General features: G+C 40.0%; 1 protein-coding gene across 2 annotated transcripts; it reads right to left on the minus strand.

The window, feature by feature from the left end:
• Positions 1-8,263: 8,263 nt before the first annotated feature.
• On the minus strand, positions 8,264-70,964 carry TSPAN8 (tetraspanin 8). 2 transcript variants are annotated; one of them, XM_079775785.1, is made up of 9 exons: positions 70,828-70,957; positions 44,527-44,694; positions 29,995-30,057; positions 24,797-24,931; positions 20,848-20,922; positions 20,641-20,748; positions 16,173-16,307; positions 13,312-13,395; positions 8,264-9,495 (listed from the first exon to the last, which is right to left on the minus strand). In XM_079775785.1, the coding sequence occupies exons 2-9, from the start codon at positions 44,584-44,586 to the stop codon at positions 9,442-9,444; spliced, it is 714 nt and encodes a 237-aa protein (XP_079631911.1). In that variant the 5' UTR covers positions 44,587-44,694; positions 70,828-70,957; the 3' UTR covers positions 8,264-9,441. The 2 variants fall into 2 exon arrangements, with proteins under 2 accessions (XP_079631911.1, XP_079631912.1); XM_079775786.1 differs by lacking the exon at positions 44,527-44,694 and having other exon boundaries at positions 70,828-70,964.
• Between the last annotated feature and the right edge of the window lie 73,215 nt (positions 70,965-144,179).

A 144,179-nucleotide genomic window follows, 5' to 3' on the forward strand; every position in this document is an offset into this window, starting at 1 on the left:
AGGGTAATATGCTAATTAGACCAGACATCTTCCAGGTGATCTTCTGGACATCCTTCCGGACAAAGCCACAGTGGCAGGGCCAAGGCAGAGGCTGTTAGGGGCGATCAGGCCAGCAGGAGAGAGCAATTAGGGGGATTAGGCCGGCAGGGAAGAGCAGTTAGGGGGGTCAGGCCGGCAGGGAAGAGCAGTTAGGGGGATCAGGCTGGCAGGGGAGAGCAGTTAGGGGCAATCAGGCAGGCAGGCAGAGAGGTTAGGGGCAATCAGGCAGGCAGGCAAAGTGGCTAGGGGCGATCAGGTAGGTAGGCAGGTGAGCAGTTAGGAGCCAGCGGTCCCTGATTACGAGTGGCATGTCCGACTGCCGCTTTAGGCCTGATCCCGAGGGGTTCCAGATTGGAGAGGGTGGGTGCAGGCTGGGTTGAGGGACAACACCCCCCCCCCCCCCGTGTACAAATGTCATGCACCAGGCCTCTAGTTGTTATTATAATTACTAATAAATATGTTGATAGTCAATGAAAGAACTTTGTAAGGTAAAAATTAATGACTTTCTTCAAGTGGACCAGGTGATATTAAAAACAACATATATGTGTTGAGCTTCTAATTAATATTCTAGGTGCCATGCCAGGGTCTGGAAAACAAATTCAATTCAGGAGCTCAGGAGTACTCAGGAAGTTTATAATAAAATGGAGGCAACAAAATACTAGCCAAAATATATTAGAATACATGGTATTTAAATACAATGTGCTATGGGAAAATGCAGATGAGCAGAAAAATTAAATCAGTCTTGATGGACCCAGAAAAGCTTTATTGAGGAGGTGACATTTGAAGCAGCTGTTGATGGAATCCAACAAAATGAGTACCAAGGTCAGCCCAGGCACAGGGAGCAGCATGGCAAAGATATGAAGGGATAACTGAAGAACAGAAAGTGAAGACTCATGGGGTACGTGTAGACGGGTGTCTGGAGATGAGCAGGGTGAAGTGAAATTAGTTCTTATGAAAATCCTGTAGTCAATTCTAATTTGGGGAGAGAGTAATGTAAAAACATAACATCTGCATTTTCAAAATATTTTTTGTGGCACCAGGGGAAATGGACTTGAAGAGGGAACAAACAAGGACAAAAAAACTCATCGAGAGATTATTACAACAATCCCAAAGAGGAATGATGATGGCCTGAACTAGCACGAAAGGAAGAGAGAAGATAGAAGTCTCAACAAAACAAGGTGACCAATTAAACGTGGTAGATAAAGAGATGTTCGATGTGACTCTGAGATGCCTGCTCTGAGTCACTAATTTTTAATGCTGATAACCAATATCAAAAAAGGCAGGAGGAAAAGCAGATATGCCTATGCCATCTCTATCTAGCAGCTAAAATTTCAACTCAGAAGGGCAGTCCTGAACCGGGATATGGATGTTGAAGACTTGAGAGTGCACTGGGGATTTGGGAAGAGTTAGGATCAACAGGAATAGAAAGTAGAATAAAAAGAAGACTAAGACTAGAACCCAGAGAAACTCCCAAATTCTAACAGTGTGCAGGAGAAGAAGAAAAAGGATCAGAATACAGATTAGATATAGAAGGAGCAGCCAGAGTGCTGAGTACCTGACTGTAGCAGTCAGAGGGCTGGTGAGAGAGTGGGAAGCGGATGGAAAAGGGGAACAAGAACAGGAGGCAGTAGAATTGTGGAAGCTACAAGACAAGATTTCAAGTAAGTTGTGGTGACAGGAGACAAAGAGAACAAGAAAAGAGTAGAAGCCAGTAGTGTCAATTCATAGAAACAGGAAAAAAGAGTAAGTAAACTCTATTTTAAGTGCCCATTGTGGGGAGGAAAATAGCGGTTTATAGAGACAGGGTATAGAGATAGAAAGTTAATCTGGCCAGTTTCTGAAAACCTCAGTGCTGAGCTATGGTGGGGGAGTTGAAGGAGCCAATCTGACTATTGTTCATGAGGCCCACAGTTGCACAGGTAGCACCATAGGAAAGACCTCATGTCTTTCAGTCTCATGGCCACTTCTGGGACTAATCCATACTTGAGGTGGAGAGCAAGACTTTTCCTCTTACGTTGGTGCCACAGCTGGGACATGTTGCTATTTGGAACACTTCCGTGCCCGCTCTAGACATAGCTGTCATTCCTTCCCCGAGGGCTTGCTGCCTCACAGGTGCATAGTCAAGAAGTCTTACTTCACACACACACACACACACACACACAGAGAGAGAGAGAGAGAGAGAGAGAGAGAGAGAGAGAGAGAGAGAGACACTCCCACATTTTGTCCTCTCATTCTCTCCTGCCCACAGTTTGGGTCTGGGAGATACATATTCTAAGTTGGTGATGGACCAGCAATGCCCCAAACTCTCTGCCTCACTTCTCCCAAATATTTGGCTATTCCCCAAATTCATCAAATATCTCTGAGCAGGACACACAAACTTGAATGTGTACGACAGCTGCACAGGTGGCATAGATGAATGAGAGGCCCATGGTGGCCATGCCAAACTAGAGATCTAGCAGCCTATTCAAGGGGCAGGCATTGTAGAGCTCTAGCCAATTCCTCTCCATGAACATGCAGACCCAGCTGTGCCTGATCTCCCAGAATTTTATATTAAGTATCCCAATTTTAAGTGCTAGGAACTATTTAAAACACGTTATACACTGCGAAGCAATACAGGACACCTCTGAAAGCAAATGCAGCCCAAATCTCTGAAAGCAAATGCAGCCCAAATCCCAGTGGTTTAAGACAACTGCCTCAAAATTTTAAGTTCTCAAATGGAAAAGCTAGAAGCACTGCTGATTATTTCTGCTTTTCCCTTCCTCCTTGAGGGTCCCTACTACGTGCTTGGACACTGTGGAAGTTTAAGGGTGGTGGCGAGACAGGAAAGAGAGAAAGACCAAGATAAAAGTGTATAGCTTAGTATGTCAAAAGTAGTATACAGCAACACAAGATAAAGAAGAATTCAAGCCAAAAATGGGCAGAAAACTAACATTTATTGTACATTTTTATATAACCAATAACATACATGTGTTATCTCACTCATGCTTATAATGATCCCAGTAAGGATGAATCATTATCCTCAATTTACAGGTGAATAACTGAGCTTCAAAGGGATTAAGGAACTTGGCTGTGGTTACACAATGATGGAGCTGGAATTTAAACTCAGATATTTTTTATTCCAAAAGTCATGTTCCTATTCAAACTGCTTTCCAAGTGGCTGAGTGCTCACATAATGAGAAATGTGGGTTTTGCTAATATAAAATATGAATGTGTTTAGGGCCATCTGTTTCTCTCCAGTCCAATACCCATTACCATTTTCCTTGGGGAATAATATATGTTTTGGGAGTTGGCCCCTATCACTGCTCCAATGATGGTAGCTCCTATTTCATTCCATCCAAGCTCTTCCTCCAAATCTCTTTGTTCTTTCATACTTGTAAATTGCCTAATCAATAATGTTGCTTAAATGGATTTTTCTTTACACATATCCCTAATCCTATGCTAAATTTTAGTATAATTTTTGTTACAGATGAAACTAGCATCACTAATTCTAGAATTTGTAAAAAAGACAAAAACAAAAACAAACGAACAAAAATAAATCTATGTAACTTCTTTGTACACCCATGGAAGATAACACCTCTATTCAACATTGCACTAAAGGTCTTACTCAATTAAATAAATCAAGAAAAAAAGAAATAAAAATGTGTAATTATTGAAAAGGAAGAAATAAAGCTGTATTATTAGCCAATGACACAGTAGTATACTAGTACATAGAAAATACACAATATAATCTAAGATAAATTATTAAAATTAATTAGTAAGTTTAGCAAGGTTACTAGATTCAAAATCAACACACAAAAAATTGTATTTTTTAACATGTTTTTATTTATTTAAGAGAGGAAAGGAGAAAGAGAGAGAGAGATAGAAACATCAATGATGAGAGAGAATCATTGATCGGTTACCTTCTGCACGCCCCACACTGGGGATCGAGCCCACAGCCTGGGCATGTACCCTGACTGGGAACCGAAACATGACCCCCTGGTTCATAGGTCAACACTCAACCATTGAGCCATGCTGGCCAGGCCAAAAATTGTATTTCTATATACATTTATTTCTCCTAAGGATGATTTATAAATTTTGTATTAAAAGGCTTGCAATTATTCATTATATTTATTATTAGGTATTTAATATTTCATAATTCTTTGTAAATTATTTTTAAAAAATTCCCACTTGTACTATTGTACTATTTATAGTTGATATAAAAACAATTTTGCATGTGGTGACTTGAATCCAGCAACTTTGCTAAACTTACTTACTAATTTAGACAATTAAAAGATTTCTAACAGAAAAATGCTGAAACATTATTAAAAACAATTAAAGGAATCTAAATAATAGGATAGCTATACCATGGATAGGGAGACTCAATGTTGTAAAGATGTAAACTACAGATTCAAAATAAAAATTCTAGTAGGAATGTGTGTGTGTGTGTGTGTGTGTGTGTGTGTGTGTGCACAAACTGACAAGCTACTTCTAAAATTTCTATAGAAACATGAGGGCAAAGAATAACTACATCACTCAACAACAAAGTGAGAGAGCTTATTCTATAAGCCTTATAATGTTCAATAGCAGTGTATTGGCCCAAGGATAGAACAAAACAGAGTTCAAAAGCAGACTTGAGGCAATTTGGGACAATATCCCACCTTTGCCAGTGGCTCATTGTGTTTGTCTAGTACAGAACTAACTCTTCAAGGAAGGTGCTTAGGAATGGTTTGTAGTGTCACCCAACACCGCCATCTCAGTGTGCTTTCCAGTCTGGGCTACAGAAGTTGCAGTTTTTTTCAATTGTTCACAGTTCAATTAAGTGACTCATGTTCAATTTAGAAGACAGGCATCAGAGAGGGTCTCTTTGATAAAATATGATAAAATTCTACTCTAGTGCTCTATGTGGGGTTCAATAAATTTAGTCACTTAAACGATGTTCTTATGTTATTGAAAGATTACCTAAAAATGGGAGCAGCCTGCTGCTGCAGAAAACTCCCTAATGGCGTGTACACTGCGTGTGTTTGCTAGCTGTGTTAAAGAGCAGTTTCACTGCAGTCGGTGGGGGTAAAGAAAACATTTTAGTTGGGCTCATTATACGCTCATAAATATCAGCAATGTCTCCGTAACAGAGACAAAGAAAGGAAGGATATTGAATAGACCATTAGTTATTTCTACCTCAGGAGGGATTGTGAGAGATCACATAGGATGGTAGCCACAGGGAAGCAGAAAAATGGAAAGATTTGAGAACCATTTGTCAAAATGTAATATATATTTTTTATATCTAAATGAGTGCCATTGTACAATCTTAAACATAATGGAGATAATTTCTACATTTTTCTTAATTAGAAGAAACATTTCTACCTACATTGAGTTACCAATTTGACCACAATTTCTTTTTATTTTGTTCTTGCTGTGTTCTCAAGTAATTTAATAAAATGTAATATGTTTTTTTTTTAATATTGTGGTTTGTTCTGGGAAGCATGAAGGTAAAATAGGAGCTTACTCTTAAATCTGATTTTAATATCCTTCCCTTATAATCACCTTCAGTATCAAAGATCAAAATTAAGACTCCAATAAAATATCATAAGCATATAGCTTCTAGATAAAATTTCTCATTTGGAGTTGATGAGACTTAAGTGAGTTGCAAAGATTACACAGTCATCAAGTTCGGAGCCCGGCCTAAAATGACTCCAGACCCCAAAGCAGTTCCCTCTCCATGATAACAGGCACCTCCTTCCCTGGGGCAAGAGGATATGTTGTTATTCAGACGTGATTCTCTAAAGCAGGGTTTGGTAAGCACAGCACTGTGGGCATTTTGGGCCATATAATTCTGTTATGGGGGCACTTTCCTGTGCATTGTAGGATGTTTAGCAGCATCCCTGGTCTCTACCCACTAAAGGCCAGTAACATTTCCCCTCCACACCAGTTGTGACAATCCAAGTGTCTCCAGACATTGCCAAATATCCTGAGAGGCAAATGGCTCCCAGTTAGGAACAACAGCCCTAAAAAGTTATATCCCTAAAACGCTTTGAATTTTTTTCAAAACAGAAAGAACCCAGGAAACTTTGTACCATTTCTCATAAGAATATTAAAATCTGCTCTACTTCCTACAATTTAATCAACGACTTCAGCACCTGTGTGCTTGCTCTTTAAACCTCCCATTGCTAAGACAGTCTTCCCAGTCTGCTCAGTGCAGTCCTTGATATGCTCAGTTAAGCTTCGTATCAGAGGAAACTATATTATCCAGGGGTCCTTGTTTCCTGGTTTCTAGGTGATTTCAGCCAATGGGAGGTACAGGCAAAATTCTGGAGTGAGCAGGAGGGAATGAACCTGGGCACTTCTCCCTTTCTCTGTTCTGACAGTAGCCCTTGAGTCCCCCTCCTAGACAACCTTCCCACTGTGGTTCCTGCCATGGGTTCCATCTTCCACCAGGTGGCCCTGGATCCTGGGCTGTGGTAACATTATCTTCCTCTTTCCAGTCCTAAAGGTGGTAGCAACTTCCTACTATTGCTAATTTCTGGTTTACCTTGCTATCCTGTTTGGCTTCTTCTTCTATCATCTGTATAAGCAGTTGCTATGGACTGAATGTTGTCCCCTCACTCCCCAAATTCAGGTTTGGGCCCTAACCCTCAGGGTAGTTGTATTTGGCATCAGGAAGTAATTAAGGTTAAATGATATCTTAAGGATGAAACCCTGATCCAATGGGATCAGTGTTTTTATAAGACACCAGAGAGCTCATTTGTTCTCTCTCTGCCATGTGAGGACACACAAGGAGGTGATCCATCCATAGGCTAGGAAGAGAGCTCTCAGAAAGAACGGAATCTGCGGCACCCTGACGGACTTCCAGCCTCCAGATCTGTGAGAAGATCAATTTCTGTTGTTTAAGTCAACTAGACTATTATAGTGTTTTGTTATTGCAGCCCAAGCTGACTAATATAGCAATTCCCTCTACTATATTTCCATTTAAATAGCTAGAGATTTTGTTTTTCTGTCTTAGTTTTTTATGCCATTGATACCATAACATATCCTAATATGTGCCTGACACTATGCAAAGGCACTTCCGTATTCACTTCCTCGCCTATTTCTCTCAATATCACTGTAAGGAGCACAGGTTTTGAGTTACTTAGACTGAATCACAGGTCCTCCACTTAACTAGCTGCATAACCTAAGAAAAATTAGTTAACCTAACTGAGCCCTGGTTTCCTCGTCTATAAATTGGATCTAATAATAGTACTAACCTGCCCTAGCCGGTTTGGCTCAGTGAATAAAGCATCGGCCTGTGGACTAAAGGGTCCCAGGTTCAATTCTGGCCAAGGGCACATGCCCGGGTTGTGGGCTCTATCGCCCGCATTAGGAGACATGCAGGAGGCAGCCAATCAATGATTCTCTCTCATCATTGATGTTTCTATCTATCTCTCTCCCTTCCTCTCTGAAATCAATAAAAAATATATATTAAAAAAATAGTACTAACCTAAGAGTGAAATTTTGGATTAAATGAGTGACCCCCCATGCAGAATACTTAGAATAGTTTAGGCATATAATGAGCTCTCAATAAATCTAGCTAAAGTATTATTTTTAGCTACAAAATGGGTACAATTGAGTACCCATTATGTGCCAAGCACTCCAATAGGTACTGGGGACATAATGGCAAATAAGAAATAACCAATGCCTTTAAGGACTTGCAGTATACTAACAGAGGCAACACATGAACAGGTAATTATAATAAAATATGGCAAATTTATTAGCAGCCATGTCATGGGAAAGCCAAAAAATGATTCTCAGCCAAGGTTTGGGAGACAGGAGTCAAGGTTTGAGTCCCAGTTTCACCAGTTACTCATGGTTTGGCTCTGGGCTTAGAGCTCTAATTCTCTATTTTCTCACCAGCAAAATGAGGATAATAATAGATAGTGTTTGCCTCATAAGAATGTGGTGAGAAGGAATGAGGTAATAAAAGTACAGTTTCTGATGCAGTGTCTGGGACATGGCCTGTGCTCAGAGAAGGACAGTTACCTTTACCATCAATCGGGGAGCACAGAATCAGGCTGTGTAACCCAGCCAGCACTCCCCCAAGTTTTCCACTCCTTGCTGGTCACTCTCATCTACTTGACAACGACTGCCTTTCTTCCTCTTTCTCCTCCTCAGAAGAGGAGTACAGATACAGACTTAAAGACATACAAGAATGTTTATAGCAGCTTTATTCACAACAATGCCAAATTGGAAGCAAATCCAACAATGCCCGTCAACAGGAGGATGGATAAATACATTGTGATATATAGTCCTGTACAATGAAATACTACATAACAATGAAAATTAACTACAGTTGCATGCAACAATGTAGATGAACCTCACAAACAAAATATTGAAGAGAAAGAAGCCAGAGTGTATATTTTACTATCCCATTTATAGAATGTTTAAGAATAGGCAAAGTGAATCTGTGGCCACAGAATAAATTCAGAAGAGTGATTATCTTTGGGGAGGTATTTGCTGAGAAGGGCAGTGACATACTAATAACTGTTTAACAACCAGCTCTTGGGAAAAATCCCCAATCGTATGCCATTTGCCAGTTTCCATTGTGTAAATACTCCCACCACCGTGGATTTAAGGCACCGTGTGATGCCGCTGAGCACAGAGTGGGGAAGAGACCCGTGTGGATGGTCAGCTCTGGTATAGCACTGGCAGGTGGCATGCAGGGGCACTCTGGTGTGTTGGAAGTGTCCTGTATCCTGATCTCATCATGCTTACATAACTGCATACTTAAGATTGCTCACCTTATTGTGTGTCTACTATACCTCAAGAAAAGGTAGAATGTAAAAATGTCTGTGAGAACTAGAAAGATAGAAGCCATTGTAACTATGTTCCAGAGAAGGTCCAGAGAGGAATCAGAGAGTCAGTGGTTAGAAAGACGGCACGCACATCTTCTTGTCCCCATAATAGAGAGGAAAGAGGGACGCCATCCGTAGACATCGGCATAAATAGCAGGGAGCCAGACCACTCTCTCAGTCTTTCAACTTGTGACTTAATTTAATCTTATCACTGATGGCTGAGGCACCACACGAAGCAGTGTTGCTTCTGAAGAGCGTGGATGCACTGCCTTGACTACCTGCCACTCAGAGCCGGCTCTTCCCCGGGTGAATGCTTTAAGCACAGTGCCACCTGAACACAATGATCGGACACAAAAAAGCACCAGTGTAAAGAATGTTACTTTTATTTTGAGTAAAAATGCACATTCATACTACTTTTCTAGCATCACTAAAATCCTAAATATATCCAATATGTCTGGAAGATAACTAGAGTCTAGCTAAATAACAAATTTTAATAAGACAGCTGCTCCTAACATAGACAGCACTCACATATTTAAAGTTACAAAGGCAAAGCAACCAGTTTAAGGAGCTTGACTGATGGTAGCTCGACATATCCACAGATTCACTTGTTCCCAATCTGGCAGAACAGGACCATAGAAAATATCAGACCAAGTATCTAGAAAATAAAACAATAGAGTTAACATGCAATTCAAGGGGAAATGCCAGATACATTATAAATAGACAGAAAGAACATTATATATGAAAAGATTCTGGCTATGGACAGAATAACCTACGTCATCTCTCTTCGTGGGAAATTAGAGACTCCCCTGGGACAAGAGAGCATGGAGAAAGTTCACTGAGTGGTCTGTTTAATCAGGGTTTTCAGCTGCCAGTCCACCTCTAATGTGCCCCGTCTGGTTGTTCAGTAGCTGCTGTCCCCAGAGCACTCCAACCTTTGGGGACACACACCCTTCTGTGGGGCATCTGCCCCAGAGCTCAGGGGAACTCGGGTCCCTGGACCTTCGATATACCTATTGCTTCCATGGAAGAGTTATGATCGTCTGGTTTAGATCATCTGCATAAAAATCAAGGAGTCTAGAATTTCTCTTGCCATAGTGAGGGCATTGCCAAGAGGAGTGAACAAAAAAAGTAACATTTAAAAAAAACCAACAACTTCTAAATCTATGGAGAATAGCTTAATTCAGAAATTTCCTCTGAAGTGAAGAAACACAGCTAAAATCCGGGGCATAGTTTCCCACTCATTAAATGGCTCTCCCAAGAATCAGGCATCGTAACACTTGCCCTAACTGTCTTTGCAGATGGTGACTCGCATGCCATGGCTGTGATGTAGAAATGACAGAAGGACCTGTGTGTGTGACCAATCAAACGTTTTCCCCCACCAGCCTGCTTAGAGGGGAGGCAGGAGGAGGATGAGCCGCTACTTATGCTGAGTCGTCAAAAGTGCTCCTAGTGTATTAAGATAATAATTTGTTCCTGAATAATTTGTTCCTGAAAATGCATTTCAAATGAGAACTACTGCCCAATATTTGTCATCTTAAAAAAAAAAAAAGGAGACACCAGCTCTCTGAAAAAATAATGATTTTCATTCAGAGTGTTCTCAAAGTCATTCTTTTAGAATGACTTCAAAAAGCCTTGAAATTTAGTCTTTTTGCCTTGATCCCAAGCCTCCAGTCTGGGAGACAGGTATCAGGAAAGAATAAAGAAAATGGGAAAAATACTGAGATAAGGCAACTATCATCTTTCACTGTCACACCCTTGAAATAGAAGCCCGATATTTATCAGCAGACTAGATAGTTAATATTCTACTTTCTTGCACTTCGCTGCCTCTGAAAAATTTTTTAATCATTTTTTCATAAAAATAGCAAGTAATTAAAAAGAGATGCATCATATGGTAATGTATGTGAAGACTCAGGATAAACTTGCTATAAGTAATGTGCATGAGTTCCCATATTCTGGAAAAGTCTAAAAAATGTAAAATTATCATTTTTCTCTCTTTTAACTATGCTATTCTTGGGACCTTCTGTCAGGATAACGTTTATCCTACAAAGTGATGACTACCAGTGTCAGTGCCCTTTTTTCTTAGTTGAAATGAGAAGAGAAAGTGCTGATCATTTTTGTGCTTGTAAGTTCTATAGTTAAATAAAGAGAGGTATGTTATGATAGTCTGATTATTTAACTTGGAATAATGAGAATTCCAAGAATGTCTATAGCATTTTCTTGCAAAATAAAGCCTTTTGCATAGATTCATAGCATCTTCTCTAAGAAGAATCGTCCAGGTAAGTGGTCTTAAGAGCCTTGAAAATGACTACTGGCCCACTCCATCAGAGCCTCTGCATAAACAGACTAATGCCAACAGTCTAAATGTCAAAGGGTCGTGTTTTCATATGGTTTTTTAATGGAGATAGTCTGAATATATTTTATGCATGGAGATGTTTGCCCCTGTTTCCTTTTTAAAAATATTTATTAGAGAGATATTTTTTTCTCTCTATGAGTCTTTGTGTTTACTTGAATGTAAACTTGGGAAACAAGGACTAGGTATTAGGCCTTAGAAATGGGTCTGTTAGTCAGCTAGGAATAATGAGTATAAGACAGACTAATATACATTTTTGGATACATTTTTATAGGCTGAATATCAGAAGACTATTTTGAAGGCTATAGTTCCTTAAACAAATTATCATATCTACATATAGTCTAGAAATCACACTAACTGGCATAACTAAAAATGTTATATTTTGTGATATTAACATATATAAATTTCATACCCATAAAAAAGGTATTTCCCTAATCATATATTTAGAACACTCAATAAAATATCTAAATATGTAACAAACACATGGATATACCAATTTCACAGACTATGTTACTCCTCTTGTAATCTTACTTTCCATTAGATGTATTTAGATTCTTGGCAATGCCTTTGACTATGATATATGAGATATCAAACTCCCCAGCTGATTATGTTCTTATTTTATCTGGCTTTCCTTTTGAGAGACTTCTTAAAAGCATCTGTGGGTTGTAGCCAGTCATAGCCAATTTGAGTCTAATATGGAATTTGACACTTATATTGATACTTGCATTGAATACTTCATTTAAAGGCTGCTCTTTCAATCATTCATTTCAAGTCTACTCTTGCAACACGTGTGTGTGTGACTTCTGAAAATATGTGAGTACGTGTGTGTGATTTCTCTCTTACCTCTATCGCCACTAGCTCATATTTCTAAACCAGAATACAAAGCATTAACCCAGAATACAAAGCAGAGAAATAAAGAATATTTAAAAAAAGGAAGAATCAAGAACAATTGACTTAATACAGCGCACCATTCAACTTTGATTGTATATCAGACGTAGAGAAGGACATCCATGTTTCCAGCAGAGAATGCTTTATACTAGTATTTAGACCTATTCTGGGCTACCAGAAAGTAATACTCAACACCCCAATTTACTGCTAATTGTCCCAACCCCTTTTCTAATGATTGGCTGGGAATTCCACCAGTAACCTTAATGACCACTTGGGACACTAAGTTGCTTCAATCCCAGCTAAAATTCCTTTCTGGCAGTGATGTGGCACAAGTAAGAGGCAAAAAACTACGAGAAATCCCAAGGAGGACGTTGTACAGCATTCCATACAAGTGAAGCAGTAGCCACTCAACTGAGCTCACCAACCCTCAGAGCATAAACCAGAGACACCCCACACCTCGTCAGGTCTCCTGCCAATGTCCTGCACAGGAGGCGAGGGAATTTGACTCACCTGGTACTTAAATTCACCAAGAGCCAGGATGATTCCAAAAACCCTTCCCTGAGATCGTTTTATTTCATCTATTTGGCAAATGTTTTTAGGCCATGTAAAAGGTATCACTCAGATTCTTTTAAAAATGCCAAGTAAGGCCATCAAGATAAAAACCCTATACAGGAATTGTTTTCAGCATCAGGAATCAAACTGATGAGAGTAAATTTGAGAAATTTTACTCAGTGAGAAAATTAAAGGCAACTGATTCAAACTTTTTAAAACTAATTAGATTTCTGTGGAATGGAATAGCAGGAAAACAGCTCTTCACACTCTTGAGTTAAGTTTTTATTTTCTCTTTCAAAATCAGGAGGAGAGATAAGAAAATGTAAAGACTGTGTTTTGGATTTGTCTGGGCTCTTCCTTCTAACTTTAACTCTTGCATTAGATTTTAATGGGAAAAAGGTATCTGGGACTAAGAACTATGTGGAAGTTAATTCAAAATTTATTTCCTAGTAGAGAGATCATTCAGAAACAACAGTAATGGGCTTAGCCATGCTCAATTCATACAATTGTAATCCCCTCCCCAGACTCAAGGCTGATAGAGGGAGAAGCTGGCCCTTGGCACTTGGTACCCAGTGTTGTCTGAAGCACTTGGTTTTTACTTGGCTCACCATAAATGTGCCAGCAGGATTAATGGACAAGCAAGGGAAAAAATAGAGTCATTAATGAAAGATTATACTGTACCTCAATAAATGCCATTCCAAATGCTATTCCAATAATTACGACGAGATGTTTTTTAATTAAGTCTTTTATAAAAACAACGCATGCCTGTTAAAAAAAAAAATATATATATATAAAGTTACCTTTAATCACATTTTGATGAGCTTATCTGAATTAAGAATTTTTTCCATTGGGTTGATTTTTTGCACTGTTACCAAGAAACATACTCAACAAAAAGAAACTGGATTATTTCCTCTGCTTTAAACTCGTCCCCCCTCTGAAAGGTTATAGCCAGCACTTGAGGAGCAAAATTTTGCTTCAGCTACATCATTGCTGAATCTAGGGATCTCTAGTTATAAATAATAATTAATAATTTTATCTTAACTGGCAATTTTATAGTTGCTATCACATTGGCTGTGTATATTTTTAGGTTTGTAGTCTGCAACAGAGTTCTCTGGTTGGGGTTTCAGTTAATTATAGTGAAATTTTTCCATTTTTAAAAGGAGATTTATAAAAATTCCCTTTCTAATCTTATCAGTTTATTTTTACCTTAAAAATCATATGTCCACTATTATGTCCTTTAGATAAAAAAAGAGAATTTTGGAAGTTATTTCTCTACCACACTTTTTTAATTTATTCAAACCAGCATGCAATTCCAAGCTTAAAAAATTTCAGACCAAGCTAAAAATTCCAAAAATTGTAAATTACATGAACAATTTTAAGAATGAAAAGTACTGCATGATGCAATAGTGCTATTATCTGTATTACCAGAAAACATTTCATTCCTATAATAGTCTTATGTGTACAATGGGCTAGCAAAATATTGCTATTTGTTAAATAAAATATACGTTTTCCATAAGGTTTTTTTTCCCCCCTTTGTTCCTGGGTTTCTCCATTCTCATCTGATCCAAAGTGGTCAACATTAGAAGAAATGATTACATTATTTAGGGTTAACTATGCGATTAATGATCTACTGAGTCGTATTTGTGACGCTTGAGGAGTTTTCTCCCCCCTCCCCTTTAGATAATCAGGTTATCTTGGCAAAAGGAAAGGCGGGTGGGGGGTAGGGGAAGAAATAAATTATGACCATTTAGATTTCTTATTTTTCCAGACTTCTTGCAAATGACACAAGGCAGATGGAAGTATTTTGTGAATTTATGATCATCCTTTTGGGAAATTTGGTGCAGCTATCACCCTGTATTCAGCTGAATTATGTGTGAATTTGGAGGGAATGTCTTTTATTTTTGAGGATAATGCTAGGACTTTTCAAAATGTATCCTAAGGAAAAACATCTTTGCATTGAATCTTTAACAGAACACAACAATCTGCAATTTGCTATTGAATTTACCATTTTCCTCATTATCCCAAGCAGAAACTACATTTTCTTATACCATATTTATTTCCCTCTTCCTTATAGATTCCATGTCACTAACATTAAGTAGGGAGGAAGGGAGTGGGGAGAAATGTAAAAAATAAGAATAAAATATTTTTACTGGCATTACTTGGACAATGAAAGACGGGGTAGCTTTGTAGTGGGATAGATAACTTCTTCCACACCTGTTACTTTAAATACCAGTAACAGAAATTCCCCTTCAGAACACAGTCTCCTTCGTTGTGATAAGATTAGTAAAAGGGATGTGATAGTCAGCAGGAGAGATGTTTCTCTTGAGACACTTTCTATGTCCTGATAGATAATTCATCTCAGTAGCCATTACTAAGCCAACACTAAATTGAAAATAATCTTGAGGCATTACAGAAATTAATTTATTGAATCACATAGCTGTTATAGATCTCGCTTCCACCTAGACTATAATCTTCTTGAGGAGCCAGAAGTCTGTCTGATTCTAACAAGGGTCAGTCTGACATATAGTAGGCACCCAAGTATAACAGCAAATAAAGGAAACATTAATCTCATTAATATCAATTGTCATTTCTGTACACAATCCTTTCAGATATAAGGAAAAAATTATATAAAACCCTGTGGCAACAGGCAGATATCAGGCCCTCCAGGAAGCCATAGCTTGTACCTCCAACGCTGAATTAGATGGGGTCCCATAACTCTTGTGCTTGGCCCTATCCAAGAAATACCAATAGTTCATCAAATGGAAGTTGCCGAGTTATCTGTCTGTCCTCCCTATTTGAGCATCAGCTGCATGAGGGCCGACACTGTGCCCTGCACAGAAATTGGTCTCCTATGGCTGGTAGGAGGTAGTCAATAAGTACGGGATGAATTAAGCAGTAAGAAATATGACATGCATATATTGACATTCACAAGTGACATAATAAATAGGCTATCTACAACACATAAAAACTAAACCCAGCTTTTTCAATTGACTTTAAATATTTGAGGCAACTTTTAAATTCGAGCACTAATTAGATGAAGTAGTAAATAAACATAAATCTAAAGCTGAAATCCCTAAAGGCCAAGTCCTTTCTTTAGGTCGATGCAGTTACTTGAGAAAAAGAATCTTTGATTAGAAAATGGAAGCTTCATTTTTAAAATTAAAGTGAAAATATAGATTTCTAGAATTTATGTTAAAATAGAAAAAAATGGAGGAGAATAATAATTAAAGTCACCAAAGAGAAGACAACATAAATGTGCACTGTTAGTTTGCACTTTGCTTCTTCTTGCAAGAAGAATGTTATTTTGATCTATTAGAGTTGAGTTTAAATGATTGCCAGACTCAAAGAAGAAATGAAATACTTTCATCTTTTTATATTGGCTTTTATCTTTAAATAAGGATTTCTTTTTTATTTGGGAAATTCCTGGAACATTTATGTCACGATTCCCATTATAATTGTTGCAATTTAAATTTTTGTGAAGTTTTCATTCTGAAAAAAAAAATCAGACCCACTTACTGTGACAAGTTTGATTTTTTTCTTACCTGTTTGTAAACATGTTTTCCTTCATATAATATACATGAGGAATCTGACATATCTGAACATTCACACGACTCAGAATTCTGTTGAAAATTACTTCCCCAGTCAGAAGCTCCATCGATCAAACCACAGCATTTGAACTGTTTGATGAAAAAATAGATATGAAAAGCAGGCACTAAAGAAGATAAAAACATTGTCAGTACACTGAATCACATTCTCCTGAAACCATTAAGATGTTTCTTATAATAAAATGTCATATATTTTCACCCACCTCTCTGAATATTAAAGCAAAAATAAAGGACTATTCCTTTTGTTCTTAATATTAAAAAGGAAAAATAGGTTGCAGGAGCAAAAGTCTGAGGAACTTTGAGATGATGAAAAATGTACCTTCTAGATTCTAATGATGAAAGAGGAGCAGAATCAGTTCTACTTAGCCTAGATTTTAGGAAAGAAGCTCCCAAAGAGTTCATGAGAGAGTCAAGATCTCTTTAAAGAACTTTTGCTCAAAAGAGATGAGAGGTTTTAAAAATTGAACTTCCATCTCATGATCTTTGACCACTTATGAAGGCTAGGAAGAAAAGGGTGAGAGGCCTCTCAAAAGCCAAAGATGCTCAGTGGGCCTCCCATGAGATGAAATGGTACATGGACCTCTGCACACGAGGGAAAGGGGCACCAATGAAAGATTCAACTCTTAGAACAATGTCAGAAAGGCGAAGGCCCAGAACAAACCGAAACATGGAGAAACACTAGGGGAACTTGTGGCCATGCTTGGGGAAGAAAAACAAGGAAGTGATAAGCCCAATAACACAGAGTATAGGGCATATATTATTAGATGAGGGAGAGAAGTAATTATCCCTCATCTGGTCCTACTTGCTGTGTTAGAATGAGAGAAAACTCTTCATGCAGAAAGGTAAGAGAAAATGGAGCCAACACTGGGCCCAGATGTATTGCAATGCCAGGAAACTGAAAGAACGTTCACGTACTGGCTGGGTGACCACATTACCCATGTTACTCAAACCTCTCTGTGCCCCAGTTTCTTCATCTGTAAAATACAGATAATAATAGTTGCAATAATAGTATCAATTTGTAGATTTGTTGTAAAGATAAAAATGAGAAAACCAATGTGAACATATGAAATGTTCACATTGGTTTTCTCAGTGACTGGCTTATAGAAAGCACTTTACCCAGTGACTGGCTTATAGAAAGCACTCACTGTGTGTCAGCTGTTATTGTTGTTTTGTTTTGCAGTTGTTGTTATTTCCTCTATGCTTACACTGCACATGATCTATTCAACATTGATATCAGTGATTTAGAGAAAGATATAGAAAGTATCTTTTCAACTCTGTAGCTGATCTAGAAGCTGGGAGTGATGATTAATACAGTGGAGAGAAGCAAAGATAGTTCAAACAATGGATTCAAACTAGAAAGTTTAACTGGAGGAGATAAAAAGTCTGCACTTTGACTCAAAGACTCAATTGCACAAATACAGAGGGGGCGGGGAAGTGTGTTTACAGCTGTGAGTATGCAAAATGCAGACTTTATTCTTGTATTATTATTATTGTATGATTTTTCATATGAACAACTGTAAACCTAGTTTTGCCCCTCCCTGCATATGACTCAACAGGCATTTATATGAGAGAGCTGGAGATTTCTGGTGGTTCAAAGACCAATCAATATTAGCAAATAGGGAAGTTTTGAAATAACCTTATTTCCTGTTCCCATGGTAAACATCAATAATTGCTCACTCTTTCTGATTAAATAATCTTGAATAGTGTTGACTGATAGAGATACTTCAGATCGAAATGAATATAAGTCCTACTCTATGCATTCACAGATAAGTCAATATTAGGAACACAGTGTACCTCAGGAATCCTCAGGGAGGTACAGAAGACAGGGTAGAAAAAAGCTAAACTTGGCATGATATCTAGTCCCAGATCGGATGTGAGAGAAGCTTGGAAGAAGTCAGTCAAAATGTGTTGAAGGAATTATAACTGCCAAATGAACAAGGCACTGTGCAGGGAATGAGACACAACAACCTCTAGACTAACAGTCATCACAAGAACCCAGAGGCACATTCCATTAGTATGTTAGCAGGAAATTTGTGTGGGAATTCCCTGAAATCCAAAGAGAAAGCCATTTGTTATCTAGAACTTCTGTCCATGTGTGGTGGAGTGCAGGTCACCCAGCTAAAGTTTGAAGTAGGATTTTTTGTTCCCAAAGAAGCAAAAGGAAGGAAGGAAGGAAGGAAGGAAGGAAGGAAGGAAGGAAGGAAGGAAGGAAGGAAGAAAGGAAGGAAGGAAGGAAAGAAAGAAAGAAAGAAAGAAAGAAGAAAGAAAGAAAGAAAGAAAGAAAGAAAGAAAGAAAGAAAGAAAGAAAGAAAGAAAGAAAGAAAGAAAGAAAGAAAGAAAGAAAGAAAGAGAGGGGAGAGATCAACCAAGAGACTTATATGCATGCATATAAGCATAACCAATGGATACAGACAACAGAGGGTGAGAGTGAGGGCAGGATTGGGGGGATGGGGAGAAATGGGGAGATAACCACACATTTGTAATACCTTAATCAAAAAAATAAATAAATAAAAAATTTAAAAAAAGAAAGGAAGGAAGGAAGTCCTGGTGGATAACAGAAAGTAAAGAGAAAAAAAAACTCAGAATGAATAATAAAAAGGAACTATGGTCCTATGACATAAGGAACTTCAGATATAGGATTAATGTGTAAGAATGAAAACAATTCAGAATTGTACTACAACAAAGAGAACATTTAGAACCCCATTGTTGGCACTGAGACCTTGGATAACAGAGACAATGTATAATAATCATGACTCAGGACCCAACCCAGAGACCCAGTGGTTAACTGTAGTACATTTGATTACAGGTCAACCACCAGGGGGAGTCAAGGATGCTCAATCCCACTCAGTGGAGGAATTGAATTGCCTAAATCCTTTCTTGATTAATCTGGGGTTCAGGGTGGGAATGATCCAGAGGGGAGTGGACCAAGGGATGCAGCTATGGGGAAGCTAAAAAAGCACAACACAGAGAAAGTTACACAGGACTGACTCATATCAGGTTATGGCTCTTGAAGATGATTCTTAAGGCAGAATTTTTACAAGCTGGAGTTTATCCAAATGGGGACTGAGTAATGCTCGGGGAAAAAAAAGTCATCTGATAAATAGCTCAAGAAAGGATGTTTGAACTTGAAAGGCAAAGCTTTTAGAAGTCACATGATAGCCATTTTCAAAGAAAAAGTTGCAGCATATAGGCCCATCAGTAGATTTTCTTTTTCCTCTGAAACTCCAGAAGAAAGAATGGGACTAAATGATGCAAATCCTATGGAGGCAGATGTTGTGTCCAATTAAGAAAGAGCACACTAATGATCAGATGTGACTGTGAGTGGGATGGGCAAATATTGGTAAACTTTCAGCTCTTCCATATTTAATTAGAGGGTGTATGAACATAGATATAAGACACTTCAGTCAATGAGAAGTCAGGTTAAGTGTTCTATAAAATCCAGCTCTCCTCTAAGATTCTGAGAGTTTCCATGACATACGTGAAATGTAACATGTAGTTAAGATGATGGGGATTATGGATAAAGAAGGTGTGGTTAGAAGGAGTTTCACAGAGTAAGTAATATTTTAGTCAAGCTTTAAATCACATGTATATTTGGAAAGAAAGAGAAAAATAGTGAGTGCATTCCAAAGGTGGGGAACAGTGCAAAAGAAGAGAAGCAGAACCGCTTCACGCATCCTGCGTAGATAGACCTGGCTGGACTAGAGTGTTTTTGTTACGGAGCCGTGTTTCAGAAAGTTAAACTATTAGGCAAGAGTCAGATAGGAGAATACCTTCAAAGCAGACTAAATAAATAAACTAACTAACAAATGAAGGAGTGGGGGTGTTAATGTACTGATTCAAAAGAATAAACTAGTCAGATCTGAGTTCAAATTCCAACCCTATCACTTGTTAGCTGTCAGACGTCTCTAAGCCCTATTCCCCTCATCTGTCATGATGAAGATAATTATATTATCCACCTCATAGAGTTGTGAAGATTCAATGAGCTACTAAATGTAAAGCCTGGTACCTAGTAAGTAGTAATAAATGATCATTATAATTATTTTTATGAGAGAGGGAGCAGTCATCAAGAGAGGGAGAGAGAGAGAGAGAGAGAGAGAGAGAGAGAGAGAGAGAGAGAGCCTCCAAATGCCCAAGCACAACATAAATATTAAAACAATGATTGATTTGGCCCTGAAGCTTTCTCTATCATAAACATATCTTCTTAATCTCTGTCCTTGTGAACTGCTTTAGAACTTTGTAAGATGCTGGAAAAAAAATAGAAATATTCTTGGATTTTTCTTATTGCACGGTGACAGAAGATCTGCAAAATGGATTTTTTAACCTTTAAGGAACCCACCTGTTAAAAATTAAGTAAACACAGAAGAACTAAGTCTAACTCCCCAAATGACCTATGAATTCTGATTACCTCTTTCTGAAAATTAATCAGGGCTTTCTGGAATGACTTTGCTTTTTCATCTGTTCCACTCAAAAGATCTACATTGTTATGGAGAGTCTCATTCAGGATATGCTCATACTGAAAATTAAAAAATAATGTTAAAATTATTCATGCCAGAGGTAGTATTTTTATTTTTCAGACTTTTCCAAAATTATCAAGTATCATATGTGCACACACCTCGGATCTGTAGGTAACTCCTACAATACCTGCTGCCACCTGCAGGAGCAGGATCAAAAGCAAGCCTATGAAAAACTGAAAAAGAGAAAAAGGAACATATGTTATCCCCCAGTGCATTCAGTAACATCTTTGGACATCGCAGCATGGTGTTTCATTCTGCAGTCTGGGTCATGTTACAGTTTGAAGTAGTAACCATGTCCTTTATTGATTCTAACCTTTGCCTCAAGAAGCAATTTTTGGGACCATTACTACTCAGAAATATTTGCTCCAAAGACTGACTATAGAAAGCAGTAAAAAAGAAAAATTATTCATAGAATTGTAGGCATCAGTATGCTATTGAATGGGGAAGTTTCAAAACTCAGATGAAATTATTTGAATACTAGTGGCTGGGTGCACGAAATTCATGCAGGGGGCGGGGAGGGTTCCCTCAGCCCAGCCTGCACCCTCTCCAATTGGACATCCCTCTTGCAATCTGTGACCACTGGCTCCTAACCACTCACCTGCCTGCCTGCCTGATCACCACTAACTGCCTCTGCCTCAGCCCCCACCACCATGGCTTTGTCTGGAAGTTGGATGTCTGGAAGATGGCCGGTCAACCTGGTATAATTAGCATATTACCCTTTTATTAGTATAAATAGATATATAGGATAGGATTGCTTAAATGGGTGGGGGGAGCCTTTTCAGCAGGAGGGGATGCTCTTGGCAGAAAAAATACATAATCCCTATATCTGGACTGATAGCCAGCCATATGCACTATACTGCCAAATTGGTCATTCAAAAACTGAACTGCTTTCTTACACCTTACACCAAACAGCTGTTGCCCTTAAAACCCCTCCTCAGCCCCGACCTTAGGTTCTGCCTTCACAGTTCACCCAGATTAGATTCTGATTGGTTGGTTTCTATGCGAGTCAGCGTCAAAAGCTCCACCTCCTAGGCAGCCATTGGCTCCTCGCAGTTCACCCAGTTTGATTCTGATTGGTCGGTTTCTATGCCAGTCAGTGTCTCCGGGCCTATCTCTGGGCCTGATCAGAGAGGTGGGGCTGATCAGCAGCCACCCCAGGTTGCTGGCAAGTGGGCTGAACTGCTGACCTCTTGGAGAGAGAGAGAGGCACGGCTGCTGGCAAGGCCCGGAGAGAGAGAGAGGAAAGGGCTGATCAGCAGCTGCCACAGAAGCTGCAGATCAGACCCTGCTTCTTTCTCCGGGCCTCACTAGCAGCTGCAGCAGCTGCAGCAGCTGCTGATCAGCTCCGCTTCTCTCTCTCTTTGAGAGGTCAGCAGTTCAGCCTGCTTGCCAGTCCCCGGGCACCCAAGTCTGCTGCACACGCAGCCTGGAGTTTGGCCATCCCTTCAGTCATTTTGGACATTACGAACCCTGGCTCTTTATATATATATACTAGAGGCCCGGTGCATGAAATTCGTGCATGGAGGGGAGGTGTCCCTCAGCCCAGCCTGCACCCTCTCCAATCAGGGACCCCTCAAGGGATGTCCGACTGCTTGTTTAGGCCCAATCCCGGTTGAATCGGGCCTAAACGAGCAGTCGGACATCCCTCTCACAATCCAGGATTGCTGGCTCCTAACTGCTCGCGTGCCTGCCTTCCTGATTGCCCCTAACTGCTTCTGCCTACCAACCTGATCACCCCCTAACCACTCCCCTGCCAGCCTGATTGATGCCTAACTGCTCCCCTGCCAGCCTGTTTGCCCCTAACTGCCTTCTCCTGCAGTCCTGGTCACCCCTAACTGCCTTCCCCTGCAGGCTTGATTGCCCCCAACTGTCCTCCCTTGCAGGCCTGGTCCCTTCCAACTGCCCTCCCCTGCTGTCCATCTTGTGGTAGCCATCTTTTGCCCACACGGGAGCAGGATCTTTGACCATATGGGGACAGCCATCTTGTGTGTTGGAGTGATGGTCAATCTGCATATTACTCTTTTATTAGATAGGATAGAGGCCTGGTGCACGGGTGGGGGCCAGCTGGTTTGCCCTGAAGGGTGTTCCTGATCAGGGTGGGGGTTCCCTTGGGGTGTAGGGCAGCCTGGGCGAGGGGCCTGTGGTGGTTTGCAGGCTGGCCACACCCCCCAGCGATCCAAGCGGAGGCCCTGGTATCTGGGGTTTATTTATCTTCTACAATTGAAACTTTGTAGCCTGGAGTGGAGCCAAGCCTCCTGCTTGCTCCATGGCAGCAGCCATTTCTGTTGGGATTTATGTATCTTCTATAATTGAAACTTTGTAGCCTGGAGCGGAGGCCAAGGCAGGCCAGGGCTTCAGAAGCTTGGCTTCTTCCATCACTGGGGGCAACCCTAGCCTCCTGCTCTTTCCAGCTCCGTGGCTGCCGCCATTTCTGTTTGGATTTATTTATCTTCTTTCATTGAAACTTTGTAGCCTTGAGTGGAGGCCTAGGCCAGCAAAGGCAGGCGAAAAGCTTGGCTTCCTCCATTGCCGGGGAAACCTAAGCCTCCCTCCTGCCTCTCTGTGGCTGCAGCCATCTTGGTTGGGTTTATTTGCATATTCGTTCCTGATTGGTTGGTGGGCGTGGCTTGTGGGTGTAGCGGAGGTATGGTCAATTTGCATATTACTCTTTTATTAGAGAGGATATATATATTATCTTTCTCCTCTTTCTTCCTCAAACACAAACTTTAGAATGGACTGCAAAACAATGTTTCTACTGCTATCAGAATCACCAGGTCTTGTTATAAATGTAGATTTCCAAACCAGCCTCAGATCTATTGAATCATAATTTTGGAGAACATAGCCCAAGCCCAGAAATTGATTTTTAAAGCAAGCTCTTCAAGTAATTGAATCTCCAATTGCAAATGAGGCCTTATTAATCTAAAGGCAACCACTAGGGATGCTAATAAAGTTCTGTTAAAACTCCGTCCTTACCTTCCCACATAATAAACAAACACTTAAAAAAATCTTTTTTAAGGACTGACACAATACTTAATTTATGGGAGAAACAAGTTTAGGTGAATTCTCATAAACACTTATGTCAGATTTATACCTAATAAGTATGTGATGATTTTTCTAATATGTTTTCTATATCCATTTATTATTTTCTACTATATATTTAAAAAATGGAGTCTGTGGGTTATCCCAACTGAATCCATCCTCCGCAAAGTTTTCTTAGTGACAGATCAGATTATCTCACTCTCTCACAATTTTCTTAGCATGAAATATGGTTTGCCACAGCCAATACTCAGACCCATCTCCCATTGTTTGCCAAAAGAGCCTCTACCACTCTAGCCATACCCAAGGCCTAACAGTTCCCCAAACAGGCCAGCCATGCCCAAGGTCTTATAGTTCCTCCAAAAATCCAGCGTGTTTTTTCTTGGAAAGCTCATCACAACCACATCCTTATTTACTTCTGCTTCTGGCTTGAAGTTCCCTCCTATACCTCCTATATCCTTGCCCTTTTCTTCTTGAGCCACTCCCACAGTAGCTAATTATTTATTTGTCCATCTTCTTTAATGGGTTCTAATGTCTAACCCTTTGCACTCGCTTGCTTTTTTCTCGATTCCTTTATTCTCCTCGGGATTTAATTTTTTAAATACCCCAGATTTTACAAAGCGCAGCAGTAGAATAAAAAACTGGAGTTTCTTTTCATACAAACTTATTTTTTTGGATTTTTTTATATTTCAAATTATTGATACATTCAATACAATTTGACATACGAGCTGCTACCGATGCTAACCGTGTCGAGCCACACTTGACATCCGAGTGCAAAAGGTTAATTCCTCTGCCTTATTTAGCACAGTATCTGGCATGCAGCAGGTACTCAGCAATAATGAATAAATGAAGGCTAAAATTTATCTTCTCTCAGGATACCCTCTAATCGAAGCTAAACATATTAGCTTCCAGAATCAAACATGCTAAACAGAAGTCAAGAGTTTCATCAATCTTGGCAAGTCCTTTTGGCACACGGTAGGGGTGGGTGTTGGGATTGGCTGGAGAACTCACCACCAGAAGCATGCAGCGGCTCTCTTTCATGGCTCCACAGCATCCCAGGAAACCCAGAATCATGATGGTAGCACCCACAGCAATCAAGATATTTACAGCAATATAAGGATGCATGCCAGAGTCCTCATGGACAAACTGAAAATAAAAAAGAGAAATCAGAAAATCCCTTTCCTTGATGTGTTTTATTCCACAAAAATCCATTGGGTGCCTACTATGTGCCTTAGTACCTTCAGATACTTCAGTGATCTACGCCAGCAAAAATATCTGCCCTCAAGGGGCTTACTTTCTATTAAGGTGTTACTTGTCTGGATAATGTTTCCAACGTTATACTTTTCTAAGAGGAAATATTGGATATTGGATATTGGATGGAGGCAATGTAAAAGGCCTTGAAACACCAATTATTTTAAATTTAGAAGGACATGTACTTTCACCTACCACATGATGTGCTCTTTGGTTTGCATATTTTGTGTTTTATACATAAAAGTAGCATTGTAAAGCATGTGTTTCTATGGCAATTAAATGAATTATAAAGCCCAAGTTTCTCAAACTACTGAGAGACTCAAGAATATGAATGAATCTCAAAAATGAATGAATCTCTTATTGACCTAATTAAGCCACATTCAAAAGAGTGATTATTGTATGATTACATTTATATGACGATCAAGAATGGGTAACTCTATGATGATAGAAATCAGAGCAGGGAATGACTTTTAGCTGTGTAGGAGAGAAAGGAGGAGCTGATTGCAAAGGGATGAGGGAGCTTTTATGGGTTAATAAAATGTTTTATATATTGATTATAATAGTAATTTCACAGGTCTATACATTTGCCAAAACAAACAAAAAATTTAAACTAAGAAAAAAAATCTAGTACCTGATATTTCATATCAATTCTATCTCCTTGTTCCCAGAAGATATATAGTCCATAGAGTCTTCCAGAAACTCTTCAATTTGCCTGACTGTTAAGTAACAGAATATTAAGGGGGGGAAAATCTTAGGTCCCTATGTGTGGGTTGGGCTATAAAACCTGCATAATTTGATTCTTCTTCCCCACACACACTCTTCTTCATCAGTTTCCTAACACCTAACCTCAATCTACCACTTAAGTACATCATAATTAAACAGTGAAACCTTGTGCCTGTGTTGAGTGCCACGTGTAGCCCGTCTCTCTTGTATAACCTCTATTTGCTGGTCTCTTTCTAGGTAGAGCATTAGTTCTTAGACCATCAAAGACTCTGCCTCCTAGAATCTGCTACACATTATGTGGATCAAAACAAACAAACAAACAAAAAAACACTACTATGAATGATCTTTACATTTTAAATGACTTTTTCAACCAATTCATAGTCTAGGGGGGAACCTTTATTTGACAATCTGTAGGAAGGAATGTGCTGAAGTTGTCAAAGCATTAGAACAAAGATCTGTATTCCAGTGCGTCCTAACACGTAACTAAATTTCTAACACTCGACTAGTCAACTAACAACCAGGCCCAGTTTCCCATTTATAAAGAGAAGTGGGTCAGCCTCTGTGATATCCAAGGCCTTCTTTGTCTCTAAGAGTCTGTGCTGACAGATAATATTTCAATTTACATATTTAGAAACCTTTCATTTACATATGTCCTAAAGTTATTTTTGTTTGTCGTGCATGTTTTGTGTTTGATTGTGGTCTGTCTGCTTGTTAAGATTGGAGCTAAAAAGTCAATTTTGTTAATAAAAGGGCATGGCATCTGGGTCAAAATCGAAAATGACAAAACCCCACAAAACACCATAAAGAAACCCGTTCTACCCAGTCACCATCAAAGACTGCTTCACTCTGGGACCAGTGCAGGCAAACCCTACCACATCTGAGAGATTTGAAGCCTCACTCACTGAGTTATCAGAACTTTGCTTAGACAGCCCAGACACAGAAATAATAGGCCAAACATCTGCAAGGGAGACCTGACTAAGGGGTGCGGCCAGCATTTGGCAGGTTAATGAAGCCCGTCCACCTGATCTGGGCGGGTGACCACAACCAAAAACGTATGAGAAAGCAGTCAGTGTGTTGATTTTCTGTGGGTCTCTATTCTAAGTCCAGCCCAACAAGTGGCTTTTCTTATTCAGAAAAGAGGTGGAAATCGAGTTCAAGTGTTTGTTCCAGGACAGGGAAAACAGAGTGTTAAAAGCTGCTTGGATGAATAGTGTCTGTGTGTGTCTTAGGACAAGGGGAGAATTTGTAAAGAAAGAGGAATAGCTGAACCTGGAAGAAAGTGCCTCAGGGTCCTCTTTGGGTTCTAAGGGATCTCCTGGGACAAGAATGGCTGCCCACATGCTTTGCCTCTGAGTGTTTCCTGAAGGAGAACAAAGCATCCCTGGGAGACACTTTAGTACAAAGAGGTACCCTAAAAGATGTTCACCTAGACCTCTCTGACATCCTTCTTTTCTGTGTTTATGCTCAGGTTTCTCCTTCTAAAATTGCAACCATTGTTTTCCACTAGTAAAATTCAGCTCTTTGCACAGCCTGGATTCTTTGTCACTGACTTTGAATAAATATAAATCAAGCCAATTTAACATAAGTCAAGCTGGGTAATGTTGTCCTGAAAGATAATGACTTTTGTTCAGAGTTAGAACCTGGCAGAGGACAAGAAGCAAAATATGACTAAAGATGCTATCCAGCTCTATTAATTTATTCTTATCCTCAAGGACACTTCTTTAATGCATTTTATCTGGGTAATTTCTTAATAGACTAAACACCAAATTTGTTTACCAGAAGCACTGGGGGAGGGGGGGATGTTCCCATATCAACCAGGAATAGTAAAATAAAATAAAATACAGGCTGTACACACATCTGAAAAGGCAAAGCACCCTCTAAATAGGTGGCTGTTAATATATGTGCTTTAATTTGAGTCTCAAAGTCAGACATCAGTTTCTAGACAACAGAATGTCTGTGCATCTTCAAATACCATTAATAGGCTCAAAGTTCAAAGCCCAGGGCCATTAGGAAGTCACAGTTACATTTATCAGCAAAAAACAACACATGAAATCCTGATGGACTAGATTAGAATATTACTAACTAGTTGCCACACCTGTCCCTCACCCAATTTCTTCAACACAGTGAGACACAGAATGAGGAAGCAGCTAATTCCCACTGCGATTCTCTGGTTTCTCTAATGGTATAAAGCATACATTTAAATGAAAAGAAATAAAAGTAAAAGAGAGAGAGAGGGAGGGAGGGAGGGAGGGAGGGAGGGAGGAAGGGAAGGAAGGAAGGAAGGAAGGAAGGAAGGAAGGAAGGAAGGAAGGAAGGAAGGAAGGAAGGGGAAGCCACTCATTTAGCACAAATGTTAATTTTCTTGTCATCTTTCTTTCAACTAGGCTATATCCAAAGGCATTTAGCTGCACCACGGTATAATAAGAATTAATGGAAAATGCATTACCTGTACAGTACAGGGAGTATAGTCAATAGTGTTGTAATAACTATGTATGGTGTCAAGGAATACTAGACTTATTGGGGGATCACTTCATAAGTTATATAAATGTCTACCCACTATGCTATACACTTAAAATTAACATAATATTGAATGTAAACTACAATTGAAAAATTAAACAATAAAAATTAATTAATTAAAAAATTCATTACCTTAATTGACAGCTTAATAATAACTTAATAATCTATACTAATAAAAGGGTAATATGCTAATTAGACTGGATGTCTTCCGGACATCCTTCCAGACAAAGCCACAGTGTCTGGGGCCAAGGCAGAGGAGGTTAGGGGCTATCAGGTCAGCAGGGGAGGGCAATTAGGGGCCATCAGGCCAGCAGGGGAGGGCAGTTGGGGTGATCAGGCTGGCAGGGGAGAGCAGTTAGGGGTCAATCAGGCCAGCAGGCAGAGCTGGTTAGGGGCGATCAGGCAGGCGAGCAATTAGGAGCCAGCAGTCCCAGATTGTGAGAGGGATGTACGACTGCCGGTTTAGGCCCGACCCTGGGATCACACTTAAACCGGCAGTCGGACATCCCCCAAGGGGTCCCAGATTGGAGAGGGTGCAGGCTGGGCTGAGGAACCCCTCCCACCACCCCTGCACGAATTTCGTGCATCGGGCCTCTAGTCATCAAATAAGAGTCAGCATTTCTCTTAGAGACAACTTTTTGGTAAAGTTCCTGGGAAAGGCCCTAGCCATAGGTAAGGTGATCCTGAGTAGTGGCAGAAGCCCAGACAACAAAGAACAAGAAAACTGTCCTGGGGGCAGTAAGGATAATACTTTGAAGGGTGGAGTGGCTCAGAGAAGACAGGAGAGAAAAATGAAGCAGGGAAGCAGGAAATAGTGCCAGGCGTGATGTTGGGTTAAATTAATAGAACCACCACCCCACACCCTCACCCTTTTCCCCAAACACACACTCTTCCACATTTGTGACACTGTGGTGCGGAACAGAAACAGCACTTGTGGAATCCAAAAATTGGATATAGATCTAAATATATGAACTAAACTTCCTCTAGACCTGTGGAAATCTTGGTAAGAGCTTTGCCAGAGGACAATGCACAGTGTGGGTTGAGGGGGATGGGGCATGCTAATCCTATCTAGACAGCAAGGAGCTAGAAATCCCCAGCCAACTGTTGAGTTACACCAGTGTGACCAGACTCCAACTGCTGAGTTACACCAGTGTGACCAGACTCCATTGCCAATGGCCACAGGTAATGATTAACCATCTTGTACATTGCTGCCTTTAAAACGCAGATGCAAAATCTCCAAGAGGACTTCGTACCTTTTTTCCTTTGGACCAGCACCCCACCTTGGGATCAGCCAAATGATTGCCAATACCTTATACTACAAAAATCGTTCCTGGTGGAGAGGAAAGGTGATCATTATCGTCCAGCTACACTTCAGGCTGGCCTTAAGCACATGAAGGAAAAGACTAACTTCCACTCAGGTCCCTTCCCACCTCCACTTTCTTTGCGATCTTCCTATTTTTGGAATAAATAACACCTTCATTCTCCAGAAGAACTGTGTCACGGATCTCCAGAAGATCCATCCCAATACAGCCAGGCACATAGTAAGTACTTTTGATTAATTAAATTTAATTATATTATAAAATCCCTTATCAATGTAAATAATTATATGAGTCAGTTAAAGAAAATGCTATAGAAACACTTATTATAGTCATTACTTTCATCATTATAGGAAAAATGATCTACTTAGGGATAGGAGAAGCTTGTATTTATTTATTTACCTCTTGCTCAGCTTTGCTTACTCGTAGCCATATTGCCATTGCCAGGATCAAGATACCACATAGCTGCAGGAAAAGAAAAAAGCATATATTAGAGTACAACTAAGATAAACTGCAACTCTAATCCCACAAACCCCTAGCCATCTGGTTACAATGGTCTATCTGTTAATATACCATTATACCCTAAAAGACATAAATAGGGCATATTCCCATGCAGGTAACTGCTAAAATGGTCCACTGTAATTGGAAAGTTTGATAAGAATAATGTTTCCCATTTACAGTCTAGTCATAGGTCTAAGACAAAAAAATCATCTCCAATATGGGGCCGGAGAAAGATGATTTTACATTTTTCAACTCTAACTCAGTGGTTTTGCTAAATTTTAACCTACAAAAGATAAATCACAACAGTTTAAAGACAAAATATCCTTATTAGGCCCTAGATTGTCTCTGAAAAGCTGTCTTAGACCAAAAAAAAAGAAAAAAGAAAAAAAAAGAATAACTAATTACCAAACATTAGTCAAGATCCAAGAAACGAGAAGTTAGATAGACGAAGAAAAGTAGAACATTTAACAAAATTTGCAGTTAAGCAACAAACATTCATAGCACTTTGTGTACCCAAATAAACTCTTTTAAAATAAGCTTTTAGGTAGTAAAGATTACTCAGAGAAGAGCAACAATGAGGAACAGTACTTAAAGTCTTAAATTCCTTTAATGACTTTACCAGATTATTTAATTTGGACCAAGGCCAACACATAAAATGTGAAACACATTTTACTTTCGTGTAAGGAAAACCCTTGTCTTTTAGGGTCTTTTTTTTTTTTTAAGATATATATGTTGTGTTGTCAAAAAAAAAAATCAAAGATCTATTATTAGATAGAGATGTTGAGAACAAACTAGGTAACATACCAAATACAGCAGGCCTTGGAGGACTTTCTAGACTATTCTGGCCTTATGGTGCTCTGACACCGACCTGGCTAAGTCCTCCAAAGCCCGGTGACCCTGCAGTATCGTTGCTTTCATGCACAGTTGGACCACATGTCTGGAATCCTAAAGCAACAGTTTCATTTCTAATGGCTTCTCATAAAGTTTGCTATGGAAGTAGAGTCAAGGGCTTTGATGAGGAATAGGGAGTGCCATGAGTAGCTGAATAACCCGAGAATCTGTGTTCCCTAAAAGAACTCAAAATTCATCTAGGTTCAAACCCTTCTTTTCAGGTAAAGAAACCAGAATCCTTAGCAGATCACAGTCATATCGTGAAAATCCAGCACTACTGATCCAATCCTGCCTCTACTGCATGCTTCTACTCCTACAGAATAAGGAATGCAATGGAAAACCAAAGCTCTTTATCAAATCACCAAGTCCGCTGTACAATTTAATTATCTCATAGGCATACACTATAAAATACAAACCATTGAAAAAACAGCTTTGGAGCCTGAGAACCCTCCTTATTTCCTCTCCCTGTTTCAACTAGTTCTAATTTCATTTGCAGATGAAGATAAAATACGCATGTTAGCAGTTCTTTGTTAATAAGTAAGTCTGTAAGAATTTATGTCAAATGATAATGAGACTCCCTGGGATTGTCTATAATTTTATAGCAGTTGGATTTTTTTGTTATTTTCTTTATTCAGTGATATTTTCTTTCTTTTTCTTCTTTCATAGGAAGATTTACATTGATTATCTTAATAGTTGCTCTGGCTTTTGGATTTAATTGAATATAGTATTAATTATCTAAATAGATATGATTATCATCCTTATCTGATATTTATTGATGTCACTATTAAGAAAACTTGAAGAATTCTAAGAGACTAAGAGTTCAAGATTGTTTAAACCCTTACTTTTTTTTGTTTCTATGTGACCTTTAAGTTCACTTTTTCAATGTATTTAGACATCAAATTATTCCAAAATCTTTTGAAATCAATTATATTTCCCCCTCAAATGATAACTTTTAGTCTTCTCAACCACTGGAAATTATCTGTTACATTAACATTTAAAGAAAGGATATGAAAACAATGAGATGCCACTACACACCTATTAGAATAGCCAAAATCAGAACACTGACAATCCGAAAAGCTGATAAGAATGTGGAGCAACAGGAATTCTCATTCATTGCTGATGAGGAGCAAAATGGTATAGCTATCTTGGAAGACAATTTGGCAATTTCTCACAAACTACATATACTCTTACCATGTGATCCAGCAAAAATGTTCTTTGGTATTTACCCAAAGGAGTTGAAAAACTTGCTCAAGGATTTTTATAGCAGCTTTATTTATAATTGCTAAAACTTGAAAGCCACCAAGATGTTCTTCTTTATGTATATCCAGGCAATGGAATATTACTCAGAGCTAAAAAGAAATGAGCTATCAAGCCATGAAAGAATATGGAGGAAACTTAAATGTGTATTACTAGGTGAAAGAAACCAATCTGAAAATGCTACATACAGTATGATCCCAACTATATGACATTTGGAAAAAGGCAAAACTATGGGGTCAGTAAAAAGATCAGGGATTGCCCTGGCAGTGTTGCCAAATGGTTAGAGCGTCAACAGACCACTGAAGTTCAATTCCAAGTCAAGGGCACATACCTGGGTTGCAAGAGGCAACCAATCACTGTATCTCTCTCTCTCTCTCTCTCTCTCTCTCTCTCTCTCTCTCTCTCTCTCTCTCCTCCTTCCCTTCTTTTGCACTCTCTCTAAAAATCAATGGAAAAAAATATCCTCAGGTAGGGATTAACAATGACAACAAAAAAAATCAGGGATTGCCGGAGGGAGGATGAAATGAATGGGCAAAGCACAGATCTTAGGCCTGTGAATCAATACTCTGTATAATAATATAATGGATATATGTAAATGTCATTATACATTTGTCCAATCTCCTATACAAGACTAAGAGTGACCCCTAATGTAAACTACGGTCTTTGGGCAATTATAATGTGTCAATGTTGGTTCAACAATTATAACAAATGTACCACTGTAGCAAGTGATATCAATAATGGAGGAAGCTATGCATGTGTGGGGACCAGGAGTATATGGGAAATCTCTGTACTTTCTTAATTTTGCTGTGAACTTAAAACTGCTCTAACAAATTACTTTTAAAAAGAAAAAGAAAGAGTATTCAATTATTTCAGAAGTCAAGAATATTTTGCCCAACTTCAATCTTCCCAATTAGATCAATATTCTTAGGGTTTTTGAAGTTGGCCAAACTATCATTTCCATCCCTTTTTCAAACAACATCATTAAAAACAAGAAACAAATGCTTAAAATATATCATCCTCATCTTATAGAAGAAATTCATATGTAAAAATCATAGTCTTAATAGCATGAAATCATTTATAAATTTATTAAATGACTTTTAAAGTACATTGATTTTCTGTCAAGAACATCATTCTAGTATCATGATTGATACTAACCTAATTTATCCCAATTGTTTTTAGATTGGTAATAATAGTACTTGGAGCTCTTTTCCAGTTTGTATTTATGGGTTTGTTCCCAATCTTTTTATAATCCTATCTAATAAAGAGGGAATATGCTAATTGACCATCACTCCATCACAAAGATGGCTGCACCCACAGCTGAAGCCAAGTTCCCATAAGGAGCCTTAACGAGCAATCAGCAGGGACCTGAGGCTACGCCCTCCCCCGCCCGCATGGGACTTGACAGGGGACTTCAGGCCACGCCCCCCACCCCAGCACCAGCCCGGGGGACCTCAGACTGCACCCCCTGCCCAGCAGGGCTTGACAGGGGACCTCAGGCCATGCCCCCTGCCCCAGCATTGGTCCAGGGGACCTGAGGCTGTGCCCCCCCTGCATGGATGGGCTTGACAGGGGACCTCAGACCACACCCCCCACCCAGCAGGGCTTGACAGAGAATCTCAAGGTGCACCCCCAGTGCTGGGTTGGGGGAACTCAGGCCGCGCCCCCCACCCCAGCACCAGGCTGGGAAACCTCAGACAGAACCCTCCACCCGGCGGGCGGGGCTTGACAGGGGACCTTAGACCACACCCCCCACCTGGCAGGGCTTGACAGGGGACCTCAGGCCAGGACCCCCGCCCCGGCGCCAGGCCAGGGGACCTGAGGCCACGTGGGGCTTGATGAGGGACTTCAAGGTGCGCTTCCTGTCCTGGTGCTGGGCTAGGGGACATCAGGCTGCTCCCCCTACCCCAGCACCAGGCCAGGGGACCTCAGGCCACACCCCCTGCCCCCGCACCGGGCCAGGGGACCTAAGGCTGCGCCCCCCTGCCTAGCGGGGTTTGACAGGGGACCTCAGGCCATGCTCCCCACCCAGTAGGGCTTGACGGGGAACCTCAAGGTGCAGCCCCAGTGCTGGGTCGGGGGAACTCAGCCATGCCCCCCACCCAGCGGGGCTTGACCGGGGATCTCAGGCCATGTCCCCCACCTGGCGGGGCTTGACGGGGGACCTCAAGGCATGTCCCCCGCCCCAGTCTGGGCTGGGGCCCTCATGCCATGCCCCTCGTCCTGGCGCCGGGCCAGGGGACCTGAGGCTACGTCCCCTGCCTGGTGGGGCTTGACAAGGGTGGGACTGGCCAGGTCTGGATCTAGCCCAATGGGGGCGGGGGCTGGCTAGGTCTGGGTCTTACACGATTTTAAGGCACATGTGGGTGGGCGGGGACTTGACTCTGTGGTGCGCCCCAGACTCTGACAGGAGGAAGGTTTTCATATACATTTTACTAATTTTCTTTCATCTCTGACACTTATATTATAGAGAAAGGGCAAATAGCAATATTAAATTATTTCCTCTAATTAATCCCCCTTTAATGTGCACAAATTTTGTGCACTGGGCCACTAGTGTTTTAAATAATTGGGACTATAAATTAAGAAAAAAAAATGTCTAGCTCTGTCCTTTCTGTTGATAAGGTTATAAAAGAAATGGGTTATGTGGGGCCCCCAGATTAGCCCAGTGGACACTGCAGAACTGACTAGGTTTACTTCCACTCCCATCCCATCCCCCAATGAGTTATTGTGGTTGTCACTCAGCTCTCATGGGACATCTTTCTTTCTTTTTCAAAATATTTTTATTGATATTTTTTGAGAGAGAGAGAGAGAGAGAGAGAGAGAGAGAGAGAGAGAGAGAGAAATATTGATGCAAAAGAGAAACATCTATTCCCTGCCTCCCACAAGCACCCTGACCAGGTATCAAAGTTGCAACCTGGGTATGTGCCCTGACTGGGAATCACACCGGGCCAGTACACAGGCCAATGCTCAACCAACTGAGCCACACTGGCCAGGGCAGGACATCTTTCTTTTTATGGAATTAGGATGCTGTTGATCTGAGGCAGCATGTTAAGAAATGAGGTAATTTTGGTTTGCTTATGAGCATGCTGTAGACTAAATTATATTGGGATGTTGGAAGTCCTAACTCACAATGTGACGGTATGTTGAGGTAGAGCTTTTAGGAGGTAATTAAGGTTAAATGAGATCATAAGGGCAAGATCCTAATCCCATATGATTGGTGACCTTGTAACGAGAGAGAGAGAGAGAGAGAGAGAGAGAGAGAGAGAGAGAGAGAGAGAGAAATCTTTCCTTTTCTATGTACACATAGAGGGAGGAGAGGCCATATAAGAACACAAAAGAAGGCAGCCATTTGCAAGCTGAGAAGAGAGGCCTCACCAGAAACCAAATTAGATCTTAAACTTGATCTTAGACTTCCAGCCTCCAGAACTGTGAGAAAAAAAAAAAAATCTGTTGTTTAACCTATCAACTCTATATTATTTTGTTATGGCAGCATAAGGCCCCTAATAAAGGGCAGGAAGAAAATGGAAAGCAACATCCAGGACAAACAAATGGTATAGAATAAGCCCATTTGTCTTCACAGATAATGTGTCCTCCAACCATCCTTACTCACTCTCTCTCTCAATTCTCTTTTTATTTAGGTGATTATCAAAGTGTTTTTGAAGAATGAAAGAAATGCATAGTGCTAAGAGGAAGAATATGTTGTGAGCTATGTCATTATTGGTCCAAAATAGACACTTTTAAGGTAAACTTAAGAGAAACCTTATGCTTCTCCTGAGAGGTTACAAATGAATAAGAAAATATCCAAATGGATAATTTAGATAACTACAAGGTTTGTTTTTACAATAACCCCAGAACACAAGAGATCATGAGTACAGTCCTAACATTTTGGGACAGTACTACTGTTGTTAATTTTCAAGCTTCCTCTTTTATTAACCATTACTCAAAAGTCTAGTTTAATTGCATTGTAATAAGATAATATGGCCTGTGAAATTGTTGCTCATGAGAATTTTTATAATTTGATCCTTGTTCTGTCCTCTGTTCTCTCAATCTCTCATCTCCTTTCACATCATTTATCTCTTTTTGATTCTCCTCTGGCAGAGCTTCTCAATTTGGGATTCTATTTTACTGTCTCCATGTAATGTGATTTCTGGAGTGGATTTTAATTCTATCATTGTGTTTCTGGTTTACTTAAAGTACTTCTTTATTTTATCCATTTCCCTTTTCATCTCATCCTATGGTTTTCCAGTTACTTTATCTTCTCTTATGACCTCCAACCACCATTTCATGGGGGATTACTTCTTGTATTGCATATGGATACCAATTTCCTGATATTTTTTCAGGATGCTGGAGTGTTTTTTTTTTCAGGGGTGTGTACTTGTCCTCTAAGGCTTCAGAGTGACATTCCTTTTTACTGGTTCAATGGGGTTTTTTTATCAGCACTTATGCTGGTTTTCCCTTATTCACTACTTTTTTATTTAAAAATTTTTTTTATTGATTTCAGAGAGGAAGGGAGAGTGAGAGAGACAGAAACATCAGTGATGAGAGAGAATCATTGATTGGCTGCCTCCTGCACGCCCCCCACTGGGGATTGAGCCCACACCCTCCGGCATGTACCCTGACCAGGAATCGAACCATGACCTCCTGGTTCATAGGTCGACACTCAACCACTGAGCCATGTTGGCCAGCCCTTATTCATTCTTTATTGAACCTGTTCTAATTTCTTATTAATTTGCTTCACTCTCTAACAACAGGGGATATATTAATTCTCAGATCTCCTGTTGGAGGGAGGTTGCTGTGAATTTTCTCTGCAGGCATGGCCTAATGCTGCTCTGACTTACAGAGTAGGCCTACAGCCTTCAGATAATATTGGATTTTCTGATGCTCTAAAGTTAACCAAGGGAGTAAATTAAAACCTTCAATTCTTAGCAGGCTCTGCTACTATGAGTGATATTTTGGGTTTTCTACCTTCCCTATGAATGATATTTACTGTATTAATATGTGTTAAATACACAGTGGCATGTCCCTGTGGTTGCATTCATGTGCATTTTCTAAACCTCTGAAGTAAGCCAAGAACCCTGCATAACTACTGCAAATTCTAATTTTAAATATCTCTAAATTTAAGGGAAAGAAATCAACCACATCTCCTTCTGACACAAATAGGTCCTGGGTAAGCATACTTCAGGTTATCTTTCCTGAAGCATAAAATCACTAAAATTCACATAACTTCAAAATATGTAGAGTTGAATGTTCAGCATTTGATTGGTATCCTAATGTTTCTGAATGATGAAATGATGCACATTCAGGAATTTTTTTAGCACTTTGTTTCAAAGTACATTTGCAGGGCCTGGGGCAAGAATACAAATATCAGACCACAGGTCTCTGTATTGAGAAGTTATAACTCAAGTGATAAATATATACAAAATGTGTTCCATCTTCCTGCTGTCGCAAATGTACCTGCTTAATGACCTGAAGGACAAGGTTTGATTTAGAATTTTCAGAGTTCACTAGCAGAAGGAGGTGGCTCAGGCCCCCATCCCACACTTCCGGCTCTGTCTTAAATTCTGAGGGGTATAACTGAATCGGTATGGATATCTCAGCCTGCAAGCCAGATCTGTTACAATTTGTCCTCATTCCTGGCAAATAGCTCCCTGCTGACCACCCCTGCAGAAGGGTTTGTGCAGACCCTGGAAATAGGGCCATTTGGGGAGGGAAATTGAAGCCATTGGGCAGGGAAATTGTGGTCCTGGGTACTCAAAGTAGAGGTCAAATTTAGGGTGAGCATATTCCTCTAGCTATAAAAATATACAGATTTCTTGCACTATGAGACTAGAGGAGTGTCAGAGTCGGGCTAAAATTATATTTAAAGACCATCATGTATAAAATACTACCATACCAGATTCCAATACTTTTAAATTAAAAAGCCGTATGATGTTTGGACTTGGGGAAAATACCATAACCTGAGCTATTATTGTATGTCAATCCTTGGTTATAGGCATTCATAAAACATCTCAGTGAATCCTGACAAATAAAATTATCACCATCATTTTACAAGTGCAGAGACCAGGGCACAGAAAAGTCAGGGAACATGTTCCAGGCCACAAAGAGATATGGGTAAATTCAGGAGTTGAATCCGTCTGTCTGTTTACAAAACATGCTTTCTTTCCATTCCCTTAATTTATGATAGAAGAATTTCTGCCTTATCATACTTTTGAAATTTTATTTCACCCTCTGTTTGAAAATCCAACATTGGGATGTATTCATCACTATGCACAATGGTTTTATATTTTTGTCTCATAAAAAAATGCCTATAAACCCCAGCCGGTGTGGCTCAGTGGTTGAGCATCGACTAATGAACCAGGTACAGTGATGGCGAACCTATGACACGCATGTCAGCACTGACACGCGTAGCCATTTCTGATGACACGCGGCCGCATGCCGAGGATGAAACATTTGCGACTAGAGTCTTGGAGTTAGTTTTTTCCTCAAAGTGACACACTACCGGAGTTATGCTCAGTTTTTTGGCGAAGTTTGACACACCAAGCTCAAAAGGTTGCCCATCACTGAACCAGGAGGTCATGGTTTGATTCCCGGTCAGGGCACGTACCTGGATTGTGGGCTTGATCCCCAGTAGTGGGTGTGCAGGAGGCAGCTGATCAATAATTCTCTCTCATCACTGATGTTTCTCTCTCTCTCTCTCCCTCTCCCTTCCTCTCTGAAATCAATAAAAATATATCTTTTTAAAATGCCTATACAATGTTGGCTGAAGTGTTTGTTTTAAACATTTATTTAGTGTTATTCTGAGTTCTTTATAGAAATGAAATCACTTAATCTCACAACAACCCCATGAGGTAGATACCACTACCACCTCCATGTTACAGATGAGGAACAGTAAGGCACAGACAGGTTAACTCAGTGGTCAGCAAACTCATTAGTCAACAGAGCCAAATATCACCAGTACAATTGAAATTTCTTTTGAGAGCTGAAAACCGACTTCTGCGCATGGGCCACAAAGTTTCAATCGCACAGTACGTGCGTGCCTGCATGTGGTATTTTGTGGAAGAGCCACACTCAAGGGGCCAAAGAGCCGCATGTGGCTCGCAAGCCGCAGTTTGCCGACCACTAGGTTAACTAATTTCCCCACCGCACAGCTGGTGAGGAAGGAGCCGAGGTGAGCCTGAGCGCTCAACCACTGGGCTCCGATGCCTTTTGTCATTGTTATAGTTCCACACGGATCGCATACTGGCAGACAACTGCTTTATTTACAAAGCTCACATGTTTCTGCCATGGTCAAATCTTCATCTCGAGGGAATTTATCAGCTGACAGAATGAAATATAATTGTGCCCTATTTTCTAATATAGCCTATCTCCTAGTTATGTCTGTTCTGCATCAACTCTTTTAATTGCTCTCAGAACATCTAATGTAGAGACCCAGGCACCACATAAAATACAATGATGAACATCAAAATGCTGGTTTCTGGACACGCTCCAAACTCTAGCTTCCTTCTGCTCTCTTCAAACTGCTTCGTGCATGGGCTTCTCTCTCTTGCGGATCCATTTGGCTTTACACGTTGGCTCCTCCTTACCTCACCTCATTTGCCATTGATAACGTTCCTCCACTCTGCTCTCCTCATACAGAGCTGGCTTCTCCATGTCTCCTCTGAGCCCAAGGCCCTGTGTTCCATGCTCCCCCAGACTCCTAAGACACCTCAAGCATCTACAGTACTCCCAAGCCTGACTCATCTGAGAGGATCAAAAGGAAATGTGGGCAGTTCATCTGTTTTGACAAAAGACTAGAGAAATAGGTTTTGTACCTATAATTTATCTATTATTTATATCATTTGCAAGTCACTGTAACTCACACCACCCTCTAGCATGAGTGATTAGAAGTGATATTCACTTTCACATGTTTTTCTTCAATGACTAATTCTAACAAATGGAAATCACAGCATATTTGTGTGGCATATCTCAAGTTCTCTCACAAAAGAAGCCGGTATGTTTAACTTAAGTGACCATATGCATATCTTACAGATATTTCAACATCTGGCCCTACTTTGCAAAGGCTTAGTTTCACAAGTTACACCAGAAAGAATGCATTTAAAAACATAAGGCCCTGGATATCTATACGAAAACCACATCAGTGGGACCCTTGAAATTTTGTGTAAGTAAACATTAGGAATGTGACAAATTGCTAATTTCCTATGAAGGACTGTAAAATTCCAGCTGAGAACTCTGGGTTGCGGGTAGAGAGAAGAATAGAAAGAGGAATGGCTCGCTAACCTCAGAGCCCGCTCCTGCTGTCTAGATTTTGAATGAAAACATGTTGCCTGGAGGCTGAGACGTTATCATTGGTCTTTATAACTGTTGCTCTCACCCAAAGCCTCCATTTCAAGATGCTCATATAGAGATTGTAGAGCTCAGCACTCTGCTGGTGATAAGAACAAAGCCTCTAGCCCAGGGAAGTTAGAAATGTCTAACTGAAATCTACAGCATCGGACTTTGTCTTCATTATCAGAAAAACAAAGAAATAATGGTACCCATACAATAATCAGAGCACCCCAGGGAAGCAACAGTAATGTCAAGTAACAGCTTGGTACAGATGTCCACAACTCACCTTGAACTCTACTCTTAAATGAATCATGCTGAACCTATAGCATACCCATTTCTTACACCGTCTTTATCATAGGAGTTTGAAATTCAGATTTATTCCAAATTCCTGCTTACCTATCTATACTGACCTCTAATGTGTTCACTTTGTATGCTGTATTTTTACAACAGAGACATATTTCCACTGTCTTAGCCTATATAATAAAAGGGTAATATGCAAATTGACCCTAACAGCAGAATGACCACTCGACCAGTCACTATGAGGCACACTGACCACCTCTTGGTCCCTTTCCCCGGCTGGCAGGCTCCCATTGCCCGATGGCAAATGGGGAACCGGGGGTGGGTGGCTGGGTATGTGGGCAGTGCCAGGCCAAGGCCCCCAACCCACTGGTCACCCCACACACAGAGGGCGACCCGCAGCGGGGACAGGGCCAGCCAGCGGGCTGGAATGGCTGACCTCTTGGTCCCTCCCTCCCCTCAAACCCCCCCGCCACCAGCAGGCTCTGATTGCCTGATGGTGAATGGGGAACCGGAGGTGGGTGGCGGCAGGGGGCGAGGCCAGCTGTCAGAAGCCGGGGAAGATGGCCCTGATCGCAGGCCAGGCCTAGGGACCGTACCCACACACGAATTTTTGTGCACTGGGCCTCTAGTAATTTCATAATGAGGATTACTACTGGTTCGAGTACTTTGGGACATGTTATTAAAATAGAAGCCATGCACTTATTGGCATATTCATGTTTTGGTTTGTTTAAATGAGACATATTCTGTGCCATGAAAAGACAATGGTTATAGTTTTTTTTAAAAAGTGGGTATCAGTATTTCTTGGAAAAATAGCTGAGTCCAGGCTGGGGCAGGAAATAGGGAAGTGAGCCTGAAATATCTTATCATACCTAGTAGTGAAGAAGTTATCAAAGTTCTAAGGATCATTGTAAAAGAACTCAGGAGACAACTTTTAAGGATGCTCCCACTGGCCAAAGATGGAATAAATTATACATCAATGAAGATGAGAACTCTAATGGCATTTAAATGTATTAATGCATAACCTACTTAAAGAAAATACTTGCTTATTGCTGTTGTATGATACCAAAAACTTAACTCATCATTTTGAAATCTGCTGGGTAACGAGTAAGAAACATTTGTGCTGCCTTTTAAAATAAAAACTGGGTACCACTGTTAATCAATGAGTCAATGATACATTTCTCTTCATGGAAAACATTGTAGCTAATAAATAAAGGAAAAATAATAGAAATGTAATATCACTCGTTTAAAACTCTTACAGAACTAAGGATTTAGGTTCTTGAGTATCTGTTGCTACTAACATCATCAAAAGTAACATGTTCAGACATTATGTGCCTCCTGATGAGAGAACACAGTATCACTTATAATGTAGTTATACTAGTGGCCCAGTGCATGAAATTAGTGCAGGGGTGGGGGGAGGTCCCTCAGCCTGGCCTGCACCCTCTCCAATCTGGGACCCTTGGGGGATGTCCGACTAACCGGTAGTCGGATATCCCTCTTGAAATCTGGGACTGCAGGTTCCTAACCGCTCACCTGCCTGCCTGCTTGATTGCCCCTAACCACTCTGCCTGCCAGCCTGCTTGCTCCCAACTGCCCCCCCTCCACTGGCCTGCTCACCCCCAACTGCCCTCCCCCCGCTGGCCTCATGGCCCCCAACTGCCCTCCCCTGCCAGTCTCATGGCCTCCAACTGCCCTCCCTGGCCAGTCTCCCGAAGGTCTCCTGGTCTAATTAGCATATTACCCTTTTATTAGTATAGATCTGACAAAAGAAATAAGCTGAATTTTTTCAAGTTGCCAGATGTGACTATTAAATTAGAGTAAATACAGAGAATGGGGAACATGTTAATCTATATACACTGTGGGTATGACAATAGCAAAATTCAGATCGTGAAAACTGTGACAAGACAACACACACCAGTACATAAATTTCAAAGGGGAAAAAAAAAAGAGATAAAGATGGAGGGATAATCTAAATGTGAAAATGGATATAAAAGATATATCAGTGTGTGGGCACAATGTATGGGCCTTATCTGGATTCTGATTCAAACAGGGACATTTACAAAGCCATGGGAAATTTGAACCATGGATAGATATTTGATAGTCAATTAAGAAATTCTTAATGTTTTTAGTGTGATAATGACATTGTGGTTACATTTTTTAGAAGAATTATCTTTTAGAGATATATATACTAAAATATTTACAGTTGAAATGCTATATCCGAAATGTGCTTCAAAATAATATGGGCTGGGGAAGTTGGATGAGACTATGAACAGGAAAAGATTTACAATGGTTTCATGGCTATTGGGGTTAGATGATGGCGTTGATTACCCCTGTCCTGTTATGTGGATGTTTAAAGTTCTCCGTAATAAAAAGCTAAAAACAAAACCAGCCATTTCCTTTTTACATTCTACTCTTGATGTTTAATCAATTTTAAATATCCAAGGAAAGAAATTTATCAGGACTAACTTAAAAAACCAGCATATATTCATGCACTTCATTTACTATTTACAAAGGCGGCCCATTTTTTTAGAGAAAAGAGAAAGTACAAAGAACAAACCTTCTTTATTTTATCTATTTATATGCTCACTAACTTCACCTACGTATCATCTGTACTCATTATGGCTACTGGACATGGAGTGGAAAGTCAGTCTGTACAATAAGACTGTATTCTTATAGTTATTGTTTAATTAAGTATATCATTAGTTTAATAGAACAGAAATTTACCAACATTTAGTTACCAGCTGCCTGTTTACTAGAGATAACCAGGTAAAAAACAAAACCACAACTCTCTTCTGCTTATACTGCATTAGCCAGTTTTTAAATCAGTATACAAAATGATATTTTCCTTTGAACAATCTAAAATCGCACCACATTACTAAAAATGTCAGTTTTCCTACATCCCTGCCTGTCCTTTACTTTATTGCCTTTCCATATCTTATTTTTCCATTTTCCAATGTTAGATTTCACGTACCAATTTATTTGCTATGTCTTATGTCAATAGACTTTTAAGGAAAACATAAGAACTTGCTAAAATACTAAACCTGTTGATTAAAAGGTGGGGTGATGACACATCAAAATCCTAACTTTAAATTGCTGATACAAACCGAGTGGCTTAGTTTCACCTTTTCACGATTAAATACTACTTTAATTGTTTCCTTCTCAAGTTCTTTATGACCCATTGTTTCTTCTGTGGGTTTCTGAAAATAATCCTTTTCTCAGGCCTTTATCTTCTGACATCCCACCGTCCACCTGCTTCAACCCCAGATGTAAAGGTTACGATTCAGGGGCTTGGGCTTCATCCAGATGGAATCAGATCAGAATTTTCCCACAGGGTCCTAACACCAGGGAGGCCTGCATGATATACAACTAAGAATAATTATCCTTTAACTAAGGGGTATTTTTTACCTCTGTGATTGTTTTGCAACAATATCAAAATAGTTATAAATGTTTATCCTCACAGATCCTGAGGTGCTCTTTCGCGAGACATTGGCTCCTTTTTAATTACTGAAATAACCAAAGAAAGAACAAACAAACCCAAACAAGTAAATGGAAAATACATTTTCCTCCTCCTTTTATTTCTCTAGTACAGAGCCTATTCTCGTTTATATTTATATCAAGATCCCCTTTGTTGCATAAAATTGATAATTAAAAAAATAAAACACTTACCCAGAACAAGAAGTTGAAGATAAACATAGAATATTTTATACAGTTATTCACACCTGCCATGTCGGAAAAGGATCAGGAATCAGATGCTGAGAATTTAGCTGTTCGTTATATGATTGTCCGGCAATATGCTCAGGAGTAATTTGCCTGCAGAGATTTCTGTGTCCGCGGCTTCAGAGCAGAAATAGAAAGCAAAGAAGTGAAGGGGGGGGGGGGGGGTAATCTAGTTATTAAAGTGGATAAAAAATTAACCCACACATTTAAATATCTCAAGGGCTATCTATCTCTAGGCGAGTGTGTTCTTTTGCTTGTCATGGCTCTGGGGCACCAGGCCAGGATATTTATGATCCTTTTTCAAAAACTGCCTCCTCTAAAGTAAACAGATATCAAGTTAAGGGAGTGGCACTGAACCCGGGAGAGAATGGCACAGCGATACTAGGTTGTTAGATTTCAGAAACCACAACCTGACTTGCTTGCCCTCTGTTTCAACTATACGGAAGGAAATAAGGTTGCTTTGCTTTGAGATAAAGGGGCATTGTGTCTCAACTCATTTTTGCGTTGCATTTTCTCAAGAATGCAAGTTTCTTTCAGATGCAATAAAATGCATTTAGAATTCTGCCCAATCTGAAGGTTTAGACATAGCAGCCTTTTATCCTTAACCCCAGAATAGTGGTAACAGCCATTTCTTGTACCTGCCTTCCAAAGTTTCTAAATGTATTTCAGAACAATTTCATGGAGCTTCTTCAAATGCAACACAGTTGGGGGAAGTGCGGAGGGAGAGGCTGCCCTGCCTATCATAAGAACATTCCATTTTTATCTTTATTTCTTTACGATGTAAAAGGGGGAAAAAATTCTCAGAGAGTGACTCCCCTTATTGCATTCATTTTGTAATGTGTAGCCATTCTGATAAGTCAGTTTGTTTATAAGGTGGACACTGATAAGTTATGTCTATCAAAGCTCCTCACCACCAATTCAATTTCTGGATTCCGGGTCTCTTGGACAGAAAAAAAAAAATTTTTTTTTTTCAAAAAGAGAAGGTGGTCATAGTTCAATGACCATAGATTGTAGAGTTTGTTTCCAGTACTAATAGAAGGCAGCTGTTGCAGGTAAAGGCAAAATTTTCTGACCTAATTAGGGAGGTGTGGACTGCTTTTGTGTAAACAATTTGGGTCATGCTAGTCTCCACATCCTGCCTCTAAAAAGAAGGGTTCCCTGTCCCCCCACCACCGAAATAAAAGAACCCTGTACTTCAAAAGGTTTTTTTGGGAAAAAAAATAATTCTTTAAAATCTTTGTTATGTTCTATACAATAAGCAATCATGAACTTCTAAAAATATGTGAATAGTTGAAAGAATATTTTTCTAACTTTTACTGACATACAATGATGCTTTTGAAACAATCCCAGTACTTGATTATAAACATAATATGTTTTTCATGTATTAGTAGCAATAATATTTAGTGTCAAGGCCAAATTTAGAACTAATTTTAAAAAGTATTGCTTAACATTTAAATCACTAAAATTATTGGTGTTCTGTGCTGTTTCCTCCTAGAAAATGGAAATTATTTTGAAATGCTATTGAGATATCAGTACATTTAGGATTATCCACGGCTAAAAGAAGAGAGAGTTTTTAACTGAATGAAAAACCAAATGGATTTGGTTTTTATTTATCAAAGGAAACATGTAGGTTAAAATACTATTTTGTTGACAAGTATGTAATTGTCTACCAAATTTCAGTTTGGAATAGATTTTTTTTTATAGATACTGAATCTCCTTTAAAAAATTATAGTCTTTAGTTTAAATCATAATTGAACTCTGAAACACAAAAACCAATGGATGTGTTTTTCAGGAAAAGTACTCAATGTAATAGATTCCCCAGTCCAATTGAAAATTTATATGAAAAAGTTCACTCCCCTAAATTCCTGTCCCAGTAAGTTTGAGAAGACACATTTGCCCAAGCTAAATACCATAGAATCATTTTGCATTCCGTCTTCTTTCTTGTCTCATATCCTATCACACAATCTGTTGAGCTTCTAAATTTTCTTCAAATCTTTTTCTTCCACCTCATTCATTCACCGCTGTCATTATTCAGCCTTTTGTCATCTCTTACGTGAACCATTTCAATAGTATCATAATTAGTTTCCCTATCCTACTTCTCTCCCCTTTCCCCGTATTTGCCTAGCACTCTAGAATGTTCTCTCAGCTCTCTAGAATTTTCTCTTTTGCTTTCCATAATTCTCTTTGTAAAATACTTATTGATCATGCAATTTCCCTGATTAGGAACCAAGCTAAGGATGCTTTCCCGTTACCTACTGGATAAATTACAGGCTCAGAGTGACAGTGAAAGCACATGGCAGGCAGACCCCTACCACCTCCCAGAACTTCGTCTGCTCCTTTCTCCCCAGGCAGCCTCCACTCCTTGGCTCCAGAACTACAAACGTGTTTCACAGGACTAGAACATAGCTGGTATTTTATCCCTCTGTGCCATGTCATTTCTTCTGCCTGGAATATCCTTTCCCACTTTCTCTACCTGATAAGTTATTACAGACACTCCTCAGTGTTCAGTTCAAATGGCATTTCACCTGTGGCACTTCCTTACCTACTCTGGGAAGACCTTGCTTCTCAATACTCATGCCCATTATAAATTTGAAAAAAACCCACACACCTTTAGTCTAAAATTGCCATCCCTTGTAACACTGATTTTCCTCTCTGTCCTATGTGATCTTTTATGCCTGAAAGACCAAAATCCTGACCTACTTATCTCTATACTGACAGCAGCTGACATTGAAGATGAAGGAATATATAATTGCAGCCAAGATTCCCAGAAAGTTCCACTATGGATTCCTTCATAGAGTTATATGGAACCACCAACATGTTAGCCCTCCCCCATAAAAAAAAAAAGTAAGTTATCAGGTAAAGAAAAATAGTTTCTTAATTCAGGACTTGTCAAAACCTTAACTTGCTAATAGTTAAGAAGGTGGCAAAGTACATAGTGATTTCCAAACAAATGTGACCTCAGAACATATTTTTGAAAGATATATTCTTGGACCAGGGTTACAGCGCTTACTTAGAGAAACACTAACCTAGCCTTAGCCGGTTTGGCTCGGTGGATAGAGCATCAGCCTGCAGACCAAAGGATCCCAGGTTCAATTCTGGTCAAGGGCACATGCCTGGGTTGCGGGCTTGGTCCAACCTGCAGGAGGCAGCCAATCAATGATTCCCTCTCATCATTGATGTTTCTGTCTCTCTCTTCCTCTCCTTTCCTCTCTGAAATCAATAAAAATATTTTTAAAAAAGAAAAGAAAAGAAACACTAACCTAGACCAACCCTCACACTTTATACATGAGAAAGTAAGCTCAGAGGGATTGAGTAGCCCAAGTTCACAACACTGGCTATTGTCAGAGCGCTTTCCAGAAATGAGGCCTCATGGTGATCAGATCAGTATCCTTGCATCAACTATTTCTTGAGATAAGTCCTAAGATTTTGAGTCAGTTATCAACTTATCTTGAGAAATTGTGTTAACAGATATTTAACAGTAGAAGGTCATGGTAGAGAGGGATTGGAGAGTGTTAGTAATAAATCTTAGATCCAGGGAAAGACCAGGCCAAGAAGGAGAGGCAATGGAGAGTGGGGTATCACAAGAAATAACAACTGAAGGAAGGAGCAGAAGGAGAGTTTCAATAAATTTAGATAAAGTTTTCCGAATGCTTCCATCATGTCAATTACTATCACTCATAGGGAATGCACTAGGAAAAGCAGGATGAAGATTCAAGTATGATTAATCATGAGAACTCTCCAAGATGCAGTCTTATTAAACTGAGTTTTGATAGCAGTATGGGAACCCTGACAGGAAAAAGAGAGAGACTCCTTGTGCTCAGAGTAGAGAAAAGAGCATGAATAGAACCATCAGCTACCCTATGCAAAATCTGGCATTTTCTCTAAGTCACAAGCAAATCAGGCTTACCTTTGAGACTTGAACTAGAAAGCAGGCATATATAGTGGTTTATATTTTCATCATGACATCATGTTTCCTTCTACTAGATACACCCAATAATTCATTCAACAAATGTACTGAATGCCTACTATACTCAAGGCACTATACTAGGTGCTGGAGATATAGCAGTTTAAGAAACAAGACAAAAATATTTGCCCCATGGGGGGATTTTATTATCTATGTACACAAATATATTGGGTAACTAGATTTCCGAAACAAAAATATAACAATGAAGCTTTTGTTCCCAAAATCTAGTTACCCAATATATTTGTCTGTGGAGTAGGTACTGAAAAAAATCATGTTTCAGAGAAAATATTATATTCTTTTATTTTATGTACTAGAGGCCTGGTGCATGAATTTGTGCATCAGTGGGGTCTGGCCCACCCCCACTGGGGGAAGGGAACGCGGGAGGTTGGCCGGCTGGCCCTGCCCCCAATCGGGCTGGTTGGTTGGCTGGAGTGCACGTCATAGTGACCAGTCATTCCAGTCATTCCAGTCATTTGGATTTTATCCTATCCTAGAGGCCTAGTGCACAAAAATTGTGCACGGGGGTAGGGAGGTCCCTCAGCCCACCTGCACCCTCTCACAATCTGGGACCCCTCAGGGGATGTCCGACTTAGGCAGTTAGGTGTGATCAGGCAGGCAGGCGAGTGGTTAGGGGTGATCAGGCAGGTAGGCAGAGGAGGTTAGGGGTGATCAGGCAGGCAGATGAGTGGTTAGAAGTGATCAGGCAGGCAGGTGAGCAGTTAGGAGCCAGCAGTCCTGGATTGTGAAAGGGATGTCCGACTGCCGGTTTAGGCCCAATCCGCAGGGATTCCTGCGGGATCGGGCCTAAACTAGCAGTCAGACATTCCCTGAAAGGTCCTGGATTGCGAGAGGTGCAGGCTGGGCTAAGGGACCTCCCCTTCCCCCACTCAACCCCCCCCCCCCCCTGCACGAATTTCATGCACCGGGCCTCTAATATATAGAGAGAGAGATGAAAGAAAGCTTGTTGCCACTTAGATGTCAGACAAAGTTATTCACATTTGAAATTGCAAATATCCACATTTTTCTGTGAGGTACTATATGACAACAGGGTCTAGGGAGAGATGTGGTCAAAGAAATGTGAAGTCAGAGCCTGCCACAGCAAGGTTAAAGGGTACGATACAAAAGTTTCACACTTTCATTCCTCCCAAATATTGTCCAGGTGTGTGTTCGAGGAAGAGATAAGATGGAAAACCATTCTTTCTACTCATTTGGTCATTTGGAAATGTTGTAAAACCAGAAAGGGTTTTGTGATTCAGCTGGCAGACAGGCTTCAGCCTTAGGATTTGATCCGCAGTACTTCTATAGCTCTACCAGGGTAATTTTCCATTTGAATTGAAACTCAATTTGAGAAGGTGAGAGAGATAGAAGGACAGGGTGACAGAGAGACTGAAGAAACAGAACAACACAGAGAGGCTGCTTGCTTGTGACAGCCATGAGGGCTACCACACTTATCCAATTTTTGTCTAATCACTACCAAATCCCTCTAAGAGGAAGTTTTTATTTACAGACTAGAGGCCTGGTGCATGAATTCATGCACCAGTGGAGTCCCTTGGCCTGGCCTGCGGGATCGGGCCAAAACCGGCTCTCTGGCATCCCCCGAGAGGTCCCAGATTGCAAGAGGGTGCAGGCCAGGCCGAGGGACCCCACTGGTGCACAATCAGGGCCAGGGAGGGATGTGGGAGGTTGGCCAGCCGGGGAGGGACTGCGGGAGGGCTCCAGGGCATGTCTGGCCCATCTCGCTCAGTCCTGATCAGCTGACCCCAGCAGCAAGCTAACCTACTGGTTGGAGTGTCTGCCCCCTGGTGGTCAGTGTACGTCATAGCGAGCGGTTGAGCAGCCTTAGCGTATCATTAGCATATTACACTTTGATTGGTTGAACAGACGACCAGACGACTGGACACTTAGCATATTAGGCTTTGATTATATAGGATTGTTGTCACTCTATACCTATATGGGATCTTTTTTTATTGTATTGTGAATATTATATTCATTGTCTCAAAGGCTGGTGGAAGTAGCAAGAAAAGTGATGTTGAAGTTTCTCTTCCTTATGGCTGTTCTTATGTGTGGGTATGTAAGTGCATGAGGCCATGTGAAGAGAAAGATCTAGTATGCCTGAGCATTTCTCATTTTGAAAAATCACTTTTCTTATTTTTGGAAAATTGAGGTTGCTCACTTACAGTTTTTATGACCCCTTTTACAGGGACAGAGCCTTGGCTCTTTTCCTCTAGTTCAATGCCAGCATCCCTGAGACCAACATTCTTCTTATGCTGTATTTGAACACATGGTCTATCCTTCCTACCCTGTATGCTTATGGAGCCTGGCTTATAAAAACCTTCTGCATATTCCGACTGGGATGGGAAGCATCTGGTATGAAAACGATCCCTCTCCTTCCTTAGGATATTTTGAAATAATAATATCTACTTGTAGTATTAATTCCAGCTCAAAAAACGTGTGGCTTGGAATAGTCATGAAGTAGCAATACAGTGTCCATGAAGAATGGACTTCCAATAGTCTTCCTCTTTTATAGATATGCTTATTCTGAAATGTTCATCATTTGCACCTGGACATAAAGTGACTAATCATATATGTCACATAAGGAAAAGTATGAACGTGTGTATGAGAAAAAAACGTAGACTTTAGATCACCCAACTCTATTGTTAAGAGTTTATAAATAAAGACAGGCAAATGGTACAATGATTTCAAATGCACTTCTAGCCCTGATGGATTAAACATGCCTGTGAATTCTTATTAGGCTTCACTGCAGTGTTCATAGCCCTTTTATACTTGTAGCACTTACAGAAAGATGAGAAAGAGGCCAGCTTCTGGGTCAGGTCCTTGGCTCGGCAGCCCCTGAAACTCAGCTTTGCCAGCCCTTCCTAAAGTGATCTGCTTCTTAGGACTGATTCACCTTAAGTGATCTCACAGAAGCCAGACTGTCAATTTCTTAGTTTATCATGAGAAATGCACCCATCAAGCCTTCCAGCATAAGGTAGTGGCTGATCAGAAAAATCTTCTCTCTCCCTGTAAGAGCACCACAGAAGCCAGAGCATACACATATGGTTTCTTGGAGGATAGATTCAGTCAAAGAGTCAGTGAATGCACTGCTAGGCTTTGATAGGCTGATGAGTCTAGAACCACACCAGGGATCCAAAAGCCAAACCCTCCAAACAGCATTCTCGATGGGGGCAGCATTCCCTCACCCCCCCAAAAAAAATATCACTAATACGCCACCAAATTCTTTGTCCTGCTGGTTACCTTTCCTGAACTCTGTCCAGTCCAGTCTCCTCTGTGCTCACAGCCTATCCCCGGACAAGGGGACCTGAAAATTGACTAGACATCCGTTTACCAGACTGTAATTACAATTCAGTCCTGCTCCAAGATCGCATTTTAATTGCATTTTAGATATTTTTTAATTTCTTCACGTAAACATGACTGCTCTCTTGATCCATTCCTATAGATTTTACTAGTTGATTTCTCAGAGGTCAATCTTATTTTCCTTTTCTCTAAATTGGGATGTGTGGCCACATACAGACTATAATACTTATCACGAAAATAAAGAATACAAAACAGAGCTTTGTAATCACCAGCCCAGGATCACTGGATTCTCCATTTTTGTGCTGAATATTTGCCCGGTTGTTTGCTTTTTAAGTTTGAAGTTTAAATGCCAACCTGCTTTTCTGTGAGTTCTCTCTGAATCAGCCCTTTGTTTGGTCAGTTCACAAGGTACACAGGAGCTGCCAGGCATGGTTAGGCTCTGAGGTAACAGTAGTTAAGAGGCAGGGAAGTGACTGAAGGCCACCAACACAGAATTTTTTTAAAAAAAGAAGAAATGGAATGGGGTGGGGATGCTAATACTCTATTAGACACCAGCTTCTCAAACTGAAAGAGTCAACCAAGTGTTACAATGCATGTAACGCAGGCTTACCCTATGACTGGTCCGAAATAAACATAGACATTTTACTCATAATGTTAATTAGGATCTCACAAGTGACTAATTCTAAATTAGAAAGGTTTATTCATCCTCACACGGTAGGAATGTATTGCATGGCTATTCTGGTTCCCAGGGGAAAATTAAATAACAGGAAGTCACTGTGAAAGGTCATTGATCAGGAAATACCAAACTTCCACTTCGCACCTTTATAAGAAGCAACACAATGTACCCCAAATAAGCTGGCGAAAAGAGAAAAGTCAGACTCTGGTTTGAATTATTTTTAAACTGCTGAGAATACTATTCAGATTTCCTTGAGCACTTGGAAGACCTAGTTCTCTCTTAATGTAAGAAGGCAAAAGAAACTGAAATATTCCAGGAAACCTGTGGCTTAGCACCCAAGCCATAGTTCCAAAAACAAAAGGGCCTGGCTATATTATCTTCACTGTCATCCCACATGAATAGATCACCCCAAATTCAATTCATAACCAATAAAAGTATGTGTCTTTAAAAATACAATATTCACATGCAGTCATTTCAAAAACTGGGCATGAAATACACCATTTCTCCTAGAATTCCCTTCTAGATCCATTATTCCTTTATACTCAGCCACAAAACTGTCCTTCCCTGACTTTCCCAGTAATTCTCTTACTTGTTAACACCCTGATTGATTCTGAAATGCTTCATCCATAGGCCAACAGTGTGAGGAAATAAAAAATGTTTTCAATAAGCTACTTTTGGGATCACTGAAGGCCTATGGGTAAAACAAAGCAGAGGGGCTGTTTTGTTTTACACAGTCATGCTGACCTCTAATTTTGCCTACACTCATCATTAAACCTTCAGAAAATATTCCAAAGGAGAACTTACCGATAATGTTTTTATTATGGAAAGGACCCAAACACTTTCTGCGTACTAATTTATTTATACCATATTCATACTTGAGGTTTCAGAGAGCCAGGATTTCCCGTAAGTGCTCTGCTCTCTTTCCTCTCCACTCTTCATACTTCCTTAAATACGTGAGTATGAAGAGGTATTGTGAAGCCAGAAAAACTGGCCTAGCCAAGGCCCCTCAAAAAGGAATGTGCAAATCTGGGAACACATTCCAGGATTTCCAGCTACCAGTACAGGGCTTGATGTATCAGAAATATTGGCCAGAAATGTCAAGTTTCTTGAGAATCACTGATTCTCAGACAACCCCTAAGGAGCTGAGAAGGAAATAGTTCACAAAGCAATTCTCTGTGCAGTACAAGATTATGTCACTCCCAGGCTTTGAACCCCCTAATGGATTTCCATCACAATGAGAATGAAATCCGAAGCCACACAATCTGGGCCCTTGGCTGCCTCACTGGCCTCCTTTCCTCCCGCTTTCTCCCTCACTGAAGCTGCTCCAGCCACAGTGGACTCCTTGCTGGTCCTTGGAGTTGCTAAATGTATTCCCAACTCAGGGTCTTCCCATTTCCTCTTCTCTCTCTGGAATTCTCTTCATCTGCAGAGCTAGATGGTTTGTCCTCTCCATCCATTGCATTACATATTGATTTACTTGTATTATCTGCTTCCTTTCTGGAATCTAAACTTTAGGACATCAGGAACATTTTCTATGTTGTTCACTGCCATATCCCCAGAGCTCAGAATGTAGAAGGTGTTCAATGAATAGTGATTGAATGAATGACTAAATAGCATGTTATCTGAATATACCACCTAATGCATTTTAAAAAAAATAATAACAAAGAGCATCTTTGTTTGTATCCACCATTATATTGCTACTGCCTATGCCAGTGACTGGCAGATTATAACCACCATATGTGCTAGAATATAGCACTGCAAAATACAATTAAAGTCCAGGCTGCTTTCATGGACCTTATAGTCTGCCAAATTGAGATAGCAAACAAACAAACACACAAATAAATATGCAAGAAAAGAAACCAGAAAAATAAAGGCAGGATACTGTCTACAAAGTAACTGAGGGAACTATTTCACATTAAATGAAACTCTGACAGGGTAACACTTAAATTGAGTACTGCACCTGGATCAAATCATGGGGAAACACTTAACAAACCTAAACTGAGGGCATTCTACAAAAATCACTGGCCTAAATCATGTAAAGCATTATGGTCATGAAAGTTAAGGAAAGGCTAGGGAATTATTCCTTACTCAAAGAGCTAGAGAAAGACACAGCAACTTGGTGAAATGCGCGATCCTAAATCAGATCCATTATATAAGAGATGCTACTGGACAAATTAATTAACATGAATGGGTCACCAAACAAAAATACGTGAGGATTATATATATCCTTTCTGTAACTTTTCTGTAATTTTGAGATTATTTAGAATAAAAATAAATGGTTGCTGATGGGGTGGGGGGTGGGAGAGGGAATGAGGAACAGAAAAGTTAAATAACTTTCCCAAGGTCCCAAAGTATGTGATAAAGCCTGGATGTGAACTCAGGCAGTCTAACTCCAAACTACGTGTCTTCAACTACTCTGCATGCTGTTTCTATCAAATAGGGCATATAAGTGCTTAGCATAGTGCTGCATGCAAAGTAAGCTCTCAAGTGATATTCATTATTATTATTAAAAATTAATACACTGAATAAATAAATAGATAAATATTACAAGTCCTGCATGATAAGAAGGCAAAAAGCAGGGTAAAATAATTCCAGACAAAAGAAACAGCTAGTACAAAGGCCCTAAGGTGAGCACGAACTTGGCATGTTGGAGGGAAAAGGTTGGTGTGCGTGCACTATAAAGAGTTGTGGGGAGCATGGTTTGAGGTGAGATCAGAGGAAGTTCTTCAGGTCCCATCTGGTAGAGAGCTGTAAGCCAGGGAAAGGAGAATGAAGTGCATGTAAGTGTTACTGGATGTACAGGCAGGTGTTATAAGCCGAATCGTGCCCTCCCCCGATTCATTTGAATGTGACATCAGCAAGATGTTGAAGTAGGAAGCCCTGGGCCATGCTGCCCACAAACACACCACTTAAGCAACAATTCATGGGCAAATTTCCTTGATGAGAAATGTAGAAGCTAAGTGAAAGGTTCCTAAACAAGAAAACAGATTGATTAGCCAGTAAGGAGATTCAGGACATCCTTTCCCTGCAGTCCCTCCCTCTGATGCAAAGCCATGCGATTAGAAAGAGATCTCCTGGCACCCAGCTCTCCCAGGAGAGGGAAGGGTTTGGCTTGCCCATCCGGTGCTCCAACTGCTCTGAGGAGCCTCCCCAGAGAATCAACCTCAGTCTTGCCAGTTTGGGAACTTGGATGAGTCACCACAGTCTAGCAGCCTAAGAGAAAATGGAGATAGCAACTTGGGCTCACAGACACATAGCCCCACCTCCTGTTCAGCATAGACTGAGCAAATAATAAAGTCCAGCCCTCAGCTTTTCTGGGGAGAGAAAGAGTAGAGCCATGCGCAGAGCGCACCAACTTCTCTGAGGGGCTCCCCAGAAGACTGACCTCTGCCCTGCCAGTCTTGAAGCTCAGACAGGTTAACCAACCATAGTCTAGCAGTTTGTTACCCCAAAAGCACAGGCAACAGGAAGAAACAACTAAACAGGTGGAATAACAACAAACTGAAAACCTCCTGCAGAGCAAAGCAAACAATCAACAGAGTAAAAAGATATTCTACAGAATGAGAGGAAATGTTTGTAAATCATATAGCTGATAAGGAATTAATATTCAAAACATATAAAGAGTTCATACAACTCAACAAAAAAACTAATAACCCAATTTTTTTAAAATGGGCTAAGGATTTTAATAAACATTTTTCCAAAAAAGACATACAAATGACCAACAGATATATGAAAAAATTGCTTGTTATCACTAATCATGAAGGAAATGCAAATCAAAACCACAATGAGATATCACCTTATTTATGTCAGGATAGCTATTATTAAGAAAAAAAATGTTGGTGAGGATATGTAGAAATTAGAACCCTTGTACACTGTCAGTAGGGATGCAAACGGGCAGCCACTATGGAAAACAGTATTACAGTTCCTCAAAAAATTAAAAATAAAACTACCATATGATCCAGCAATCCCACTTCTGTATGTAAATATACCTAAAACAATTGAAATTAGGATCTTACTAAGATATCTACACTCCCATGTTCATTGAAGCACTATTCACAATGGCTAGGATGTGGAAACAACCTAAACTTTGATCAGCAGATGAATAAATAAAGAAAATGTGGTATAAATATAAAATGAAATACTATTCAGCCTTAAAAATGAAAATTGTGCAATATGTGACAACATTGATAAACTTTGAGGACATTATGCTAAGTGAAATAAGCTAGACACAGAAAAACAAGCACTGCATTATTCCACTTATTTGAGGTATCAGAAACAATCAAATTCATAAAATCAAAACCAGAATATTGGTTGCCAGGGTGTGGACAGAGGGGAAAATGAAGATTTATTTATTAACTAGGGGCCCATTGCACAAAGATTCATGCACGGGGGGTGGGTCCCTCAGCCCGACTTGCACCCTCTCCAATCTGGAAGCCCTCAAGGGAGCCCTCTCCAATCCAGGAGTTTCTGTCTGTCTTTGCAATCATATGAGCGAATTGTCTGAGACCCCAACCCAGTTTGTTTTGGTGCTCACAGAATAATAGAGGTCTTTTTCTTCTTTGTTCCATTGGTGGAGATTTCCTAGAAGTTGCAGGATATCTTCCCTTTAATTTTTCCTCAACACTGTGACTTTACTTACATCTCTCACCTTGCTTTCCCTCCATCCCCTACCCACAACAGTAACTTGCTCTAGGCTCACTTTGCTGTAGTGTCTAGGAGATTCCGCAACATGTATGCCACCAGAACTACTATTCCCAGCATTCCTGGTGCTCCCCGCACTCTGGGCTTCTGCTTCTAGTCCAGGGGCTGCCACCAGAACTACGATTCCCAGCATTCCTGGTGCTCCCCGCACTCTGGGCTTCCGCTTCTAGTCCAGGGGCTGCCACCAGAACTATGATTCCCAGAATTCCTGGTGCTTCCCGCGCTCTTGGTTTTAGCTTCTGGTCTAGGGTCTGCACAAAGGAAAAGGACTGCGAATTCCAGCTGCCCCCAGACCAGGCTGACAGGACTGGACACTCCAGTGGCATCCCCAGGATCCCGGCTGCTTGGAGCTGGTGTGCGCTCACGCTGGCCACAGGCTCGAAGCGGGCAGAGTCCCAGGGACGCCCACCCCGCCACCGGCCGCTCTGCACCTGCGTACATCTGCGATGTCCACAGGTCCACCATCTTTGTCAGGTTAATTTGCATATTTGCTCCTGATTGGCTGTGGGCGTCATGGAGGTACAGTCAATTTACATATTTGTCTATTATTAGTGTAGACAAGTATAAAGTTTCCCTTAAGTAAGATAAGTAAACTCTATAGATGTGTTTTACAATATTGTACCTATCCGATCTAATAAAGAGGGAATATGCTAATTGATCCTCACGCTGTCGCAAAGATGGAGGCACCCACAGCCAATAAGGAGGGAATATGCTAATTGACTGCTCCGCCCTCAAATATGGCGGTGCCCACAGCCAATAAGGAGGGAATATGCTAATTGATTGCCACGCCCTCAAATATGGCAGAGCCCACAGCCACAAGATGGCAGCGTCCAGTCTCCTCAGCCCCGCCGGGGTGGCAGGCATGTGGCAAGGCTGGGCCCACCTCCAGGCGGGTCCGGCCACTCTGCGTGCCTGCCTCTGGATTCCCCCTGTCCTCTCAGCCCCCCAGCCACCCAGGGCCAACCCGAGGCACAGGCAAGCCTCAGCGCCCCCAGCGCCACCCGAGGCTCAGGTAACCAGGGCCAGCCGAGGCTTGCGCTGCCGGCAGTGGCAGCAGCAGAGGTGTGATGGGGCGTCACCTTCCCCTGATCACCCGGTTGCCTTCTGCCCCTGAGGGCTCCCAGACTGTGAGAGGGGGGTAGGCTGGGCTGAGGGACCCCCGCTCCAGTGCATGAATTTTCATGCACTGGGCCTCTAGTCTTACCTTATAATAGAGAAACATGCAAATTGACCACACCTCCGCTATGCCCACGATTGGGCCGGCAGGAGGCTGGGGGCGGGACTCCGGGTGGCATATCCGCCGTTGAGAAGATCAAGATGGCGGTGCCCAGTGGCCGGGCCCATGCCGCTGCTCCCGGGGGTGCCTGGGGCGATCGGCACCCCGGGGGGGTGTGGCCGGACCCAGGCCGCTGCTCCCGGGGGTGCCTGGTGCCATCGGCACCCCGGGGGGGCGTGGCCGGGCCCATGCCGCCGCTCCCGGGGGTGCCTGGGGCAATCGGCCACCTGGGGGGGCGTGGTCCGGCCCCTCCCACCCCTCCAGGGGGTTCCGGGTTGATTGGCCACCTGGGGGGGGGCTTGGCTGTGCCCATCCCGCCCCTCCCGCCGATCCCGGGGGTCCCAGGGGCCGAGGCTTTCCGGGCCTTGGGCACCAGCGGGGAGCCTGCACCAATCGCAGGAAACCACTGGGGGTCGGCTCCTGTGATCCTTAGCAAGGATGTTGGGTGCCGCGGAGCCCAAGGCCACCGCCCGGGGCCAAGCCCCGACCCTGAAAAAGGCAGAAGGCGGTGGCCACAGCCAAGGCCTGGGTCCCTGGTACCGGCAGAAAACTGGTGCAGGCAGCCAGGTGAATGAAGGTCTATTGCACAAATCTTCGTGCAAACGGGCTACTAGTATTCAATAATATTGTATTATTATACACTTAAAATTTGTTAAGAGAATAGAGCTCATGTTGTATTCTTACCATAATAAAATAATAGGTAAATAAATGAAATGTGTCTATATTTGGACAAAGGTCTTTAAAGAGATAAAATTAAGTCATTAATGTTGACCCCAATCCAATAAGATTAATGTCCTAAGGGAAGAGGAAATTAGGACACAGGCACAAAGAGGAAAGACCATGTGAAGACATAGAAAGAAGACAGCCACCTATAAGCCATAGTTAGAGGCCTGCTGACAACTTGAACTCAGACTTCTAACCTCCAGAATTTTAAGACTAATTTCTGCTGTTTAAGTCACCCAGTCTGTGGTACTTTCGTATGATGGATCTAATAAATTAATACAGAAGTTTTAAGCAATTAAAGTGACATAATGAAGTCACTTAGGCAGAAAATGATGGTAGTTGATCTAAGGTAATAGGAAGTGAAGTGACTGGATTCAAGACAGCTTTAGAAGAGAAATCAACATTGGGGATGGGAGAAATAGAGGAACACGGAAGCCACCCAGACGGCAGCATGAACCACTTGGTAGACAGTGATGCTACCAAGATGCAGGAAACTGGGGGAGGAGGAGTTCTTACAATTTGAGATCACCTATCAGACACTCAAGTGGAGATGTTAGGTGAACAGTTGAATATATAAATCTGGAATTGATATATAAATCTGGGCATCCTTGCTACATAGATGTTTAAAACCAAAGTACTTTATAAGGTTACTTAAAGAGAAGGCATGGATAGTTAACATCAGAACCCTGACCCAGTTCCTGCAGCATGTCAATATTTAAGGCTTAACGGTGGAGTAAGTAGATAGGATTGAAAAGCAGTTAAAAGTGAGTTAAGAAGAAAATTAGCAAAGTAGTGTCCATGAATCAAGGTGGAAAAAAGTGTCTTAAGAAGAGAAGAGAGTGGGACAGCTACCAAGTGCTGTTGAGAGGTCTAGTGAGCTGAGAACTCTCAGTTACCACTGGTGTGGGTAGTATGGAGATTACTGATATCAAAGAGAGACTAGTCTTAGTCACATGGTGAGAACAGAGTCCAAATGGAAAGGGATGAAGAAGAAATGAAAAACATGAAAGTGAAATCACTTACTTTAGGCAATTATTTTAAGTGTCACAGGAAAGGGAAGCACTCAGTATATGGAAGCTGCGATGACATATAGTTCTACTGGAAATTTCAGAGGGATCTGGAAATTTGACCCCATATTAATTAAATGGAATGGTTTCTGACCATTTGTACAGTTAAGATTATGAGGTTGTATCATCTAGAATTAAACTGTTCATTGAATCTATGAAAACCTATATGAAATCATAAATGCAGATTACAGCTTAGAAAGTGGTCATTTAAAACAGAAAAAAATAGAAATGTAGGGTGTAAATGAAAGTTCCACAGGACTCTTTTGAGGAATTAAAGGTAATTTTATTCTGATCTGATTTGCAAATCAGAGAACATAGTCTTCGGCATGAACCAAGGACATGCTCTAAGATGGGAAGAATAAAACAAGTGTTTTCAAAGTGAGAGTCAAAGAAATGAGTTGCTAGGAAAATAAGACCATAAACTTATCATTCATTTTTGGTTTGGTGGGTGTAACTGGGCTTTCAAGGGTCTTCTGACTCAGTGGTCAGCAAGCAAGGTTATAAGATGAGAATAGTGGATCGTTTCAGTTCACTCATGTTCAGCAGATCTGACCAATAGTTGGAGTCGAGTCATAAGACATACTAGGTGTACCAGTTAATAATGTCAGATTTTTTAATCAAAGAAAACACGATAATTTCAAGAGAAACATCAAAAGTGCTTTATTCAAAGTAATGTTCATCGCTAGCTACACATTTCCCCCAATTTTCAGGTAATTTGTGGATACAGTCCCAATAGAACTTTTCTTGTTTTGAGGCAAACCATTCAGAGACCCAATTTTCCACTTCTTCGTATGTTCTGAAGTGCTGCTCAGAAAGTGCGAGTGCCATCGTTCAGAACAAGTGGTAATCTGAAGAAGCAAGGTCTGGTGAATACGGGGGTTGAGTTAACACTTCCCAGGCAAGATCTTTTAATATGTCTTTAACTGGTTTTGAAGTGTATGATGGTGCGTCATCATGAAGCAAAATTATTTTGCCATGTCTTCTGGCCCATTCTGGTCATTTCATGATCGAAGCATGGTTCAAATTGATTATTTGTTGTTGGTAGCGATCAGTATTAATGGTTTCACCTGGTTTTGGAAGCTCATAATACACCACACCTTCCTGATCCCACCAGAGGCAGAGCATTGTCTTCTTTCCAAAGCAATTTGGCCTTGCAGTCAATGTTGATGGTTGGCCTGGATCAGTGGTCAGCAAACTGCGGCTCAGGAGCCACATGCAGCTCTTTGGCCCCTTGAGTTTTTAGCAAAGGCCAGCTTAGAAGTACTCTAATTAAGTTAATAACAATGTACCTACCTATATAGTTTAAGTTTAAAAAATTTGGCTCTCAAAAGAAATTTCAATCGTTGTACTGTTGATATTTGGCTCTGTTGACTAATGAGTTTGCCGACCACTGGCCTGGATCAACCCATGATTTTGTGCATTTGGGATTCTCAAAATAAATTCACTTTTCATCACTAGCCACAATTTGATGCAAAAAAGACTTTCTTTTGTGCCATTGAAGCAACATTTTACTGATGACTTTTCAGTTTTCCATTTGTCTTTCGTTCAGTTGACGTGGCATCCATTTTCCTTCCTTTAAAATATTTCCCATGGCTTGTAAACAATTGGGAATTGTTTGCTGAGCAACGTTTAATCTTTCTGCAAGTTGCTTTTTAGTTTGACACGCATCTTCATCCAACAATGCTTGTAATTGTTGGTCTTCAAACTTTTTCGGTTGACCTGGACTTTCTCTGTCTTTCACATCGAAATCATCACTTTTAAAGCATTTAAACCAGCATTCACAAGTATCTTGAGATGGAGCATGTTCACCATAAGCTTCCCGAAATATACAATAACTTTTTCTTCAAAATAATGAATTAAAATTTCCCGCAAATGCTCTTTTTTTTGGCACGAAATTCAACATTTTTAAGTGTAAAATATCTATGATGTTAAACACCTTCAGCAAATTTGACATATGAAGTTTTGAAGCTTGCTGTCAATACAACAAAATAGCATACATATCAAATTGCATATATATCAACATAAGTGTAACTCCATCTATTGAAAAAAATCCTCATTATTAACTGGTACACCTAGTAGTCAGCAGGGGAAGAGGGTTACGAATGCCAGAGACTAATGCCTCGGTTTCCCATGAAGTCTGGTAGACAAGTTATGTGGTAAAATGAATAATGCAGGGAATGCAGTTCTTTAGGTAGATAGATTCAGAGTTTAAACTGCAAAATGGTCTAGTCACTCCAGCAGGGTCAGAGACCAAATTGCAGCAGGGTTTAGATATTAGATCACAAAATTATGATATTAGAATTCTCAAGGGTTTCTTGGATAATAACATCCTCTAAGCTCTTAGGTAAATCTCTCTAAAATGCTTCAGTAACTAGAAATTGTACCTTCCATAATAGATATTAAAAAGCATTACACATCTTACCCTTTTCCTGCTTTAGATTTTCCCTATTCTTTCTTTTTACCCCCTGTTAAAATTTCACCCTACTTATATATCTAATTTCCAATCCCCTGCTCCAAGTCCATATACACCTCTCTCTTCTCTGTCTTCACTATCCAAAAAATTGGTTTTCTCTCTGTCTTTTTGTTGTTGTTTGCTTAAATGTTGATTATATCGATTTGTTTATGCTTTTTTGTGAGATTGTTTTGCACATTCTTTTTGTTTTGTTTTGTTTTCTTGTTTGATTTGTTTTTGTTTGTTTTTGTTTCTGTTTTCCCTTGCCTCGCTTGATATTAGTTGTTGTTTGTAGTTTGTATTAATCTCCAGGTACTTGTTGCTGGCATTTGTTGGGATTAGTGGCTCTTCTATTGGAGTTTTCTCCCCATATATATAGTTTGTTCCCCTTTTCTTTCTTATTCTCTTTTTTTTCTCTCATACCTTTTTTTTCCTTTTCCCAATTTCATTTTGGCACTCCTTTCTTTTTTTCTCTCTCTCTTCTTTTTTCTCTTCTATCCCCTAATTTGCCTTTCTCCGGTGGTCACCTTTATTTGGGGTTATTAATATCGTGAATACATTCCTGTTCAGTGCCTTGTGTGCTGTACCTGGTTGTGTTGTATTTTGTGCCTTTAAATCAATGCAGGAGAGAGAGAACTACATAACCAGACATCCGGAGAAGAGAGACCATGGGGAGACAAAGAAACAGCCCGCATATGAAAGAAAAGCAGGCATCACCAGAAAAGGAAGTAAAAGAAATGGAGGCAAGCAACCTGTCAGAGAAATAATTCAGAGAAATGGTCATAAGGTGGCTGAAAAGAATGGAAGACAAATTCGATAATATGAGTAAGAACCAAGAAGAAATGAAAAATGGCATCACTGCTGTAAAGAACTCAATCGAAAGCATCAAGAGTAGACTAGAAGAAGCAGAGGACTGCATGAGTGAGCTAGAAGACAAGGTAGGAAAAAATACCCAAGTAGAGCAGCTTCTAGAAAAAAAAAATTAAAAAGCAGGAGGAGAGCCTAAGGGAACTTTGGGACAACATGAAACAAAACAACATCCACATAATAGGGCTTCTAGAAGGAGAGGAAACTGAGCAAGGAATAGAAAACCTGTTTGAAGAAATAATGACAGAAAACTTCCCTGATATAGGAAAGAAAAAGCCCACACAAATCCAAGAAGCTCACAGCGTCCCGAGCAAAATGAACCTCAAAATACCAATGCCAAGGCACATTATAATTAAATTGGCAAACACCAACGGCAAAGTCAGAATCTTAAAAGTGGCCAGAGAGAGACAGAAAGTTACCTAAAAAGGAACCTCCATCAGACTAGCAACTGATTTCTCAACAAACTCATCAGGCCAGAAAGGAATGGAATGAAATATACAAAGACATGCAAAGGAAGGGTCTGAATCCAAGAATACAATACCCAGCAAGGCTATCAATCAAAATTGAAGGTGAAATCAGGAGCTTCACAGACAAAAAAGGACTAAGGAAATTTATTACCACCAAACCAGCAATGCAAGAAATGCTAAAGGTTCTGCTGTAAAAAAAGAAATAGGAAGCGAAGAAGGAACACTGGGGTAAAGAATAAAAATGGCGACAAATAAGTACCTATCAATAATAACTATAAATGTAAATGGATTAAATGCCCTAATCAAAAGACATAGGGTAACGGATTGGATAAGAAAACACGACCCATATATCTGCTGTCTATAAGAAATCCACCTCAGAAAAAAAGACCCACACAGACTGAGGGTGAAAGGATATAAAAAGGTTTTTCAGACGAATGGAAATGAAAAACAAAAGCTGGGGTAGCAATACTTATATCTGACAAATTAGATCTCAAAGTGATGGACATAAAAAGAGATAAGAAAGGCCACTTCATAATACTAAAGGGAGGAATCCAACAAGAAGAAATAACTCTGGTAAACATATACGCACCCAATACAGGAGCACCCAAATACATACAAAAACTCCTGGAGGATATCAAGGGAGAGATTGACAGCAATACAATCATAGTAGGAGACTTTAATACCCCACTATCACCATTGGACAAATCCTCTAAACAAAAAATAAGCAAAGAAACATCAATCCTAAATTACTTACTAGACCAGATGGAATTAATTGACATCTTCAGAACATTTCACCCCAAAGCCACAGAATATACATTCTTCTCAAGTGCACATGGGTCATTTTCAAAGATAGATCATATGTTGGGTCATAGGCAAAGTCTCTTCAAATTCAAGAAGATAGAAATCATATCAAGTATCTTCTCAGATCACAATGGCATAAAACTGGAAATCAACTACAATAAAAACAATCAAAAAAAATCAAACACCTGGAGACGAAACAGCATGCTATTAAACAATGACTGGGTTACCAGAGAGATCAAGGAAGAAATAAAAAGCATTATGGCAACAAATGACAATGAAAACACAACAATCCAAAATCTATGGGACACAGCAAAAGCAGTCTTGAGAAGGAAGTTCATAGCTCTACAAGCCTCCTGCAAAAAACAAGAAACAATGGTAATAAATTACCTAGCCCTACAACTCAAAGAGAAAGAGAGCAACAAGAAAAGCCCAGTGTAAGCAGAAGGAAGGAAATAATAAAGATCAGAGCGGAGATAAACGATATAGAGACCAAAGAAACAATACAAAAGATCAACAAAACCAAGAGCAGGTTCTTTGAAAGGATAAACAAGATTGATGAATCTCTTGCCAGGCTCACCAAGAAGCAAAGAGAGAGGACCCAAATAAACAAAATCAGAAATGAAAGAGGTGAAATAACAACAGACCCCACCGAAATACAAAGGATTGTTAAAAAATACTATGAACAACTCTATTCCAACAAACTGGACAACCTGGAGGAAATGGACATATTCCTAGAAAAATATAACCTTCCAAAATTCAATCAGGAAGAATCTAAACAGCGCAATAGGCCAATAACTATGGAAGAAATTGAAGCAGTCATCAAAAAGCTTCCGGCAAACAAAAGCCCGGGGCCAGACGGCTTCACAGGAGAGTTTTACCAAACATTCAAGGAAGAACTAAAACCTATCCTCCTCAGACTATTCAAAAAAATCCAAGAGGAAGGAACACGTCCAAGCTCCTTCTATGAAGCCAGCATCACCCTAATACCAAAACCAGATAAAGACAACACAATGAAAGAGAATTACAGGCCAATATCCCTCATGAACATAGATGCCAAAATCCTCAACAAAATTCTAGCAAATCAGATCCAGCAGTACATCAGAAAGATCATACACCATGACCAAGTAGGATTTATCCCAGGAATGCAAGGATGGTACAATATCTGCAAATCAATAAATGTGATACATCACATAAACAAATTGAGAGATAAAAATCACATAGTCATATCAATTGATGCAGAAAAAGCATTTGACAAAATCCAACACCCTTTCTTGATAAAAACTCTCAACAATGTGGGAATAGAAGGATCATACCTCAACATAATAAAAGCTATATATGATAAACCCACAGCAAACATCATACTCAATGGGCAAAAACTAAAACCATTTCCCCTAAGAACAGGAACAAGACAGGGATGCCGACTCTTACCACTCCTGTTTGACATAGTACTGGAAGTATTAGCCATTGCAATTAGACAAGAAGAATAAATCAAAGGCATCCAAATTTGAAAAGAAGAAGTAAAACTGTCCTTATTTGCAGATGACATGATATTGTACATAAAAAACCCGAAAGACTCCATCAAAAAACTAATAGACTTAATAAATGAATTCAGCAATGTAGCAGGATACAAAATTAACGCCAAGAAATCTATGGCCTTTCTATACACCAATAATGAACTTACAGAAAGAGAGACTAAAAAAGCAATCCCATTTACCATCGCACCAAAAATTAAGATACCTAGGAATAAACTTAACTAAGGAGGTAAAAGACCTATATGCGGAAAACTACAGGACACTGAAAAAAGAGATAGAGGAAGACGTAAACAGATGGAAGAACATACCATGTTCATGGATTGGTAGAATCAACATCATTAAAATGTCCATACTACCCAAAGCAATCTATAGATTCAATGCACTCCCCATTAAAATACCAATGGCATATTTCACAGACCTAGAAAGAACTCTCCAAAAATTCATCTGGAATAAAAAAAGACCCCGAATAGCCACAGCAATCCTGAGAAAAAAGAATAAAGTAGGAGGGATCTCAATACCAGATTTCAAGCTGTATTACAAAGCCACTGTTCTCAAAACAGCCTGGTACTGGCACAAGAACAGACATATAGACCAATGGAATAGAATAGAGAATCCAGATATCGACCCAAACCACTATGCTCAATTAATATTTGACAAAGGAGGCATGAACATACAATGGAGTCAAGACAGTCTCTTCTATAAATGGTGTTGGGAAAATTGAACAGACACATGCAAAAAAATGAAACTAGATCACCAACTTACACCATACACAAAAATAAACTCAAAATGGATAGAGGACTTAAACTTAAGACGGGAAACCATAAAAATACTAGAGGAATCCACAGGCAGCAAAATCTCAGACATATGCCAAAAGAACTTCTTCACTGATACTGCTCCTAGGGCAATGGAAGCTAAAGAGAAAATAAACAAATGGGACTACATCAAAATAAAAAGCTTTTTCACATCAAAAGAAACCATCAACAAAACAATAAGAAAGCCCACTGTATGGGAGAACATATTTGCAAATGTTATCACTGATAAAGGTTTAATCTCCAACATCTATAGGCAGCTTATACAACTTAATAAAAAGAAGATAAATGATCCAATAAAAAAATGGGCAACGGACCTAAATAGAACCTTTTCGAAAGAAGACAGAAGGAAGGCCAAGAGACACATGAAAACATGCTCAACGTCACTAATTATCCGAGAGATGCAAATCAAAATGACAATGCGGTACCATCTCACACCTGTCAGCATGGCTATCATCAACAAATCAACAAACTACAAGTGTTGGCGAGGATGCAGAGAAAAAGGAACCCTCGTGCACTGCTGGTGGGAATGCAGACTGGTGCAGCCACTGTGGAGAACAGTATGGAGTTTCCTCAAAAAACTGAAAATGGAACTCCCATTTGACCCAGTAATCCCACTCCTAGGAATATATCCTAAGAAACTAGAAACACCAATCAGAAAGGATATATGCACCCCTATGTTCATAGTGGCACAATTTATAATAGCTAAGATCTGGAAACAGCCTAGGTGCCCATCAGCAGATGACTGGGTCAGAAAACTATGGTACATCTACACAATGGAATATTATGCTGCCATAAAAAAGAAGGAATTCTTACCATTTGCAGCAACCTGGATGGAACTGGAGAACATTATGTTAAGTGAAATAAGCCAGTCAATGAAAGAAAAATACCACATGATCTCACTCATTTGTGGATAATAAAGAACATTATAAACTGATGAACAAAAAGATAGATCCAGAGGCAGTAAAGCATCAAACAGACTGTCAAATTACAGCGGGAAGGTTAGGGAGAGGTGGGAGAGATAAGAGATCAACCGAAGGACTTGTATGCATGCATATAAGCATAACCAATGGACCCAAAACACTGGGGAGTGAGGGCATGTATAGGAGTGGGGGGGGGGGGCAATGGTAATATATGTACACACATAATACCTTAATAAAAAAATGGAGGGAAAAAAAAGTATTAGGTGGGAAACTATGTGGTGAAAGTTTTAATAGCTTTATCATGCCATGTCCCAGAAAGAATCTTAGGCAACTTACACAAATATACACATAATTATAAAATACATAAGTAAACAAGGAAATTAAAGGTTAAGGAATGGAGGGGGCAAGGTGGAGGCAAGACTTCTTATGGTATACTTTTTCTTTTTTATCTTTGGTTGATACAAATATATTAGCTATTTAGAAAATTAAAAATGTAAAAATCCAGAGTTTCAATCTAGAGCTGAGGAGACAGATAGCTGGACAGGTCTCAGCATTAGGCTGGTGATGATGCTTTAGATCTGCTTTGGTTCCTCTCAGAGGGGAAGCAGCGAGGTGTGAGCACTGTGTTGCCTGAGTAGAGACAGAGCCTAAATATATAAAGAGGAAGTCAGAGACCAGGGACCAATAAAACATTGAGGAAATTTTTCAGGAGAAGGAAAATGAGCATAATTATCTCAGGATAAGATGCAGGCAGGCAGATATACATAAGAAAACAAAGTTCTATGAGCATCCATTCTAGAACAGGGATACTTTGTTCTATGTTTCCATTTTCAACTTTTTCTCAAAGAATAGGGGCCAATTTGGTACATTATAATATTCTCCAGAAAAAAAAAAACCAAGTGGGTTCTTCCAGAGCTGGAAGCTAATTATAATGGCAAAGGGAGAGCTTTAGTTCCTCTCAAGGACACTTAGGGTTCAAGCCCCAGATCTAGTATGGCTTTCACAAGGTACATCAGTCAGATACGGGCAGTGTTCCTGATGTGTGTGTCAGGAGGTGGGGGATCTCTCTCTTTCCAAAACCAGGATAAGTCACTGTTCTTAATTTGTTGCTGTTTTACCCAGCATTTTGTTGGTCATCCTACCTGGGTCACTTTTTCCCCCTGATTTTGTAATTCCTTTATGTACCATATTAATGTCTTTATATATCTCAGGACTTCAAACTCAAGACTGTCAAATTAAATTATTTGTTGCCCCCAAACAACCATTATCTCCTGTATTTACTTTGTGTTTTTTTTTAAATAATAGACTTCATTTTAGAGCAGTTGTAGGTTTATAGAAGTACTGAGCAGAAAGTACAGAGTTCCCATATACTCCCTCCCCGGACCCTGTCACACTTTCCCCTATTGTTAGCATTTTGCTTTACTATGGTAGATTTGTTACAATTGATGTGTTAATATTCATACATTAATAACTAAAGACCATAGTTTACATTAGAGTTCACTCTTTGTGATGTACATTCTATAGGTATTGACAAATATACTAGTATAAGGATATGTCCACCATCACAGTATCATACAAAATCATTTCAGTGCCCTAAAATCTCCTGTGCTCCACCAACTCATCCCTCTCTTTCCTCCTCCTCCAACTCTTGACAACCACTTATCTTTATATTCTCTCCATATAGTTTTGCCTTCTTCAAAATTCCAGAATTAGAATCATACAGTATATACCTGTAGCATAATAAGAAATATATATTTGGTGTTTGTCTCCTAAAACCCTTACAGTTTCCAGAAGGATAACAAGTGTCTTTGTATGCTAATGTAATGACTGGTGGTGGGGAAGAGGGCCCTAAATAGCTTACTTGCCTGGTTGAATTTCCCACCACTTTTTGCCTTTGAATTTTGGGCTTTTTAAATTTTATTTATTAAATTTATTGGGGTGATATTGGTTAATAAAATGTTATAGGTTTCAGGTATACAATTTTATAATACATTATCCATATATGTATTTTGTGTTCACCACCCCAAGCTAATTCTTCCATCACCATTTATCCCCCATTAACCTTCTTCTACCTTCCCCCACCCCCTTTCCCTCTGGCAATCACCATAAGGTTGTCTGTGCCTGTGCCTGTGAGTTGTTGTTTTGTTTGTTTTTTGCTTAATTGCTTCACTTTTTTCACCCAGCCCTCCAATCCCCCTTCCTTCTAACAGCTGTCACTCTCTTCTCTGTATCTATGCTTATTTTGTTCATTAGATTCCACATATCAGTGAAATCATATGGTATTTGTCTTTCTCTGACTGGTTTATTTCACTTAGCATAAACTCTCCAGGTCCATCCATCCTGCTGCAAAAAGTAGGACTTCCTTTTTTACTACCTAGTAGTATTCCATTGTGTAAATATACCCCATCTCTTTTATCCACTCATCTACTGATGAGCACTTTGGCTGCTTCCAGATCTAGGCTATTGTAAATAACACTGCAATGAACACAGCAGTTGTCCCAAATATGCCCCAAGTAATTGATTATCTGTCTAGACTTAGTGGGACAAACGCAGGTGACCAGGAGTCAGCAATAACAGCCTACCTCCTGGTGCTTCAATATCTAGACAGCTGTTGCCGAACCGGAACACATGAGCACACAAGACAGAATTAGTATGCAATCACACAGGGTTTATTTACCTACTCCTAGTGGGTCCTAGGCTCCAGCAAAGGCCACCCAGCGATGCACACCAAAAGACTGGACGACAAAAACAGAGACAGGTAAGCAGCCGCAGTTGGTTCAGGCTCACACAGCAGAGCAGTCAGGGGCTCATCTCATGTAGTGACGTGGAGTCCTCCTCTATCAGGCAGGAGATGTCAACTGAAGAAGGTCCGGTGCTCATACAGCCAATAGTCAACAACTTGTGTCTTATCAGTGTGGGCCAGATGGTATGCCTTATGCTAGGAACAGGGCTTTTACACTTTAAGGGCTCAGGGCTTTTACATCAAGATAGTGGGGTGTTCATCAATTTGGAAGTTACAGAGTATTGGGGTTTCCACACAGCAAACATTTCACACAATAATTATTTCATACATTAGAGGGGTTTCCTTATGACCATAACATTATTATAACAAGCAGTTCATATATTCTTTCAAATTAGTGTTTTACGTTTCTTTGGATATATTCCCAGAAGTGGAATTGCTGGGTCATAAGGCAGTTCCATTTTTAATGGAACTCCATACTGCTTTCCATAGTGCCTGCACCCATCTGCAATGCCACCAATAGTGCACAAGGATTCCCTTTGCTCCACATCTTTGCCAACACATGAGATATTTTTAAAATAGGTATCTTTCTTCTAATCTCTTATAACACTTTTTATTCCATAATTCAATTTAAGCATTTTCTATTGCAGTTATTTGTCTATTTGTATTTTCTTTCTACTAGCATGCACGTAACCCGGGCCTATATTTCTTCAACTTTATGTCTCTCATACCATAAACGGTGTCTAGCAAATATTGAGTGAATAAAAGAGTAAATAAATGCTGTGATTCCCTTTCTTCATAAGGAATTTCTAGAGAGAAGAGAGGGCATGATTTTGAAAAACAATCTCTTTTTTTTGTCAATGAAACAACTGTTCCCCAACTTTTTCTCATCGTCACCATAAGTGGAGATTTTCTGGTTGTTTTGGCACAAAATCCAGTGCTTCCTTTTATTAAACCTGCTGCAATATTTTAACCTAATGTGAAAGTAGCAAAACCAAAAACTGCATTCTAATGTGTCAGCATACTTTTTTTTAATCTCTTTTATCTCTTAACTAAAATCCTTCCCCAATTTGCCTATTTGACATCTTTTGAGTGCTTTCATGTTAGCATTGCCCATCATGAAGTCACCTTGCACAACCCAGCCCTCCCAAGAGGAGGGAAGGTTCCAATTATGCTAACAGACAGCAGGCTGGAAACAGTGTCCATTGACATCAGAAAAACACAATGTTTTCAAGAATGAGAGCTTCACAACTTTTTCCCAGAAACGGTAACGTACAAAGCAGCTCAGTTTGCAGGGAAGACAAGAAGGCTCCATCAGAGAGACTGTGAGGTAAAAGGGCATAAAGGGAGAGATAATGAGCTCTCCAAAGAGGAGGAGTTGCAAGCCAAATACTCTTGGCAAAAGCATGGGCTTTGTCTTCAGAGCTCTGAGTCTGACAGTAAGAATCTGCTTTTTACTAGCTTAAAAACTTTGTTCTTTTGTCTATCCCACAAATATTTTTAAGTGCCTATAAAGTGTTAGATTCCTGGTATATTATGGTCAATAGACCAAGTATGGTCAGTGCCCCTAGTAGAGTTTACGGTCTAGCAGGATATAGATGCAAAGCAAAAAAGCAACAAATCAGTTTGTCCTTACAAAGTATGATGAGTGCCATGAAGGAAAAGGACAAGGTGTTAAGAATGTCAGTAATGAAAACTAAAAAGCCAGCCATAAAAGAGTGTGAGGGAATATTAGTGTCCCTCGTTCGAGTGCCATAATGCCGAGGTTCTTTTCCCAGCCTTACAAAGCATTCAGCATTCTGGAGAAAGGGGCTGCGAGTAGATGATTAAGAAGTCTGGAGAGGAAAGGTAATTTTGAAAAGCACTGGGGTCAGATGATCTTCAGTTAGAGGAACTAAAGACTCTTTCCTCCACTCAGGACCCTGCTTTTATTATTACAATTTGTCCTAAGGCAAGGTGGAGATATACACTTCAAAGGGTAGAGTATCAAAGGATATTGTCAGATTGGGGAATAGCCTACAGCTGTTCAGGTGTTTGGCCAATAGGAGGCAATAAAATGCCCTGAGCTGTCTGGCAGTTAACAATCCTATTCAGGTTTGGGGGAAGTGCCATTTAGCCGTTTCCAACAGGTAAACTACATATGTGGCTCACCCTTGTTGAGTCGCCCAAGCTTCACCAACCTTTTGGTGAAACTCTTGTAATTATTACATGCTGGAATTGGTTCCCAGCAAGGGAAGGAAAAGGTGTTATACTTAATTTACAAGAAGAGTGTTCTTATGAGAGCTTACATATAAGGTGCTTGGTACAAGACTGGCCCTTTGTAAATTCTCAACAAATAATCATTCTTATTGCTATGGCCCTTGACCTTATACAGTTGTTAGCCAACCCATATAAGCCTACTGATCACTGAGAAATCTTTGAAACCTAACATTCATTGAAATAATAAGCATCAATAGTTATATCTTTAAACAGGAGGAAAATAGAAACTTTTATAAAACACAGAAAACATCTCATGAGAAATTCAGCATCCTTTTTCTCATTTTTCCTTGATTAGTACTTCATCTTCATTTCTGTATTATGACAAAATCTCTAATTATGCTGATAATTAAAGATTTTACATTTGTTCTGGGAAGCAAACAAATAATGTAATCAAAATGTAAGGAGCAGAGGCTTAATTTAATTAAGGAAAACTGTTGTTGTTTCTGAGCAGATTTAACCACATACATTTGCATACAATTAATGTGTTGATTACAAATGACTTGAATTTTCTCATTAAAGCAAGGCAAGTTAAGATCTTACTCTGTAACTCTTGACCTTCATAAACTTTCATTTCTTGTCAAAGTTTGCCATAAATAAGGTATGCCACTAACACAGACTGGTTATTTTCTTCAGTTAGTCCAAATTACACTTTTCTGTTTGGCCAGTCCTAACCTGACCTGCTTTCCTTTACTAGTTTTTCATCATTTTTGTTTTGTCATTTTCCAGAAGTTAGTGATCCAATTAAGGTGGACTCCTTTGTGGTTAAATGATCTTTGTAATAGTTATAATTTGATAAAGATTGAAAGGGTGTTCAAGGTGTAATTTTCCTCCCTTTATTATTCTGCCAAATCTTCCTTTTTATAATCCTCAAGACTATTCCCACATATCTGATTCCATATGCTCAGAGCCCCATAAGGGCCCCATATGATTCTCCACGTGCTTTAAAAAAAATTGTCTTTGTTCTCCGCCTCATGGGAAGAGGAGATGAGTTGTTAGAAGAGTTGTGCAAATTTTAGCACAGAGATCCTGAAGTCAGGCCTCCTATTAGGCTTCAAAGTTGGCCCTGAATGACTAATGTGTTTTAATAATCTTAAATGATAATCTTGATATCTTCTAGGAAGGATGGTTTCAGGTCATCTCTAAAGTGTTTCCTATTCAGACCATCTCATGAAATATTTTTAAAAATACACGATCATCATTAGACAAGTGTTAGGCATTGTTAAAGAATTTTTTAAAATACATATAAAGTCACGATGCTCATAAAAATATCAAATGAACATGTGTTAAAGGTTTCATTTAATTTAACATTAATGAAGGAGTTGATACGAAGTTACAAGAACTTTAAAGAAGACTCCAAAGATAATTTGTAGGTCAAGAATATTGAAATGAATGTACAAATGGAAGCAACATTTAGCTACTTTTATAGTGAGGGAAAGGAATCAATAGAATCTCTACAATGCTGAATTTATTTGCATACCCAAAACAAAAATTATTATTTATTGCTAACAACTATCTACAATTTGCAGAATTAGAAAATAGCTCAAAGGCAGTTAAAGGCCTAGCACCTCCATAAAATCAGAATTGAATAACCCAGAAGGGAATGCTGTAACCAAAGCAGAGTTTTCCATTGAAGCACAAATTTTTCTCTAGAGTAAAAATGGCACATATGCTTTCCACTCTTATGCCCATATTCATTCAGCCATAAATATATATTGAAATATTTTGGTAAGCCAGACTGAAAGCTATTCTCTGGGCACCCAGAGGTGAATCATTCACAGTCCTTGTCATCAAAAAGCTTAAAATACCACAGGGAGAGAATTATGCGCAAGCAAATGAGTGCAAAAACTGCCAGAGGAATTATAATAAAGGTTTATTTAGGACAGATATAATAAGTAACCTTCAGTAAGTACTTATATGCCTGGAATAGTTTTAAATGCTTTTACAGGATTGTTTTCTCTAATGCTCGTAGCCCCATGTGGTAGGTACAGTTTCTAACCCTGTTTTACAGATGAGGAAACTGAGGCACAGAGGAATTAAAGAAATGTACCGAAGATCTCACAGGCCATAATTGTTAGAGCCAGAATATAGGACTAAGAATAATTTCAGAGCCTGTACTCCAATCTCTATACTACACATTTCACAAGGATAAGACATTTACTTCTACCTTGGGTGAGTGGTGCACAAGGCAAACTGGAGAAGGAGACAACTGAATTGAATTTTGAAAGATGACTGTGGTACATTTATAGGTTGGGACATGGGCTTCCCAAAAAGAAAGAGAGCCTGGTCAGTGAGGCTCAGCAGTTGAACATCGACCCAGGAACCAAGAAATTGCCAATTTGATTCTCGGTCAGGGCACATGCAGGCTCAATCCCCAGTAGAGGTGTGTGCAGGAGGCAGCCAATCATTCATTCTCTCTCATTGATGTGTCTATCTCTCTAACCCTCCCTTCCTCAATCTCTCTAAAAATCAATAAAAATAAAAAAAAGAAAGAGAGCCACATGAGCCAAAGCACCAAGAACTGTATTGCTAAGGAACGGCCAGATCATGAAGATCCTCATAGTCTAAACTAAAATGTTTACCTTTATCTATAGTAAACAGATAACCGACAGTTAAGATCCGGAGAAAGTCATGAACTATTTTTCTTTTTAGAAAGAACTATGCTGTTATTTTTCTGATGGCACTATGAAGGATGGATTAGAGACAGGGATAATCATTTAAAAACTATAGGAATAGGGAGCATGTGTGTGCACACACATACACAATGTGAAGAAAGTAGAACTCAGAATACCGCTGTCAGAGTCCAGTGATTTTAATATCACTTATTTTAATGTGACTTGTAACAAAGTTCCTATTTTAAGTTACTAAGAGATGTTATTCATTGAGGTAGAAAAAGAGTTAGAAGAAAAAATTCGTAGGAAAGATGAGCTTAGTTATGAGCATGTTGAAGTTGAGGTCAAAACACCTAGAAGAAAGTTGGATACCAAGGACTAGAGATCAGGAGAGAACTCTAAACAGTGATAGAGATTCATGATTCTCTCATAGCAAGAGGTAGTTAAAACCATGAAATAATGCAATGATCCTGGGTAGGCAGAAAAGTCAAAATAGTAAAGACAGAAGAAAGTTGGGGCACAACAGCACTAAAACTGTGGACCAAAAAAGAGAACCCTATGAAAGAACTGGGAAGGAAGAGAAGTAGGGATTCAAGAATAAGAGAGTTGCCTTACCCTTTGAGACAGCATGGAGGGATCTGGAGAGTATCGTGCTAAGTGAAGTAAGTCAGTCAGAGAAAGATAAGTATCACATGATTACACTCATATGTGGAATCTAAGTAACAATATAAACAGATGAATGGAGTGGATCCAGAGACATGGAAGCATGGAACAGAGTGCAGAATCTCAGAGGGAAGGAGGAGGAGGGTGGGTGGGTGGGTGGGTGGGTGGGTGGGAAGTTATCAACCAAAGACCTTGTATGCATAGATGCATAACCCATGGATATAGACAATAGGGTTCTGAAGGCCTGGGGCAGGGGTGGAGGGGATGAGGTGGGCTGGAGGGGGCCAATGGGGGAAAGGGGGGGGGATATGTAATACTTTCAACAATAAAGAATTATTTAAAAAGAAGGAGGAGGAGGAGAGTTGCAAATCCTAGAGAGGGGAATGGTTTTAAGGGCCATAGAAATGGTTAATTTCAAATGCCCCAGATAAGACAAATCCTACTAAGGCCGGACTCATCAGTTCCCTTGTTGGAGCAGTTTCAGTAACATGGCAGCATGGTTGGAAAGTTTCTTGAAAACTGAGTAGGAATACCTGGATAAAGGTAGCAGATTGGAAACATGCATTTACCCTGGATCTCTTCTGAATCCACCAAGATAACAGTGAAGAGATTTTTAAAGCCATTAAAACCTACAAAGACAAAGCAAACAGTCAAGGAGATAACATTGTGGAAGTGAGAAAACTGGTGGATGAGTGGAAGATGATTTACTAAAGTCAAGAAAGAGGAATCTTAAACCAACAGTGAAGAAAGCTAAGGAGCCGAGCAACCCCCACCCCACATCCCCACTCAAGTGATCTGGACGTGGCGGCATCAGATTCCGATGCAGCTGGAAGTCTGAGTGAAGACAGGGTTACAAAGAGGACTGTTTGAGTGTTTGTATGAAAAAGCAGTCAGATTCCAAGATGGCCTTCAATGTGCAACAAATAGGCTTCACTGCTCTATGGAATACTGGAAACTTACAGTCTACAGTGTGAAAAAAAAATATTGCACTAGAAGACACCAATACAGTCACTGGAGGTGTGCCATGCTGAATTCAAGAGGATAAAGAAAGATGTAACACCGGATATTGGAACCATCAGCCCTCTTCCCTAACTCTGCCTCTAGAAAACTGGCGGTCAGGGTTACACCTTCCAGGCAGGAGAACGAAAGTGTCTTCTCCAGAGACTCTGGCCAGCCTAAGGGAAAAGACCTAAAAAAAACTGACATCGGGGGTTCCGCAGAGAATCCACTGTGCATAATGCAGAATGCACTCAACCCTTTCAGAACTTCCCATCAGCTTTGTAGCACAACTACCTTAAACATGAGCACAGTCAAGGCTCTCAGACAACTAAAGAAAACCTCTAACATGAAAAACAGAAAACAAAACATAATAAAAAATAACAAATAATCAACCATGCAGGTAGATGGAAACGTCAAAAACCAACATGTATATAAGTTGGAGAGACTAAATGTATTACTCATTAAATATGAACAGAATTTATAAATAAAGAGAATAATAAAAAAATAAGAGCTCTTATAAAAATAAAAATATGTTTACAGAAATAAAAACTTAGAAGGAGGGTTAAAAGATATCCAGCAAATCTATAACATAGATAAAAAATAAATAGATAATAGAGAAAGAAAATTGGAGAATTGACCAAAGAAGTCCAACCATTCAAATAATAGAAGTTTCAGAAAAAATGAATAGAGAAAATAGAGGAAATGAAATCATTAACTAACAAATTGAAGAACATTCCCTACATTGAAAGCATCCATAGAGTGCTGAAAAAAATACAACAGATAAAAATATATTCACATCAAGACACATCTTGAGAAATTTCAGAACACTGAACAAATATATGTTCCTAGAAAATGACTAGAGAGAAAAATAAAATGAAATAAAATTTATAAGCAAAATTAAGTCACCTAAGAAAGATCAGAAATTTGAATGGCTTTGGATTTCTTAACAACACTGGGAAAATGGCAGAATGGCTTTAAAATTCTAAGGGCAAGTGATTTCCAACTCAGAATTCGAGACTCAAAACACAGCTACACTACCAATTGAGTGTGATGATAGACTGCACACATTTTTAGACATTCAGGAACACAAAATATTTATACACATCCCCCATGCACTCTTCCTCCGGAAATTACTGAGAGTATTCTACCAAAATGAGGGTGTAGGAACAGGAAATCCCCTCAAGGGTGAGGCGGAGGAAATCCTGAGTGATGAAGAGAGATTCCAGGACAGCTGTGTGCCAGGTGTGGATAACCACCACCCAAACTGGAACCAGTTAGAGGCTCCAGGAAAGAAGCCTGCAAAAGGTGAATTGGATAGAATCCCTGATGTGTTTGAACACACTGAGAACAGGTTTAGACCATTGAGGAGGGGTTAAATAAGTGCATTGAAAATACTGAGCAAAGGAGGAAAAGAAATATTGCTCACTCCAGGGAATAGAAAAAAGGTGCACAGGAAAGAAAATGTAATCATGTGATTCACCTGTAAATGATGATTAACAGTCATAGTCATATGACACCAGAATTAATGTATAAATGTAAAAGAAAGGGAGTTCTTAGAAGTATATGTACGAAGAATATTGTTAGTAAGAGAGAAATCCTCATCTTTCATAGACATGGTCAGTGATACTGCCTACAATGGAAAACTGAAGAAGTAATATGTTATACAGAAATACAAAGAATACAAAGATAAAGAAAATAAGTGTATTGCTTCTGGGCTGCAGGAGTGGCAACGCCTTAGAGAACTATTTGACTCTTTTAACTGCAATTTCTATCAAATTTACATTTTGATAAAAATGTAAACTAACTTTTAAAAAAATGAATGTCAGCCTTGGCCAGGTGGTTCAGTTGGTTGGAGCACTATCCCATACACCAAAAAGTTGCAGGTTCAAATCCCGGTAAGGGCACATACTTAAGTTGTAGGTCCAGTTCCTGGTTGGGGTGCGTACAGGAGGCAACTGATCAATGTTTCTCTCTCACATCAATGTTTCTCTCTCTTGTTAAAAATCAATAAAAACATATCATCAGGCCTTAGCTGGTTTGGCTCAGTGGATAGAGCATCAGCCTGCAGACTGAAATGTCCCTGGTTCTATTCCGGTCAAGGGCACATGCCAGGGGTTTCGGGCTCAATCCCCAGTACGGGGCATGTAGGAGGCAGCCAATCAATGATTCTTTCTCATCACTGATGTTTCTATCTCTTTCTCTCCATCTCCCTTCCTCTCTGAAATCAATAAAAATATATATAATTAAAAAAACTACATATCCTCAGGTGAGGATTTAAAAAATAATAATAAGTGACTGGTAGTTGAGGTCATAGAGATAAGCACACAATTTTTGGAGTGGGGAAGAGAAGGTAAATAGGTAAAAAGAACACAGGAAGTTTAAAAAATATTTATGAGATGCTTAAGCATGAATACAAGTTACAATGTCAAGGTCAGAAAACCAAGAGAGGTTGAAAATACAATGAAAGAGGAAACAATAAAAGTACAGGGTCCTGGCCTTGATGGGGTGGGAAGACTGACCTGGAGAGCACACCTCTGCACAGCCAAGAGGCACCTCTTCTTCTGAAACTTGAGACAAGGAAGGGAAAACGCAGACATTTAGATGCAGATAAAAATGAAGAGATCTTGGCAGGGAGGAGAAGGGAATACACACCATTTTAATGCTGAATTCTCAAAACCCAGTGAATCGTGGAATGTGATACTCTTTCTAGTTTCCTTAATCAGATTCCACTATTTTTTTGTTTTTAAATTTTGTGGGGTCAATACACTCATTGATCCCTATTCAAGCCACTCCTGCAACAGCAAATGTGGGCTTGTGTACACACACACACACACACACACACACACACACACACACACACACACACACAAACTCACCTAACACTTTTACTCACTGATAGCCATCTATTTACTAGAATTTCTCTTCAGGAAAAGCTATGTTGATAGCATTAGCAAAGAAGGCCTTGATATTCTCTTATAATCAGGAGAGATTCTTTTCCTCCTTGTGTCTCTCAAGGAGACTAAGGCAACAGCACAATCTCGTGGTGGTTACCAGCTCAACTCTTGGAGACTTTACACTTAACTTAGGGATTTTAGCTCAACAACAGGTTCATCACATTACATTTTCTATGCATTTCTTGGGCTATGTTGACCTGGGATGCCACCAACAATGTCCTATCAGGTCACATCTTCCAAATGACAAGTCATAGCCCTGAAACAATACATACTCAATTGCTTCCACCCTCTTCAACAGTTTTCAATTTTTAGTTTTAGTTTATTCAGATTAATGTGCCTTTTATTATAAGTCATTCCTGTTTTCATTTCAAACACATATAACTAATATTCGTAGAGAATTTACAATGTGTCAGATACTGTGCTAAGCTCTTTATATTCATTTATGTGTTTTACATTCATTGACTTGTGTTTCTCTCCTAACAGCCACCGAAAATATAAGTATGATATTAGCCCCACTTTAAGGAGTTTGAAGTGACTGAACTAGAATTCAAACCCAAATCTTTCTACTTCCACAGTCCTAACAGCAGGTGCTACTGCCTCTCTTGTTCCCATAGTCCGGGGACAAAAGAACGAGGCTTAAACCTGGACAATGGTCCACTGGGAAAGGTGGCATAGATTCCTTCTCCTGTTCACCCACAGCTCATTTGATTCAAGTCTTTAACAGAGCTGACATCCACTACAAAGTTATATAAACACACCCTCCTGTTACAAAGCTCCTTCTTGAATTATTTAGGGTTTGAAGATAACTCTGTGTGTGTGTGTGTGTGTGTGCATGTTTGTGTTCATATATATGCCAGAAACTATGTACATGTTAATTTATAAAATCTGACAGTAATGTAGTGCATTATACGTTATTACCTCTGTCTTATAGAAAAGAAAATGGAGGTTCAAATGGCTAAGTGATATATCCCACTGTAAACAGCTTAAGACTGCTGGGCCTGAGAGTTTGGGAGAAAATGTAGCAATAGGACAATCTTTGGAGCCAAACTTTGAATACTGTATCTGGGAACAACTCTATGTAGAACTGTACTTTCCCTCTCTGTTGCTCTTTTGTACATGGCCCAGAGGCGATGGTGATATGAAAATATTTTTATTAATTAAAAAGAAACATTGATAGTACCCATTTAGGCAATCATCCTATATAATAAAAGCCTAATATGCTAAGTGTCCAGTTGACTGGTCATCCATTCAACCAATCAAAGCTTAATATGCTAATGATATGCTAAAGCCACTCAACTGCTCATTATGATGTGCACTGACCACCAGGGGGCAGATAGTCGACCTATCGCTATGACATACACTGACCATAGACACTCCAACCGGTAGGTTAGCTTGCTGCTGGGGTCCAGCCTATCGGGACTGAGGGAGATGGGCTGGACATGCCCTGGAGTTCTCCCACAGTCCCTCCCAAGCCCCGATCATGCACCAGTGGGGTCCCTCAGCCTGGCCTGTGCCCTCTCGTAATCCAGAACCCCTCGGGGGATGTTAGAGAGCTGGTTTTGGCCCGATCCCACAGGCATAAAAGGCTAATATGCAAATCAACTGAACGGTGGAATGACCGGTCACTATGATGCACACTGACCACCAAGGGATAGACGCTGAATACAAGAGCTGTCCCCTGGTGGTCAGTGTGCTCCCACAGGGGGAGTGCCACTCAGCCAGAAGCCGGGCTCATGGCTGGTGAGCACAGTGCTAAGGATGGCTGACTGATGGCTTAGGCCCAGGGGAGCAGGCCTAAGCCGTCAGTCAGACATCCCCCAAGGGCTCCCGGACTACAAGAGGGCACAGGCCGGGCTGAGGGACCCTCCCATCCAAGTGCACGAATTTCACACACCAGGCCTCTAGTATATGTATAGTATTATGTAGAAGCACACCAAGTACATCCTAATTTTTGTGGGATTTAAATTCTAGAATTTATAAATTAAACCCAGTTCATTGTTTTTTGTTGTGTTTTTTTTTTTGGTTTTGTTTTTTTTGTATAGGAACAGGCCAAAGGTGTTTATTGCACATACATATAAGGTCATGCAACAACTGTTCCTTCATAGGACTTAGGTTGTACACCACAAGGTTTACCAAGCACATGTAGGTGCTGCAGACAGATGCACCTGGTCCTCAAAAGACAAAGGCATTTCACCCAATGACTTGTTTCTTTCCTGCTAAAGCAGGCATGCTAATTCGGAGTTGCCCTGCCTTGCCATATTCAAAGGACAATCTTTTCTCATCATGAACCAGGAAACAATACTCTGTTTCCTATGGAAAATTTGCCTCACGAAAGTATTCTGACCTTGAAATGTTTTTGAAGTAGAATCAACATGAAAACTGTCCTTGGGCTACCCCTCTCCAAAGAAGAGTTTCATGATAAATGTTCATTACCTGAACTGTCTAATAACGGTTTTCACTTTCCTCACATCTTATTCTTTGCATGTTGAAATGCCCTTGTTTGTTTATTTTAGTGGAAGCAGACCGAAAGAATGGCATAGCACCGGGCCATTTTAATAATAAACCATGCCCTCGGGAGTTAGAAAAGGATAATTCACTTCTTTTTAAAATCATATAAAAGTGTATTTTCCTTATAGGCTATCGTGCTGTACACTCCAAATTAAAAAAAAAATGAGTATGTATATCCATACTCTGTGTCATCTTCAGAGAGCTCTGCCTGTTTAACAGACTCTTTCTTCCCTCAGGGAAGCTTACCTTGCTAGAAAATTTTAAAAACACACACACATACACACACAATGAATTTGCACACATGCCACCTAAACCAACAACAGACTTTAAAATATAAAACAGTTCCACATTCATAACTATGCAAAGTATTCCAAAGATGAGGCTATCACACCCAAGGGAAGCATACACATTTAAAAATCTCCTCACTTGTGTGACTTTTGGAGACTTGAACTCTCCTCCCATTTCATGAGACATCATGTGTTACAGTTTCCTCACAGTAAACAGTTTGTTCCATTTAAAATATCTTCAATGAGCTTAGTGAGAACAGCTGCGATGCAGGTCTCTCCTATCACATTAATACTATTGAGTATTCCTTTTTGTTCCATTTCCAGTCTAGACTTTATGAACCAGAGCTGCAAAAAATCTGCTCAGCCACCTGTCTCTATGTTCAAAGTTAATTGTTGTTTCTCTCAGGTGAGTATAAGAGTAAATGAACAACATTAGTGTACGTTTTACAGGAAGAACATACAAGCTATTAACAGTTAAAAAGCAGGGAAGGAAGGAAAGAAGGGAAAGAGGGAGGAAGAGAGGGAGGTGAAAGATTTCTTTATAAATGTTTGTCCTAGTCATTTTTTTTTGTGGGGGGGAGGGGGCACGACTAAACAACCTAACAGTTGTATTATCATTTGCATAAATCAGTTACCCTGGGACAGAAGTCAGGGCAGAGGCAGGAAATATTGTTGGCCCTGCTGTCTTCAGGATATGAAATATTGTGTTGAATCTTAACACATGTTATCTATCATGACATCATTTGGCCAAAGAGTAGGTAGTCTCCAAGATGGAAGGCGTAAAGCACTCCCCTCTCCCCACCCAGCCATTATGCGAATAATCTAACTTCACTACACTATGTTTCAAACTGGTTACAATTCAACAAGTTATTTTCTGCAAGAAACAAAGATATATACCAGGTATACAGAAGTCAAAGAACAAATTGAAGAAAGCATTTTAGCTATTAAGATGAGCATAAGTACATTCTGCTTTAATAAACTAATCAGATGTTCGTTCACACACTGCATAGAATCCCATGGTAGAACTGTCAAGATTGAATCCCGGAAATCAATTAAAGAAAATGCTGGCACTAAATTTACACACATTTTGGATGTATGGCTTTACTCCTTTAATTCTCTTTAATTTCACACATCTGGTCCTCTTTTTTTCCTGTGGACCTTCATATAGAAAGAAATACGAGGTAAAGTCAAAAGTTTTGCATTCTTCTCTAAGGCAATACAGTTTCTTTGGAATGGCCCAGCATGCAACTTTACAAATGCATGCCCCTTTGTTTGGGGTAGCATATTCAGAAGACTAGAAACTCATCACCTTTCAGAGGTATGGTTATTGCTTTAAAAAACCTGAGTGTGCAAAAACTCTAGTGTCAAAAGCCATTAACTCAAATTCACACTGTCAAAACACTGGTTACAAAATATATGTACCAGACGGCCTTGATCACATGTATATCATCACCTAAGTACATCCTATATTGTAAGAGAGTCTTGTCTCTAGGGGAAAAAAATCTGTATAGAACATTAATGTATGTATCTGTTATCCACTGATTAGGGATGAGAATCTAGGGGCCATAGTACATTGGTACTAATTTCAAGCTTCATCTAATAACAATCCCATCCACTCAAGTATAAGAGTTTGGGGAAAAAATTCCCCCAAGATCCTGTTACCTACTAATGAAGAAAGTGAATAGATTAGACCTAATTTAATTAGCTAAATGGCCTTACATTTCTTTTCCAGGGAAATAAGTTCAAATACAAGAGCCTCAGTCTGAAATCTGTAAGAGTATTCTTCACAATGTTGTACATATGGCAATTTCATTAACAAGAGCAACATGATGCAATGAGGTGCTGGAATACCTGGTTTTCCCATTCAGTAGCTCTGTGATGTTAGAAAGTTTGTTTAATTTCTCTGAGCCTTCATTTGTTCACATTTTCCACATGGATAGGAAATATGTTTGTTTGTCTTGCTTTGTTCTGTACCCATAATGGTTTTTAAACTCAGTTACTGAAATGTATACAGGGCAGAAAAAATTATATTATAAAACTAATAATGTTATCTTGGAGTTATATCTCCTATTTCTATTTCATTATTCCCGTGCAGGGCACAGCCATTACTAGGCAACCTAGACATCCCAGCATCCCAGGCAAATATTAGCTTAATTGTCCAGTATTAATATCCACTGATGCAATTAATCAAGCTGGCAGAGCTTCCTGGGAAAACAAATGCCTACCAGGGAAAATGGCATGGAGCTGCTTCACAATGATTTCCAGGCAGCTCTCCTAGTTAATGCCAGATGAGTGACTAAATCAGGATCCAGCAAACGTTTCCTGTAAAAGGGCAAGAACAATATTTTAGACTTTGCAGGTCTTCGTCGAAGCTGCTCAGCTTTGCCCTTATTGTATAAAAGTAGCCATAGATGGTATGCAAACAAATGAGCATACGTTCCAATGAAACTTTATTCATGATTGCTGATACTGGAATTTCATATAATTTTCACATATTGCAAAATATTCTTCTTCTTTTTATTTTTTTCAACTATTTAAAAATGTAAAACCCATTCTTAGCTGTTGGGTGTACAAAAGCAGGTGTTGGCCAGAATTTGACCCAAGGGCCTTAGTGTCCCAGTTTCCAGATGAATGTTAGGAAATTATATAGGTTTTTTCATCTGGGCTCTGATGAGATATCTGTTTGGGTTATACTGTGTGGTTATTAATTATTCTCAGCACTGATAACTTTTTGCAATGTGGTGACTGTGTCCATGAATCGGGGATGATGCACAAAGTGAATACACAGGGACAGAGAGAGGGGGAAAAATCCCATCGCACATGTGGCACTCAGAGAAAGACAAGCAGTGGAGTAACAAGTCCTAAGCCAGGTGGCAGGTGCTCTGATCTCTGATTCTGCTTTTGGCACAGAATCGCCATGAGACCAGAGGAAAGATAAAAGCAGGATCCCAGATAATAAAAACAATGCCATGCTAATGCCTGAAAAGAAAGCACAGCCTTCTCCCATTTTACAGAGCTTATCATCAAACCTGCTCCCAAACTGGTTTGACAAGCCTTGGAGGCCCCTGACACTGAGGATAGTAAAATTCTACCATGTACATTCTGTCTTACTCTAACCTCCTTTGAAAATTGCCAATACTTCTCAAAAAAAGATAGCTCGGTAAGTCACCAGTATTAGTGTGATAAAGTTATTTTACTTAGGGCTTGGAGCAGACAGAAACAGTAGGTAGTGACTAGGGCTGACCAGGCATTCAAGGGGGAGGGAGGGAGGAAGAAGGTCAAGAAGAAGGAAGAAGCACCCAAACTTTGCCAATTTCATATTTCAGGCTAAGTGGATCCTTGCCATTCATTCCATGGCATTTATTGGGCTCCTGGATCAATTCAAAGTGTTTGGTAACCAGAACCTTTACCTTCACTATTCTTACAAACACAGAAATATGATTGAGGCATTCTTACTGTGTTAATAATAGTGAACATTAAACTAATAGGTCAATTGTACTCTAGTAAGAAAGCCAAAGTTAATTGAGAATTTCGGAAGTATCATTTTCTTTCAAAATAACCCGTAATGAAATTCTCTGTAGAATGATATACTGAGCTGACTGCCTAGCAGATTCTTTTGCTTATATTTTTCCACATTTGTAACCAGAATATGTTGGTTATTCAATACTAATGTAATGGTTGTAATGGTTAATCAACCATGTGCAAGAAAAATACATAAGGGGAATAATGCCAATTTGAGTTTGGCAAGAATTCCTACCATTTGCTTCACTAATATTTTGTGGTAAGAACAAAGCTCAAGAAATTCTCTGTGGAACATTCAGCTCCTTAAATACATATCAATTACCATATTGCCACTAACAATGTTGGAAAGACAGACCAAAATTGGAACTGTCTAAAATACAGGGGGTAACACCAGGGGTGAGGTAAACTTTAGAGTTAGATGGGTCCAGATTTGAGTTTCAGCTCAGCCATCTAACAACAGTGTGACCTCAGGCAAGTGTCCACTCCCCAAAACTCGGTCTTCATCTGTAAAACGTGGCCAGGAACCCTTACCCACCGATTTGCTGTGAGCATTACGTGACACACTCTCCATGAGAGGGCTCAGTGCAGGAGCTGGCACTGAGCAGGCTTTGGATTAATGTCGGTTTCTCTTAAAAGACCACATTACACTAGTCTCTATTTGAAAGCCCTGCAAAGTCAGAATTGAGCTCAGTCATTGGCTTTCTGGTAAACTGAGTTATAAAACAGTCCCCTGTCCCCAGTCGCTGGAAGACCTGGATTTACCTTCCTGCTTCCAGTAAGCAATCCCTAAAAAAATTTAGAGGTTTTTTTTGTTTTGTTTTGTTTTGTTTTTGGTAACTGAGGATCTAGCAGTCACTGTCTAGATTTGAATCCTGTTATCTACTAACTATCTAACATTGTAAGGTGTGTTTTTTTGTTTTTTGGTGTTTTTTTTTTTTGTGTGTGTGTGTGTGTGTGTGTGTGTGTGTGTGTGTGTGTGTGTGTGTGTTTTGTTTTTAACCCTCATTGCCTCATTCGTCTATCTTTTAAATCAGAATAAGAGTACCAAATTCTTAGGCTCTCGGGTTATGGGTGGAGGTTGTTGAGAGCCAGCCTTCAATTAAAAGGTATATTCTTCATAGAGAGTGCATTTAAGTGCAGCTTCCAAGTGCAAGGATTCCTTTAATGGGCTTCATCTCATATGGCATAGCAAGGATGGTACAACCTCCACTCGGAATCTAAATTGAGAGGTGAGAGGACTCCTACAGAACTAACCAAAGGAACAAATCTACAATGGGACCGTAACTAAGAAAAAGACTCCAATGGACAAATGGTTTTTCTCTCCCTTAAATTTTTAGAAGAAAGAGGTAAATGGTCATTAACACTATAGAGATTTTTTTTTAATTTTAAAGCAAGCAAATAGCTTTGAAGATACAGTGTATGTGTCTCCCCTTACCCAGAAGAAGGGTGACTGACAAAGAATAGTGCCTTGCACACTACCGTATTCAATAATGATGTCTTAAGTGGATAAATCCTGATCTCTTTATACATTTATCTGAGTCGCCTATAGTTTCTCAATCTTTTAGCTTCACTATATTTTCTCTATAACCTTATCATTAATGTCTGGAATGTTAATGTTAATCATAATGGTTAATATTTACAAACTTACATAGAATTATTACTGTTATTCAACTATACATACACATACATATAACCTAAGTAAGAAGATGGGATCTGGCAAACTGGACTTAGGTCAGAGCTTGAAAGAATTTAAGTCAGTTTTGTTTGGCTACCAATTTGGTTCAGTCAGGAGAAACAAAGTTTTGCCAACTTAAGTCAAAGAGAGCAGCAAAAAGGAGAAGGCAATTTATTGAAAGGATATGGATGACATTCAGAAGCAAAGAAAACATTGAATAAGCATGTCTCTGAAAGAATCCCGGGAGCTAAAAGATCCAGGCAATGGGAGAAAATGGGCAATCTCTTTAGAGTGAATCGTCACTGTGAGTCCGCGATGCAATCTACACTATGTGTCTGAAACAAGTCACCTCCCCTGCTTCCAGTCATTCCTTCTCTTTTCTCAAAATCGAAAATTCCCAGGAGAGAATCCACCTGTCATGGACAGGGAAGCAGAGGGCGTCCTGCAGAGCAGGCCTGGTAGCCTGCAGGCACTGTGATTTGGGCAATTCCCCAAACTAACATCAACTGTACGGGTCCCAGAGGGAACTGAGGATGAACATTCCTCGGGCAAAAAGAGACCCACAAGAGTCTTGCATGTTCTGCCAAGGAGTTTGGACTTCATCCTATAGGCAGAGAGAAGCTCAAGGATGGAGATGACCCATGCTTATGTTCTCTCTGGGAACACAAAACACTCTGGAACCTAACAAACAAGGTCATAAAATGAGTGTCGTGTGGTTTTGTGTCTAGGTTACAAGGTGTAAATGACAAATTCTCATGACATTTATTGGTGGGCAATATTGCAGGATGTGAGAAAGAAGAGTAAATTTAGAAATCATGGAGTGAATCCGATTTCATTTCATAGGTAACCACACAGAGGCTCAGAGTCTGTGGCTCTCCCTAGGCCACGAGTCTACTTCTCAGCATTCAGGACTTGAGACTAACTTTTTGGGGGGCATAGTACAACACCATCACATAAAGCCATTAATAAAAGCTCATATAAAAATGTATTTCTTCACTAAAGTATTGTGCTCTAACACAGATCCTGAGGTGCCTTGGGTTATGTCTGCATACTACATAATATAGGGCATTTCTCGCACCATTAGTTAGAATGTTGAAGAAATAATGGTGTCTTCCACTATCTTTCACTGTTTCGCTTATTCAGAAAGTACCTAGTAATTACTGGGCACTGTGTTGACTGAGAATACAAAGATAACTGTAATGATATTGATAATAATAACATGAATGATAGTATCAGCAATCACTTATACAGCACTTACTAGGTGGTGCCAGACAATATTCTGAGTGTTTTTCATATATTAATTCATTTAATCCTCATAAAAACCTGTGAGCTGGATTGGGGAGTGATTACTTATGTGATCAGGATTTCTTTGGGGAGTAATAAAAATGTTCAAAACTAGACTGTGGTGGATAGGAAGGTGTGGAGTTGGGAGTGGAAAGGAGGAAGGGAGGGAGGGGGAAAAAAAACAAGAGACAAAAGATTGTAGAGATGGTTGCACAATTCTATACTAGAAAACACTGGCTTGTACACTTTAAATGGGTAAATTTTGTATTTTAATAAAGCTGTCAAAAATAAAGTAAAAGGAAATCCTAGAAGACAGATTATTAGCCCCACAATGCACATAAGTAACATAGGCACAGAAATGTTATATAATTTCTTCAAGGTCACAAAGCTGTGTGGCAGAGCTAGGATTCAGATCCAGGCAGTCAGATACAGAGTCTGCACATGAAGCAATACATAGTCTCTGACCTGAAACAACTCACAATCTGGGGTATCTTGACAAACGTGAGGCATAAACATCTTGCCCTTGAATTTAAATTATGCAAATACATTAAATACACCCTGGAAGAAAAAGGAGAAATATGTAAAGAAAAACTGACAGATAACAGAATGCCAAACATCTCTAGATGTGCCATCACATCTAAAGCCTGATCCTGCTTCTGATGAGGCTAGTGTAATCAGGAAAAAGTAGGATGAAATAAGTTACATTAGAAGAGAAAAAACCCGGCTGGCATGGCTCAGTGGTTGAACGTTAACCTATGAACCAGGAGGTCATGGTTCGATTCCCAGTCAGGTCACATGCCCAAGTTGCGGGCTCGATCCACAGTGTGGGGCATGCAGGAGGCAGTCGATCAATGATTCTCTCTCATCATTGATGCTCCTATCTCTCTCTCCCTCTCCCTTCCTCTCTGAAATCAATAAATAATACATTTTTTTAAAGGAAAGAAAGAAAAGAAGATGAAGAGAGCAGTTTACTCGTTGTCCATTAACAGGACAAGCCCAAGTTGCTCTATGTGCACATGTGTCTGTGCAGGTGTTTGCATGCGAGGGTGTGGATGTGGATGCATGTCTGCTGGGAAACACCCCTCCAGGAAGTCCTTCATTGTGCCCTCAGCACCTGGCAGACACTTAGGAGCTAAATGGATGACAGTGAATGAATAACTTTCAACTAGTTAAAGAGTAGCTTACATTGATCTCCAACTTCCTGGACTCAAATCTAGGCCAAAGAAAAAAAGTACACATGATGATCTGAAGTATGCAGGCATTAAATGACTAATAAGTCACTCGGTGAGCACCTGGTGTTAATGAGGTTATAGCTCCAAGTCTACACAGGTGTAGTCTCACACAAAATCCTTTTCAAGAAAACAAACCATAGCTGTCTGAAAACGTATTTAACTGGTTGTGAAAAGGACTGGGTAAGAGAAAAATGGGTGAACAGGCTCAAATTCTATTCTATTACAGGAAGCACTCACAGTGTGTTCCTACTAAAGAAGAGCTAAGGACAAAGCACTTCCTTAAATAGCATGTATTCAGCCTGCTCATACAACCAAAATGCGGCAAGCAGAAACAGAAAAATTCTTAAACCATCATGCAGTGCCCAAATTTCACTACTACAAACTAGAAGAGACTGCTCTAAATTTTACTCACCAGTATTTTATGCACATGTACTGTCTGAACTGCTGAATAAATAATGTCTGACCTTTTCTGCTGAAGGAAGTCACAGTATAAATGTTTATACCTCCCCAAAATTTTTAGAATTCTGTATTATTACTTAGTTGAATATTCTTCAAATTGGGTAGTGAATTATGAATGTGATATTCATTAGGTCCCAAATAAGACTAATCTTGTCTATGAAAAACAAAAAGAGGTACATAACAACTACCAAGGGATAACTTCTTACCAGAGTTTGAACAAAAAGCTCCACTCATCATTTAAATAGCAGAGGAAAATTTTAAATAGGGTAATAAATCCCAAATAATTTATATTTAGCTTTTGATTGTTTAAAAATATAATCTCTACCCAGACTCAATGTCCCCATCTCCAAAAACTTTACACACTCCTCTGTTAGTTTATTTATTGTTTGTATTAGAGGCAGGAGAACCAACTGGTTAAGAGATGGAGTGTCCATATCCTATCTAATAAAAGAGAAACATGCAAATTGACCGTACCTCTGCTACACCCACAAGCCACACCCACCAGCCAATCAGGAGTGGGTATGCAAGTTAACCCAACCAAGATGGCAGTTAATTTGCATATCTGGGCACAAAGCGAAGACTGAAGACAGCATAGAAGGAAGCCAAGTGCTGCAGAAGGGAGCAAAGCTGCGGAGAAGCGAGCAAAGCTGCGGAGAAGCAAGCAAGCGGGGTGGCGGCGAAGGGAGGGAAGCAGGCAGGGTAGCAGAGAAGGGAGGGAAGCAGGCGGGGCGGCGGAGATAGGAGAGAAGCAGGCAGGGTGATGGAGACCATTGCAGGAAGCCCTATTCTTGCAGGAATCTTCCTACAACAGGCCTCTAGTCCTACATAATAAAACCCTAATATGCAAATTGACTGAACGGCAGAATGACTGATCGCTATGACATGCACTGACCACCAGGGGGCAGATGCTCAATGCAGGAGCTGCCCCCTGGTGGTCAGTGCACTCCCACAGGGGGAGTGCTGCTCAGCCAGAAGCCGGGCTCACAGCTGGCGAGCGTAGTGGTGGTGGTGATGGGAGCCTCTCCCACCTCCACTGCAGGCAGGCGGTAAGGAGCAAGGGGTCCCGGACTGCTAGAGGGCGCAGGCCAGGCAGAGGGACCCTCCCCCATGCACAAATTTTGTGCACCGAGCCTCTAGTAATGTATAATGTAATCCAAATCAGAGCACTTTTGAAAGTGAATTAAGTCACAACAATTACATTGGGTCAACAGAAGTAACCGGGTGTCATCCCAGGAAAACTGAGACATATGCTCATCCTAGTAAAGCCTGTGCTTTGAGGTCAGAGTTTGCTGGGGAGCAGGGAAAAGCAATGGAAGGCTTTTGAGTAGTATTGTTAAATGACCAGAACTTCAGGAAGCTTAGCATAGAGGTGGGTTTTGGCTGGACTGGAGGAGAGAGATAGGAAAGCCCATGAAGATGTTCTTGTGGCACTAGGAAAGAAATAAGAGGCCAAGCTAGGATGGTGACAATTAAAAGAGAAAACCCATGTAAGAGATTGAGCAGTTAAAGAAGTCAAGCAGGTTATAAAATGAGCCTAAGTAGGTAGAAAATATTGAACACATCTCAAGGGACTTTGACAGGTAAAGGTCAGGAATAGCAGAGAAGCCTCCAGTAGGAGAAACTAGGGGGAGCTCAGATTCTAGGGCAAAAGCTGTTTGCTCCCTGTCCATTTTCATGCTTCCTGTTCGTGAGTGCTAAAATCACAGGTGTGTGCTTCATCCCAAGGAGAAATGAAGGTCCTAAGAAAATGCCACCAACAATTGCTCCAGGCACCACTTGGTGGCACCAGTACCCTAAAATGATTGAATGCATCCTGCTCTTGATCTTACACTGGAAACCTTAGACTCAAAGGTCATCAGCCAACCTTCAAGTTCAATTTTTTTCCACGGTTATCTAAGTTCTTCTAGAAATTTCACACCTTCCTTTATCTCAATCTATGAAGATACTGAAAACCAGAAGATGAAAATCTTTTATTTTAATATCACTTATTTCAAAATTTTCTTTGCATGTATATATACATAATTTTACATAAATGTGACCATATCTTTCATACCAGATTTTTTCTTATGTTAGTCTTTTCCTTTTTGTTTATCTTGCTCACCTTCCATCCCCTTCCAGATAATCCATTTTAACAACCTCGGATGTATCCGTCTAAATTAGTTTCCATCATCATATAATCTTATACAAATGTGTGTATATACAAATTATAGAGAAATAAACATGTAAGTATTTTGATCAATGGTTTATAAAATGGGATCATATAATTACTCTTCTATACAACTTGCTTTTCTCCCTCAACAATATCTGGTGGTAATCTTTCTGAGCAACTGGTATTGCTCCAATTTATTCTTTGGAGAGGCTATATGATATTCCATGGTATATACATTGAAGTGTGTTCACTTGGTTTAATTTTTTTAACCCAATATTTAATGTTACTGTAAAAATCCTGTCTATATCCATTATATTAGTGGTTCTGTTTCTATGACTTAGATTCCCAAGAGAAAAATGACAGATTGAAGGGTAAGTATATTTTTTAATTTTAAGAAATATTTACTACCAAAACCCTCTTTAAAATTCCCATTTTCACCAGTAATCAATGAAAGTGCCCATTTCCTCACATCTCCACTAGCAATATATATTTGTACCTTTTGCTTTTTTGCTTTCCCAACTAGTTGTGATTTTGAGCACCTCTCCAGATTTATTTTGGCCTTGTTGGTTTCATTCTTCAGAGCCTTTTTCCAAAACAAGGGTATTTTAAGAGGATTCTGGCTTAGTAAAGAAGCTAGAAGATTATTGCTAGAATATATTGAAAAGTAGAAAAATAGGATTTATCATAGCCACCAATATGTCTATGTGATACTTAGCACCAACTAAAAGCCCTGGAATGCCAGATAATAATCTTGTGAGTGCTCTGCCACTCTGGAATGTCTACGCTAAGGGCAGATGGCAATTTTTCTCTCCATAAGAACTGTCTCGCTCTTAGTGCTTTGTTTCTAATTGGACGATGTATCTATTATTGTGAACATTTAAGTAGGATTTGGTATTAAATAAAACCAGGCCCTTTTATTTCAGTGTCATTCAAAATACTTGTTAAAAAAGAAAAAGAACAAAAATCAGTAGGGAAAGAAATTGTATTTTTAAGCTTCTAAGAAGATTTTATAAACAATGGAGCCCAGAGAACAAAAAAAGTCATAAAATGACTTGACAGTGCCCTTTTAAGTGAACATATGTGAGTTGTAGGCATCCATATGTGTTCACATATGCCGTACATATGCACAGCCAGCTGCTAACCAACCAGATTGTTCAATGTGTATGTTTACTGTAAAACAAGACGAAAGTGTTTGGTCTCTTTGTTAGAGAAACTGTTCATAATTTCAAGTATACAAACGTCAGTTGTTTCTCATTTCTTCTTCTTCCAGGCCAAATGAGCTGTTGGTGCTCAATTTGGCAGACTCCTAACTGAGGCTGACTCTTAGCCAGCCACAAAACCGGCCATGAAAATTCAGGAAATTTTTACAAGAATAAGGAGCTCTTTAAAAATGTCTCCCTAAACCATCGGAAGTTTTTTTTAGAGCCTCAGCCAGTTCGTTTCCACTCGGTATCCCAAAGAATAATCACTAACATTGTTTGGATGCTAAGGATGGAGTTAGGGTGCAAAATGAGGGTAGCACGTCTTCCCATACTTAGGTCAACTACTCTTTTGAAACCCGCTATCTACAGAGAATAGCCTGCAGGAGTGCAGATTATTTTTGTGATAACAATTTTATCTATGAGCCCTCAGTATTTCATCCTTGATTTCACCCTTATGACAGTGCCCCGCAGCTTAAAATGGTGCCATTTAGGCCAATTTCTACTTGGAGATGAAGCTTTGGAGCAATTATGTGCTATGTCTACAATCACAACATTAAACCCAATTGTCACTATCTAATAATAACATTAACATTCTTTGAATAGCAGAGGAACAAGCATGTAAGGAACAGAGCTTATGAAAAGAGCTTGTGCTGTCGAGTGGAAGAGTCTATACTCGGGGCTGGCTGTCATTCCTGTGTTGTGTGGCCTTAGCTAATCAAGTAGCTTCACGCTTCCAACATTAGTTTCCCCATCAGCTAGATGGGAATAGCAATGCTGAGCTCCTAAGTTTCTGATGAAGATGAAATGAGATAACCTATGAACAATACCGGAGATACTATAAACAAACAATAAATGTGAATTCCCTTCCTCCCCAGGTCTACCTTCCTCACCCTAGTCCCTACAAAAAAAGAGTGATGAGAACCAGGAATATTTCTTGATCAAGCAAGTCCCCAATCCCAAGGATGGGGGACAAAGGAGAATGCTTAATTCAACAGAGAAAATTAATTTAAAATGTTACCTTTCTATATTATTAAGAGACTAGACTAACAAGTTAGATTGGTAAGTATATACTTAAATATATACAATCATACTTACCAATATATATGTTCTTAAATGTATGCTCACTTATTTTGCACCTACTCTGTGTCTGGAACTGTGCTTGACATATAGTAAATGACCATAAATATTTCTTAAGTAAATGAATAAAGACCAAGCCCTTAAAGCACCATTGTAAGATCTTCCTTGGCATTCCAATCCCTGAGATATATACATGAGTGGTGATGCCGTGCTTTCCAAGGTGAATGTCATAACAACACAGAAGTATGAGTATCTGTTGTCACTGACTTATGCAGCCTATGAAAACAACCAGAAGTATCCTGTCCAACTTCCAGCTTGGCAACACAGGCTCCTTCTGTATTGAACCACCTTTCATTCCCTCTTTTCCTTCATCCATTCAACCTTCCTGAATCTGTCCAGTGTTTCTCCACAACTGAAAAATAAAATCCCTATTGCTGCAGGTGTCCATGTGCTTGGGGCAAAATGAGCCACTGCTGGCAATTGTAAAGAAAGAGAGAACAGCAGTTTGCATCTGGATATGGAATAAGAAAGAGAGAACAGCTGCTGGCTGCTGTAGCAGACAAGAAAGTGAGCGAGTAAGCAGCTGCTGGTAATTCAGAATCTACTAGACTGCCCGGAATAATTGAAATCCAGAAGAGGCATGCAAGACTCGACTTAACTGCTCTACTGTATCCTGCTCTGCATTAGATCCTACTTGTCCTTCATTAGAGACATTCCCATGACAACCACATGAAGACTCCCAGAAGGCATATCAGCCCCCGCCCCACTCCCACCCATAATTCTTTGGAAAATCAAACCAAGAGAGGCAAAATGGCACAGACTTTTCTTCCAGTAAGTCTATACCTATTTTTAAAATGAGAAAGTAGTCTGTGGTTGGTCAGGAAAGGAATATTGACCAACAGTGTATCTCTCACAAGACTGGGCAAAAATAATTATTTCTATATTATAAGAGACTAGAGGCCCAGTGCATGATTGAATCATGCACGTGTAGGGTCCCCTACACGCTTTTGCTTTTGATCACGGGGAGCTGGGTGCCTGTCCGCTAGTGCACCAGGCCTTTCAGAAGCCTCCGGCATGGCGGAGGCTTCTGAAAGGCCTGGTGTCTGAGCGGAAAGGCATCCAGCTGCCACGCTTTTGCTTTTGATCGCGGGGAGTTGGGTGCCTGTCTGCTGGTGCTTGAGCGGAAAGGCATCCAGCTGCCACACTTTTGCTTTTGATCGCGGGGAGCTGGGTGCCTGAGCGGACAGGCACCCAGCTCCCACGCTTTTGATGGTCCGTGGCCGCTGAGGGGGGCTACCCTGCTGTTGAGAGGCACAGGGGGCGGGACTCCCACCCCCTGCGCCTCTCAACGGCCGCTGAGGGGGGCTGCCGCGGACACCTGGCTACCCTGCCGTTGAGAGGCGCAGCTGGGTGTCCGCGCAGGCCCCCTCAGCGGCCGCGGATCTGGCCTAGATCTGGCCATTGAGAGTCGCAGGGGGCGGGAGTCCCGCCCCCCTCAGTGGCAGCGGATCCGTGCCTCTCAATGGCCGGATAGGCCACCCCGAGTCCCGCCCCCCAGCCTCCCACCGCCCAATCGTGGGCGTAGCGGAGTGATGGTAATTTACATTTTACTCTATTATTAGATAGGATTATGGTCATTTTGATGATGATCTCACACTTTGGAATTCAGTAGGCTAGCATAAAATATGATAAGTATAATTTAAACTTGTAAAAATACATTTTAAAATCCTGTCAATGGTTTCAGTGTTTCTTTTCCCTTTATATATAATCATATGAATTGCATACATACAAATATTTCCCTCTATTTTTATAAAATGAAGAAGAAAGTATACACCATGATTAAAACTAAGGCAAAAATCGTGGACATAGGACAATGATATGAAAGGAATTTTTTAAATATATTTTTATTGATTTCAGAGAGGAAGGGATAGGGAGAGAGAGATAGAAACATCAATGATGAGAGAGAATCATTGATTGGCTACCTCCTACATGCCCCGCACTGGGGATCAAGCCCACAACCTGGGCATGTGCCCTGACCGAGAATTGAACTGTGACCTCCTAGTTCATAGGTTGACACTCAACCACTGAGCCACGCCAGCTGGACAGAAAGGATTTTTTAATAGAAGTCAAAATAGGATAGCAGAGGGGAAATTTTTAATTTCATTTCTTTTGTTATTTTTCTCTTCATGCTGATAAATTATATAAAAGATCTAAATAACAATTAAATTATTATTAAAATTACTAATAAGATCACTAAGATATACCCTCATAAATACCAGGTCCTTGTCTGTTTCTGATCATCTTTTATCTCCAATACCTGCCACAGTGCCTAACTACCAATAAATATTTGTTAAATGACGAGAATAAATGAAATAAGTAAATCATCAACATTTTTAAACCACTGGTGTAGAAGAAAGAATGAAACCACTTCCACCAATGACATGTGTGTGACTGAGATCAATCAGAAGCATCCTCAAAAGTGTGCACTCACAGCATTTTGAAAGTGGCTCTCCCTTGGTGAGATGTGGCCAACGAACCAGACCTGAAAAGCCCCACAATTCTGAATAAGAAGGGGGAAATTAGCCAATCCCTAAATATGCTCCTGCCTATAACACATGACTCCATGAATTGGATTAGGGAAAAAGGGGAAGCAATTAAGTTGCTAAAGGACTAATGTCACAAGCACCTGGCCCTTAATTTACCAACCAGAATGTCCCATGACAAAGCTCCCAGATGGTTTGTACTTCAGGTGCAAAACTTTACTCAAATTGAATTTGATTAATGTTTCTATTCACATCTCCCCTCTCAGGTTCAGGCTTTGTTCCCTGGTCTGGCACTGACAAATGTGCTTGAGTTTTAAATAAAGTGGTAAGAACACGAGATGCTGGTTGCTCTTGATTTTGCTCTCATGCTCCTGCAACAGGAGACTCCAAAGCTTAAAGACTTTTCACTATGTCAAAGGATGCCTCTGAATCAGCCTCATCTATGAAACTGTTCCCTGAGGAAACTCTGATATACTCATGAATCCAGTATGAACATCTTTATAAAAGGTCTATTGTCCAGATATTTTGAAACTTCCCAAGTCCTGCTTGTATGAAGTGTGAATGTTCCATGTTAACATAAGGTACTCCTGCACTCTGGGCATGGAGTAACTCAAGACCCTGACAAATTTGTATGTTATCCAAAATACGTTTGCAGATTTTTCCCTCTTGCCTATAAAATAGCATTAAAGGAAATGGTTTGCTCCATAAATATAACTGTCAAGTATTTAAGTAACTTGCACTTCATCATCATCATCATCATCAAAATCATAAAGTTCCTTTTTTATCCAGGACTGGGGTCATAGTGTACTCAGCCTATTCAAGATATATTTGAGTGACACACTGAGAAGGTGCAGTCACCAGGTTTTTATCCCTAAAGGGATCATAACATCCAGTTATTTCCAGATGTAATTTCTGTATCAGAAGCATGGTGGTTAATTTTATGTCTCATCTTGACTGGGTCATGGGATGCCCAAATATTTGGTCAAACATTATTCGGTGTTTCTGTGAGTGTTTTGGGGTGAGATTAACATTTAACTTGGTAGACACAGTAAAGCAGATTGCCCTCCATAATGTGGGTGGGCCTCATCTAATCAGTTGAAAGTCCAATAGAACAAAAAGTCTGACTCTCCCCTGAATCACAGAGAATTCTTTCTGCCTGATGATCTTTGAATTGGTGCATTGGTTTTTCCCTGCCTTCGAACTCAAATTGAAATATTAACTCTTCTGAAATCTTGAGCCTATTAGCCTTCAGTCTAGAACTATACCAGACATTGGCTCTACTGGGTCTCCAGCTTTGCCAACTCACACTGCAGCTCTTGAAACTTGTCAGCCTTCATAATTGCATGAGCCAGTTCCTTATAAGTCTCTGTCTCTTTATATACATACTAGAGGCCTGGTGCACAAAATTCGTGCACTGGGGAGTGGGGAGGAGTCCCTCAGCCCAAGCCTGCACCCTCTCCAATCTGGGACCCCTTGGGAAATGTCCGACTGCCGGTTTATGCCCGATCCCTGTCTCACAATCCGGGACTGCTGGCTCCCAACTGCTCTCCTGCCTGCCAGCCTGATCACCCCCTAACCACTCCCCTGCCAGCCTGATCAATGCCTAACTGCTCCCCTACTGACCCGGTAACACCCAACTACCCTCCCCTGCTGGCTTGGTCGCCCCTAACTGCCCTCCCCTGCTGACCTGGTCACCCCCAACTGCCCTCCCCTGCAGACCTGGTCACCATCAACTACCCTCCTCTGCCAGCCTGGTCACCCCCAACTTCCCTCCCCTGCCGGCCATCTTGTGGTAGCCATCCTTGACCACATGGGGGCAGCCATCTTGTGCAAGGGTGTGAGGGTCAATTTGCATATTACCTCTTTATTATATAGGATCCTATTTGTCTGTTTCTCTGAAGAACCCTGACTAATACAACACAACACATATAATTAAACACATAAAATTTCATCCACTGATAGACAATTTGTGGAAGATGGAAGAGTAGGAAACACTAGAAATCTGTCTCCAAACTCAAACAACAATTGTACTGGCAGAATCTCTCTGATGTAACTATTTTGGAACTGGGAGTTTGTTGAAAGCTTGCATCTTCCATGGAAAGAGAGTTGGATAGTAAATTGCAGTTAATTTCAATCAATTTCAGCTCTCAGAAAGTAGCTGCTATCCATGCCCCATCCCCAGTTTCACAGCAAGCAACTGTGCACATATTCCTTGAGCAGCTTGCACACAGCTGGCAGGAGCCAGGGTAGGTAAAAAGTACCCTGTCTTCTAAACATAGAAAATCTATGCTCTGCTCATTAACTCTGCTTCTCATCACAGAGGTGCAGGTAAGGAGACAGCACCTCCACCTATTGTTGCAAGCCCCTCCCCTTCCAGAAGTGACTTCAAGGGGCTTTAAAGGACCAGCATTCTCCCCCACCTTTAATTTCCCCTTTCTCCCCTTTAAGAAGCCAGATATTAGAGAGAAAGACTTTTAAAATATGAACAAAAAGGTAGATTCTCTGAAAAGTAAGCGCACAGGGTGCTCTGATCATAAATCCTAACTGGGCAGGTCATGGTGAGTAATCAGTCCCCAGACATATAACATTTTAGTAAAAGGTTTATCTTTGCCTTAAGCAAGCCAAGCCTTGTCCATTGTTTCTGTGCATCTAGGTCAGTGATGGGCAACCTTTTGAGCTTGGTGTGTCAAACTTCGCCAAAAAACTGAGCATAACTCGGGTAGTGAGTGTGTCACTTTGAGGAAAAAACATTATTTCGCAAATGTTTCATCCTCAGGAGCAGCAAATGTTTTGTCCTCGGCGTGCGGCCGCCTCAGCGGCCGCGTGTCATCAGAAATGACTACGCATGTCAATGCTAACACGCGTGTCATAGGTTCGCCATCACTGATCTAGGTTAATACACTTTGAAACAAGTCTCAAGAGAGCACATAATCTTGTTAACTATCCTGTAATCTAATTCCCAACTTTTTTTCTCCCACCTCCATGTAATCTTCCTTATGTTCCTTCTTTAATATAAAATGCATAAAAGAAGCTGCAAAACTGTTATTCTCTGGAGCATTTGAGATCTTTATCCCCAGCATATGTCATCAGTTTGGCTCAGATAAACTCATAAAAATTCTTTACAGGTTTGGATGTTCTTACATTGAAAAACAAAACTCTACAACTGCATAAATGAGAAAAATTAGAAAGTGACCATGCATACCCAAGGAAGGGCTCAGGAAAGACCTAAGAAGTTTATACTTCAGGCTGACCCTTGGCACAGAGACAGCCTACAAAAAATAAAAACATTAACAAAAACAGCTAAACTTGGGGGAAGAGAAGAATCTGACTTCCATGGTTATCATATTATTAAATTCGAAAATCCAGTGTGCAATAAAAAAGCACAAGGCATACAAAGAAAGGAAAAAAAAAAACTATGGCCCATTTTAAAAAGTAAAATAAACAAAAACTGTCCCTGAAAATAACTAATAGCAGGTCTCCTAGACAAAGATTTTAAAACAACTATCTTAAAGATGTTCAAATAACTAAAGGAAGATGAGGAGTAACTCAAATTAATGATGTGAGAACAAATTGGAAATATCAATAAAGACAAAATCTTTTAAAAATTCTGGAGCTGAAAAGTACATTAAACTGGAATGAAAAAATCCACTACAGGGATTCAAAGTCAGATGTGAAGGCAGAAGAAAGTATCAGTGAACTTGGAAATAGGACAATGAAAATTAAGTATGAAGAACAGAAAGAAAAAAGTTTGAAGGAAAATAAACAGAGCCTAAGGGACCTATGAAATACCATAAAGCTAATCCTGTAGAGCTAAGCTGTACAAAGAAAATGTAATGCCTTTCTGTTCAATTAGCAAACTTTTGGTCCTGTCCAAGATGTTGACCAATAAATATCTGAGGCTGTAAAACAAATTATCTGTTCATTTGGGATCTTAAAAAATTCAAATCCAGGAAATGCAGAGTCAAGTAACAACTCAAACAGCACATCAAAGAGAACAAAGAAAGGTAGGGTTTATAAAGGCAAAACCCACAAAGTTTGTAACAAAGTAAACTTTTCCTATTGATTGTCCAATGGGGTGTGATGACTAATTCAAAAGGAATCGGCCAGGTCTTGTTTATGAGACTCTGAAGTAAGCAAGCTCCAGGATGTGTCTCTCAGACAAGCCTGGAAGTCCAAGAGTTCAATCTTCATTGAGGTCTTCTATGCAAATGAAGGCTACTGGTGGCTCCTTTCAAGATGAAGAACACAAGATGGACTGGTTGCCATGGTGAGGAAGAAGTAATGTTCAGGATGTGGTCTCACAGTTGGTTCAAAAGTTCACAGTGGAACGAGCATTGAGCAACCTCTTCGTGATCTTTCAATTCCATTTTAGTTTCTTTGACATAAGCGATTCTATTGTGGCAATTTCCATTCACATCTCCCTGTTTTCATTGAGATCTTTCCAAAGAAAGCATCAGTGATTAAGCATTTTGGTACAGAGTTATCCAGAATATTTGGTTTCTAGTCATCAGTAAGGCTCATTCCGGTGTGTCATGTCTCACATAGTGATAGGGGCGGGGGAGAGGTGTTATCTGAACAGAAGTCATAGTCCTAGGGACAGTTTCCACCTTTGAGCAAAAAGGAGGTTAGAAGAAGTATGTCTTAGGCGTAGTCCTTACCCAGAGTTGTCTTTCATTGGGGTTGTGGTTCTGGTGAGTGGTCTTTTGGAAGGGAATGCTTAGTTGATCATCTCTGATCTTTGTGCAACTATTATGTGAGTTTATACAGGGCACTTCAGACACTTGGGTATACAAAACATCAACAGTTTGTCAATGACATACATCAAATAAATTAGAACAATAATAAGTAGGACAATTTACAATCTAGACATTTAAATCGCCCCAGTTCCAGTTGAGAACCAGCTGAAAATATAGGAGAATTTAAACCCTAACGAGTTAGTAGCACTTGCGAAGAAATTGGAATGTCCCTTAAGGAACTCTGAGAGTTAAAAAAGCTTGGTTGTTCCTGATTCTACCTGGAAAGTGGTATTTTCCCAGGTATAGCAACACGTATTAGCTATGGCACAAACTCTTCCTTGGGCTGAAAGCAAATAATCTAAAACAGTCCTGCTGCAGAGGCCTACTCAAGCTAGGGAACCTAAAGATTTTGTTGAGCTCTGTGGCTCTAGTGCAGTGATTTTTAACCTGTTGCCACAGAAAATTTACAACACGCAATACCTGACTAGTTAGGGGCACTGACTTCTTTTCCCTCACTTTGTCAAACAAAAAAATGACAACAGCCAATACAACAATAGCCATTCAGTGTAAATGAATCAAAATTATACCTTTTGTTTGTCAGTTTGGCAAAAAATACATTTTTTAGTGTGCTACAGAATTTTAGTGATTACTTTATGTGTGCATAAGATGAAAAGGTCGAAAATAGCTGCTCCAGTGGCTAAGGAGGATATTATGTTAAAGGCTCTGGTCAGATTTTGCAACATTATATCTAACTGAGTAGTGCCAAGGCCAGCTCATGGCCCTGCATTTATATTTTTTAACATTTTTTATTGATTTTTTTTTTAGAGAGAGGGAGAGAGAGAAACACCAATGTGAGAGGGAAACATCAATTGGCTGACCTCCTGTATGCCCCCTACCAGGGATTAAGCCTGCAACCTGAGCATGAGCCCTGACCATGAATTGAACCAGCAACCTTTTGGTGCACTGGAAAAAGCCCAACGAACTGAGCAACACCAGCCAGGGCAGGACCCTAAAATTCTAAGGTTGCCCTCACATATTAATGTCAAAATTCTACCTGCCCTCATCTTGGAATGATCAAGATTTAGCTACATCTAAGAAAAGGTAAAAGGAATGGGACTGATGGAAATGAGGAGCTATTAAGTAAACACCAAATTCTTACATGCATTTTACAAGCACTTAAAAATTATACAACTGAATTAATTTGATATATACATAAACTAGTGTTGGAATTAGAAAAGTATGATTCTAGCACTTAGATTCACAGAAGTACTAGGGTCATACTCAGATTTACAAAGAGGCATAATAAAGTTTACCATGCAACTAGCTGTGAAATTTGTAATTATTATTACAACAAAATTCCTTATGAACATAGTACTAATGTGTAGCAAATTATGCCATTAAGTAAACAACTCAATTCAACATAGTACTGGGAGTCTTAGCCACAGCAATCAGACAAGAAGAAGAAATAAAAGGCATCCAAATTGGAAAGGAGGAAGTGAAATTGTCATTATTCACAGATGACATGATATTGTACATAGAAAACCCTCAAAACTGCACCAAAAAACTATTAGACTTCATAAGTGAATTTGGAAAAGTAGCAGGATACAAAATTAACATCCAGAAATTGATGACATTTTTATATGCCAATAATATACTCTTAGAAAGAGAAACTAAAAAAAAATACCATTTACCATTGAAAATAATAATATTAATAATACACCTGGGAATAAACTTAACCAAAGAGATAAAAGACCTGTATTCTGAAAAATATAGGACATTGAAAAAGGAAATAGTGGAAGCATATACCTTGTTAATGGATTGCAAGAATTAACATCATTAAAATGTCCGCACTACCCAAAATAATGTACATATTCAACACAATCCCTATTAAAATACCAATGGCATATTTCACAGATCTAAAACAAATATTCCAAAAACTTTATATCGGACCAAAAAAGATCCCAAGTAGCCAAAGCAATCTTGAGAAGAAAGAACCAAGTTGGAGGGATCACAATCCTACCTAATAAAAGGGAAGTATGCAAATAACCATCACTCCGCTACGCCCACGATTGGGCCAGCGGCAGGCTGGGGGCGGGACTTGGGGTGGCCAATTGGGCAGCAGGCTGGGGGCGGGACTTGGGGTGGCCAATTGGGCTGACAGTTCTTCCCGCAGGCCCCAAGGGCTGCCACTTGGCCAGCACTGCGGGAGGACCGATGGAGCAGGCGAAGGCGCTGGTGGCGGAACTCGGGGTGGCCGATTGCGTGGCTGCCAGCACCAGTTTTCCGCCAGCAGCAGTTTTCCTCTGGCCACCCGCTGGAGCACCTCCCAATCGGAGTTCCTCTCGGGGTGGCCGATCGCTCTGGTGCGAGGCGCTCCGATCGGCGGGTGGCCAGAGGAAAACTGCTGCTGGCGGAAAACTGGTGCCGGCAGCCAGGTGAAGGAAGGTCTATTGCACGAAACTTCGTGCAACGGGCTTCTAGTACTATATATCAAACTATACTACAAAACCACCATAATCAAAACAGTTTGGTACAAGCACAAGAACAGGCATATCTATACTAATAAAAGGTAATATACTAATTAGACTGGGTCAACTGGCCATCTTCCGGATGTCCAACTTCCTTCCGGACAAAGCCATGGTGGTGGGGGCCAAGGCAGAGGCAGTTAGGGGTGATTAGGCCAGCAGGTGAGAGCAGTTAGGAGCAAGATCAGGCTGGCAGGGGAGAGCAGTTGGGGGTGACTAGGCCATTAGGGGAGGGCAGTTGTGGGTGACCAGGCTGGCAGGGGCGGGCAGTTGGGAGCAACCAGGCCAGCAAGGGAGGTCAGTTGGGGGATACCAGGCCAGCAGGGGAGAGCAGTTGGGGGCATTAGGCAGGCAGGTGAGTGGTTAGGAACCAGTGGTCCTGGATTGCGAGAGGGGATTGGATCTAAACCGGTAGTCAAACATGCCCCAAGGGGTCCCGGATTTGAGAGGATGCAGGCCAGGCTGAGGGACATCCCCTCCCCTCTCCCCCCCCGTGCACAAATTTCATGCACCGGGCATCTAGTAGACCAATAAAACAGAACACAGACCCCAGAAATTGACCCACGCCAATATGGTCAATTTATATTTGACAAAGGAGGTAAGAGTATACAATGGAGTAAATATAGTCTCTTCAATAAATGATGTTGGGAAAATCAAACAGGTACATGAAAAAAAACAAAAACCACTTACTTACATTATACACAAAAATAAACTCAAAATGGATTAAAAAAAAACAAAACTTAAATGTAAGTCATGAAACCATAAAAGTCGTAGGAAAAAACATAGGCAGTAAAATCTCAGATATCTTACGTAACAGTATTTTCACCTATACATCTCCTATGGCAAGAGAAACAAAAAAATAAAAATAATTGTGACTATATGAAACTAAAAACCTTCTGCACAGCAAAAGAAACCATCAACAAAATGAAAAGGAACCTACCTATTGTTTGGGAGAACATATTCGCTAATGATACATCTGATAAGGGGTTCATTTCCAAAATACACAAAGAACTGATACAACTCAACACCAGGAAGACCAGCAATCTTGGCCAAGATGGCCAAGAGACATGAAAAAAAATGCTCAACATCACTAATCATTAGAGAGATGCAAATTAAAACTATAATGAGGTATATATCACCTGCCAGAATGGTTACCCTCAATAAATCAACAAATAACAAGTGCTGGCAAGGATGTGGAGAAAAGGGAACACCAGTATATTGCTGGTGGGAATGCAGACTGGTGCAGTCACTGTGAGAAACAATATGGAGGTTCCTCAAAGAATTAAAAATTGTTACTGTCGTTTGACCCAGTGATCCCACTTTTGGGAATATATCCTAAGAATCTCAAAACACCAATCAGAAAGAATATATTCATCCCTATATTCATAGCAGTGCTATTTATAATAGCTAATATTTGAAAACAGCCCAAGTGCCCATCAGTAGATGAGTGAATAAAAATGCTGTAGTTCATTTACATCATTCAATACTATGCAGCTGTAAAAAAGAAGGCACTCTTACCCTTTGCAACAGCATGAATGGACGTAGAGGCTATTATGCTAAGCGAAATAAACCAGTCAGAGAAAGACAAGTATCACATAATCTCACTTATATGTGGAATCTAATAACAAAATGAACTGAAGATAGGTTCATAAACAGGGAAGCATGGAACAGACTGACAGATCTCAGAGGGAAGGGGAGGAAGGGGGGTAGGAAGAGATTAACCAAAGAGCATATATGCATACATGCATAACCCATGGACACAGACAATGTATGGGGAAAGCTGCGGTGGGGTGAGGGTTGGGTGAAGTGGGGAAATGGGGGACATCTGTAATACTGACAACAATAAAAATAAAATAAGCAGCTCAAATTTATAAGGGTAAAGACACAATATCCCTGGATTTCTAAAGTCATTTCAGTGTTAACATGGTTTTACCTAAGTGTTATCCCATTAGAAAAGAGATTTTAAATTTCCCTTTCTTTTCAATGCATCATCATCCTTTCTGAGATGAAAAGAGAATAATTTAATTCCTCTACCACTTTTGCCCACTCTCATGAATCTGATATAGTGTTATTACTGTGTCTAGGCTATGGTATGTGCTCTAAAGGATCCAATGAATTGAATTTCTAGGTTCCAGAATATTGCTGATATTGAACAATAAGCTTGTCTGACAAAACGCCTTATCTCTGGTTGAAATATCTTCCTGGGTCAATAAATGAGAAGTTACTAGTAACACCATCTGCCAGTAAAGTCAGACTATTCTCTAAATTGTCAGGTGACAGTTGATTTTCTCTATTAAATTAAAATTTCATATTGAATAAGGCTCAGGTCTCACTCTTTCTCATTTATCCCCGATAGCAACTACTAAAGTGCTGGGCAAAGATATATGCTCAAGGAAATAATAAGTGATGAGGAGAACTGAATTAGGGTTAATATGGTCATGGCGAAGCCCTATTTAATCCATCGCTCAAAAGGTCGTCATCAGAGTGAATCTCTGATGTTGTCACCAAAGAACAAAGGCTTGTCCCCTGTCAGTATCTAAAGGAGAACAACTACTTGGACCTCTTTATTTCGTTCTTAGTCATAAATTTTTACCTTACCATGTTGCTCTAAATCACCTCAATTGAGATCCAGGACTTTTCCATTTGAATAACTGATCAGATACCAATATAGAGGTTAGATAAAAAGCAAGATAAAAAAAATATATAATGTGCTTTTCACAAAAGCTAGTAGCATTTCACTTTACCAGGACATACAAAGTTGGCTTTGTTGACTGATCAGAAACAAAGAAAAATGCAAATAGGCCCCAAACAGCTCCTTATACCAGTACAAGGAAAATGTGAGGCTACAGTTTTTCCTGAAAAATGATTTCCCCATGAGGTGGTGCGTGAAACTACTGAAATGTCCATTTCAGTGGCAGAAAGGCAGCAGTGAATAAGGCTGTTTCCTGCTATAGTGGGTTTTGTAAAACCAACAGAGAAGTTAGAGAAATTGCTAAAAGGAAGAAACATGGGATCATCAGTTTTACCAAAGGCAGAGACGAGCATAAGATGACAATCCAGCATTCAGACAGATTCCCTGCAAAGGCTAAGGTTTGAGAGTATCTATCTCTATCTCTATCTCTATCTCTATCTCTATCTCTATCTCTATCTCTATCTCTATCTATATCTATATCTATATCTATATCTATATCTATATATATATCTATAATATATCTATCTATATCTATATCTATCTATCTATATCTATCTATCTATATCTATATCTATATCTATATCTATATCTATATCTATATCTATATCTATATTTATATATCTCCTATCTAATAAAAGAGTAATATGCAAATTGACTGTCACTCCAACACAAGATGGCCACCCCCATGTGGTCAAAGATGGCTGCCCCCATGTGGATACAAGATGGCTGCCACAAGATGGCCTGCAGGGGAGGGCAGTTGGGGGTGACCTGGCTGGCAGAGGAGGGCAGTTGGGAGAGACCAGGCCTGCAGGGGAGGGCAGTTGGGGGGGACCAGGCCAGCAGAGGAGGGCAGTTGGGGGAGACCAGACCTGCAGGGGAGGGCAGTTGGGGGAAACCAGGCCTGTAGGGGAGAAGAGTTAGGAGTGACCAGGCCAGCAGGACAGGGCAGTTGGGAATGACCAGGCCAGCAGGGGAGGGCAGTTAGAGGTGACCAGGCTGGCAAGGGAAAGCAGTTAGGGGTTACCGGGCCAGCAAGGGAGGTCAGTTGGGGGTGACTAGGTCTGCAGGGGAGGACAGTTAGGGGCAACCAGGCTGGCAGGGGAGGGCAGTTAGGGGTGACTATACCAGCAGGGGAGGGCAGTTAGGGGCAATCGGGCTGGCAGGGGAGCAGTTAGGTGTTGATCAGGCTGGCAGGGGAGTGGTTAGGGGGTGATCAGGCTGGCAGGCAGAAGTGGTTAGGGGCAATCAGGGAGGCAGGCAGGCGAGCGGTTGGGAGCCAGCAGTCCTGGATTGTGATAGGGATGTCCGAGATTAGAGCGGGTGCAGGCTGGGCTGAGGGACACACCACCCCATGCACGAATTTCGTGCACCGGGCCTCTAGTCCTATATAATAAAAGGCTAATATGCAAATTGTCCCCTCGGGAATTTGACCGACTAGGAGTTTGACTGCTCGCTGTGACGTGCGCTGACCACCAGGGGGCAGCACAAAATGAAGGAAGGCCCCGGCCGGCAGCCGGAAAGTCCGATTGGCCCTGATCGCTGGCCAGGCCCAGGGATCCTACACGTGCACGAATTTTTGTGCACCGGGCCTCTAGTATATATACAATAGAGAAATATGCTAATTAACCGGGATGCTGTAACGGGTCGACCGGACAGGAGGAGGTTGCACACGCAGCATCGAGGGTGAGGCGGCAGGGGCCTCCACACACTGCATTGGGGGAGGGCCTGATCAGTAGCGGCCACAGCTGCTTCAAAGGCCGGAGACAGAGGCAGGGCCGGAGACAGAGGCAAGGCCGGAGACGGAGGCAGGGCTGGACTGGCAGTGGCCATGGCTGCTGTGGGGCCAGGGGAGGGAGGCAGGGCTGGACTGGCGACTCAAGGGCGGGCAGCGCTGCTCGCTGGGCTCCTAGTTATAGCATAATTTTTTTAATCCTCACCTGAGGACATGTTTTTAGTGATTTGAGAGAGAGAGGAAGGGAGAGGGGGAGAATGAGAGAGAAACATCCATGTGAGAAACATTGATCCCATATAAACCCAAACCAGGGATTAAACCTAGGTATGTGTCCTTGAATGGAACCCAAGACCTTTCGGTGTATGGGATGATGCTCCAACCAACTGAGATACACCAGCCATGGCTGTTTCATACTATTTTTATGACAAGTTTTCCCAAAGGTTAAAACAACAAAAATCGGGAAGTACTGCAGCAGAAGCGAATGATATGGGATGATCAAAATATGCAACCTAAAATACAGGGAAGGTGACTGGCTGGTCACAAGAGTATTGAAATCCTTAATATACCTAAGAATATAATTATTGCAGCAACTAGAAGTAAACATAAGGATTATTTATAGCAGGAATCAGCTTTACTGGTCTGGTTCCAGATCTTGGGAAAAGCCCCCTGCTTCACATGTTACCTGCTACTCGGCTCTGGAAAACCTCAATTGGGGGTCTTCTACAGACTGGGATGTCCAATCAGGGGGATTACCTGTACATGAAGTGTCCATTTTAAATGAGAAACTTGAATCTATGAGTCAATACCTTTCGATTTTGCAATGCAGAGATTGGTTAACAACACCTGGTACGTTCCATTCCAGCAAAGCTGGAGGGAAACTTTGTGGAGATGTCATTTCCAATAGACTATATCTCCAGGTTATAGGCTATGATGATAAACATCGTCATCTCCTGGGAATGCACTGTGAAAAGATTCTTCTACAAGCTTGTATTATTCTTGAAGTCTTTCACAAGTTCCTTACAATACTTGAGAGCACTATAACATTATTTCACAAGGTCTCCTTTTAGCAAGGCAGGTTCCTACATTCCTTGGTCTAGTCTCTGTGATTATGTCAAGAGGAGATAGTACATCTTTACCAAAGGGGGCAGATCTTAGGTTAAGTAACACTAAGGGAAGGGCTGTAGGCCAAGGCACATGAAAATATTCAATTAATTTTGCCAGTTGAGTTTTGATTATTGTACTCACTTGTTCTACAAAGCCAGAAAAATGGAGATGATAAACAGAATGGAAATGTTGCAATAGTGGTCAAATTTCACATACTTGGTGTAGAATTTGTCCTGTAAAGTGTGTTCACTGATCACTATGAAGCTCTGTGGAGATTCCCAAGTTGGAAAATCCTTTCTAGAAGTATTTTAGTGACTTCTTCAACATGGGAATGCTTCTGACCAATGAAAACCCATACAAATCATCACTAACACATATTTATCCTTGAGAAGGGGCAAGTGAGTTAAACTCCACTTTTCAGATCTAAATTCTGGCATATCAAAGAGAGATTGTAGCATATCAGATAGGCCTAATTAGTTTAATTTCCCCCTTTTGTAAAGAGAGATTCCTTATGAAAAATTCCAAAGTTTTCAAGTTAGGATCAAGATTCTATTAAATTTTAAAATTGTCAAATATATCAAATGTTTTAAAACACTGGGTTAAATAGGGATCATAGGTCACTGTGGAACCATACTTAATGTTCCATTTAATTATCACAGGCAAATGCAGAAAGTTAAATGGTAGGAAGCAAAATTTACTTCTTTTGTTATTAAGGAGATTTGGCTTACCTAAGCAATCAAAGACCCATGATGCAGAGCACAGGAAATTACCTTAATAAAACACAACATCTTTATTTTCCCTTTATAGTTCTATTAAGAGAATACTAATAATACAGGAAAACTTTGCCCTTTTAACAGAGAGAGAAAACCAAAATCTAATTTTGTATCAGCATATTTTTATATTGATTTAACTTAAATAAATCCATTCCAAACTTGATTAGTTTGACCATACGAAAGGATTTCTTTTTTAAGATCCCTTTTCCATAAACCTTCTGCAACTTCCACAAACCTTCACAAACACTTCAGATTTGGGTCCTATCTTTTCCTTTCTTGTTCTGGAGCAATCATTTTACTTTAGGACAAAATTACTTTCTTTTCCTTCAATAAAAATGGTTTCCATTCCTCATACCTTCTTTAACCAAACACATATACCCCACTTCCCATATACAATCATTTTCAATTATCATAACATCTTCCTCTTTAGTTTCATCAATTTCCAAGAGATCCCACTTCTTAGCATCCTAATCAGCTTTTGTCAGAAATGTTTGGTTTTTAATCTGAGGCATCTTGAGCCCTCCTAACCTTGCAAAAGGTCACCAACTTATTACCCCGCTGTCCCATCTTGTCTGCTGGCCCCAAAGCTAGCAGAGCAGTGGACAACCACATGTCTGTTTCTCATCTCAGCTCTTCCTTTAAGTTTTATTTAATTCATCATTTAACTTAAATTAGCAGACTTTAAGGACCTGAGTATCCAAAGATTTTAGAAAACCATTTACTGAAAAGTTCACTTAGAACCTCTTATCCCATTTACCTCTAGTTTAACCGTCTTTTCTAAATGTATTTTTATTTTATTTTTATTTTATTTATCACCCATTATCCCTTCTATGCCCTCTTCCACCTCCACCCTTCCTCCTCCCTTACAATCACATTTAGATTACTCCTGGAGATTTCATGAGACTTTTAAGTGATTAGCCATGATCTTAAGTTATTTTTCTTGCTGACAAATTTTGTTATCAGAGATAATATGAGCTTAATGTATTTGATTAGTAAGCCCAGGTAGAATGAGAGTGGTTTGTCAGCATTATTGTACAGCATTAAGAACTCAAAAGACCTGCCTGTTTTAATTAAACCAATAACCTTAAGCTAGCTTTACTGTACTAAAGATTAATCCTAGACCACATGCACTTGGAAAGCATTTGGGTTACCTTCTTCAATTCATATAAGCACTTGTTTGTTTTTAAGTCAATTGAACAGGGCTCCCTCACAATTCAGTCTTGATTTTACAAATTAAGTTTGGTAATATCATCCAGAGATAGAAATATCATATCTACAACTTACTTCCCTGGATGTACAAAGACAGACAGACACAGACAGAGATCTCATAGCTTGTATTTTATAAACATTAGCTTTTGCATCCCCAAGCACAATAATACAAAATTCAAATTATGTTCCTGGCAGACGTACCGAGGTAAGGTTATTTGCTCAGATCGCCAAAGTTTTCTGCATGCCATAAGGATCTTTTTGAAGCCATTTTAAAAGTCAATTTTTATTTTAGAAGTTTCTGAATATCAATCAAAGAATGCATTCCATTTTCCCTGAGGGGCCCCAAACAACAGTTCCTCTGAATGGCCATTTCAATTCCAAATCATCCAAAAGCTCCAATTATCCAAAATTCACCCATTTTTCCAGAAAGGCACAAGATCCTAGCTCATAAGGCAGGGGAAACCTATTTTGTCTTTGGATTCCCTAAAATGTCTTAACTCTGTGGGTCCCTATTTCCAACAGCTGTTCCAAAACACTGGGAATCACGTGTTTTCCCCCCTTTTTGAACAGGATGGGTGACTTACCAGGAAGCATCAACAAACAGAGAGCAAGGGTGAACATTAAAGTTGGAAAACTCGGAATGTAAGAAGAGTAGCTTCAGACGGCCTGATTCAACAGGGGGCAGGTTTCAGAGAAGATGGCAGGGCGGGAGAGCTTGAGCAGAAGAAGCTGCTGCACGTGGCAGACAGAGATGGGGAGGAAAAGAATAAGCCTCAGAAGCCATTTTTACTTCTTTCAATGGTTCGTTCTTCTTTGTTAATTGAGTCTGAATACATTTGGAAGCCTCAAGGTACCACTTAAAATAGATACACCATTCCGTTTGTTTTATTTCAGAGCTGCGTTATTTAGCTTTGTGGAAAGCAAGTTTGCAAAGGTCAAAAGTTTTGCTAAATGGCCAATTCAGCTCTGAATCATCCCTGGTAATAGTAGCCCGTTGAGAAAAGGAAATTGCAGGACAAGGGCCCACAATTTTCAGACATAAACACAGCAGGAATTTCAGAAAGTGGTTGTTCAGCAATCAGCCCCTTAGCACATGGCCTCGCCATTTTACAGAAGGGATATTCTTTCTTCTCTCTCTCTCTCTCCCCCCTCTCTCTCTCTCATCTAGTTCACTTGCACTCCATCCCATCCCCAGGAAAGAGCACATAACCTCTTGGTTATTTTAATGCGGCAGGGTTGGGGAAGAACTCATGTTACACCATCCAAGCAAAATACCAAGCTGTCCTTGATAAAATAAAGCTAAAGCCTAAGAGTTATAATCTCTGATTTTAAGGACATTCAACCTCAGGGGAAAGCCAAAACCTGTTCCACGTGAACCTTGACTTACACAGAAACCCTACATGGATAGGTGTCCTGACAAAGACATAGAAACGTAATGACTCACCAGACGAATCCCGTTGACTCCCGAAGGCAAAACCAGGCAGGAGTGTATGTTAAGTCCCGTAGACAACAGAGGACACCCAAGTGAACCTGAACCCCGGCCCAGGTGAAGGGTCGGGTCCAGGAGGACTTACCCGGCCCCGAGGGGACGACACGGCACAACGGACTCTTTGGTACCTTCCTCGAATCCCGCGGCCCTGGGAGAGGTGAGGATGAGCCCACGCACCTGACCCCCTGACACCGTTTAACGCTGACCAATCAATATCTGAGACTGTAAAACAAAATAAAAGTTTATGTAGCGTCTTAAAGGATTCAAATCCGACAGATGCAGAGTCAGGAACCAATCTAAACGGTGCTTCAAGGAGAACATGAAAAAGTAGTTTCTAAAAGCAAAACCCACAACGTTGGTAACAAAAGAAACTTTTATTGACTTTCTAAAGTGGTGCGATGACTAATTAAAAAAGGACTGCTCACCGACTGGCGGTGAGACTCGGAGGTAAGCAGCTCCAGGATGAGCCCCCACTGCAAGCACAGAAGCCCCAACGCGCCGCCTCATTTAGATCTTCTATGCAAATGCAGGCTACTGGCTGGTGAAGCTGATTGGCTCCTGTCCCGGTGAGGAGTGCAGTTGGTCTGGTTGCCATGGTGAAGAGGAAGTAATATTCAGATGTGGTCTCACAGTTGGTTCAAAAGTTCATAGTTGAGACCAGCATCAGGCAACCTTTTCCTGACCTCCCAGCTCCATTTTAGTTCCCTTGGCCTAAGTGATTCCATCATGGCAATGTGCATTTACCAAAACATCCACAATGACATTGGCCCGCACCAAAAGGGCCTTGAAAAGCAGTCCTGTCCAAAATGGTGATCCTTGGAAAACGTCCCTGGGTTCAAACAGCCCATCATGTTTGTTTATCCTTTTGGTTTACAAGAGGAATACATAAAAATTGGTCTAGTCAGTGTGTTATGTCTAAATTGCCAATAATAATCCTCGTTACCTCAGTGGCCTAGCTGGTAATAGTACCTGGGGGTTAGGTAGGTGGGTGGACATAGACTAAATGTCTCCGTGAACTTTTCAAACAGACCAAACATCAAGGACCAAATATCACGAACCTTTTGGCGTGGGCCAAATGTCCCTGTGGATGTTTTAGCAGGACCAAATGTCCTGTATGGTTATTTTCTTATCCTTATAAATGCAATCTCTTCCAGATTAAACAGTCTCTGCTTGGTAAATGCTCAGTCCTTCAAACGTTCTCGCTCTCCTCTGCCCCGACAGAATATATCATATTGGTGTACACAGGCACTAACGTGACTTCATACTGGTAAGGGTGTGGTGGGGACAGGGAATCTGGAATCCCGTTTACCATCTGAGTTCTCACTGGCTTCTACTATGTTATTGCTGTCCAGTTCTTGACCTGCTGTCCAATAAGGTAAAACTGAACCTGTCTGTCCATCTTTGGGGCATTCACTACTGAAGTAAAAAACAGCGACCAATTATCTCTGGTCTTGAACTCTTTTGGATCCCCCATTGTGTTCTTTGTCCAGCCCATAGGCCACCATACAATCAATCCTACCCGCTTGCCTCTCTGACCTCTTCCCTGTCACTCTTCCCCTTGCCTACTCTGCCCCAATCACACTGGCCTGCTCAGTGTTCCTTGAACACCCTGGCATGTTCCTTTCTCAGGGTCTTTGTACTACTGTTCCCTCTGAAGTCAGGCTTGCCCTCTCTCTGGTGCCACTTTCTTTGTAACACATTCCTGGACCATCTTTTTCAAAACTGAACACCACTCCTGAGCTCCCACACTCCTTTCTTGCTTCGTGTATTTCCATGGAAAGTATCACCATCCAATGTATCTTACATGTTACTTATTTGTTTGGCTTATTGTCTGACTTCCTTGAGAATGTAGGCTCACTGTAGAGCCTACATTCAGAATTAATGTGGTATTTTCTCCATAACCGTGGGATTCAATGAAGTGCATAAAAGCCTTAAGTAAGTTTGAGCAATGAATGGTACAATAAACACTTAATAAAATTTTGAGTGGGATGAAGTCAGTAACAGGCCTCCCCCCATCCATTCATGACCTCCACTTTTCAGATTTCCATAATTGCTCTCTTTCTCAGTGCCTACTTGCTTTCATTTTAAAACTCCAAAGGTACTAATAAATGACAAAGATGTTCTATTTTTTGTCAAAAAATGTATTGAGAGCCTACTTAAATTTTGTATTAGTGGAAGTCATAGTATCTGCTGTACCAAAAACATTTCAACCAACCAGAACTTTATTTCTCACTGAGACTATCAGCCCAATGTGGTGTACCAGCTGGCAGGTGGGTTTTCTCCATGGTGGATTTCAGGACCCAGGCATCTCCCTTCTTATGGCTTCACCTCCCTATAAATTGCTCAGTATCTAGATGGAAGAGGAAAGAGAGGGCTAACAGATATAATGGATGCCTAAACACCCAGACCACACACCATTTATGCTCATCCTATATAATAAAGAGGTAATATGCAAATTGACCCTCACACTCACACAAGATGGCCGCCCCCATGTGGTCAAAGATGGCCACCCCCATGTGGTCAATGATGGCTGCCACAAGATGGCTGGCAGGGGAAGGTAATTGTGGGCGATCAGGCCTGCAGGGGAGGGCAGTTAGGGGCGACCAGGCTAGCAGGAGAGGGCAGTTAGGGGCGACCAGGCCTGCAGGGGAGGGCAGTTGGGGGCGACCGGGTCAGCAGGGGAGCAGTTAGGCGTTGATCAGGCAGGCAGGGGAGTGGTTAGGGGGTGATCAGGCAGGCAAGCAGGTGAGTGGTTGGGAGCCAGCAGTCCCAGATTGTGAGAGGGATGTCCGACTGCCAGTTTAGGCCCGATACCTGTGGGGGATCCAGTTTGGAGAGGTTGCAGGCTGGGCTGAGGGACACCCCCCCCCACCCAGTGCACAAATTTTGTGCACTGGGTCTCTAGTATACTATGGGTCAGAACAAGATCATGGTAAAAGTGAATGCAAAGAGCTATAGAATTGTATTCTCTGCCTAGAAAACTGTTTCCCTGTGCCAATTCAATACCATGGAGGGAACGCATAGATTGTTTTTTCAGACAGCTAGCTGTCTCTATCAGGCATGCCATATGTGTAAGCATTCTCAAATACATTGCTTCATTAATTCTTTCATCATCCTTATCAGGTATTAATATCATTCCTATTATACAGAGAAGGAGACTGGTACTCAGAGAGTAGAACTGACTTCCCAGAGCTTTAGAGTGTGATTTTATTCATAGAGATTTGCCTTTTTAATATGGGCTTTCTTTTTGAGATATAATTCACACCTCATACAATTCACTGATTTAAAGAATATAGTTCAATGATTTTCAGTATGTTCAGCGTTGTGCCATTATCACCATGATCAATTTAAACCTTGTTTTTACCCAAAAAGAAATCTTGTACCCATTAGTTCCTTTTCTTCCCCAGCCCCTTCCAGCCCTAAGTAACCACTAACCTATTTTCTGTCTCTATAGATTTGCTTATTCTGGACATTTAATATAAATGAAATAATACAATATGTGTTCTTTGTGACTTCTTTCACGTAGAATGTTTTCAAGTATTATCCATGTTGTATCATGTACCTGTACTTTATTTTTATTGCCCAACAATATTATATATGCCACATTTTATTTATGCATTCATCAGGCGATAGAGACTTTTGTTTCCATTTTTGGCTATTGTAAATAATGCTGCAATGAACATTTGTGAACAAGTTTTTGTGTGAACATACATTTTTCTTCTTCTTGGGTATATAGCTAGGAATGGAATGGCTATGTCATATGCTAACTTATGCATATGAGGGTCCCAATTTATCTATATCCTCCCCAACACTTATTATTATTTATCTGTTTTATTATAATGGAACTTGCATTTTGAAACATGTCCATTTCTGCAACTTTAAGATTTAGGATTATGATGCAGTCCCCCCAATAAGAAACTAGATAAAGAGAGAGAGGCTTAGGAAAATTTTTAAAGGATAAAGTTTGTTTTTTGTGCTCTTTCTCCCAGGTACACACTACACTGACTTTAACCGCTAAGTGCCCAGGAGCCTGAACTTGTGTTTCTCCGTGAATGCTCACTCTCCTTGGGTTCACTTCGTGTTCCAGACTTTTCCTGATTGCTCATTTCTTTACACTCCACAGTAAGTATTGAGCCTTTTGTTTTGACCCATCCATTTTGATGCTGTGCACTTTCTGACCTGAGAATTTTTTTACCACTATGTTTAGAAATATAAATTTTAAATCAAAATTATCTACACTAATAAAAGAATAAGATGCAAATTGACCATATCTTCACGACGCCCACCAGCCAATCAGGAGTGAGTATGCAAATTAATCCAACAAAGATGGTGGGTTAATTTGCATACACAGGCCTGGAGTGGCTGGGGGCAGGGTGGGACACTTGGGTCATTGCCATGGCAACAATGCAGGCGTTCCACACTGCCCCAGCCGCTCCGGGCCTCTGGGCAGTGTGGGAAGGCGGAAAGGCGGCTCCGGCCAGAGCGAAGGTGGTGCCGGCAGCCAGGGGAAGGAAGGCCCATTCTTGCACGAATCTTCGTGCATTGGGCTTCTAGTGTTTATATGAATAAACACTCATTTTAAAAGTATTTTTAGAGCTAATTTCTCTTAAAATACTTTAATTTCTGGGTAAAATTTTTATCCCAAGGTATTAAGACATTTCTAATGTTTTCCATTTTGATTTTTAATTGACTGTAATTCTTTTCATTGGAATTAATTATATTCCACATAAGGTTTAAATGAAAATGTAATTAATGTGGCATTTGTCCTTGTTGCTCATATCAAAATTTTACTGATCATAGTTTCTGCAATTGCAAGTTTTCTTTTATAGCCATTATTTGTACCAAATCCAATTGTCTCAGGTCAAATTATTCATACCTAAATTGAGTGAAATAATTGGATTCTTCTGTCAATCTTTGGGCAATAACAAAGCTTAACATATGCCCGTTAGCTGTTAGTAGTGTTATTTAAGTTATTACTTCTGCCAAGTCTAATTTTTCCCTGTTCAATAATTGCATGTTTCAATGTATCAAAACATGATTCTTCAGATTTTCATCATTAACAAATGTTATCATGTGTCATTTCAACTGTTGTCATTTTCTTTTGTGCTGACTATTCCTACTTTATATATATATATATATATACATACCATGAATTCGATCAAGGACTGATATTGGATTTTTTTTTCTTTTTTAGCTAATTCATGAGAAAACTATGGAACATTTCCCTGAGGTGTTTCAAAGTTGCTCTGATGTCTGGAATTTCTCTATATTGATGCCCCAATTCTTTAACATATTTCTAATTGATTTGTGTACTTTGCACTAACTACTTATGCTAATGGCAGAGCAAAGAGCAAATGGTGGGACTGGAATATCCTGAGGGTCTAACATTCTCATATCAACATATTCTAGGGTTTAAAATAATCCAGCATCAGAAAATTAATCAGTTCAATACGTTCTATACCTGGCTTATCATTGGAATCAGCTGGAAAATGTCTTTGAAACATACAGTTTCCTAACCTGCCTCTTCCCATCTCTGTCTGTCCTGGCCAGCAACTCTCACTTAGTAGGTCTGGGATAGGTTCCCAACATCTGTAATTTTTTTTAAAAGTTCCTCCAGTAATTCTCATTTCTAGCCATGAAGGTTTGGGAGTCTCTTGGGCTAAACAATACCCAGAAGGGGGCTATCCACATGGGTCATATATTTGTCAGAATACTTTTATAACATTTATAGAGATACAGTTGATATATAGCATTATATTAGTTTCAGGTGTACACATAATGATTTGGTATATTTATATATTGCAAAATGATTACTACAATAAGTCTAGTTAACATCCATCACCACACATAGTTACAAAATTGTTTTTCTTGTGATGAGAACTTTCAAGGTCTACGCTCTCAGCAACTTTCAAATATACAATACAGTGTTGTTAACTATCATCACCATGCTGTGTGTCACATCCCTAGGATTTATTTCTTTTGTGACTGGAAGTTTGTACCTTTTGATCACCTTTGCCCATTTGGCCTACACCACCTCCACCACCCCTGTCCCACCTCTGACAACCATCAATCTGTTCTCTGTATCTATGAGTTAAATTTTTGTTTATAAGTTTTTAACTTGAACTTACAAAGAATAGGATATGAAAGAGGAAAAAGGAGACTGCTGGTGGCCAGGAAAGAATGAATGGGTGTGCTACCTGGAAGGGCCTGGTAAAGATGTAAAAGGCAAGCAAGCAATGGTCATCAATTTGGAGACTGAGAAAAGGAAGTGGAGGTGAAACAGTACATTTCAGAATCTAAGTTCTCAAACCCTAGGCTCTATCCGGTCTATCCTCTTTTATGTTCTCTGTTCTGTTTTTCCTAGTCTAGGGCAGACTTTTAAAGGAGATAGGCTAGACCCGTGGTCGGCAAACTGCAGCTCACGAGCCACATGCGGCTCTTTGGCCCCTTGAGTGTGGCTCTTCCACAAAATACCACAGCCTGGGCGAGTCTATTTTGAAGAAGTGGCGTTAGAAGAAGTTTAAGTTTTAAAAAATTGGCTCTCAAAAGAAATTTCAATTGTTGTACTGTTGGTATTTGGCTCTGTTGACTAATGAGTTTGCTGACCACTGGGCTAGACAACATGATGCCCTGCTCATTGACTAAATCGTCAGCTAACTGGATATAGCGGACATGACTCTCAGTCTACATTTCAAGGTGGAAAAGAAATAGAACTTAGTTTCTTTGCTACTATCAAAGCAATAGCTTTATGGAAAGAAGAAGCTGCTGGAAGACCAGGAAACAGAGACACAGTAGGAAGGACATATTCGTAATCATATGAGGTGAATAACAGAATGAAATCCATTTGTAGATAGATATTCAAAAGGTCCTAAACATTTTGGCTTGTGTCCATGCCCCAGTTTAACAATTTTCTCAAGATAGTAGGTTTGACAAATGTGTAATGTGGCAGAGATAGACTCTGAAATCTTTCTGAGTGTCCTGCCAATGCCTATTTATGATGGTTTTTACATTTTCTTTTCCATAGTGGGTCACAGTATGTGGGGAAGCACAGACTTGGTTGGAAAGTCTGTAAGGAGGAATCTCTGAAAGGCTGGGGGCCTCCAGGAGGAACTGACCGAAGGTGGCCACCCTGCCTTGACTTTTCCAAACAAGTCTGAGCCCCTGGGTGTCTTACTGGAATCTTTATGTTTAGTCTTTAGATGTCCTTGCTTAAAGGACACTGCAGACACATGTGTCTTCTTGAGGATGCTTACCCTGCTGATAGTATCTAATAGTTATTTTAGTTAAAGCTGTTGTTACAACAAAAGCCTAAGGAGGCAGGCAAATGGGGCTGTTTGGTTTCTCAAGCCAAGCAGTCCCTTAGCCCTCTCTTTCACAGAAACATGTGTCAGAGTAATCATTCATCCATCGCTCAGGGTCTACTGGTCAACCCCGGAAAGAGCATGTAAAATTATTTGAGAAGGTCCATTTCAGCAACTTGGGGCAGACCAAGAGCCCATCTTTGTGCCACCATAGCTATCTGAGAGAAGAAAACCATGTAATCTTTTCCAATATACTTCTTCAGAATCAAATGCTTGATGCTAAAGTTAACTCAAGCCCTGATGCCAATAGTTAGGAGTTAGTTTTGGCTTTGACTCTTGGACTTGTTGGACTGCCTGGAGGTGTTAAAGCAGTTCATTTAATATAGTAATCTGTTAAAGTATTACCCTTTGCTTCTTGAGTCTGCTTTTTACTGTGGGGCTCAATTTTAATATAGCCAGAATCTTTGGAAGAAACAAGGCATCTAATAGGAGTTTTATGTGACTGCCATGTTTAATTGGAATACCAAATGCGGTTAAGAGGCTGAATTGCTCCCAAAGCATACCAAAATTATGAACTACTCCAAATGCATATTTTCTATCTGTATAGATATTTGCTCTCTTATCTATACTTAACTAGCAGGTTGTTGTATGTGCTACAATTTCAGCCACTTATACAGATTTAGCCTCTAGGAAAGAATAATATTTGAGTAAGTCTGAGTGGGTTGCAATCACATACTGAGCTTGATAGCCTCCTTCTTTGGTTCTCAAATAGGCTCTATTTATGAATAGTTCTAAATCTGGGTTGTGTGAAAGAGTTCAAGGGGATCAGAGTGAGGCAAGGAAAACTACTGAATAAATGCATGATAGATGTGAGGTTTTCCCTCCTCTGTGAAAGGAAAAAAGTTGGGGGTGAGGGGGGAGCAGTCTTTAAGGGATACAGCAATGGATAGAAATATATGTGAGTGAGAATGATTTTACATAAGGTCAGTCTAGAAGCAGAAAAACATTGAGTATTTTCAGTCAAGAGTGAGGTCTGAATGACATGAGGAATCATAAGGTTAAATGGAGAGCCTAAGACTAGGTCAGTAGAAGCCTCGGTTAACTTTGTGGCCACCACACACAAAGGCTTTTGCTATAGAGTAAAATGAGGGGCTATTATAAGTGATGAGTGAAGCCCATTGTGCTGTTTAGTTAGAACCCTCAAAACTTATCTTTAGATATTTCATATACAAATTAAAAGAAATGTCTGTTATAATTGAGGAATCCAAGCATAGGAAGTATTGAGGTACTTTTTAATATATATATATATATATATATATATATATATATATATATATATATATATAATATATAAATTTTAATGATTTCAGAAAGGAAGGGAGAGAGTGTGATAGAATATCAATGATGAGAGAGAATCATTGATTGGCTGTCTCTTGCACGCCCCCTACTGAGGATCGAGCCCACAACCCAGGCATATGCCCTGACCGGGAATCAAACTGGGGACCTTTTGATCCAGGGGATGATGCTCAATCCACTAAGCCACCACAACTGGGCTCAAAACATATATATTTAATTGATTTCAAAGGGAAAGGGAGAGAGATATAAAGATCAAACATGAGAAAGTCATTGACCAGCTGCCTCCTGCATGCTTCACACTGGGGATCATGCCCACAACCCGGGCATATGCCCTGAATGGGAATTGAACTGTGATCTCCTGGTTCGTGCATTGACAGTCATCCCCTGAGCCACGCTGGCCGGGTTTGGGGAGCTTTCTTTTTTAAGTTACAGAAGGCTCTATGTCATTTTCAGGTACTGGGAAATCAATCTGCACCGACATCAAATAATTATTCTCTTCTAGGGAGTTTCAGAAAGAGGTTACCCAGACCACATTTACAACTGGCACCCCATTTGCAAAGTAGATCTCACCCCAACAGATCCACCATGGTGGAAAAATATGTTAACAAGTGAGTATCTGATATTCTTATCATTGAAATGTATTGGTTACTCCAAGGAAAAAATGATGGAAAGGTGGGTTTATGGTAGTGTGTAGATCTGGTATCAACTTTAAAAAAGGAACATACTAGATTTTTTTGCAATTGCATAAAAAATTATGTTCATAATATTAAATCTGTATTCTTCCTTTTGTTGTAAGGGCAATTATGAACAAACCAGAGAATCTACTTACTCAAAATTGATCCTTTCTCATTTTAGATACTGTCTTTCAGTTTTAGGCAGAGCAAGTGTTTTCCAGTGTTCCTTCTCCTTTTAACATTTACAAGTGTCTTTGTCTAGACTAGCCATAGAGATGTTTTGTTCTTGGATTTATCTAATTGCTTAATCGGAATAACTATTACTTCAATCTGTATATTTGTCTGAGCAAAAGTATCTTCAAAGTGCTTCTCAACGTCTTGTAATTCAGAGAGAAGGCAGTCTGCCATCTTCTGTTTTCTAACTAAATCTGTCACCTCTGGTTTAAGACTATCAACAGAGAAGATGGTTATGCAGTTCTGATGTCTTCATTCCTATTGAGAAAAGAGTATGTGGAAGGTGGTTGTTCCACTGTCTCTGAAATCAGAAATGGGTGTATTTTTCTTCCTCCTTATATATCTTGATTTTTGACCAATCATTTTAAACAGAAAAGACCTAGGAATAGCTACTAATAGATCTTGCCTTATGTAATACTTTTATATACATCCACAATTAAATTTTGTCCCATTTTTATGTCATTTTAGTAGTCCATTCATTCTGCTTTTCAAATTAACTTCTAACATCTCTAGTTCCCACAAAGAGATGAACTAATTGATAGAAATTAGGGATTTCCAGACTATAAATTCCTAAGACAATGTTCAAGTTCTTCAATTAACTTCTACCTTTTTTTAGGACCAGAAAGTCCTAGCTTTCATTACAGAAATATAATTGACCATGGTTTAAAGCTGTAAGATCATTTCCATCTACATTAAAATATATTAAGGGATATTCTCCAAGGAGAGAGCTCTACTTAGAAAGGGGCAATGGAGGATAGGGAAGGCGGTTAACAGAAGGAGGAGGAGGAGGAGGAGCACAGCAGGGAAAGGAAATGGTTGAGATATAGGGGGCCAGGAAAGAAGCAAGTGCAGAGATGAGGCAAAAGGAGAAAGAGAGTTTAAGTCTGAATTTTTAGATCTACCACATTTTTATTAGCTTTTTTTAAAGAATCCTTAAGATTCATAATTTTATAATTTTGCAGTCTTTTGGAGTTATTGTCTTTAAGAAGCCTCTTCATACCAGTTAAAAACTTGTTGACTGCTGAGTATTTGGAATCTTTGAAGCCTTTTATGCTAAGGTGCCATACAAATGGGTTGTCTTATTCATATTCCAAGTTCCCCAGGGTGGCCACTGAAGTTCTAAAATCCTCCAGAGCTTCTCATGTTTAATGCTATAGTCTTCATAAAGTTAATACTAAATTCAAACTAACAAAATCTCCTTGGCACAATGGCTCCACCATGATCATGAGAACCTCAATTCAATTTGTAAAATAAATCAAACTAAGGGATGTATACCAAGGACAATAAAGAGGAAAATTAAGGCATAGGCAGGCACTGGTCTCCGGTCTATAGAAGGACTCACTCCACTTCGAAATGGCCTGGGCTGAGGAACAGAAGAGCCAGTCCTGCCCAAATCTCAGCAGCAAAACTTTGGAAGGAAATCAACTAGAGATCCATTAGCATAAGGCTCTGAAGGAGGGCTCCAAAGGAGCATTCTAACTTGGAGAGGACAGTGGAAAATTTTGCATGGTTTTAGCAGGAGGGAGTTGGCTGAAGTTCAGCTAAACTTAGCAGGATGGGGTTGGCCAAAGTCCAGCTAGTTTCAGAAATGGAAATAGAGGGATTGTTTTTGCAGAATAAGTCATTGTTTGGGCAGTCTAGATTTTACTGAGAGAGGTGAAGAGGAAGAGTTAGGGGCTAAAGTCATACGCAAGAGGGAATGGGAAGGAATAGCTGTGGGGTAAGGGTGAGGGTAAATGGATTTGTGAAGGCCACTATGGAAAGTTCTCTAGTCTCAAGTCATTTGGGGTCTCTCACATACAATAGCAGTAGAACTTGTTTTCACAGGGGCTTCAATGCCTTCATTCAAAGTGATTTCCAACAAAGTGACCATGTCAGTGGGGGCAATGCCTTGTAACAGAACTCTCTTGGGTAAGCCTTGTTAAGCTACTGGACTAAGCTGTGGATTGGGGGATTCTGTAAAAAAACAAGAGGAACATTTCTTGTGATTCCTCTACTTTTTACAGATAACAAGATTTGTCAGGAATTCTGAAGGATAGGATTCAAATAGAAAAAGGTAAATCCAATGATAAATTCTTGCATATTACTGCGTATCCAGATAAATATGAAAACCTTTTAAAATTCAGGAGTATTCTTTTATTCTGTCAATATCCCAGGATAATGAAGCATAATTTTTGAGGAAGAGAATTCAAAGTACTTGGATGTTTGCTTATTTTGGTTCAGGGGAATGCTGGCACTCTTAGAAGATCAGCCCTTAAGTATGCGACATTGAATGGAAGTCAAGTAGGAAAAAGCATTGATTCATCTCACATAAACTTAAGTAGAATATAACTTTCTCATGACATTTCAGACCCTCCCCTTCATCCCCCCCCCACTCCCTGCTCATCTTGGACAGAAATAAGTGAAAAGAGTACCAAAAGAAAGGACAATATTCAAAAGATTTTCCAGATGCTTTAAAACCATTCAATTCTGGTTCGATCTGGGGTATAAATTAGTCCACTTATTTTTTTATTTTCTGAATCAGACAGCTGTTTCCTGAACTGAATGTTCATTCGTGCCCTTGTGATCAGTTCCACCACAGTTAGAGGTGAAATTATTGGCGAGGCTTCCACAAATATGAGTCATTAAAGGGAAATCATGTTACTTTTGTCCTTTTCTCCTTTTCATGATTAAAAAAAATATAATAAAAGCATTGGTTTTGCCATAATTTCAAAGAAGGTCAAAACATTTATGAATCTTGGCAAAAGTGGATCATTTAAGTAACTACTTATTCCAACTTTGAGACAGATGTAGAGTAACATGCTGTAGGTGTTACTGGTCTGTATTTAAGTGTCTCGTGAAATATAAAACCCATTCATTATTAAATTTAAGTTTTGTTTGAGGTTTATTTGAACTTGTTTTTCAATGTGCATGGAAAGTATAAAAATTAACTTTGTCCAAACCATTCATTTAATTGGTTTTGACTGCTTGGTGAGTGCACCATGTACCATGTGTGACAGTATTTTGTGTGAAATAGCAGAAAAACAGGAATACTGTTGTCATAGTTTAACACAAAACTCATCAGAGCCAGGACACTGATGTTTATTATTTCATTCTTGTATTGCTGAAAAAGCTTTTGCTTAATCATGTATCTCTATGCACCAGTTGGTTCTTTCAGAATATACTAGAGGCCCGGTGCATGAAATTCGTGCATGGGAGGGGGGGCATCCCTCAGCCTGACCTTCTCCCTCTCCAATCCAGGAGCCCTCAGGGGGATGGCTTAAGCCACAGCCTGGTCTCCCTCTGCAGGAGGCGACCGGGCTGATCGGGGGAAGGCACCATCCCCATCACTCTGCTGCTGCTGCCACTGCCGGCTGTCGCAGCCACCAAGGTGTTTTCATCAACACGGACTCCAGTCCCTTCACCATGAAAAAATGACAACTTTCTTTAGGCATTTTCAAGATGTCTCTTTCATAGGAAATGAACTTTCTTTCTTTCTTTCTTTCTTTCTTTCTTTCTTTCTTTCTTCTCCCTTTTTTTTTTTATCCTCACCTGAGGATATTTTTCCATTGATTTTTTAGAGCGTGGAAGAGAGGGGGAAAGACAGAGAGAAACATCAATGTGAGAGGGACACTTCAATTGGTTGCCTCCTGCATGATCCCTGACCTGGGCCCCAGTGAGGGAGGAGCCTGCAACCTAGGTACATGCCCTTGACTAAAATCGAACCCAGACCCTGCGGTCAGCAGGCCAAGGCTCTATCCACTGAGCCAAACTGGCTAGGGCAGGATATGACATTTCTTAGCCCCTCCAGAAGCAGATCTTCATTTTTTCCTCCAGGAGTGAGGTGGAAAAACTCTAAATCACCTTTTTGGATTCTTATTACGCAAGTTACCAAGAACACTGTGAGTGGCATACCGGGAGCTTAGCCAATGAGCAGTCAGAAAGGGTGTTTCCTCTGCAGCTCATGTGCAGAGGTGGGACTGCCAGTGCACCTTGGTTGGCAGGCCCTGTTCTCTGCAGGCCTCCTCACTGCCACGGCAGCAAGCAGACCCTGTTCTCTGCAAGCAGACCCTGCTTCCTGCTCTCTGTGGTCCTGCTCACCACCGTGGCGGCTGGCAGGCCCTGCTCTCTGCTCTCTGTGGGGCCCTGCTCCATGCTGCTCTCTGTGGACCTGCTCGCTGCTGCCGCAGCTGGCAGGCCCTGCTCTCTGCGGGTCTGTGCCATCCGTGGCTTGCCTCACTGTGCAGCAGTCCCCTCCCGCCCACCTGCACACACAGCCTCTTCATGAGCAGTCATGACTGTTATGGCCTCCTGACTAATTTGCATATTACCTCTTTATATATATATATATATATTTTTTTTTTTTCCCCTCCTCCATTTGCCATTTAACTACCACATTCCACTCGGGCAGTATTTACAACATTTTTCAATTGTTTCAAGAACATAAATTCTAGGGGTTCTACCATTTTTAGGCTATTCTTTAAAAAAAATTACAAAGAAAGATAATTTTCTTCTGTACCCAAAAGAAAGGGTCTTCTTAAGGGAACTCAACTTAACAAACTTATGTCAAGTTAAGTGACTGGAATCGTGATGAGTCCTGTAAATATACTTAAAAAAATAAGATTAACTTATTTGCTTACAGGTACAGGATATTTAGAAAAAAAGATATAACAGAAATTGAAAACAAAATAAGGCTTTAGAAATGTGCCAAGTTGTCAGGTAAGTCTTTGGTTAAAGTTGTTTCATAGGTAAGTTTTATCTTCCTTTGCTCTCCTTATCCTTCTCAATGTAATTTTCTCCAGTTATGGACACACTTATTCAATCAATTGTATAAACTAATTCATCCCAAGGTAGTCTTGACTGAATCACTAAATATTTGTTGAGCATCACCCATGGATCTAGCTCTGTACTTGGGAATATAAGCTTTCTTACTTTGATCTTTAAACTATCCCTCAACATATCAGCATTGTCTGCAAGCTTGTTAAAAATACAGAATCTCACCTAGCCTGTGTTGCTCAGTGGTTGAGCATTGACCTATGAACTAGGAAGTCATGGTTTGATTCTCAGTCAGGGCATATGCCCAGGTTATAGGCTCAGTCCCCAATGTGGGGCATGCAGAAGGCAACCGATCAATGATTCTCTATCATCATTGATGTTTCTATCTCTCTCTCTCTCTCCCTTCCTCTCTGAAATCAATAAAATATATTTTTAAAAAATACAGAATCTCAAAACAACTAAGTTGAATATGCCTTTTAACATAATCCCCAAGTGATTTGCAAACATAAAAATCTGAGACGCAAATGATCTAGTGCGGTGATTCTCAAACTTTAGCTTAATCAGATTCATCTGGGCAGTTTGTTATAGGGTCCACATTTGAAGAACCTCTGGTCTGGAGGATATAAAAGAGGCCAAAAGTGATCTTTTCCATTAAGCATTTTATAACATAGCTGGGAATCAAATTGATCATGGATTGAATAATTAGAGAACAATTGTGTGCTAGTCTGTAGGGTTTTGACTTCACTGCAATGGAGATTTGAGAAGGAAAAAATTAGTATTGAGTTATCAGGAAAAGTTCCATTGCCTGGGAAAATGGTGGTACCACTGATGGACTTGAGAAAGGTAGAAAGTATAGCCAATTTGTGAGAAAAGGTGATATATTTCATCACAGATATATTGAGCTGGAGAGGCTGATAGACCATCCAAGAAAGTTCATACCATTGATACTGGAATTTATTATCCTAGTGCAGTTAAAGCTAAGGATTAAAAAGCTATAATGCATCTTGAGGGCAGAAACCTTAAATTGCTCACTCATCTATCCTCAGTGCTGGTGGGATACCTGATACACAGGAGATATCTCAGGTATGTCACGCCTTTTTTAATGATTTAATACATAAATGAATTTAGATGTGCTCCTTAAAGCCATGACTGTTCACAAATTCCACTTAGATGCATTTAGTCTTTGAAAGAAGATAGCAGAAATAAACAAATGCTTAATTCAAAGTTATGAATCTTTAATAGTGAGTTTTCAAGCTCTAAGGAAGCCAGAAGAAAAATATTTTTGATGGAAGACATTTAACTTACTACACTACCTATAATTAAGGCTAGTATATAGATAACTCTCTCTCTCTCTCTCTCTCTCTCTCTCTATATATATATATATATATATATATATATATATATATATTCATTCTAATTTTGAAAAAAATATATTTATCATGTGTTTTGTTAGGATAAAAATTGTTAGCAATCCGAAACACTCCCAGAATGCTTTTAAAATAAAGCTGAACCATATTATTTTCCCATTATCATTATAGAAAAGTACTGGCAGCTACTGCATGCAAAATTTCCTTCTTCAAGCCAAGAAAAACCTATATATTGTGGTAAGTTTTATAGAGAGAAATGTGGTTTCTAGCCAATTCTTCTATAACCATCCATCACATCTCTCGATTTCAAGTCTTTCTCCTTGGAGTCTAGTTTTTATATACAATGTTGAGTTGGCTTTACTGCTACTGTTCATAAAGATAATTCTTCTAGAATAAATGGAGTATCAGGATCAGTATGTTCCATTGCTGTTAAAATAATTCTTTGAAATTAAGGTAATATTTACTGACTTGGGGGTCTTGTGATGTGATTTGACATTTTATCTAGGTCATTCAAAGTAACTAAAAGATGATTAAATAAGTGATTCAGTTTTCAACAGAATAGAAAAATGAGTAGAGGAAAGAGAGACTCATAGCACCCTAACCCCCATTGGAACATAATGGATAAATTACAAATACAGTTTCAAAGAATCAGTTTTTATGTCTGAGCTCCAATCAAATGTATCATGCAATACACACACACACACACACACACACACACACACACACACACACACACACATATGCTATAGTATATAAACAATTTATATAAAAATAAATTAAACTTAAACTCTTTGTGGGTGTTTCTGATTTAGTAAACAGTTTTCCTCTTTACTCTGTTATAGTCAGACAGTTTGATACCTACAAACATATACCATATACTCCACCCCTACATAGAAATGAATGTCCCACCCCAATACTACCTTCTGAACCAGAATCACCCATTCCTATTGCTTTGGGAGCCATTATGGGAGAAATATGTGACTCTTAAATACTTTATAGGACAAAAGTGGAGAAAAAAACAATGAAAATAAAATGAGTTTAGTGGGGGGGCTGACCTGTTTCTCTCATCAGAATGACATTAATCCTAGATTCATTTAGGTTAGAAAAGCATCTTCTTTTTAATATATAAGTATCATCATGAAGGTTTTGTGACCATTTGTCATACCTGTTAGTATAATTTGCTTGACCCTATTGCTTTCCTCTTTAAGAGGGCTGAGGTCAGGTGTACTCAGGCTTGGGAGTTTTGACTGGATTAGGAGAGGCAGGTAACCATGGCATATGGAACCATGGAAGAAGGAGTATTAGACATTAATAGCATGTTGCAATGGAGCACTTATGGTAATAGGATGAAGGCTAGATGGCAGGAGAGAAGTGCAGAAAGCAAAGTGAGGAAATGCCACAATTAAATTTCATGTGTTTCAAATTTTTTTTAACCCAAAAATAGGAAAAGAAACATTTTGTCTTTCTTCACATACCCCAAAGACCCTTTCTTCTGAGATCTAGGATTCTGGTTAGAATTCATTTATTTTTAAAATGGATTTTGTCTTGCCTATCTTTGATCGGTGAGCTCTTAAGTACACAATTAATCATTTTGACTTTCTGTTTCTCAACAACATACTCATTCCCCACCTAAAATACCTTACATGCAAAAAGCTCCCTTTCCATATTTACAGTTAACAGCATTATGAAATTATATACATGGAGGTTGGGGAGATAATTGTTGGGATGCACATACTAAAACTTAGACACAAGGAACTTCAGTGACAGTGATCAGGATTCTAATTATGAAGTTGGTGAGACTGAGCTTTATCGTGAGTTTTCTATCACTTCCCAAAGGTCACCAAAATAGTGTGCTGTTTTCAGTTTATGCCCTGAAGTAAAACAAAGCTTCAAAATTCCAATAAAGATTAAAATCAGTTGCATTGCTAAATTGAAAACCAATTCAACAGGAGCCAGTTGTACATGAAACAAGGTTCCTCCTCCCCACACTCCCCTACCCCAATCCCTGAAGCATACTGAACAAATCATTTGGCTCAAGAAGTGGTGGAACTATTCACAACTGCCTATCACCAAGGAAAAATGAGGGACAAACTTTGTTCTTCTAAAAATCAGAAGCCCATTTTGAACCATGTCAGAAGACCTCACTATTCCCTACAGAATTCCTTGCCTGTGGCTTATTGCCTACCGCCTATTGAGTTGAGCTAAAATGAAGAAATTGGGAAAAGCCACGTTGGCTGTGTTACAGACTTAAACAGAAAGCAAACTAAGAACTTCAGTTCAAAGAGCCTTAGAGTTCAGAAAATTAGCTGATTATATATATACTAGTAGCCTGGTGCATGAAATTCATACACATTAAAAGGGAACTAATTAGAGAAAATATTTTAATATTGCTATTTGCCCTTTCACTATAATAGAAGTGTCAGAGATGAAAGAAAATTAGTAAAATATATATGAAAATCTCCCTCCTGTCAGAGTCTGGGGCACACTGTGGGACCCAGAATCAAGTCCCCACCCACCCGCGTGCGCCTTGAAATCCTACGAGACCCAGACCCGGCCAGCCGCACCCCCATCAAGCTCCACAGGGTGGGGGGTGCAGCCTCAGTTCCCCCATCAAGCCCCACTGGGTTGGGGGGTCCAGCTTCAGGTCCCCTGGCCCGGCGCTGGGTGGGGGCACGGCCTCAGGTCCCCCCACCTAGCCTCAGGTCCCCCGGCTGAGTGCCAGGGCAGGGGACATGGCCTCAGGTCCCCGGCCCAGCGCTGGGGTAGGGGTGTGGCCTCAGGTCACCTGGCCCCAGCACCAGGGCGGGGGACACAGCCTCAGGTCCCCCGGCCCCAATGCCTGGGTGTGAGGGCGCGAGGGCATGATGGTGCAAGGGCGCGAGGGCACAAGGACATGACGACCATTTGCATATTAGCTCTTTATTATATAGGATTGTGTGTGTGATATGGCAAAAATATTTATTAAAATATTTTTCCAATAAACTACAATAAAAACAATCCAAAGAAATCAAACACATGGAGACTAAACAGCATGCTATTAAACAATGACTGGGTCACCAGAGAGATCAAGAAAGAAATAAAAAACATCATGGCAACAAATGACAATGAAAACACAACAATCCAAAATCTATGGGACACAGCAAAAGCAGTCTTGAGAGTGAAGTTCATAGCTCTACAAGCCTACTGCAAAAAACAAGAAACAATGGTAATAAATTACCTAACCCTACAACTCAAAGAGTTAGAAAAAGAGCAACAAGAAAAGCCCAGTGTAAGCAGAAGGAAGGAAATAATAAAGATCAGAGTGGAGATAAATGACATAGAGACCAAAGAAACAATACAAAAGATCAACAAAACCAAGAGCTGGTTCTTTGAAAGGATAAACAAGATTGATGAACCTCTAGCCAGGCTCACCAAGAAGCAAAGAGAGAGGACCCAAATAAACAAAATCAGAAATGAAAGAGATGAAATAACAACAGACCCCGCCAAAATACAAAGGATTATTAAAAAATACTACGAACAACTCTATTCCAACAAACTGGACAACCTGGAGGAAATGGACATATTCCTAGAAAAATATAACCTTCCAAAATTCAATCAGGAAGAATCTAAACAGCTCAATAGGCCAGTAACTATGGAAAATATTGAAGCAGTCATCAAAAAGCTTCCGGCAAACAAAAACCCGGGGCCAGATGGCTTCACAGGAGAGTTTTACCAAACATTCAAGGAAGAACTAAAACCTATCCTCCTCAGACTATTCCAAAAAATTCAAGAGGAAGGAACACTTCCAAACTCCTTCTATGAAGCCAGCATCACCCTAATACCAAAAGCAGATAAAGACAACACAATGAAAGAGAATTACAGGCCAATATCCATCATGAACATAGATGCCAAAATCCTCAACAAAATTCTAGCAAATTGGATCCAGCAGTACATCAGAAAGATCATACACCATGACCAAGTAGGATTTATCCCAGGAATGCAAAGATGATACAATATCCACAAATCAATAAATGTGATACATCACATAAATTGAGAGATAAAAATCACATAGTCATATCAATTGATGCAGAAAAAGCATTTGACAAAATCCAACACCCTTTCTTGATAAAAACTCTCAACAAGGTGGGAATAGAAGGATCATACCTCAACATAATAAAAGCTATATATGATAAACCCACAGCAAACATCATACTCAATGGGAAAAAACTAAAACCATTTCCCCTAAGAACAGGAACAAGACAGGGATGCCCACTCTCACCACTCCTGTTTGACATAGTACTGGAAGTATTAGCCATTGCAATTAGACAAGAAGAATAAATCAAAGGCATCCAAATTTGAAAAGAAGAAGTAAAGCTGTCCTTATTTGCAGATGACATGATATTGTACATAAAAAACCTGAAAGACTCCATCAAAAAACTAATAGACTTAATAAATGAATTCGGCAATGTAGCAGGATACAAAATTAACACCAATAAATCTATGGCCTTTCTATACACCAATAGTGAACTTACAGAAAGAGAGACTAAAAAAAGCAATCCCATTTACCATCGCACCAAAAAAAATTAAGATACCTAGGAATAAACTTAACTAAGGAGGTAAAAGACCTATATGCGGAAAACTACAGCACACTGAAAAAAGAGATAGCGGAAGACATAAACAGATGTAAGAACATACCATGTTCATGGATTGGTAGAATCAACATCATTAAAATGTCCATACTACCCAAAGCAATCTGTAGATTCAATGCACTCCCCATTAAAATACCAATGGCATATTTCACAGACCTTGAAAGAACTCTCCAAAAATTCATCTGGAATAAAAAAAGACCCCGAATAGCCACAGCAATCCTGAGAAAGAAGAATAAAGTAGGAGGAATCTCAATACCAGATTTCAAGCTGTATTACAAAGCCACTGTTCTCAAAACAGCCTGGTACTGGCACAAGAACAGACATATAGACCAATGGAACAGAATAGAGAATCCAGATATCGACCCAAACCACTATGCTCAATTAATATTTGACAAAGGAGGCATGAACATACAATGGAGTCAAAACAGTCTCTTCTATAAATGGTGTTGGGAAAATTGAACAGACACATGCAAAAAAATGAAACTAGATCACCAACTTACACCATACACAAAAATAAACTCAAAATGGATACAGGACTTAAACATAAGACGGGAAACCATAAAAATACTAGAGGAATCCACAGGCAGCAAAATCTCAGACATATGCCAAAAGAACTTCTTCACTGATACTGCTCCTAGAACAATGGAAGCTAAAGAGAAAATAAACAAATGGGACTACATCAAAATAAAAAGCTTTTTTACAGCAAAAGAAACCATCAACAAAACAATAAGAAAGCCCACTGTATGGGAGAACATATTTGCAAATGTTATCACTGATAAAGGTTTAATCTCCAACATCTATAGGCAGCTTATACAACTTAATAAAAGGAAGATAAATGATCCAATAAAAAAATGGGCAACGGACCTAAATAGAACCTTTTCAAAAGAAGACAGAAGGAAGGCCAAGAGACACATGAAAACATGCTCAACGTCACTAATTATCCGAGAGATGCAAATCAAAACGACAATGCGGTACCATCTCACACCTGTCAGAATGGCTGTCATCAACAAATCAACAAACGACAAGTGTTGGTGAGGATGCAGAGAAAAAGGAACCCTCGTGCACTGCAGGTTGGAATGCAGATTGGTGCAGCCACTGTGGAGAACAGTATGGATTTTCCTCAAAAAACTAAAAATGGAACTCCCATTTGACCCAGTAATCCCACTCCTAGGAATATATCCTAAGAAACTAGAAACACCAATCAGAAAGGATATATGCACCCCTATGTTCATAGCAGCACAATTTACAATAGCTAAGATCTGGAAACAGCCTAGGTGCCCGTCAGCAGATGACTGGATCAGAAAACCATGGTACATCTACACAATGGAATACTATGCTGCCATAAAAAAGAAGGAATTCTTACCATTTGCAGCAACCTGGATGGAATTGGAGAACATTATGCTAAGTGAAATAAGCCCGTCAATGAAAGAAAAATACCACATGATCTTACTCATTTATGGATAATAAAGAACATTATAAACTGATGAACAAAAAGATAGATACAGAGACAGTAAAGCATCAAACAGACTGTCAAATTACAGCGGGAAGGCTAGGGAGAGGTGGGGGAGATAAGAGATCAACTGAAATACTTGTATGCATGCATATAAGCATAACCAATGGACGCAAAACACTGGGAGGTGAGGGCATGAATGGGAGTGGGGGGGGCAATATGTGTAAGATATTTACACATATAATACCTTAATATAAAAATGAAAAAATAAAATAAAATAAAAATGTTTTTCCAGGTTTGAACTTTATTATAAAGAGTCCTTCTAATGCACTCATTCATCCTGGAGAAATGAGATAACAAGCCCTATATACAAAATATAAAGCAGTGATTTCTTTAAAAATGTCCTGAAAAATTAGTCCACAGAGTAACACAATGAAAGAAATGGGATTCTCCGGGGCCTTAGAGAATTTGAAGTAACACCTTAGGTTATCTAAGAAACCAATTACAGTCTCATGGTTTTTCTTTTGTTCAAGATTAGAAGAGTTAGGTTACCACCACCTGTTTTATATGGAGAGAAAATCAAAATTAGTAAGTACAACTCTAAATTCTCTGTCTCAGAGATTATGATTTCTGCTTTGACTGACCAGCCTTCAAATTGGAAGTACAAGTCACACAGTTACTTTTGCCAGCCAGCCATTTGGGCCATCCATGTGATGGGAAACAAATGCTTTGGATGTGAGTCTTCTCTAGTTTTGACAGGATAGACCAAATAATATTTTTGGGACATGTATCATTTTGGCTACAGTTAGGCAATAAGAATTCTAACACTCACCCACACTCACTGGCATGCTCTATGCTCTTTCAAAGTCTTTTGTTTGCTTTTATAAAAGCACAGGCTGAATATTAAGCCAAAATAATAATAGATTAATATTCAGTGTGGCAGTTTGTGGACACAAAATTAAACTGTAGCAATCCTATATAATGAAAGCCTAATATGCAAATTGACCGAACATCAGAACAACCAGCGTAACAACCGGTTGCTATGACACACACTGACCACCAGGGGGCAGACACTCAATGCAGGAGCTGCCCCCAGCCCACGGGTCCCAACAGGCAGAGGTGGGGGGTGGGGTCAGTGAGGGGGCGGTGCCAGGCCAGCCAAGGAGGGTGCCAGCGGGGGCACCCCCGAATGCCCTGGCGGTTGCTCCACAGATTGGCCCTGATCACCAGCCAGGCCTAGGGACCCTACCTGTGCATGAATTTCATGCACTGGTCCTCTAGTATTCTATAGGACTACATGATTACAGAGAGAGAGAAAATGCTATTTTTAACACTGTGGGATTTAAAGTTATCATGGCCAGTTTCAGAGGCACACTTGCTCAAGAGTCTAGTATACCTGAGAACACAATAATCCCAAAAGGAATTTATTCAGCTTCCAAGTGATCCATTAAGAAGGTTATAAAGTATAAGAAATGTTCCCAACTACTGTTTAGCAAACAAATTTTTTTGTCTCGTAGGTAAGCCCAAAAGACACTTAACTATCATAAAAGTTTGGGTCCCAGGACCTTTTGCCAAGATCATTTATATCTTATTTTGTTTACCATTCTTTTGAGGGTTACCCAGGTTCTTTGCTTTATGCCCTTACTTTCCCCTCTCCAGGATATGGAGGGAAACATTCCCTTCAGGAAAGAACTTTTCTCTCCTCCCAGAAAGAGGCTAACATCTTATGCATCCATATGTCACATTTCACCTAATTCTAAAGATGGATAAGAAGCGATCCTAAACCCATGTACCTGCTGGGGGTCACTATGTATAAAAGATAGTGAAGATGTTTCAAATTGGGAACATTTTAAATCATCCCTGGATCATTTAGTTATGTGTACTGCTTGTGGATAAAAGTAATTGTCTATTCTTTTAAAACATCTTTGTCTTTATTGTCAACTAAATCTTGAATGTCATTTTAAGGTTGTTAACAATTATGTAATTAGACCCAACAGTTTCTCATCAGTCTGGGAAATCCCAAGGGATAAGCTACTTCTTGTTATTTAGAATGACTGGAAATTTTTCTCCTCAAACAAATCACAAATCTCCATTTAAGTAAGGCCAAAAGAAAATCAAAATTATTTACTTAAAATAAATATGACCAGGAATTAATCTTAACTCATAGCAAATTGCCAAGAATGTTATTATATGCAAACATGGCTTTTAAGCACCTATAACCACCACCTTCCTGCCAACTTGTTCCTGCAGAAAACGGCACCCCTTTCCATTTACGTAAGTCAGAAGCCTGGAAAGCTATCATCTCCCTTTGCTGCTTACATCCCACCCTAAGTCCTGCAGATGTTATGCCCTGAATATTTCTGGAATGTGCCCACTGACACACTGTCCATCCAGGCCACCACTGCCTTTCACCTGGGTTACTCCACCAGTCCTGTCTCCAGGCTTGCTCTTCTTTTGGCCATTCCACGCACAGCAGCCAGAATGATATCTCATCATGTTTCTCTCCTACTAAACAATTATTAAATTAGCTCCCATAATCCTTGTGATAAAAGCCAAACTCCTTAACATGACTTAAATCCTTCCAACCTTACCTCCTCTGCCCTTTCCAGTCTCGTGTGCTGGCTCCATTCTCCATTCCTACCTCTTCATCCAACTGCATTTCCTTGATCCCTCTAAATTGAGTTAGATGGCCTGTAAAGAATACTAATAGCTGCCTGTTCCTAGCTCCCTAATCTAGCACATATCATATGTTTTTGATAACTGCTTGCTTAATTCTCTGTTTCTACTGATATACTGTACAAGCTATAATTGAACGGGAATTGGTCTTTGTTCAAAACTTTATCCTCAGCTCTCAGCACTGAGCCTAAAAAAAGTAAGTACTCAATAGATGCTAATTGAATGAATGAATGAGGTAAAACACAAAGAAACAAAAAGGAGGGTTCAACCACTTTGGGAAAAAATAATGGATTCCAATACCATGGAGCAAGAATAATGTCTTTATTAGCTGAAGACTCATACAAATAAGAAAATAATGTGTAAAGGACAAGAAAAATAGATCACAAAATCTAAACAGGATTCTATAATAAACATAGAATTTGGGCAACTATTTAGCCACACTTCAGTGAAATATCCTCTTTTCTATGTAAAATTATTGGAGATTTTGTTTTCTAAGTTAAGGTAATGCTATCAGTTTAGCAAGGTGTGGTGAAAGGAATAATCTTATATAATTTCTATGGGAAGTATAAACTGATACAAATGTTTTTGAGACAAATTAGTTAATACGTTATTGTAATGGGTATACCTGTAGGAATCTATCCTAACCAAACAACTCTAAATGTATAAAACTGCACAAAGCAGCATTATTTTCAGCAGTAAAAAATGTGAAACAATCTAAACATTCAATAGAATAGACTATGTAAGACATGATGTAACCTGTAGACAGATTATTATATAATTTTTATAAGAATGATTAAGAAGCAATTGAAAAATATGTGTATGATATAAGTAAAAAAATAAGAAATATTTAATTTAAGTACAGCATAAGTAAGTATAAAAGTGTCTGAAAGTATTTTTGTTCAACTAGCACTCACAATTATTCAGTTCGTTCAGTAAAAACAGAACTTGTGCCTGAATTATTCTTAAATTTCCACTTTGTTCAAGTGAGCTGGTCTAATAATTATGTCTTTGTTACAAAGAAATAAAAATACTTTCCATTGGCTTTGCTGTCGCTATTTTGATAGGTGTTTGGGGAGAAATGAGAGAAAGAAATGGTCACAGTGGCTCGAAACCATGCCATGCATGCATGTTTCCTTTGTTCGCATGCTATCCTTATTATTCTTAAGAGGATAGTTACTCACGTTCTTTTGAAATAGTGTCATAAAAAGCATCACATGTGTTTCTTACAAACCATTGCTATAATTCATAAAGAAAAAATGTAATAGCTGGAAATGTCTGTGTTGTTGCCTGGAATAAAATAGGTTATTGTTTATCCTCATGTAAAGGGATAATACAGGTTGATAGGAAATTTAGCTACCAAGTTACAAAACCATAGAAACATTTCACAATGCAATGCTCAAAGGGATCCTTCTTCAAAAGGGGATTGTGCAAAAGCAGACATCAAGATGGGATTAGTCATGCAAGAGATTTACTGGAGGAAATACCTGTGAGGGAAAATGAGGAGGGAGCCAGAGGAGGCTCAGGGAGCTGTCAGATCATGATGCAGGTCTGACCCCAGTGAAGGAAAGCAGGAAGGATGGAAGGTTGGACAGCAGTGCAATTCTAAGGAAGTTCACCTTGGTTGCCAGGAAGTCCTTGAGACAAATTCATCACCCAAGGAGTCCTTTCTCTCCCAGGAATGGCCTGACTTAGTATTCCTGCCACATTTAGTCAGATTCGAAGCAGCCCATGTTAAGTGTGGCTTCTGCACGAATGCAGTGGTGGACTCAGAACAGCAGCAGGCAGGACCATCCGTTATTATGCCCTCTGCAAGAGGAGCTCTCAGAGGCTCCTTTTCATAGCTGCCACAGGCATCAATATTTAATTACTCTCAGAATACAGCATCTTATTTTTTAAAAATATATTTTATTGATTTTTTACAGAGAGGAAGAGAGAGGGAGAGTTAGAAACATCGATGAGAGAGAAACATCGATCAGCTGCCTCCTGCACACCCCCCACTGGGGATGTGCCCGCAACCAAGGTACATGCCCTTGACCAGAATCGAACCTGGGACCTTTCAGTCCGCAGGCTGACGCTCTATCCACTGAGCCAAACCGGTTTCGGCAACAGCATCTTATTTTATAATAGAGCATCCATTGCAATGTTTACTCAAAGTAGCCACCCAGTTATTCGGACTTTTGGATGCAAAATGACCGTGAGTTTCTCAGGACAACAGCCCAGGCAATGACTAGGAAAGCATGTATCTCCATCATTATGGTAGGGAAACTGAGGCATGGAGAAGCTAAAAAACTTACCAAGGTTAAAAATAAGTAACAAACCAGAACCCAAACCACTGTTTTTTTTAATATAAGGAGGCTCATTCTCTTTCATATTCATATATGTAGAAATAAAACAGAAATTTCAGGGTGTTAGCATAGATAACATGTAAACACCCAAGGCCAAATGGCTCACTACATCACTGTTACATGTTGTAAGAGAAAATATTTTACAGTTAAATATACTTATTTCAGAATAAAATCAAAGTACCCAGCAATCTTAAACTTTCCTGCGAGATATTGATTTTCCATCAATTATTTCATTTTCTGACTCAGCAAATTAGGGAGAAATATTAAGGTTTTCTTCAATAAATCTTGAAACTACATACTCAGTTCTGAAATTCAACCAAAGAAAAGGAAACTAACATGTCTCTCTGGCCATTGGACACAAATATGTTATTTAATGACTTTAAAATAACTCCTACCTCCAAATATTCTCATCTGACTTAGATAGAAAACAGATTTCTTTTTAAATTTTATACATGTAATGAGGTGAATTTAAATAATTCACCTTTAAAATGAATGTTTTTCTCTGCCCAACTATTGTGAGAATGGTTTTTTGCACTTTAGTAAGCCAAGTGAGCAAACTGGGGATATTTGAAAGCTGAATTAAGCCATTAATGCCTAATAGCTATAGCTTTCTTTATAATGGTCTAGTGTCTAAAGATTTGTTGATTCTCAAGGAGTAGTTTATTGTTGTGAGATATTTACATCACTGCAAATACATTCCATAATCATCATGAAGAAAGAGTTTTATTTTCCAAAGATCAAGCATATGTGTGTCCCAACATAAGAGTTTCATCATAACCAGTTCTAATCATATCATCTCTATTGGTAGCTGCTCTTAGTTCCAAATTTTAAGATATGAACATTTCCCAGGATCTTGTGAATATTATATAACAGGTTGGTGGGGAGGAGTGAATTTTAAACTCACCAAAAACATCATTTCCAAGGCACCTTTTGAATAGCATCCAAAGTTGGTTTGTCTTGGATTTTTTTCTTATCTTGAACAATCCATTAATTTTGCTAGGCAGCTGCATATCTTTAAAATTACAAGTTACATCTGTAGTCTCTACTCAGGTACAATATTTTTAAAATGAGAGAAAATAAAATGTATTGCCATAGAACTTTTCTGTTTCCTCAGATTTTGAAAAATGAAACCCTCTGTTTATTTGTAACAACAGTTATAGCAGTCCAAGTTTTAGGGACCATCATCGCCAGATTTTAAATTGAGCCTGAAACAGCCTACCTCAAAGACCTCTCTTGGGCAGCCTCGTAACTTTATCTTTTTTCTACTCGAGCCATCTACATAGTTAAATAGAGAAAACTCACATCATTTATTTTGCCCATTTAACTCGACTCCCTTGGGGCAAATTCATTCTCTGGATGAAACTGAACTGCAAAGAGTGTCCTTAACACTTGATTATTTGGAAAGAAAAAGAATAGAACACTCCCTGTTCAGTATACATTAGGTCTCTGGCATGTTTGCATAATCATTTCATGAAAATATAACCATGTGCATGACTGAAAATAAATTTTAGTTCCACTTAGGAAAAAAAAAAAGGTATTCAAGGAAGTAATTCAAAAAGTTTAAAATAATAATTTGTCTTTTTTCAGTCAAAATTACTCAAAATATTCAAAATCAACCAAGAGTAAAATAATCAGAGAATCTTGGAACTTGAAAGAACCTAAGAGGTTGTTTTAATTTCAAGTACAGTTTTAGATGTGTGTGTAATAGAGACCCAAACTAACTTTGGCTTAAGCAAGATGGAAGTTAATTTTTCTCTTATGTAACTAACACTGCAGAAGTTGGCAAGCAATGCTAGTAGGAATACGCTGGCCTCTGAGGTCACCTAGGGACCCAGGGCCCTTCTAACATGTTCCTGGTTGTTCATCAAATTCCTATTTCAGGCACAATCTGAATATTGCACACATCACTCTGCTCCTACATCTGGAAATCAGTCACGTGGCGGTGCCTGGGTGCAAAGGAGGCTATTCTAAATAGTCATGTGCCCAGGTAAAATGTAATTACTATGGAGGACAGAAGAGATTTGAGAAGATTAACTAAAAATCTGTGCCCCAGAGTAATTTTATATCCTAATATAGGAAACAAATAAAAATGAAACTCTGATTGAAAGCAGGGTGTAGTGGGAGGTTGGCATCCCCTCTGTGGTCTCTTTTTTTTTTAATTGATTTCTGAAAGAGGAAGGGAGAGAGGGGGATAGAAACATCAATGATGACAGAGAATCATTGATCAACTGCCTCCTGCATGCCCCCTACTGGGGATCGAACCATAACCTCCTGGTTCAGGGGTCGATGCTCAACCACTGGGCCACACTGGCTAGGCCCATTCGTGGTCTCTTGATTGCTCGTGAGGTTCCTCTAAATGTCTAGGGATCTGTTGGACACATTTAGAAACCATCATTCTATATAAGGGATGGAAAATTAAGATGTCTAAAAAGGTCAGGCAGGTAAAGTAAATAAATGCAGCAAGTTGAATGGCGCCTATGGCTGGCAGCGGGATAACCTAGAGTGCCTTCCTGATTAGCTCAAACAGGGCTGCTGCACTCCGCGCCACTGTATTGCTGAGTTGCAAAACTGTGGGGCCCGCATTGCCAGACATTTCCATTTTTCAAGAGAAGCCAGGAATCTATATTTTAGTGAAAACTCCTGCTTTTTTTGATATTATTCCTAGTTAACACATCTCACAATATGGTGAAGGCCAAAACCACATCTGCAAGCCAGATTTACTTAAGGGCCACTGCATACAATCTATACTCGTCTACATCAATCATTTCATTTTCTGGACAAGGAAACAGAAGCACCTTCCCAGCCACACCTGGTCAGGTCT

This window comes from Cnephaeus nilssonii (assembly GCF_951640355.1).
Source record: "Cnephaeus nilssonii genome assembly, chromosome: 6".
NCBI classification, from domain to species: Eukaryota; Metazoa; Chordata; class Mammalia; order Chiroptera; family Vespertilionidae; genus Cnephaeus; species Cnephaeus nilssonii.

Excerpts from the sequence above, each read along its gene's own strand:
- TSPAN8 (XM_079775785.1), bottom strand. The coding sequence starts at position 44,586 with ATGGCAGGTGTGAATAACTGTATAAAATATTCTATGTTTATCTTCAAC. Across the intron at positions 20,923-24,796 it reads GCCGCTGCATGCTTCTGGTG|TTTTTCATAGGCTTGCTTTT; the intron begins GTGAGTTCTCCA and ends TCTCTTTTTCAG. Across the intron at positions 13,396-16,172 it reads GAAAACATGTTTACAAACAG|GCATGCGTTGTTTTTATAAA; the intron begins GTAAGAAAAAAA and ends TTTTTTTAACAG.